At 44.1% G+C, this 144,179-nt stretch overlaps 1 protein-coding gene across 1 annotated transcript; it reads right to left on the bottom strand.

The window, feature by feature from the left end:
* Positions 1-35,154: 35,154 nt before the first annotated feature.
* On the bottom strand, positions 35,155-93,911 carry ITGB8 (integrin subunit beta 8). The gene is made up of 14 exons (XM_066629068.1): positions 93,779-93,911; positions 67,578-67,663; positions 62,773-62,947; positions 54,520-54,766; positions 53,089-53,254; positions 52,012-52,170; positions 50,474-50,569; positions 50,298-50,387; positions 48,047-48,181; positions 45,668-46,070; positions 40,899-41,124; positions 39,287-39,387; positions 35,368-35,531; positions 35,155-35,271 (listed from the first exon to the last, which is right to left on the bottom strand). The coding sequence occupies exons 1-14, from the start codon at positions 93,909-93,911 to the stop codon at positions 35,155-35,157; spliced, it is 2,298 nt and encodes a 765-aa protein (XP_066485165.1).
* Between the last annotated feature and the right edge of the window lie 50,268 nt (positions 93,912-144,179).

The raw sequence follows: 144,179 nt of genomic DNA, 5'->3' as shown, positions 1-144,179 counted from the left end.
TGCTTGGAAGCTCTCTAATGATGCCAACTCCTGACGCCAGCCACGGGTACAAATAATCCCTCACATGTTGGCACTTGTTTTTTATGTTGTTCCTGGTAAGGAGGTTACAGCAGACATTTGTCCCATATCACCAAGCATGCACCCTTTCCTCCTCTGCTTCAGCCATATGCATCTTCAGTTCCTTCATCAACCAAAATGCAAGCTTTACAATATGCCTCACGTCATTTAGCAAGAACACACAATGAGCTGTTGTTATAAAAGCACTACACACAAGTTAGGTCCAAACATGCCATGCATTCACACCAAGGCAGGCACACATCTGATATCCTGTTGCACAAACGTGAAATATGATTGGCAACTTTGTTTTCTTAAATAATGTGTCCATGTATATACTTTCTATCTCAACTAATTAAACACCTAATCTTCTTTAGATTTGTCAGCTCATACTGTTCATTTAAAAAACTGGTTTCCTTGGTATGTTTCAAACTACTTGGACATCCTTCAACCGCTGCATCTTCCAGGAACAACGAAATCAATTGAGCCGTTACTTGTGAAAGATAAATTCAGTGGCAGTAGAGACTCCCAATAGTCATTTGAAATTACCAGGAGAAGAAACTCCTCTTGACTTTACAAGTGTGAATGCAGCACCAACCTTAAAATGTTGCAGGCGCATGATGCTGATTAATGTTGAGGCCCTGATTCTGTTCATAGAAGGGGCCTGTAATAATGTAGGTAAATGTTTGACATTTTTCTTACGCCATTTCATCTGAAACTCCCCTTTGCTTCAGAAGCTGTTTGCAATGTGGTGGACCAAGAAAAATTTATAAGACTCATGGCCAATCCTATGGAGGCCTTACGCTGATGAATCTTGCAATCCATCAGTGTAAGGCCTCGGCTACCATTGGAAGCAGCTCTGACAGTGGGTGGCTTACCATGAATGGTGCAGGAATCATAGGTCCTGCACCACCAGTCAGCCGACTGCTGGGGAAGGTAGGTTAGCAGTAGGAGTGGTACTGGGGAGGGTCAGTGTGGGCCAGGGCAGAGAGTGGGGCAGGAGGGAGAGGATCTTGGCAGAAGCCACAGATGCTGAGATCCTATACAATCTTCCCAGCCTGATCCTGTCCCCAACAGTGTCCTTGGAGTTACATAAGCTAAAGAAGAGGCATAGGCCCAAAGAACCCATTGGAGGCCAGGTAGCTTACAAAGAGTTAAGTGAAAAATTTTAGTTAACTTTCCTGGGCTTTCTGTTTCCCCTCCCATCCACAACATGCAGGCTGCAGTGGAGGTGCTGCGTCCTTTGGGGTGACAGGAGGGTAGGACTGGTTCTAAATCGCTCTTGTGCTCATTGAGCTAGTTTCTTGTTTCATTGGATCACAGCCCGCGAACAGAATCTGTGCTACTCTGCTACTTGATTTATTCAAAGAAATTTGTAATTTTTTGCTCTATACACTGCTGGACTGGCAAACTGACTCTAATTATTTCAGACAAGCTGACTGGGAATTCAAGTGTATAGGTAAGTGGGTAGGGTGCATTTAAATGGACATTAAATAGATAAGCTTTAATATACTGCAAATGTAGTAATAAAGACCCTTTAAAATATTCTGTCAGGTGTATTCCAATCAAAAGCAATAGTTTAAAACTCCACAACAAAACATATCCTGGATTTATTACTCTGACATCTTGGGCTACAGGCCTCTTCACCTTCTGCTGTCTGAGGCTGCCTCTATAAATCTTATTTTGCTCAACAAGTTCTTATTCTGAAAGGGAAGAGGTCAGCAATTACCCTCTGCAGAAGAGTCACCATGCTAGTGTAAAAGTTTTGGGTGGCCCTATATATCAGTCTGACTTGTAGCTACTGATCAACTAAGGATCAATTATGGGTTACAAAGGGGGGGAAAAAATCAGCTGACGCATTGATGTGACAGGCCTCTTCACTGCATTGTCTGATTTGAAGAGCAACATTTGAACTGGTACTACTCTCAGAAGTTGATTTGTGTCTCTGTGTACGCATGCAAAAATGTAAAGCGCAAAAGGCAGAAGGGTGACAGAACAATTGTAACATTGTAGCATATGCTAAACTGAAAAGAACGTTAAAGAAGCAAAAGGAAGGAAAAACATGATTTGTTTTGTTTTTGATTTGATCTTCATGCTTTACGAAAATAGCTGGAAAATGAAGTGACAAGTCAAAGATGAAAGACCACATGGTGAGAAGTAGTGAAATACTCTTGAAAGGAAGAAGGATCATACAGATTGCCGGATGCTCTGTGAAGCGATGGAGGGGCTGCTTCTAAGGGCTTTGACAGTCAGCCCTCCAGACCATCTGCAACTTCCTCCTACTTTCCCCCTTCTTTCTTCCCCCTTCCAGGCAGAGGCTAGATGGAGGTAGTGTATCTCTGAATGACAGGTGATAGTGGCAGAAAGATACACTCTCTACCACTCTCTACCTGGTTTTTGTACTGGCCTCTCGTCTAGATGTTTAATATTATACACAGAAAGATAATGATCGTGATCAGTGGTTCCCAAACTTATTAGAGGCCCCAGAGGCTGCTGTCCGATTTATAAATGCCAAGGGGTGTGGCTGTGGCTATAATGGTGATTGGGCAGCTCCCCCCCCCCCCAAGTAGCAGCTTGTTTAACCCTTGATGAACATAGTATAATCTGCCCTGTCAGTTTCACAAATCATTAAAAATTGGGTCATGGCCTTCTGGTGGGTCCTGGAGCCACAGTCAGAACTGCTGATCTAGATTATGTATGTTGATTGGGGGGCACCTGGCTCATAAAGGTCCAGTCCTAACTAAATGCTGCCCACAAGGCACCAGCACAGGCTCTGCTGCATCTGCAGAGCAGGCAGTTGGAGACCATGCTGGGGCAGAGAATTAAAGGTTTTTTACTTGCCCTACTCTGCACCTGCATGGCTTCCAGTGGGTCTATTTGGATTTGCATGAGCAGATCCTAAGGAGCATGTCAAAGGTGAAATGGTAGCCAGGATATAAGTGGAGAAGGTTCCACCATACCCACCCACCCCTACCCATGATACGCTTCCTGACCCTCCTGAGCCCACCTGAGACCTATCCGCCAACCCACCCCCTGTCCACGCTGGTGATTTACCAGCTCCAGTGACTGTGGTGGGCTCTGGTGGTGAGACTATGACGCCACTGCTGTTCGTGGTAGCAGGAGCAAAATGACTGCCCATGGAATGCTGCACATGCCATCGATGTCCATTTTACACCAGCAGAACAACGTCTCACTGTTGTAAATGCCTCTGCACACCGTCTGGCTCCTAGTTAGAATTGGGTTGTGGTGATAATAATAATAATAATAATAATACAGGTATTTATATACTGCCTTTCTTGGTCGTCAGATTTCTCCTCAGACTTTATTCAAGGCGGTTTACAAAGGCAGGCTATTCTAAATCCCCGTAGGGATTTTTACAATTGAAAGGTTCTATCTTTCAAGAACCACAACATTTCAGATGGATCTTTCTGATCTGGTATCACATTCTGGCCTCCAGTTTCCTCCCACGCAAGCTGACAAGCAGCTCCTTCATCTCTCACATGGACAGCAGCCAAGACGCTTCTTCGCTCATACCGAAGAGCAGGTGGAATAACTCAGTTCGGCTTGTCAGCTGCTTCAAGGTCTCACCATTCATGGTGCTGGTGGCCTCGAACTGGCGACCTGCGGATGTTATCTTCAGGCAAATGGAGGCTCTACCCTCTAGACCAGACCACCTGCCCAGGAGGATGCTTCGTATAAGAGGTGGGAATCATGATTACAGGTTATAGGAACTCAGTTCCACCTTGGGGCTCCTATGCACCTGTTAATTAAGTAGAGTGTTCCTTTTTCCATCCTGTGACTTGGTTCTGCAGACAATAATTGTACATGTAAAGCATGGCTAAATTCCACAAACATGTGCCTATCTGGTAGCCATGACATGATTACATCCATTACCCACATTCACATGTAAAGTAATTGTACATGTTTCCAGCCCATATTAAACAAAAGAAGATAGATTCCACAAAGCATGGCTTCTGAAATATTGTGGGTGAAATAATAATGGCTTCTGCTACTACAGAGTCTAATTTCGTTCACTTAAACCACATGGTCTTCTCTTTCAATACATGTACATACGTGTGCGTTGACAAAGGAAAATCACTCCTAATAAAATAACTGAATAACTCCAAGAGAGATTAGGCCATCTCTGAGGAAGTGAACGTGGCTGGCTGCCATTTTCCAAACAGGTCAGTGGCAAAGAGCATCATTAAAGCACTGTGAACCACCTGTTTATATAAATATGAATGCGTTAAAGAGACTGGCAGAAAAGCAATAACATGTTTCTCCACTTACGGTGGGGGGAACAACTCATTTTGAAAGTCTTCCTCTGCTACCATGATTTGAGTTCTGTAGGCTGTAGTTTAGTTAGTTTGTGCATTAATCTGGCTTCTGCCAGTCCTAAATGCATCGCTGCACTGTCTAATCAGTTCCATATTTAAATTATGGTGCATTTTCTAGCCTTTGTCACAAGGTGGCTGCAGAAAACAACATTTTCCCTTGCATATTTTGACTCGCTGAGAAGTTGTGGTAGAGGTCCTATCATTTCCTATTGGCAACCAAGTCTTGTTTCTGGGAGGGGAATTAAAAATGACAGAAATGTATTTTGTTGGAACACACAAACAATTAAGTTAAAAGGAAAAGAGGAGATTTAAAAGGGGGAAACAGAAATCCAAATAAGAAAAATATGGACAAAGTACAATGCCAAACCAAAATGGATTTACCAATTTATATTTAGCTAATAGACATGTTCAAAAACTTCTGATTTATCTTTTTGTACTGGAATTATATTTTTCTATCTTTTTTTTTTTTTTTTTTTTTTTTTTTTTAAGAAGCAGTCAAAGACTGAAAAATGTTTTGGGAACTTTGGCAGGATTTTCTTTTCTTTCCCTTATAATGTCCAGGATGGGCTTTTATAAATGCCTCTTTAACTCTCTGAGAAAAATAGTAGAGAACCTTGAGCCAGTATCCCTGCTTTTATCTTCCTGTTAATAAGAACAAACTATACCCTTTCCATAATTCCATCACTTCAGTTCCTTCATCCAACTTGTTTTAAACTGAGCTACCCACTGCATGGAAACCCCATTTTTTGAATCTGAAAAAATGAAATTTTTGAATCATTTTTGAATTTTTAAAGACCTGGTTGAAGATATCAGGTCTTTGATCTTTTGCTGTATTCATGATTTCCTTGTGGTATTTCCTTCTCACTGTTACCTTAGGTTCTCCCCCCCCCATTAGAGTCATCCTGAAGCCTAATGGCACTCGAGGCCAGGTGATGGGGAAATGTTACTCTCTGTGTAATCGCATCACCCCACACCTGCACCTGACACCATCCTCCATGTCTGGAATGACTTCATTTCAGAGCCAAATGGAGGTGAGAGAGGGAGGGTGGACCCAAGTTTGAAGCACTTGCTGCTTTAAGTGACAAGTGCTACACGCACCCCTCCCCCCACGGAGAGCCCTGGAAACCCCACCCACACATGCTACTGGCCCCTCTGACACCCTCCAGCGGCCTGGGAATCCAGGGCTCCTGCCTCCCTAACCACCCAGTTTGTTCATCACTGCTCCCCCACCCCGGCCATCATTCCAAACTGCGTATTTTGGCTTGCTTCGCTAAAGACCTTTCATAATGTCACATTGAAGAACTTGTCATGGCTATTCTTTGAAAGCTAACTTTGCTGATGGTAATATTAGGGTTATTTTAGGGTTATATTAGGTTATATTAGGGTCAACCTAAAACTGTTCAACCTGATCTTTTGATTTCCAGAGAAGCAGTATCTTCGGATCACGATCTATCACTAGGATAATTAGTGCACATGTTAACTGACTATGCAAATAGTAGGCTGCAGTGGGGTTTCTGAAGTTCAAGGTCTGGGCCCTTAGAATAATGCTGAAAGATCGTGGGCAGCTTTCTCCAGCTCTGTCCCCTCCCCAACACCTATTTTGCAATGTGGTCGATCCACCCAGGAGCTTCCATGGAGCCCTGGTGGGGTTACCAGTTTGCCCAAAAATACCTTCTCTCTCTACCTTTTTGCTTTCTTCTCAGATGGGTGGCAAAGGTTAATCTCAGACCATTGATGCTCTGCCACTGGGACTTGCACTTTCAATACTGAACCTGGCTTGGTACCAGATTTCCCATTTTTAATTGGTTGGCAGACATGTGACATCACCAGAAATATGACATTTTCTTACTCCAGTAGCAATGACCTGGCTTTTGAGCTTATATTTCACTTACACAATGGAGCATCAGATTGGCCTACTAATAAGGGAAATTCTCATTTATTTCATTTAAATGAAGAGAACTCTCCACCATGCAACAGGGAACTTTCTCAGCACAGTGTAGGCCACAATAAACCAGTCTTTAAGATTCCCCTACCTACACAATTTTCTTGTTGTTACTGACTTATGGTGCAATCCTACAGTCAGGGAACACCAGCAACATCGGCATTATACTACGCATAATTTCAGCATAATTTAGCCAGGATCTTAGGCTCTTAGGCAGCATAATTGAACCATATGATCTCTGTTGCAAGTTCAGTGTCACTACTCAATTCTGCCCTGGTGTTGTTAACTGGCCAGAATTTTCTACAGCGTTCACTTCCTGTTTGCACCTTGTCTACAATCTCCCAGAAGCTTAGTTATTTTTTAATATTATTTTGCTCAGATTGATTTGCCAACAGAGGTCGTCGAGCATGCATAAACCACACATCACTGTAAAAGAGCAGTACTCATCACTCCCTCCTGGGGATCGTAAAACCCTGAAGCAGCTGGGCTGTTTCTCTTACCACATCCGCTGCTGCCAACTAACACCACAGTTTGCTCGCAATTAATGTTCAAGACCTTTCAAAACAGAGCAGTGATTTACAAAAACTGATGGCAGAGGAACACAACGCAGATTGTCATCAAGTTCTACTACTAAACAATCCAGTGTTTTCACTGCTGTTTCATGTATTCAGTACAAGGAAGGATCCTTGCCAAGCCTGGAGATTCTGGTTTTGTTTTGCATTTTGCTTTCTCCCATGAATCTGGTTTAGTCATCTGGTCATAAATTCACTGTTTTTTAAATTTAGAGGCACTTGTTTCCTCTTGGTCTAGATCTGGCGTGTCCAAACTTTTTGGAAGGAGGGCCACATCATCTCTCTAACAATGTGTTGGGGGCAGGGGAAAAAAGAATTAATTTACACTTCAAATTTGAATAAATTTACATAAATTTACAAAAATGAATATATTAGAGATAGAACATATATGAATGAGTGAAGGTCTTGCAATAGCTCAAGGTCTACAAAAGGCCTTGCACAAAGTATGACCGACCTTTCATTTGCTACTGCATCACAGACATGAAACAGCAAGCAGTGGAGGAGCCCTTGTCCCACAGCTCACGCAAGAGGTCCAACAGTCACCCGCATGCTGAGAGCAGTTGCGTCAGGCCAGCATAGGCTCCAGCAAGTCTCCGGAGGGCCAGAGACTCATTGGAGATGGGGGGGCTCCCAGCGGGCCAGATTGGGAGTCCCCAAGGGCTGCAAGTGGCCCCTGGGCAAGGGTTTGGGCACCCCCGGTCTTGAATTCTGTACTTCAAAAAAATCTCAGGTTTCATAACTAGAATTAGGCTGCAATCCTAAACATAAGAAGAGTCTTGCTGGATCAGGCTGAGGGCCCATTTAGTCTAGCTTCCTGTGGCTCATAGTGGTCCACCAGATATCTCTAAGAACTCACAAGACAACAAGACATTTGTATTCTATTGCCACTCCTTGCACCTGGCATTCAGAGATAAGCTATCTCTAAAACCTGGTGGTTGCATATAGTCATCTTGGCTTATAACTTGTGCTGGACTTTTCTTTCATAAATCTGTCCAATCTCCTTTAAAGGCATCTAGGCCAGGTGCCATCACAATAACCTGAGACAAGGAGTTCCATACATTAATTACACACTAGCTAAATAAATATTTCCTTTTGACCTGACAATCAGTAAATGTTCAGTAAATGTCACCTGGTTTTGGTGTTGTTTGAGAAGGAAAAGTACTTTGCTCTAGCCACACTACCCATCCCATGTATCATTTTATATGTCTCTAACATGTTTACCATAGGGATGTGGGGTCCAGTCCTGAAGCTGGTGAGGCCCAGGGCTTCAGCAGCGCCAAAGTGGTGATCACAGAATCTTAAGGGTGCTGTGGCTATCACTGGGGTCTTCTGGGGGGGAGGAAGCATTTGCTCCTTTCCTCCAGGAAGACAGTAGCCAGTGTTAATGGGTCTCCTCTGTGCTGTGCCCATGTTTTAACAGGCGCAGAGTCAAGGAGGCCCAAGCCAGGCCACCTGGTTCGCGGGGCGGGGGGTCAAGATGCAGTGGCAGATACTGCTGCAATTTCAATCCCCCTCAAGGGCCCAATCCTCTCCGACCTGACCCAGTTACGCCCTCCCCCCTGCCGTCCCCCCACTCTGAAAAGCTGCTTCTCCACCTGGCAGTGGTGTGGCATCCTGTTCATGGCGCTGAGGTTCAGTGCTGGCACTCACTCCTTGCTGGGTGCCATGAATATAAGAACATAAGAACAGCCCCAGTGGATCAGGCCATAGGCCCATCTAGTCCAGCTTCCTGTATCTCACAGCGGCCCACCAAATGCCCCAGGGAGCACACCAGATAACAAGAGACCTCATCCTGGTGCCCTCCCTTGCATCTGGCATTCTGACATAGCCCATTTCTAAAATCAGGAGGTTGCACATATTGCACATACACCTCATGGCTTGTAACCCGTAATGGATTTTTCCTCCAGAGACTTGTCCAATTCCCCTTTTAAAGGCGTCCATACCTTTAAGCATGAATGTGCTTCATGATCCCTGGAGCTGGTGCTGAGGCTCAGTGCTAGCTTCAGGGTTGGGCTGTTACTTTCTAGACTTTGTAGCCTTTCCTTGTAAGGGAGGCACTCCAGCTCACTAATTTTGTTGTTCTCTTTTGCACCTTTTCCAGCTCCACAATATTTTTTTGAGATATGGTGATCAGAACTGGACACAGCACTCCAGATGTGGTCTTACCATTGATTTGTACAATGACATTATAATGTTGACCATTTTATTCTCCATGCCTTTTTTAATGATCATTCATGAGCCTTCATAGCCACCATACACTGGGTCAACACTTTCATTGAGCTTCTTCTGCCATCATACTAAGATCTCATCTCCTCATCTGTCACAAATAGCTCAGAAACCATCACCTTATATGTGAAATTTTGATTTTAATTTTGTGGAATTGGCCTTCTGGGTTGACACTTTCATTGAATTTTTCCCCAGAACTCTCTATTGATCCATCACAACTAAACATAGACAGTATGTTTAGACAGTAATCTAAACAGTAAGTTTCAATGGAACATTGTGGAATTTACTTCTGAGTAAACATGCTGTGTGTATGCTAATTTGGATAACATATGCATGCTCTATTTGTTTTTAATTGGCAATTCTATTTGTCTAAGAAAAATTAAAGGAAACCATCCTTTTCCATAAGAACTGCACAATTTTGGGTTTTGTTTTTTGCAATGAGCAGAAGTGATTACTATTATTATTTTGTTCCAGCATGGACCAGCTGTGGAATGCTGGGATTCAGAGAAGTCAGGGAGGCAATTTGGATATAGATCCATGTTTCACATATGTTTTTTATTTGACTCTTCCTTGTAATCCAGTTCTACCTACTTGGAAATTTCCCAAGTCAGTAGCACTGACATTTTTGACCAGCAATTTGTGTGTACAGATTCTCACACCTAGTGGCATGCATCCCGTGAAATAATCTATAAACATGCATCCCGTGAAATAATCTATCTGTGTGAAATAATCTATAAATTTAAATGTATGATATTAGAAATGAACGAGGTTGTTCCTTTCCCCTGGCCCTGTTGGCTTTCACTTGCTTTGGAAGAAGGCCACCTGTTTGTCCTAGGAATTGTATGTGAAAAAGAAGCCAAAGCAAAGATGATAAGGCACAATTACAGTTTACTAAGTAATTCCCAAATTACTGTTTTGACTGTCTTCATCAGGGCAATCTACAAAATGTATACATAAATATACATTTTGACCATATCTGACAGGCATGGCTATCAGTCAGTGCCAGACCTGGCTGACCTCTGACATTACCCTGAGGATTACACTGTTAAGATTCTAATCATGTTTTCAACACAGACATAATTTCTGTGGTATCTTGTCTTCTTTGAGCATTGGATGAAATGGTACCCAAACCAGATGAAATATGGGATTTATGTCAGTCGTCTAATAGGAAGGCCAATAGAAACATGCAAGATTTATTTATTTATTGGCACAAATGCAAAATGTTGCCATACTCTAAAAGGAAGGCAAGAAGGGAAACATTTGTCTGAGCCAAACCAGGACACAGACTCTGAAGGATCTGCAAGAAGAGGAGTTTTAACAGTCATAATCACACACACTTTATGTAATGCAAGATTTGATCTGGGAATAAAAAAGCTAAGTATCCCATTCCCTCCCCCACATGCTATGTTAAAAGAAAACACCACCTTTTCCCCAACTTTCAGAAGAATTATTTTTTGCAATAAAATAGCACGTTGGGAGGTTGTGATCAGGGTAGGAACAAAGAGCTAAAATCCCCTTCCCCCACTGGTGTTTTGTGTCTCCCCTGCCCCCATTTGTTCCCTTAAGTTAGGACTGCACTGTGGCTGCACCAGTGCGGGCAATTTGAATAGGATTGGACCCATAGTCTGAGCCTCAGTTTTTTTCCCTCGTGGTTATGGGATTGCAACCCAAGTTAAGTGCTTCTGCACTGCTAAACCTTGGTAAGGAGTACCCATCACCTCTGCAGGTACTTGGGCTCTGAAGCTAGAAACTTAGATTGAAAAATTGCATCTTCTCCTAGCTACAGGTTGGGCATCCGTTGCCTGAAGTGCTTTGGACCAGAAGCATTTTGGATATCAGAATTTTCTGTATTTTCGAATGCTTGTGTATACCTAATGAGATATCTTGGGGAAGGGGGGACAAATCTCAACACGAAATTCATTTATTTTCATAAACACTTTATACACATAGCCTGAAAGTAATATTGTACAATATCTTTAACATTGTACAATATTTTTAATAATATTGTGCAACTCGTCACATGGCATAAGGTGTGGAATTTTCCACTTGTGGTGTCTTGTCAGTGCTCTTGTTGGTTACGTATTTCTGAATGGATTTCAGAATTCTGGATAAGGGATGACCAACCTGTACTAGTTTTCTCGTGGAGGGAGTTTTTTGTATGAAGGAGCTTTCAGTTATATAGACCCCTAGATGTAGTCCAAAGTGGTACAGTATTCATGACCTCAGTGAGGATAGGCCTATGTGAAGCCAGCAGAAAATTGGCTTTCATTGGGCCTTCAAAGTATAAGGAATGGGGTAGTAGTGAGATTGCAAAGCCACTGCCATAGTTTTAGTGGCATCACTAGGGTTTGCATCTCCCGCTATGGGAGGACAGCGCATCACCCCCATGATGGACTTCCTCCCATGCAGTAGGCAGGGCAATGACCTGGGTGGTGGGCGGGGTGATGTATCATCGCCCCACCCCCACTGGGTTTTTGGCCATACCTTTTGATAGAACTCAGACATTTCAACATGGTTTTTTTCATTGTATTCTGCTGTAAACTACACATCAAATGGTATATAACATGATGGTATTATTCCTACAAATCACAATTTTAGTGATTTTGGTCACTAGTGGTGTCACCCCCTTAGGGTGTCACCTTGCTAACTCCTTATTGGTTCCATAATGTGTCATAATAACATCTCATTGGCTCTTCGATCAATCAGTCTCATTGGTCCATTTTGAATTAAAGGAATTGTACTTTTGTTACATAAGACAGTTGCTTTTTTATTTTCTGGTTTTTTGGACATAACTTTGGATGGACTGGAGGTATTTCACTCCAGTTTGTTTCATTGCATTCTGTTTGTAAATTACACATTGAATGGTATATTATATGATGGTATTAGTCCTATAAACTACAATTTTAGCAATTTAGGTCACTGGTGCGCATCACTCCAGCTGTGCATGTCACCTGGTGAGGTTTGCACCCCCTAGCAATGCCACTGCATAGTCTCTTCCTCTGGGAGAACTCGACAGTGGTGTCATGACATTATGCAACATTGCAACATCAACACCTCAAGCTCCTCTGCCTCTATGGATGCCTCTGCATACAGGCAACTTAAAAAAAACAATTAGTAGAAAAGATAACAATGTGATGCGCCTTTGAAGTTTTGGCAGAGTGTTCATGGAGGAAGTCAGCTCATTAGCTGCAGTAGTGAAAAATGCACATTCAGTCTTAGGAATCCTTTGGGAAGGAACTGAATTTAAAACAGCAGGTATTTTATTGCCACTATATCAATCCATATTTTTGACCACATTTGGAAAAGTGGTTTATGTTTCTGGCTGCTTCATCAAGGACTTGAAAAGGCAGAGAGAAGGGCAACTAAAATAATTGTTTTGTTGTTAGAGTTGGAGTACTTTCCCTGTAAAAGAAAAGCTAAAGACACCTAAGGGAGAATTCATAAGAGAAAATACAGAAGAGAGGACAGGAGATGGTTTTTTCTCCCTCGCATAATTCTGGAACTTGAGTTGCTAGGGCTGGCCCATCCATGAGACCAACTGATGTGATTGCGTCAGGCAGCAGATTGGCAGACGGCTCCATTGCTGTCTGCCCACTTGCCCTCAATGATCCTCTCCTTTTCTCACTCCCTAGCTTGGAAGAGGAAAAGGGAGATGGAGAGGAAGAGGATACGTGAAGGGCAGGAGAATGGTGAGCTAAGGTGTGATGCCCTAGAGCTGGGGCATAGCACACTCTCTGCTCCTGCACTTCTAAAAACTGAGGGGGGGGGGGGTCAGCTGAGGACACAGAGAAACACTAAGTCCCCAATTCAATGTCGGGCAGTACTGGTGGCCACTGCGTAGCTCTGGCAACTGCCATCACTAAAGTGCCGTAAGGGGCACTGGCAGTAAGGATGCTGTGCCAGCATTGAGGCTAGCACCAGTCGTCTTTCTGTACGGCAGGAGTTTATCAAGTCCCATGCAGTTGTGAACTGGTTTATGGTGAACTGGTTTACACCACCATGAGGAATATAAACACAAGGCTAGCAGAACATGAGAGATACTGCTTGTTAAATAGTGGGTCCATGCAAATAAAGGAAGGCATAGAGATAACAGTTCAACACATTTATTTCATCTTCAGAACAGGACCTGGCAATAGAAACACAAGGCAAACACCCCTGGCTTTATACCCTGTAGCGCTACCCAGATTCCCCATGATTGGTGCTGTTGAAACACTAGAGGGCCAATCGGACAGTAGGTTTCGATCCACCACCCAATTGGCCAGCCATAAGACCCGGCCAATCAGTTATGCAGGATTTTGATCCTGTATAACTTGCTTACATAACACTGCTAGTTACAACAAGCTGAAAATGGGCTATGTCAGAATGCCAGATGCAGGGGAGGGCACCAGAATGAGGCCTCTTGTTATCTGGTTTGCTCCCTGGGGCATTTGGTGGGCCGCTGTGGGATACAGGAAGCTGGACTAGATGGGCCTATGGCTTGATCCAGTGGGGCTGTTCTTATGTTCTTATTAAAAAACGGCCGTTATGGAGCATGTAGCTGATACTGGGTACAGAATGGATTTTAGGCAAACAAGGTATTTTCCACTACCAGTCATCTGGTTTCTTGTTTCTTGGCTACCAGCACTCAAAAATACGAATGTTTGGAACTCTAAGAACTGAGGTAGAACAGTAGGTTCTTGGGGCTTAAAGATCAGAATATCAGTAATACTGGATAGTTTGAAGAACTACTTGTTGTAGCTTCATCCTTTAAAAATACCTATCAAAGCAATAGGTGAGATGTTAGGTAAGAACTGTTTTATTTGCCTGCGGCCCATCTGCATGAACGGTGTTAATTTTAATGTCATGAATTCCGACTGTGAAAGCCTTAGTATTGTTTGTGTTGAATATCACACACTAGAGGAAACAAAACCCCACACCAGGTACATTTGGATTTACTGGCTATAATTTGTATACAGCAAAAGAACACAAGGATAAAGTATCCAATTAACAAAAGTCTCCCTCTGCACCCCAAAATTGTTTTAATTTTTTTTTGCAATGGAAATTATTTTTTGCCATGTACTTGTGACTTTGTTTCAGAAGGTTTACACTTATAGCAGAGATTTCAAAGAGCTTTCTGAAAGTTTAGCCAGCAGTGTTGAACCTTCTCTGTAAATCGAACAGCTGAAGACTGACTAGTAGACACATTTCAGCAAAAATGCCAGCTCAGCTTGAATCAATTTCCTGTCCTTTGCCAAAGACTGCTTTAGTGTACTGTGTATACTATTTTTTTCTGATTATTATTTCCTGCCTATGGCATAAATCTTTCAAGATTATTGAGCCCAGTTAGCCATTTAACAGTACAGATTGTTCAGCAGGCCCATCACGGTTACAGCGGGGCTAAGAGTAGGTTTTAAAAGTAAGAAAATGAAAGCAGCTACAATTCATCTGAAAACATCTTTATTCTATTATCATTCTGCTTAACAAAATATATTCAAGGAGGCCCACAGAAATAAAACAAATCATATTCCTATGATGTATTTAAAATCCATAAACAAATTTCAGCAAAATGATAATCTAGGAATGTGGCTTTTTGGAGGGGTTACAAACTGGATAAAGTGAGAAACTGGATACGCAATGAGCAGGCATTATCTTTTGATATGGTTGTAAGGAAAATGGAGGAAAACAGCCTCTCATATTCCAGTTCTTACAGATAAGACAAAAAATCCAGATATTCGTAATGAATTACTGTCATATACAGAACAGTGCTTGAAGTCCTGGTTCCCACATATAACAGTCTAAAGGTATTCTTTGCAAGATTTTTAGTACTTTGCTAACAATGGGTGCAATCCTAACCAACTGTCCAGCACTGGCATAGCTGTGACAGTGGGGCTTGTGCTGCATCCTGCAGTTGGGGGTCAGTCATGGAGGCCTCCTCAAGGTAAGGCAATGTGTGTTCTCTTACCTCGGAAGTGCGTTGCCTTTATGTCAGTGCTGGAAAGTTGGTTAGGATTGCGGCCAATGTCAGAGAACTTAGAGCTGAAAAGAAATGGGACTTGAAATCTATTTGTGTGCTTACACAAGAAGAATAGACATTATTAATAATGATAAATAATAATAATTACATTTGTATACCACCTTTCTCACTGACCCAAGATGTTGCCTTGACAGACTCAAGGTGGTACGCATAGGCAGGTTATACTAAACTCATCTTTATTTTGACTGAGTTTAAACCATAATTGTTATATGAATGCTCATAGAACCCTTCACTTCCAAATGGAATCCTTCATGGTGTGGTCATCATACCTGGCATCTGGGTCTGCCTTCCGAACTTCCAGCAGGAGCAGCTTCAGGTCAGCCAAGCTGTGCGTCATTCATTCTTTCTTGGAAGTTGACTCTCCATATTCCTCCTCATCCTTGCATAATCGCTTGTAAGTCCTTCACCCACTCACAGTGAGGTCACAACAGCGACACCTCCTGGTTCTATCCTCTCAGGACAGGTTTGTCAGCTTTTTTGGGGTCTCCCATCCAGAATTCAACCAGGACCGCTCCTGCTTAGCATTCTTCGGGCAGCCTTCAGCTCAACCACCAGGCCATGTTTCCTGCCCATTATGTTAAAATGAGTCCCCTCACAAATGGATTTTGACAAACCTGAAGGAAAGCTTCTTTAATGTCATTTATACATGGCATTCCACTCTTTGCATATTCTCAAAAATATTTTATAATATGCAGGGCAGCTGTTGGTGCTTTCAATTGGGTAAAGCAGATTGGCATCAAGTTGTGGGGACTGTCCCAAGTTCTAAACGTTTTTGCCCAGAGTCTTGCAATTAATAAAAATATATTGTAGGATACAAGGTAGGGGCTGAACCACGGAAAACATTGCTACTGGGTTTGAGGGATACTGTGGATCCAGTCTATTAAAAATTTGTGTTTATAGGCCCCATCCTATGCCTGTCTACTCAGAAGTAAGTCCCATTATAGTAAATGTGGCTTACTTCCAGGTAAGTGTGGATAGGATTGCAGCCTAAGTTAATTGTTGCTAAAATAATCATCACAGGGTATTGGAGGAAAGCAGCAGAACCACCCTAAGGAGAATGGATTTTAAAAGTACAGGCAACAGTTGTGCTAATTAAATTGGCATATTTTAGGTGGGCCTACAGAGCTGGCAGTGGAATTATTTGTGCAATTGTGTACTCTATGTTTGCAATCCTATGCACAATTACCTGGGATAAGTGTCATTGAATTTAATGGGACTCAGTTCAGAGTAGACATGCATAGGATTGTGCTCTATGTTATGTACAGTGCTGGAGGAGTGAACCATGTATGTACCTATCTCTGTTGTGAATTTCTGTGATTTATTCTGTCATGAGATCTATGTTAAATTTAGAATGGATATGAATACATAAAACATTATTGCCTGTAATAATCTACTAGGTAACAAGAACACAAATAAAAACCTGTAAGAAATAAGCAGGAAACAAAATGCCCTACAAAAAGCCTAGTGGTTTTAAGTCCACACTAACAATAAAACCTTATCCTAAATGCCTTCTGAAACAGAAAGGATTCTCAAACTGAATGTACAATGCTGCTTTATGCTGAGTCAGGACATGTGCTCATCTTGCGTAACCCATTTCTGCCCAACCCACAGGTGTGCACATTTGATCCCTATTGCGTATATGCAACGCTGGGCAGAAATGGCTTTTAAATTGGCTGGTAGCAACCTTTGAAGGTGTCAGAGGGGTATTTCCTAGCCTTACCTGGGGTCTTCTGCATGCAAGGTATGTGCTCTGCCAGTGTTACTGCTTGAGAAGACAAGCAGCAAGGGGCCAGATGAGTTTTCTGGGGAAGATTGTTGACAAAAGAACAGAGTGCAAAGCTTAATCCAAAGATCTGAGTTAGATTCCTATAGGGGGTCCCAGACCATTGAAAGCTTTAAACAGGTCCAGTCCAACCCTCCAGCACACCTGGAGTATCGTATCTCCTTGTTGCCTGGGGATGTATGTATCACTCCCACTCCCCTCTGTGTCAAGGAGACATGCCACGTCTCTCCACCAGGTCTCTAGGCTCAGCCACTCTGGGGAGCCAGCAGGGAATTTGACAGAAAGGCATGGGTTACTTCCTTTTCCTAGTCCACTCTCCAATGCAACTGCTTCACCCTGCCTCATGAATGACCCAGCATGGGCTTTGGTCAAAACCAAAAACTATGCAGGTCTGTCCCTTTTCTTAGCAAATAATTTGTATTTATTGTTACAGTTTTATCCAGCTCATCCTCCTCCAGAAAGCTCAGGGCAATGTACACTGCTCTACCATTTCAAGGATACAAAAACCATATCAAATAGATTAGGCCAGGAGGTAGTGACTGGCACAAGGTCACCTGGTAAGATGATAGGAATAAGAACTTGCGTTTCTCTGGTCCTAGACCAACAGTAAGTACTATGCCAAACTGTCTGTCTTATAATCACTCAATAAAACTAAGCCTAATTACTCAGCAGGATTTTAAAGAATTCCGCAATTGTCCATCCAGTTTTCTGACATGATGCCACAGTCAGATCAATCCTTTGCACCAGCAAAACACTTCATGGAGAGAATAATCAATGGGGCAAATGGGAAACAAACTGGGGCAAACGGGAAGTGGCCAGAAGCTGCTAAGCAATGACCCGAAGCAAATAAAACATTTGAACAGCAGACCTGAAGATTCACTTCCATTGTCTGTGTTCATTAAATGAATAGTACCCAGGTGGAATCACTTTTCTAGCATCAAACCAGCTATGATTTGAGAGACTTCAGCTATGATTTCAGGGAGACAGTAGCTACAACCATTTGTTGTAAGCATCAGTTAAAGATGAATTCCAAAATAACAATGATACAGTTTGATTCTATAGTGGACACGTTCTCTCCTTCCTTTTGCCAATTTAAAGTTACAGCATCAGTGACAATCAAGCCTATGCTTGGCTGATATACTCTCAAAACAAGCATATTGATCTTAGGTGAAAACAGCCATAACTACAAAAAAAAATTGGCAACATGATCACAAATAATGTGTCCCCAGTCTGTGTCAGAGCTGCAATGCATACGTTCATTCAGAAAACAACAAGAAGGCAGGCAGTGATTGTGCACTGATTACAACTTTGTGCACTTATAAGTGATTGTGCATTTATTAATAAATTTATTTCAATCCTAAGTGCATTGATGCCTACATGTGCTTGCCCAATGCCATACGGACTCTCTTGGCATACTTTCACCTTTTCAGCTATAAACCCATATCAGTGTTAACAGCCTCCCAAGGAAATTTAGTGGTAGTTTTTGTTGTGCGCTCTGAGAACAAAGTACACACAAGTTTAGCAAAGCTAAGTGGGGAATTAGCCATTAATATTTCAAGGGCTCCTACAATTAACCATGAAAGTTGCTAATTCAGTTATGCACTGAGCAGTGATACAGCAGGTAGCACGCCAGTGCACATGATCTGGTGTGAGAGCATGCCTTATTTATTTTATTTTTCACATTTTTATATCGCCCTTCCTCCAAGGACAAAAACCCTTGACTCTAACAAAAACCCTTGACTTCCGACGGGCGGACTTCCCTCAAATGAGGAGGCTGGTTAGGAGGAGGTTGAAAGGGAGGGTAAAAAGAGTCCAGTCTCTCCAGAGTGCATGGAGGCTGCTTAAAACAACAGTAATAGAGGCCCAGCAGAGGTGTATACCGCAAAGAAAGAAGGGTTCCACTAAATCCAGGAGAGTGCCCGCATGGCTAACCAGCCAAGTTAGAGAGGCTGTGAAGGGCAAGGAAGCTTCCTTCCGTAAATGGAAGTCTTGCCCTAATGAAGAGAATAAAAAGGAACATAAACTGTGGCAAAAGAAATGTAAGAAGGTGATAGGGGAGGCCAAGCGAGACTATGAGGAACGCATGGCCAGCAACATTAAGGGGAATAATAAAAGCTTTTTCAAATATGTTAGAAGCAGGAAACCCGCCAGAGAAGCGGTTGGCCCTCTGGATGGTGAGGGAGGGAAAGGGGAGATAAAAGGAGACTTAGAGATGGCAGAGAAATTAAATGAGTTCTTTGCATCTGTCTTCACGGCAGAAGACCTCGGGCAGATACCGCTGCCCAAACGGCCCCTCCTGACCGAGGAGTTAAGTCAGATAGAGGTTAAAAGAGAAGATGTTTCAGACCTCATTGATAAATTAAAGATCAATAAGTCACCGGGCCCTGATGGCATACACCCAAGGGTTATTAAGGAATTGAAGAATGAAGTTGCAGATCTCTTGACTAAGGTATGCAACTTGTCCCTCAAAACAGCCACGGTACCAGAAGATTGGAGGATAGCAAATGTCACGCCTATTTTTAAAAAGGGAAAGAGGGGGGACCCGGGAAACTATAGGCCGGTCAGCCTAACATCCATACCGGGTAAGATGGTGGAATGCCTCATCAAAGATAGGATCTCAAAACACATAGACGAACAGGCCTTGCTGAGGGAGAGTCAGCATGGCTTCTGTAAGGGTAAGTCTTGCCTCACGAACCTTATAGAATTCTTTGAAAAGGTCAACAGGCATGTGGATGCGGGAGAACCCGTGGACATTATATATCTGGACTTTCAGAAGGCATTTGACACGGTCCCTCACCAAAGGCTACTGAAAAAACTCCACAGTCAGGGAATTAGAGGACAGGTCCTCTCGTGGATTGAGAACTGGTTGGAGGCCAGGAAGCAGAGAGTGGGTGTCAATGGGCAATTTTCACAATGGAGAGAGGTGAAAAGCGGTGTGCCCCAAGGATCTGTCCTGGGACCGGTGCTTTTCAACCTCTTCATAAATGACCTGGAGACAGGGTTGAGCAGTGAAGTGGCTAAGTTTGCAGATGACACCAAACTTTTCCGAGTGGTAAAGACCAGAAGTGATTGTGAGGAGCTCCAGAAGGATCTCTCCAGACTGGCAGAATGGGCAGCAAAATGGCAGATGCGCTTCAATGTCAGTAAGTGTAAAGTCATGCACATTGGGGCAAAAAATCAAAACTTTAGATATATGCTGATGGGTTCTGAGCTGTCTGTGACAGATCAGGAGAGAGATCTTGGGGTGGTGGTGGACAGGTTGATGAAAGTGTCGACCCAATGTGCGGCGGCAGTGAAGAAGGCCAATTCTATGCTTGGGATCATTAGGAAGGGTATTGAGAACAAAACGGCTAATATTATAATGCCGTTGTACAAATCGATGGTAAGGCCACACCTGGAGTATTGTGTCCAGTTCTGGTCGCCGCATCTCAAAAAAGACATAGTGGAAATGGAGAAGGTGCAAAAGAGAGCGACTAAGCTGATTACGGGGCTGGGGCACCTTCCTTATGAGGAAAGGCTACGGCGTTTGGGCCTCTTCAGCCTAGAAAAGAGACGCTTGAGGGGGGACATGATTGAGACATACAAAATTATGCAGGGGATGGACAGAGTGGATAGGGAGATGCTCTTTACACTCTCACGTAATACCAGAACCAGGGGACATCCACTAAAATTGAGTGTTGGGCGGGTTAGGACAGACAAAAGAAAATATTTCTTTACTCAGCGCGTGGTCAGTCTGTGGAACTCCTTGCCACAGGATGTGGTGCTGGCGTCTAGCCTAGACGCCTTTAAAAGGGGATTGGACGAGTTTCTGGAGGAAAAATCCATTATGGGGTACAAGCCATGATGTGTATGCGCAACCTCCTGATTTTAGGAATGGGTTAAGTCAGAATGCCAGATGTAGGGGAGAGCACCAGGACGAGGTCTCTTGTTATCTGGTGTGCTCCCTGGGGCATTTGGTGGGCCGCTGTGAGATACAGGAAGCTGGACTAGATGGGCCTATGGCCTGATCCAGTGGGGCTGTTCTTATGTTCTTATGTTCTTATGTTCTAAGGAGCTCAAGGGTGGTGTACAAGGGTGGGCAGGAGGTCTGGTCTAGAGGGTAGAGCCTCCATTTACCTGAAGATAACATCCACAGGTTGCCAGTTTGAGGCCACTGGCACCGTGCGACCTTGAAGCAGCTGACAAGCTGAGCCGAGTTATTCCATCTGCTCTGAGCGTGGGAGGATGGAGGCCAGAATGTGCGACCAGATCAAGAAAGAAACATCTGAATGTTGTGGTTCTTGAAAGATAGAACCTTCTTTCAATTGTAAAAATCCCTACGGGGATTTAATCAGCCTGCCTATGTAAACTGCCTTGAATACAGTCTGAGGAGAAATCTGATGACCAAGAAAGGCGGTATATAAATACCTGTATTATTATTATTATTATTATTATTATTATTATTATTACATAGTTCCTGCCATCCTTTTGTCAACCCTGTGAGGCAGGTAAGTCTGAGAGATAGTGACTGTCCCACGGTCATCCAGGAAGCTTCATGGCTCAGAGGAGATTTGAACCTAGGTCTTCAAGGTCCAAGTCCAACTCCAGAACCACTACTACACCATCCTGCCTTTGACAGTAGAAGGGCTTGAGTCTGAAAATGGTTTGAAGGGAAACTTTTTCTTATGCATTTACAGGGATCTGCAGAGAATTATCCACAGTGCATTATGGAATTTATAAGTGTGTAACTTTAGTAGATTGGGCCTATGATATTTTGCTCTTGGGTTTCCATCTGAAACAGGTTTAATTTTAAATATTTGGATTGGTTTTTTTTCAAATTTGGGGGGTGGATGGGTTAAAAAAGCTGAAGTTCTGTAGGACAGAAAGGCTTTCAATCTTTTCTCAACATCAAATACATGGGTAGAGTATGCCTGTACGCCTCTTTTGAACATAAAATAGTGCCATAGGTATCTTTCTGAACCACTAGATGTCACTGTTGCATGTAAAATGCTTTAGCTGCAGAAATGCATGGAGAAAGTCTTGGAGCTTGGTCTGTGAAAGCCCTTCTCAGAACCTTAGTTTGAGAGATACGTAACATAAAACATATTTGTTTCAAAGGAAACCAAGCTGCATACATGACAGAGGGCTAGCTCACTGAAAGTCATAGGCATCTGATCCATATGTGTGGTGAAAGCGAGTGGCACAGAAAGGAGAAGGTGAATATGCCTGCTCCCATATGACTCTTCTCCATAAATTAAGGTTACCAAATAGGGCCTACTTTGGAGGTGTGGTTGCCCTGAGAGTGAGAGTAGCAGCTACCAGAACAGAGATGTTTCGGTAGCAAAGAGTTTCCCCCCCCCTTTCCTTTGGAGGCTCATCTATTACTGCATTCATGAATGCAATTCCTAGTCACCCTGGAAGCTTCATGGCTAAGGGTGGATTTGAACCTGGATCTTCCATATCGAAGTAAAACTCCTGAACCACTACACCATCTTGGTTCTCCTACTATAGGAAAAAGAGGTCTTGAAGGATCATCAAGCTTATGCAATTGCTTGGATAGATCATATTATGGTACTGAGCTTATGCCGGTGGCAGCACCTGTCGGCCATGCAGGCTGTCTCGGGAGCCCTGACTAATGGCCAGACTCACCAAATGCAGCATAGGGTTGTCCAAAACTCAATTTCGGAGGTTCATCATGAGCAGAGGGCCTATCCACCCAGTTATGGACAAATTGGTGGGGATGGGCATGTATGTTGACAAAACGGACCATGAAGCAATCTCTCAAACTGGCCAGCTTATACTGCTGTTTTGTCACCCATTTCCCTCTTCAGCCAGCCTATTAACAGCCTTAGTCCATATATCCTACCCATTTGTTCCTCCTCCCCCACTCCTTGGATTGACCCAAAATGTCAGGTCAGCAGGGGAGGATAGCCCTTGCTTTCCCCATAGCAGAATGGCTCGGGAGCATAGGGAGATAGCAAAAGAAGCAGGCGATACCAAACACAGCCAAAGAAGCAAACACAGGCTTGTTTGTTGCGGAAGCATGTATTGGTAAAAGTTGCAGGCAGAAGAGTAGTCAGTCAACTGGTCCAGAAGTCAGGGATACAGCAGGTCACAGTCAGGAGAAGGCAGTCCAAAATCAGTACACAAACCAGCAGCACGGCACGCAGAAACTCCACCACAACAACCCACACCTTGGTGTCTGTGCTTGCCCCATATATACCGGGGCCAGCCAATCAGAGTAGGGCAACCTCATAGTCACAAGACAGTCTTGTGACCCACTCTGATTGGCTGTCCAGTGCTGCATTGCACCATTCCGCCATAGCCTACGTGACTCAGTACTCATCTCTCCCCAAGTCACGTGACTCCCACCTGCAACGGGTGCAGCTGATTGCATCAGCAGTGCTGCCTTGCTGATTGCTTCACACCAGGCCCAGATATCAGGACCTCCTGCCACATCCTGGCTAATAACAATCTCAAGCCTGGGGTGCCAAGAACCTGACAGAAATGAAATAGGGGGATAGAGAGGAGGAGGAAATGCGGAGGGGAGGGAAGTACTGAGCTAGAATGCTGGCGAGTGGGAGGAGGCTCACCCCAGAGATGGGCAAATCCAGCATGGTTTGACTCATGTCGTGTCACGAGTCACCACCCCCGTGACTCACCTAAAAAATGAGTCCTAATGGGCAGACGTTTGGAGTTGCCCAGAGCATTTTGGCAACTCAAAAAGATTTAAGTCATGTGTCTTTTTTAAAAGTCAGACATGGCTCAGCAGAAAGATGATAGAGTTGCTGTGGTGGGTGTGGGTGTGTAAGTGGGAACAGAAGCAGCAAAAGGGAGGAGGGTCACATGCAGCAGCTAGGAGGCTTACCAGCATGATGCAATCCTTTGCAGCTCTATTCAGAAGTAGTTCCATTTGCACTGGTTGTTCAATGAGGCTTCCTCCTTCAAATAACAATGGAGCCCACAGGAGGCATGCAGCTGTAAAGCATGACCACTATGAACCACCTCCCCTCCCCCCAGCTTCTCTACTTCCTCCCCCTCCTTGGGCTTCTCCAGCCAATTCTAAGGCAAGAACCTGCTTGGGCTCCTGCTTCTGTCATCTAAAGAAAAAAATCAGACTACTCATCCTTCGTCCAATGAACATCGGTTCCTTCAGAGATGGAAAAGAGGCTCCTGCCTCCCTCTGTCTCCTGCTTGATGCAAAAGAAAGACATTCACCCTTCTCTGCCTCCTCACTGGAACTTCCCTGCTGCTCGCCCAGTCTGAATGATGGTCTTTCGCATCTCAAAAAAAGTAAGCAAGCACACCCAGACACAGACAGACTTGAGTATGCATGTGTGGGAACTGAGTGCTGAGTCAGACTCGAGTCAATGCAAGAGTCATTGACGCAGGTAATTTGAGTGTACATGAGTCAGCAAAAAACACTTGTATTCTAGTGTTTTTACAATTCGGACTTGAGTCACCTGACTTGAGTTTCCATCCTTGACTGATGCATCATCAAGTAAGGGGGGCTGTATTTGGCATGCCACTTCAGGAGATCTTATTTTGGCCTTGAAGCTCTGTTAATTTTTGGAGGGACGGTGTGAGTTTTGTTTCAAAGGTTAACACCAATGCCTAAGAAAGCCATTGGTAAAGAAGTCTAGAGACTCTGAACATCCACCTAGGGATGCAATTAAGGCTGGGCCATTGTGAAACAGTAAAACACACCAACATCAGTGAAGGTCACGTTGCAGGTAATATGTTTGCAGCAACAAGGTGAAGAGTGCTGGGAAAGTGACAGCATGTGTGCTGAGTGAGGAAATCAATATTGGCATCTACCAGCAGAAGAAGTCAGACTACAATCCTACCAAACACTATGGGACTTACTTCTGCATGGACTTGGGCTGTCAGTCCGTTTAAAAGCTTGTGGGTTTCTCTCTCCTACTGTTACAAACTCTCTTGATTGTTTTCATGTGTGTAACAGTGATGCAGTTCTCTATTTTTCCTATTCAAACTCTTAAGAAAAGTTAGTTTTGTTATGTGTGGGGCTTCCATAATTCCTCAGCTCTGTTAATAAAGTGAACAGAGGCAGAAGGCTGAATGTGTGCTGTTCTGCTTCTGGGTGTTTTGTGCTTGAGGTGACACTAGCCTGGTCTGATCTTTCTCTGTAGCACCTGTTTTTCTCTTGGTCTACCCAGCTGACTAGAGGCCTTGTCAGCTCTATATAACGTTTGCATGGGGCCCAAGCTCTTCGGTCTGTCCAACTTCACTTGTTCTGGAGCAGTCACACAGATTGCCTTGCCTTCTTCCGGGCTTTGACACCAGCTTGGCTTTTACCATGTTTTCTGCCTCTGGCCCTTTGATTCTCCTCTACCTACTCAGAAGTAGCATTTCCCTCACTGCACTCAGTTTGAAGTCAGGTCAAGATCAGAAAGCAGCAATCTCAGTGTGGGTGCTGGTCTAGAGCCGCTCAAACATTTAAGGAAGAGATATAAAAGGGGTCCCTGGGGAGCTACGAAGAAGACAATGCAGCTCTGGAAATCTAGCAGCCATTCTCAACCTGCAGCCCCTTAGGAGCTTTTCTCAGATTCCAGGACCCCCTGTCAAACAAGAATACAACACAGATAATCATAAAATAATTTCTTATTCAACTCCAAGAAAACTTGAACATTTGACATACAGCACTCCCCAGGGGGCCGTATGGCTCCCGTTGAGAATGGCTGATCTAGAGTATCACTGACAAGAGGTTCTATGTGGAAACAAAGGCATGGAGCCAATTCAGAGTCCCAGTAACAAAGAGATTTTCAACAGACATAATCCAGCTACAGATGAATAAACAGCACGTGAATGAAAAATGGACAAACCGAAGAGTGGGATTCCATGATGAGATTCTCCAGAGAAACGGCAGTACTAAAACTATGTGAAATATAACCAAATACTCCCACGCAGGCCTACAGTAAAACAGGATTGTTAACAGTTTGCACTGTAGTAAAGGACTGATTTTTTTAAAAAATCAGTTTAAAAAGGGCCCATAGTAGTGTTTCCCACAGTGAGAGTTGTGGAAGGAAGGTTTGTGCTAGTTTATTATAGATCTTCCTGAGAATCAGAGTTTATGATCTTCTGGAATGAATGAATGTACACTGCATGAGCCATGGTAACAACTAAAAAATCAAGAAATATTGAAAGCTATAAAAATAGAGACACTTGAAACACGTTTATTCAGGTTCAGTAAACAAAAGTCAATACACAGTGACATTTTGGTGCAGCTCACTGGCACTTGTTTCCTGAGCACACCAATGACATCCCTGCTTCGTTCTAGGCTGCAGCCCAAAGTGCTGGACATCATCCAACACTGGGTGGCAGCCAGGCAGAAGAAGACAAACATCCAGTTCTGAGGAAATTCCCCTGAGCCATGAGACTCCTGACTGTATGGCCATTCTAACTGCTGAAGCTGCTGACAAGATTTGAAGCACAGAAATGGGGGGAAAATAATCTCATTTCATTTGCTGTATTGTCTTGAGAGAAGCTTGAACAGACCATTACAGACTGAAGTTGCACCCAGTGTCACAGCTAGAGGCCTTGAGACAAAGCCCTGCACCCCCCTGATAGCACACTGGGTGCTACCACTGCCACTGGTTCTTAGGGTTCTGAGGATGGACCAACTAGGTGGGTCCTTGGCTGTGAAGAAGACTTTAGAATAGGCAGAAAGACTAGATATATTAGACTGATTAAAAAATAGAATCTATTTCTATTTTCAAACTGTGAAACTGTGTTTCTCCAGAATCCACTAGGTGGGTCATGAGCCAATTTCAGGTGCGTTCCCATTCCTTTCAATGTGTAGTCAATGGGGGTTACTCCTGGGTAAGCGTGGATAGGATTGCAGCCTTTGGGATGTTTGGGGTGTGTTTTTAAAACAGATCAGCAACTGCTTGGGAGGGTTGGGAGGGTTTGTTGTTATGTTAAATAAATTTTTGGACTTGTAAACTTTTAATTTACTTAGGATGCAATCCTAACCCCTTATGTCAGTGCTTTCCAGCACTGGCATAGCAGTGCCAATGGGACATGTGCTGCATCCTGCAGTTGGGTGTCACTCACGGAGGCCTCCTCAAAGTAAGGGAACATTTCTTCCCTTACCTCAGAGCTGCTTTGCCCTTATGTCAGTGCTGGAAAGCACTGACATAAGGGGTTAGGATTGCACCCTTACTTAATTTGATTTGATTTTGTTGCATGGGAGGGTGTTAAAAATGTTCCTGCTTGATGATGTTACTTCTGGCCATGACATCACTTCCAAGTTAATGGAACTTATGATCACAAATTGACTTCAGAATGACATCACAGATTGTCATTCTAAAAAGTGGGTTCCTGTGCTAAAATGTTTGAGAACCACTGAGATGGATTATTAGACCAGGGGTGTCAGACTCATTTCATATAGAGACACCAGCTAGAACACTGTATTGCTATAGTGCAGGGGTTCTCAAACCACAAGCAAGTGGTTTGAATGGTTCTCCCGTCCCTTTAAGTTTGTGTAATGCTTCCCCCATCCCTTTAAGGGGCAGGGGAAAAGGAGCAAAGCGATCCCCAGGAGGGTGAGGTACAAGGTAAATAGGTACTTGTACCTGTTTACAAGCAAGTGCAAAGCACCCGCCCTTGTCCCCCCTTAGTGACACAATCCTGGGGACAGTGGCATTGCTAAGGGCTAAGGTGGTGCGGGCTGCACTGGGTGACGTGCACAAGGGGGGTGACACACACTGGGGGGGTGACATGCTAAAATTGCGGTGGTTAGGAGTAATACCATAATGTTATATACCGTTGGATGCAGAATTTCCAGTAGAATGCAATGCAGAAAACCAGAGTGAAATATCTCCTTTCTATCAAAAGTTATGGCCAAAAAACCAGAGAACAAAAAATGCATGGAGCCCTATGGAAAGTGAAACTGAGCTGTACCATGTGTTTACACATGAGTAAGCGAACTTGCCTTAGTCCTTTGGAAAGGGCAGGCTGAGAGGAATCCAGTGGCACCAGAACGGTCCTGATCTAATGAACGCAGCCCCAATAAACAGCTGAGAAAGAAATCCCTCATTCCAAGCAGACGAATGTATTGAGCCTATGGAAAACAAAACTAAACCTCACAGTCGCATTTACTCATGAGTAAGCAAACATGCCTTGGCTGGTGATCAGGCCAGGCAAAGGGGAATGGGAAGCCACCAGAATGGTCCTGATCTGATGGAACTGGAGCTCAACAAATGCTCTAGAAGGCAGCCTCCTCTCCCCCCTCCCACTCAAAAAGATCAAAACAGACCGTTCAGCTGATAAGGTGAACTTTTTTGAGACTTGCAAAGCCAGGTGGATCCTGACAGTGATCTGGTTTAAACAGAAGTTCTTAAATTGAACTAGGTACTGGGTAGGGCTGAAAACCTTACATTTTGGAGGGGGAGGGTGTTATTGCAGGAAGGCTACAGAGGAAATTCCCTTGGTGGAACAGGGCTGGCTTCTGCTTATTAAATTATTTGTTTTACTTTAATTATTTACTTATTTATTTTAATTTACCTGATGATATAACTTCCACCATGACATCACTTCTGGTGGGTCTTGGACAGACTGCTATTCTAAAAAGTGGGTCTCAGTGCTAAAAGTTTGAGAACTGCTGCAATAAGATGTTAGTAAGTTGACACCCTGGGGTGGGTGACACCACTAGTGACCACAATCACTAAAATCACAGTTTGGAGGAATAATACCATCATGTCACATATCAATCAATGTGTAATTTCATGCAGAATGTGTTCTATCAAAAGGTACAGCCCAAAAACCAGTGGGGGCGGAGTCACCACACCCACCACCTAGGGTATTGCCCCACCCACTGCATGGGGGGGTGACGCACTGGCATCCCGCACCGGGTGATGCAAACCCTAGTGACGCCACTGCCTGGAGATCCAAGGAGTCACTTCATTTAACTGTAATTTTGCTGAAAAACAAAAGCTGCACCACAATATTAGATGCAGAGTTGGAGGGTTAGGAAGAATATTTTTCCATGACCTGTTGCAAAACTTGTGGTGAGCTACTGTTATTGTTGCATGTGAGAAGTGATTCATTGCAAAAAAGAAAGTACAAACAGCTGTTTGCTTCACACAGTTCATATTCATCAGGGCTTGTAGCCATGCCTGGCTCCACCTTGGGCTGAAATCTTTTTTAGGCACTGAACTCAGACTGTCCTACTTAAGTGCCTCATTGGAGAAGGAAATCAAGAACTTCCTAGGTGGTATGGCAACGGAACTCTCCCCACAGAAAGGGTTTTCATGTTAAGTATAGCTCTTTACCAGAAACCAGTAGGCCATCAACAGCGCAGACAAACTAATATGGCTATCAACTGCCCTCCCAATCTACAATCTGGTAATATCAGGATCAATGTAATTGTTTCATTTTGGCTGCTCCCAATAAACGTATGAGAGATCGTTCTATAAATATGCAGCCCCATTTATCCACCTGTCAGAAATGGCATACCGAGTCTTTGTGTCGCTACTAAACCTAGACATTTTTCTGCTCTTCCATTGCCAGCAGTAGATTACGCCTAGCAAACAATAGACAGCCAGTAAATGAACAAAAATAAAAATAGTAACAGTGAAATGGTCAGCTTTATACAGATTTAGCCACCATTCCCACTGAAATCTATTCAACTGCAATAAAACCCCAAACCAGCACAGTAAAATCCTATGGATTTGCTTTCATTCTTGTGGATAATGGAAGCTCAAATGAGTTTTTGTGTACTGGAATTTAGTTGGAATAGACTGCAGAAGTGAAATTCTCTCAAGATGTTTGTGGAAGTGCTGTGCAAGTGACAAGGAGAGCAGTGGCAACGAAGACATCAAATGGGTGGCAGGTTGAAACTTTGCTCCATCAGTGCCGTTCTGCTGCTGTGCTGGACTGCTGAGAGTGAGAGCCCCCCCCCCAAGAGAAACCACAATATCCAGCTCCTCGGGAGGCCATGTCTGGAACAGAGGATATTTGCCCCAAAATTTCATGCTTAAGGGACAACCTACATGCGATGAATGAAGTTTTTCCCTTGGATTTGTACTTTTGGGCACTTTCAATCGCCCAGAGGCTCCTGTGGTGGTTCAGCAGTCTAAAAAGTTGCTGGATCATTCTTTACAAATGGACTTTGTTTTGAAACTCCATTATTTCCCAAATGTGTGGTTTGCAACCCAATCCTAAAGGTAGCGCCACTGCTGGGTGCAGCAGTGCCAAAGCCCCATGGCAGTCACTGGAAGTCTCCTTGAGGGAAGGGGACTTTCATCCCCTTTCCCTGGGGGAGCTGGCTCAGACTTGAGAGACTCCGTGTCGGGGCTTCCAGTCCAACACAAAGTTCAGATCTGGCTGGTTTTGCCCCCTCCCTTCCCAGTTCCTCCCCCACCCCTGAACTCTTCCCCATAATCCCGAGGCCCTCACTGCCGCCTGGAGCTCTTACATAGCTCCGGGTGGCACCTGGCCGGTGCTGGGCTCAGTGCCGGCACTGACCCAGCACAGAGTGTTGCAGGTGTGCCTTACGGCAGGTTTTCAACACCCAGCACAGCACTACACTTGTACCGCTGGTGCTGAAGAGCTCAAGATTGGGCTGTTGGTTCTCTTCCTGTCTGGAATGGCTGCATCCTGTCCAGTATTGGTATGTGCTTATTGATCAGGAAACCAAACCTGTCCATCTAGCTCAAGGGAGGTGGGTGGGATGGTGTTATCAGGTGTGTTCTACACCTCCAATCAGGTAAGTATATCAAAACAAAGATATACTTTCCAGCCCATAGGAAGTGTGTGGTGTTCCAGCCACTTGATTGATCAATTAATCGGGGGCTCAGAGAGGAACACGCACTTGCTGAACCATAAGTGAGCATAAGTGAAATGCAAGTAGCTTAACCTACTTCTGCCCACCCAGAGGTGTACACATTTGATCTCTGTTGTGTATATGCAAATGGAGGGCTTTCTTAAGTCATGAAAAGTACATGCTGGTGCTCTGTCCACCAAGCCAAGCCTCCTACTGCTGCTTGCTGTATTGCATTGCTGGTTTTGCTGCCAGGTGGCAAGGGTCTGGGGTTCTCACAAATACCACCAGACACCACTACTGGTACCAGTACCACTAGTTGAGAAACACTGAGGTAGATCACAATCAGGGATTTTGGTTGCTTTGTCTGCTAAGTGACTCAGCTAACTTCCCCGGGTTTAACACAGCTGTGTGGGTGGGTGGGTTGTGAGCTGACAACTTTGAGTCACGTACCTGTTTCACCTGCTGGATTTTGATGCATTATACAGCCATTTGGTGCAGAACATGCCAAGCTCAGGCATTTTTCCATCTTCCTCCTTGTACTTAGACTGTACTCTTTTCTTTCCCCATATTATTTACTTCCCTTTTCCTTTAAACTTGTAATAAACTAGTTACATTTTGACCCTTTGTCTGCCTGGTACACTTTCACAGGTAATTCAGTGGCTTGTCACATCTCCTTGACCTCAGATGCAACTATGGCTTCAGTTTCTAATCAGAACCCTGGGGTTCAGTTCTCTCCTTGAAGGTCTCTTTCCTAGATAGCCCCTCTTCTGCCAGATCTCTCAAGTCTGGAATGGTGGCAATGGGTACAAACTCCCAAGGTTTTTCCCCTGTTTAGCTGTTGGTCTAAGTAAAGGGAAAGTAGGAAAGGGTGAGTGCATACTAACCACTAGGCACTAATCCCCTTGGGAGCCCCTTTCAACAGAGGCAACAACCCCTTTTGCTTGCTGCTTGGGAGGGCATTGAATGCCACAATCATTTAAAGATTAGGCTTTAAAAAACCTATTACTAGAGAAGAATCACATATTGACTGACTTCAATAGGATTTATGAATTCTAACATGGCAGGAATCCAGTTATGGGAATATAATTGTTTAAAAATACAATATGGGTTTTTAACTAAAAGCCTTTAAGAATATGAATTATTCTAGAAGACATCCACAATTTTCTCTGAATACTGCTACAAATATATCATTCCAACAATGGATTAGCAACAGAAATTATTTTTAATGTTTGACACCAAAAAAACCATAATTTTGCACCAACTTAATGCTAAGTCATAGTTACTGCAGCTTTCATAGAAAAATAAACTATCTCACAATATACTAAAGTGACAAATCAATAAATAAACTGGAATAAAAGTTAGTTATATATACACACTACAAAAATACATTTTAAATAAAATATGTAGTAAGTTTAAACGGACATTATGGCAGTGATTCATTTCAGAAGTGTTAAAGATTATAAACAAACCATGAAAAGTTACATTTGTCTTCCCCAAATCCTCTTTCTTAGAAAGATTCTACATATTTAAACAATACATTGATAACTCATCCACATTTGTTGCTACAGACAATACACTTACAATATGATAAACACAAAAATATCAGAAACCACTGCAAAATATACATTTCAAAATTAGTTCTTCTGTTTAAATTATATAGCCAGACACATTGGTATGGAAAAGTATTCCACAGAAAACAGAAGGAAAATCTGATAGATCTGTATGCGAGAATAACAGGCATAATGATTTTCATAGCAATCGCTTAATGTTTTGAGTTAAACACCAAAAGCCAAACTACACATTACCTTAAATCCAACATTAATAGATGGGCTTAAAGCAGGAAGTGCCCCAAGAGTGGTCCTTTTAACCTTGGAAACAGCTAACAGGTGAAGGGGGCTTAACACTTACCCTCTGCCGTTTTCATCTCAAAATTTGGACTTCAAAGTAGAAATTTACAGAAATAATTGCTTTGGGATTAGTTTTTGATGAAAAAAATATGGGAGAGAGGGGAAACGCATGTCATGTTCCCACATGGAATCAGGACCTCAGCAGCTGTTTGGTGGCTAGAAGGTCCACTTCTGGTCTAGCTCCTGCTTTAAGTGCATCAATTAAAGACTGGATTAAAGCAGGGGTGTCCAAACTTTTTGGCAGGAGGGCCACACCATCTCTCTGACACTGTGTTGGGGGCCAGGAAAAAAAGAATTTACATTTCAAATTTGAATAAATTTACATTAATTTACATAAATGAATATATTAGAGATGGAATTTATATGAATGAATGAAGGTTTTGCAATAGTTCAAGTCTTATAAAATTTAGATTGTGAGCCCTTTTGGGACAGGGAGCCATTTAGTTATTTGATTTTTCTCTGTAAACCGCTTTGTGAACGTTCAGTTGAAAAGCGGTATATAAATACTGTTAATTATAAAAGACCTTGCACAAAGCAAGGCTGGCCTTTTCTTTGCTGCTGCATCACAGATATGAAACAGCAAGCAATGGAGGAAGCCCTTGTCCCACAGGTCATGTGAGAGGTCGAACAGAAGCCCACACGCTGACAGCAGTTGTATTTGGCCAGTGCAGGCTCTGGCAAGTCTCTGGAGAGCTAGAGGCTCATTGGAGACTGGGGGGGGGGCTCCCTGAAGGCTGGGGGGCTCCCTGAACTCCCAAGGGCCACAAATAACCGCCAGGCCGGGGTTTGGGCATCCCTGGATTAAATAATGCGTAGTTTGAGTACTACTTGGATAACTTTTTTTATGAGTAGGCAAAGTAAAGATGGAAAATTGAGCAACAAAAAGAGAAACTGGTTATTTCAAAAAGATACATTGTAAATTTCCAAAGAACAATATACATTCTCATTCCAAAGTGCTACTAATGTGCAGTTGATGCATCAAAGTGGAGCATAATCCCAGTATCTTCCCAAAATAAATAACTATGAATTCCAATCAAAACACTCATGAGGTCACAAAAGGCAGTCTCAATATTTGTGCAAATTATCCCACTCAATGCAAAGCTGGGGATACCTGCATAGAATTCCAAATGCCATTACTGAATTCAGGTGTGAGCTTCATGAGTGCATGGACCAGCTGGGCCTGGCTTTTAAGAGTTAACTTTAATAGATTTAAAGTTTGGGCTCCAAGAGATATTACCTAACAATGTACAATTTTAATACAAAAGTTGTACCATTCCAACTCAATTACTATCTTCTCATGTACATGCCATCTCACAGATACTGTACTAATACAGTATTTTCAAATTCACAGAAAAACTGGTGTAACTGGAATGTTTTAAATGTATTTGCTTGACAATGTGTGAATACATCTTATAAATTTCTGTGAAATTAGTATTTAAAAATCCAGTAGTAATCAAGCCCTTGTTGATTCCAGTTTTTGATTAGAATTGATTCTATGAAATTTTAGAAAGACCTCAAAGCAAACAAGATTAGAATAATTAGCAACTAGTAACAGATCTAAAAAAATGTTTTCTGTAGAAATAGTCTAACTATTGCTCTCTGAAAAATACGTTAGTTAACAAGTTTTACGACATGATTTAGTCAAACACACAGAGCAGTGGTTCTCAAGATGCAAGATGGATCTCCCTACTGATGGGTACACAATTCCCAGGAGGAATTAACTTCCCCTGCTGGTCACTGAACATTTGGAGCTAAGTCCTAGCCATGTTTTCTTAGCAATATGTACCACACATATTAATGGAATTTGCTTCCAATAAAGTATGCTTAAGAATGCAGCCTTTTTTGTCTAGTCTGTAGGCTGAAAGCAAGCCTCTCTATCCACTCTCCTCCAGATTAGTGCAATATGTAGACTTGATCATCAGTGCTTGAGGTGGTGATAAGGAATTATGAGAACAACCCATTTCTGCAGGATTTGGGGGGTCCCTCTGGGCCTTTCTGATCCTGCTTTCTTGCTTTTCCTTTGATGTGTTCACTCCCAGTGCTGACAACAACACAGAAGTTGACCTGTCACCAATTCGTGACAGCGACATTTTTCCTTGACACCATTTGAGAACTCCATGTGTAGATCAAACCTGTGTTAGCTACCTCTAAAGTGAGATCAGTGCTTTTTATTATACCATTCTATTCCCAAACGAAATAAGTTAACATTATGTTAAAGTGCTACAGTGGTGTTGCAGACCGACAGAAAGATCACATATGCTGGAATACTCAAAATGGAAGCCTGCTTGCCCCCTATTATCTCAAATGGGACTGAAGTGGCTCCAGTCCAAATACCACAGCTTAACTAGGCTAGTTTGTTAATCAGTAGTTCATACACATTTGTCTTGCAAAGTAGAGCAGCTCTATTTGAAAGCTAGCCATGTTGCACAACTAGGCTTTCAGGTCAGTTTTTTTTTTGTTGTTGTTACAGTATTTCAACCCATAAACCCCAAAGTATCAGACAAGCCCTTTCAAATAAGCTTCTTGACTGTGAAAACAAAGCTTTGAGCCTGCCTTCAGGAGTTGCGTTTGAAAGTTTCATTTACTTGTAACTTGCTGATGTTTATTTCTTCAGGCTTATCACGCCTGTAGGTTACGGTTTTCGTACAAACAGTAGGCAAGAACATTTTATCCTTGAAGGGAAAGATATAACTGGTCAGAAAACCCGACACAAATTGCACTTTATGTTCAAGAAAAACAATCGATTATGGCTCTCTGATACCAATTACCTTTTTTGCTGGAGACCCTCTATAACCGGTTGAAGACTTAATTTTGTTGTTCCATTGTAGAATGATCTGCCAAATTATAAGTACATGGAGCAATCCAATCATAAATGTAACAATAAAGATTATGAAAAAGATTCTAAAGTGGCTTGGATCATCAGAGGCACATTCTGCAATGAGAGAGAAAATAATATGCAAAGTGCAGACAGTCCCCAATCATATATGCTGCCAAGTTAAGTAAAAGGTCCTTTATATGATAAAGAAATTCAGTTATCATTACAAGGATTTTTCATTATTACAAATTAAGAACAGAGGTATGAGCAAGGGCTTCTGCATTATGTGTAGTTCAGTTTATAGTGTGTTTATTCCCTCCCTGCCACAGATGCATGCTACCTTATAGTACCATAGAGTTGGAAGGTTCCCACAAGGTCATCTAGTCCAGACCCCTGCCTCTATCAGGAAATCCTCCTAGAGCAGTCACTGTGCCATTTTTAACACTGGTGTGCAGCGAATGGTCTGCAGGTGCGCCATGGGAGTTTCAGGGAGGGTCATTTATTAGTAGGGCCATTAAGGGATTCCCTTGATGAAGAGTTTCACAAGATTGGGTCACCACTGAGGAAGCACTGTTTTTAGTGGATGCCGATCTTGCCTTCAGTTCTGATTTCTAATGAGGCCTCAGATCTTCTATAAATCTATAGTGCAGCTATATTTGGAATACTCTACAATTCTGTTCATCACACCTCAAAAAGGAGAGTTAGAAAAAATTCAGAAGAAGGCAATCAAGATGATCAAAGGGATGGAGCACCTTCCTTATGGGAAACCTTGCAGTGCTTGGAGCTTTTAAGCTTACAATAAAGGCAACCAAGAGGGGACATAATCCATGTTTGTAAAATGTTGTATGGTATAGAGAAAGTGAATAGTGACATGTTATTCTAACCTCTTTCACAACATTCAATGAAAATGAATTAGTGGGAGATATAGAATGGATAAAAAGAAGTATTTATTAAGTACTTCACATGGCACAGAATCCAGGGCAGTGGTTCCTAAACTGTAGGTCTGTGGACCACCAGTTGGTGGCTTGTGAAACTGACAAGGCAGATTAGGCTATGTGCAACAAGGGTTAAACAATTGGTACTGGGGGGTGGGAAGCACTGCTGTCCAAACACCATTAAAGCCACAGAGGCCTGAGTGGCTGGTAAAGTTTACTTTTGATAGGTCCCAATGCTAAAAAGTTTGGGAACTACTGATGTAGGGAATTAGTAACCACAAGAGCTGGTGAAAGGCACAAACTTATATGTTGTGATGCCCCAGCCTGTGGACACTGGCCACTTTCACCTTATGGGGCGGGGGCAGCCTGGAGGCAGGGAGGAGGCAGCTGCAGGGGCTTGGCCGCATGTACCCGAGCCTCCTGTAGCCTTCCAGGGGTGCAGGGAGCCCTGCACGACCTTCTGCAGGGCTCCCTGCAGTTTTGAAAGCGAAAGCGGAGTGATCAAGCCCCACCTCCGCTAAAGCAGAAGTGGAGCACGATCACTCCACTTTCACTTCTGAAGCTGCGGGGAGCACTGCAGAAGGTCGCATAGGGCTCCCCGTACCCCCAGGAGGCTGCAGGAGGCTCAGGTACATGCAGCCAAGCCCCTCTAGCCCCCCTAAGCGGCACGATCCTGGGGATCGCACCACTGCCTTCCCCCCACCCACACTGCCTCCCCCTGCCCCTGCAAGAACTTAGAGCGGCTCAAACTTTCCAAGAGAGTTTGAAAACTGCTCCTATATGCAATTCCAAGGGCAGATTAAACACTTCTCTAAATATCAGTTGCAGGATAGCAACAATGGGATGCCTTTATCTCTTGCTTGTGGGTTTTCCCAGATGCATCTGGTTGGCCAATGGGGGAGACACAATGTACGGCTTAATGGGTCTTATGACCTGATCCAGCAGGGCTCTTTCTTATGTTAACTTGATTTTAATTCTCACAGGAATTCTAATGTGATAAAGTTCTCCTTCAAGTTTGAAGAATGAACATTTTTTTCAACTGCAGATGCTGTTTCATTTTCATATGACCAGTAACATGAAATAATGTGATTTTATAAGGAGAAACGATACATACAGTACTATGGAAGAAACGTCCAGGGCCAGAAGGAGCTTACAATGCCAGCTCCTAAAGAGACCAGAGCTGACCTGAGAATTTTATTACTGTATTGTACTTCTGGGGGTACTTGTCAAAGAGAGAAAAGCAGGACATTAATACCTGGACGAATAAATAACTTATTCCTGCATTAGGCTAGTTTTGTTATTAGCAGAATTAATTTCTCAAGGGTATAAGATCTGCAGGTTAAGTACGTATTTCCCCAGAAGAAGAGATCTGTCTTTTAAGAGATCTGTCTGCCTGAAAAGATAAATACCAGCTAGAGCAAGGAGTTTCTTTTCTTTTCTTTTCTTTTAAAACCACTTAAGAAGCCCCACTTAATCTCAAGAATTCCATTTCATACGAGTGTTATTTTGAGCCACATCAATGCGAACCATCAGTCCAAAAGCCATGTACCCATGACAATTCTAACCTCAAATTCTAAATTATTCTGGCAACATGTTAGTGTAAGGTTGGACAAAAGATGAAAGAGGTTAAATAAAAATGCACATAGATTTGATTGCATTGGGCCATTCACCCCCTGCAAACTAAGGGAGAACACATATTTATGTTGTATAAAGTTGCACTGCTTGCTGAGTTTTACCCTATGGTCTTGAAGTACGAAATGCTAGCAATGTGGTAGTTGGCAAGAAAAGAAGGTCACTGAGGCTGCAGAGAGTGAAGAGTGTATGGAGGGCCCTTAAATACACAGGTAATCACGTTTCACCGTTTGGTGAAACAGAAAGGATAATCTCTGTGGAAGATGTTTATATAGGTTTTGGATTGCAACAAGCCAAAGGAATATTATGTTTGACACAGCCTGAGAAATTTACAGTTGGAATGGTGATTTCTCAGTGAATATAAACTCTTCAGTTGAAGTTAAGGAAAGAAACTTGTGTAAATATTATAAATCAAATGCACAGCATGTTTCCCAAAATATGGGTTGGGACCCAATAGTGGGTTGCAAGACAATTTTTGATGGGTTTTTGGTGGGTTGTGAAAAGTTTTTGAAACATTAAAAAAAGCAAAACTTGACAAGCACCCTTGCCTAGTTTGCAAAAGAAAATCATTAGCTGGTATGAGGCAATCTTTATACCCCCAAATTAAAATGTCACATTTTCCAATTTTCTCCAGTAAACTCAGTTTCAGCCTTCTGTCTGGCCTGAAAGTTCCCAGTTGCCCATCTTGCTCCCCAGTTCAGCCTTCTGGGTACCCTGAAATTACTTTAAAGGTTTGGGGGAACAGTCCTTGAACTCCATTTCTAGGGAGAGTCTAGCCAATGTCTACACACCCACACTATATGTAAGGTATCTAGCAGCCTTGGGAGCATAGTACCATTCATTAATAGTTTATTAATTATATTAATAAATGCAATTTCTAGATCTGTTTTTCTGTCTAGAGGGTCGCTATAGATTGTCATTTTTAAAAGAGAGTCCCAGAGCTAAAAAGTTTGAGAAACAGTGTGTTATGATGTAAGTATATAGTTATTGCTGTTAAATGGAATTATTTTATTTTAAAGCAAATGTCTATATTAGTTTATATGACAATCAATATTTTGTCCAAAGCTTAGATTGGTGGCTTGTGCCAGATGTACCCACAAATTAAGCCTGACCTATTTGCTGTCCCTATGTCACAAGCAAAGTGACACAATTTGCTTAGGTAGGACACACATCCACACTGTGAGGCCCTGTATCAAGAACCATGTATTATGCAAGGGAAAGGACAAAAGGGATAAAAGGGAAATAACGACCACTTCACACCAAGGCACTATTTAAAACAAGAGCACAATTTTTTTTTAAACCTACCTGACAGTTGTTCACTATAATGCACCCTGTAAGTGCATGAAGTTTTGCACTGGTCAAGTGTAATTTGAGACAAGTTAGTACGACGACAGGGTGCACAATTCCTATAAAGCAAAGTGAAAGTGAATGCATTAGCGTATGTGTCCATCTGGCCCATAAACCCCTACCAAAGTACTTCAAAGCAGTATTTAATGTATTGTAAAGGGGAGGTTTGGATGGACTGTCCTGCATTACTATGCTGCGAGACAATGCACTGGCTGGGGAAGGATGAGGAAATGTGCATGCACATGCTCTCTCCCCCACCCTCCAGTCCCAATTGGCCCACTCTTACTAGCAATAAGGATTACAATGAGCACAAACAACCCTTGAACGAGGGTAGGTTAACCACTGGGACAGGAAATGCCCTGGCTTCAAAAATGAACCTTACTACTCCCCTCACTGCAGAACAGTATTTGCAAAAGAAAAAATGAATAGGATTTCACATGTCTTTATTGACATACTTTGCTACAAACTCAGCTATAATATGCTCTTCAGAACATGAACAAGACACATGAAGGACTTTTAAAGACATCTATTACTTGCCTTTCAGAAACTTACTCGTATAGTAGGACACAAACTGGCAAATGAAGCTTAACAGTAATACCCAGTCTATCAAAGCTAAACCTGCCTTCCTAATTACCATCTTTCCTACTTGAATTTTTGCTACCCGGGGAATTGCAGAATTTGCTTCTGAAAGCACTTGCAACTACTCAACAGAAACATAGGCAGAGATAACAAGATGATGCTTGTGGCTGAGTTAGGACTAGCAGATGAACCTTATTTTTGAAACATGAACACGTCAAGTAAGCTGCATAGCAGCTTAGTGCAGAGAATGTGGTCCTAACTCAGTTAGATTGAGAGTTGGGCTCTCAGGTCAGTAGGGAGTAATACACAAGTAGCAAAGAGATGCCCAGATGGAGGTCATGACACCAGCTTAAACCCAATGAAACAAAGAGATGCCCAGATGGAGGTCATGACACCAGCTTAAACCCAATGAAACAAGGGAATAAAGGATAGAGGAGCAATTAATGTATCTCATTCCACTGGACTGGACTGCACTGCACTTGTACATTATATTAAGAAGCTCAAGGCTCAATCCTATCCAACTTTCCAGCACTGATGCAGCCATGCCAATGGGGTATGTGCTGCATCCTGCAGTGGGAAGGGTCAGTCACTGAGGCCTTCTCAAGGTAAGGTAACTTTGGTTTCCTTTCCTGAGGGCTGCATTGGCACTGGAAAATTGGATCGGATTGGGCCCTCAAACCCTTTCTACAAGCAGTTTAGTCTCAAAATGAGGAAACCTTAAGCCCTAGACAAGGACTGCTCACTGATGCATAACTGGCGGGTCAATGGTCCCCAAAGGCCAGTGCAGAGCAATCCATACATTCCTGTCTTCTCCTGAAAAGGACAAAACTATGTCTTTATGGAAGAACCTATCCCAATTAACTATTTTCTCCTGAAACAACTCACCCATAGAAGGCCACATGGATCAGTGCAAAAGTTTTGTGAAACGGGTTTGCATATAGTCTGTGTTTATTTTAGAATGCTTAAACTTAAACCACTATAAGAGACATACCTCTTTTCATTGCAAGCTGTTCTACAAGTAGGACAGAATTCACACAAATGGCCAAAACTGCTGGGATCCGTGCACTTGCATTTTCCACACACACAAGTTCCTCTTCCACTGCAGATCTGGCCATAGGAATTAATGCAGTGCTTTTGCAGTGACAATGAACACTGACAATGATCACCTTCCCAGCCACTGAAACATTTGCATTTGCCAGCTTCACATTCACCGTTCCCTGGAAAAGGAATGAATGAATGAATAAGAACATAAGAACAGCCCCACTGGATCAGGCCATAGGCCCATCTAGTCCAGCTTCCTGAATTACACAGCGGCCCCACCAAGTGCCCCAGGGAGCACACCTGATAACAAGAGACCTGCATCCTGGTGCCCTCCCTTGCATCTGGCATCCTGATATAGCCCATTTCTAAAATCAGGAGGTTGCACATACGCATCATGGTTTGTAACCTGTAATGGATTTTTCCTCCAGAAACTTGTCCAATCCCCTTTTAAAGGCATCCAGGCCAGATGCCGTCACCACATCCTGTGGCAAGGTGTTCCACAGACCAACCACACGCTGAGTAAAGAAATATTTTCTTTTGTTTGTCCTAACCCTCCCAACACTCAATTTTAGCGTCTGTCCCCTGGTTCTGGTGTTATGAGAGAGTGTAAAGAGCATCTCTCTATCCACACTATCCATTCCCTGCATAATTTTGTATGTCTCAATCATGTCCCCCCTCAGGCGCCTCTTTTCTAGGCTGAAGAGGCCCAAACGCCATAGCCTTTCCTCATCAGGAAGGTGCCCCAGCCCAGTAATCATCTTAGTCGCTCTCTCTTGCACTTCTCCATTTCCACTATGTCTTTTTTGAGATGCGGCAACTAGAACTGGACACAATACTCCAGGTGTGGCCTTACCATAGATTTGTACAATGGCATTATAATATTAGCTGTTTTGTTCTCAATACCTTTTCTAATGAATGAATGAAATGACAAATCTGGCCATTTTCATTCATATGACCCAGTCACATCCAGAGTAGACATTCTATTTGCCCAATAAAGATGAACTCAATGTATAATTCATCCAAAATGCTGTTCCCAAATTGTCAACGATTACCTGTAAATTGGAGTGTGTAACTCCAGCACTATTTCATTTCCACTGACTGTCAATTAATATTGTACAATTTATTGCTATAAAAGTACATGAAAGATTACATTAAAATTACGTAAGTAAGTTACAAGAGTGTAAATTTAATTATTAAACATGCTGTAAAAAATTGAAGAATCAATGTTGCCTTGATGGTTTCTCAGAAGCTGGTGACAAGAGCTTTGTGTCCTGGGTTTCTACTTTCTTACCTTCCCCTCAAGAGGGGGGAAGTCTTTCAGTAGCCCCTGGGAAGGCAGGAGACAGGCTGCCTCATATACTCTTGATATTCTCAGGAACTGATTGCAAGAGCTTCATGGATTTGTAAACCCCTCTCCTTTCCCAGCACATCCTAGGCAGAGGATAGTCCCCAAAGCTTGTGGGGGGGTTGTTGTTGAGGGACACTCGGCTCATAAAGCGTTCTCTATTTTCTCCCCATAGTTAAGCTTGAGAATACCAAAGTGAAAAAGGCCTGTGATATCTTAAAATCAGCATTGGGGCCCTGCTCATCATTGTAGGTACAGTGGTTGGGCACAAAAGTGAGGGTCACCTTTATGTAGTACTGAGATTGTAGACCTCCCTCCTGAATATGGGCAACTTGGTTTTGGCAAGCAGTGAAAATGTGACTGTTCCAACATGCTTTGAGGACTCATGTCTGCCAAGATGTTTACAGCTGTGCTTGTAATTTTAGTGCAAGACATTTTTGCTGCTGTTTGCATCATGCTTTTAATACTGATTTTTTATTTTGCTGTGAACTGCAAGCTATCACCCACTGGAAACAAGATAAACTTCTGTGATCAGAGGCAGTATGCCATTGGATACCAGTTGCTGGGGGTGCAACAGCATGGGATGACTACCGCTGTCATTATCCACTTGTGGGCTTTCTGGAAGCACCTGGTTAACTGCTGTGGGGGAAAAAAGGATGCTTAACCAGATTAATTTTTTGGTCTGATCCAGAAGTTTTTATGGTGCTCTTAGAACTATACCAAAATTGTAAAGAAGGAACAGTCACCAACACACAGGTATATAACAGCCATCCTGGTCCAAAAGCCATAAAAAGCTCAGCCGTGGACCCACCAGGTAGCCTGAAGGAAATTACACAGGCCTACAAAATTGAGGGTCAGAAAAGTTTTTCGCAAACTTTATGGTGTTTAGATATGAATTTGGGGTGCTAATTCAAAAAATGGTTGATAGGTTTTGCCCTATCACGTCTAGTTTCGGAGATATAGTATAGCCTTATTAGTGAATGGTTCAAGCAGCTTCCTCATGAGGAAGCCATGGTGTAGGCTTCCTCATGAGGAAGCTGCTTGAACCGTTCACTAATGAGGCTATGTCGTGTCTTCAAAACTAGACGTGATAGGGCAAAACGGATGCCATTTTTGGAATCAGCACCCCAAATATACCCAGGAATTGGTGTAACGTTTAAGGAATCAAAATGTGTGTTGGCCTGTGTTATTAGCTCTCAACATTTCATTTTAAAACTGGAACAACACCGACCTACTTCAAACTGTTGTAGGAATTAAGGGAAACATGGTTACTTACTTGTAACTATTGCTCTTGGGTCACTGCACAGATACACACATAATCATTGGATAGGAAGGCCATTTGGCAGGAAATTCTGCAGAAGCCATGCTCAACATTGCAGAAAATTTTCCTGATATCTGGTTGTAGCTGAAGGCACCCAAAGCCTTCACTCTTCCAACTTATGCACCTGATGTTTACTTCGGTGGGAATTTCAAACACAGAACTATGGGACCTACCAGCTCATGTAACAAAGCCCTGTTCCCTTTAAGGGGTGGGGGCAGGGGGAAAGTAATGAAGCAAACCCCAGGATCATGCCCCTGCCGGGGAAGGGGGGGCTCTTTTTAAACTAACCATACATGCTCTCAGGGTCTGGGGGTGTGGGGAGCCCCGCAGGGTGCTTGTAGGGCTCCCCATGGCTTCTAAATAGTGAAAGTTGCAGATGCAATGAAACCAAAAATTCCCCTTCCGGTTTAATCGTGCTTGCAACTTTCACTATTCAGAAGCTGTGGGGAGCCCTGCAAGCCCTCTGTGGGGCTCCCCACGCCCCCTCCTGACCCTGAGAGAACATATGCTTAGTTTAGAAATAGCCCGCCTTCCCCTGCAGGGGCACAATCCTGGGGATCGCTTCGCTGCCACCACTCCCACCCCTGCAAAGACTTACCCCAGGAGTAAAGCTCCAGGGAACTTTGAGAACCACTGCTATGGGAGATAATTCTTGAAGCATACTAGCTACAGGTGAGCAACCTTTACTTTCTTCCCCACGTAGAACCACTTAGAGCCACACATATGGATGACTAACAAACCTTCCTCAAAACCAAAGCGAGAAAAAGCCAAGTCACCTTTAATGTCCCTCCAGGCATCAAATGTGTGGCTGTATCAGCATCTGGTGTGTACACACCTTCCTCCGGATCCCTCAGCAGGAGTTAAAGAATGAGATGACAACATTTTGTCAAGGGTACTATGAAAATGCCTTCTGCCTATGTAGCCTTCCTGAAAAAATAGTCCATAGGGTGGCTGCTTGGTAACCTCAAAAAATGTCAGACAGCTTACTCCCACTATTTTTAAGGCTACAATCCTATGCACACTTACCTAGGAACCAGCTCCAATGAATTTAGTGGGACTTACTTCTGAGTCACTGTGCACAGCACGGGGCTGCAAGACGTGTTTTTAGGTTAATGATTTTATTAGGACAACATTTCTACAGGACTTTTGAGTCCCACAGAACTTAGAAAGATGGAGTTTAGGTGTGTGTTGTTGTTTTTAATGCAGACTTAGATTAGGAGGGTTTCAGTACACACACAGTTACATGGACAAAAGGAAGAAAAAAAAAGTCTGTATCCCCACAGCTCTGAAATATTTTTACTCAGCCCATCCTCCAGGGTTTACTTAGAAAACAAACAAATAACCCACCCACCCACAGGTTCCTTCAGAAAAAAAAAAAGAGAAACAAGGTAGATTTCATATTGACACAGCAGGACATAAATTTTAGGTATTATACAAGGCTAAAACTAAAGCCAAATGGGACATTTTGTCCATTGCGGGAGGGCATTTCATCCCTAAAACGTAGAAGCCTACCTGGTGGGGGAAAAAAACTTTTCCCAGTTAGCTTTTTTGGACACTACACTATATGTTTTTGAGTGGAGTTATGTGTTACATAGTATCATGTTGTCAAAGAAAGATTTTTAAGTTGTTCATTGAACTAGGGATTTTAGCCATTTGTATAATTGTTAATAGCTATTATAGCTGCATCTGGAACCTTGGAGACTGAGATGCAAATGAAAAATGCAGAAAAAAAACCTCACAACAAGAACACTAGTAATGTGAGCTGTGACTCAGGACTTCCCTTTCAATCTCACATCTGCCATCAGTTCTCACTAGGTGGTCCTAGGCAAGCTACTCCTTCTCAGTTTCAGGCCCATCCCACCCCTGATGCAACATGGAGCGACCAATACTCATTTACCTTCCAGGGTTATTGTTAGGACACTCAAGAAACTGCAAAAACAGATGCTAAGGGCTATATTGGCCGTGTTGGGCCATAAGGATGAGGCAAACTATCAATTGTAACTGAAACAACAACAAGCTGAATGGGTAAATAGAGCAAGATTTTGGAGCTTACCAGCGCACAAGTTTCCAAGATGATACGGGCAGGAAAAGTCATCCTTTTCACAGTACTTGCCATATATACTGCCAAATTTGGATTTGTGACAAATGCATTTTCCACCCACGCAGCCTCCATGACCACTGCACACGGGATGGTTCTTTTCCATTTTGCATTGCTCAGAAGAGAGTTCGCCACTAGAACTCCAGCCACTGCCATTGGAGGAAGGAGATGTGGCATCCTGAAATAGCTCACTGATGCATGTTCTTTGGTGCTTCATGCTGTCCTCACAATGGCAACCACATTTTCTCTGTATGTTAACCCTGGCAGATTCATTGAAACCAAGAACTCTTAGTGTCACATACTGGCTTCCTTCTGTTGCGCTGCATCCTTTCATGGCAATGGATATGTTGAAAAGCACCTGTTCAAAACAGTTTTGATACAGATAAAGAGCATCAAAAGTAGGCTTTGAAACTTGTCGGACATATGAGCCACTTTGAAGTGTATCATATTTTTTAAACACTGGTTACAGGTGGGGCCTTGTATCCGCAAGGGATTCATTCTCAGATCCCCCACAGATACTGAAAACCGCAGATAAGAAAATCTGGGATTTCTCAACCACTTAAACCAGGGGTGTCAAACTCGTTTCATACAGAGGGTCAAAGTTAGCATTCAGGACTCCAGCTGAGGGCCGGAAGTGATGTCACTAAGCAGAAAGTGACATCATTAAGCAGCTAATGGCCAGAAATCAGACCCTTCTCTCATATAGAAACTCAAGAGAAAGTATGCAAATCTTGATCATATTTCAAGATTTGGGAAAGCCCAAATTTAATGTGGGTTGCCATTTCAGCTGTAACACCTCAGCAGCTGAAAGCCTGAGGGCTGGATAAAAGCTTCTGGGGGCCGCATCTGGCCCCAGGGCCTTATGTTTGACACCCCTGACTTAAACCCTCCAAAGGAAACCAGAGCTCTGCTCCAGTCACCTCCAGAGGGCTTCCCTGGGCCTCCCAATGCCTTATAAGGCATTAAAAATATCACTTCTGGTTTCCCTCTGGAAACTGGAAATAGCTTTTTTTTTTTTTTGCCTTTTCGGCCATTCTGAAGCCCGCAGAGGACACGGGCAGATGTACACAGCCTTTGCAGGCTTCAGAAAGCCCTATGGTCTAGAGCTCAGCTCTGCTCTGGTCCCCTTCAAAGTGTTCAGGTGGAGCCAAGTCTGGCTCAACACAGTTTGGGGGACCTGCGATGAGCCAGATTTGTGAATATAAAATTTGTGGATAAACCAGCTCCACCTGTATTAAGAGAAAAGCAATTCGCTGACTTTCTCTGTAACAAAATTCTCATTTTTTTTTTGTCACTATCATGAATGGGATAAGACAGACCATCAGAATTAAATATAATTGGTGATCAACCTGCAATAAATGAATCTTACATTTCTCTTAAAACTGCTATCCCAATGATTCCCCCCTCTCCAACAGAAATATATAATAATGAGCTTTTCTTTTTAAAACAAAATTAAGTATGAACATGTACACCCTTGGTTGCCCACGAACTAGTAATTTTGATGAGCAGAGCAATGGTTAGGAAACACAGAGCCCAATCCTTTGCATGTCTACTCAGAAGTAAGTCCCATTAGAGTCAATTGGGCTCACTACCAGGAAAGTGTGGATAGGATTGGGCTGACATTATACTGCATCTGCCCACTGCAGACCTGTGCTGGTGTTTTGCATGCAAACTTCCCCAATTTACAGGGATTTCAAATTTAAGGACACAGCTCAGTGGTAGACCCCCCCCCCCCCGAGAGTTGCTGCCGTGAGTATAGACAATACTAAGCTAGATGAGCCAGTGGTCTGATTCGGTATCAGGCAGCTTCTTATTTCTTTTAGCAGAGAAGCACCATGTGCACAAAATGATAAATTGGGACCATCCTGAAGCATTAAGACATGCCCAATAATAAAACAGGGATTGACTGAAATAATGTATGCCAGATTAAAGGAAGAGGATGCTCTTAGAAACAGTTAACACTTTTTAAAATGATGTGTGCCTATGATAACTATATGGCCTTGCCCCCATTATTAAACATACTTCAGTTGACAGAATCTTAGAAATGCTACTTGAGCAGATGTAACCTCTTGACTTTGGGAGCAGAGGGAAATTCTCAAAAGCCCTAGGCATCTCCTACCTTGGCTTGAGCTCACTGCATATTCATAAGGAGAAATGCTTATTCTTGGATTTAAACTTGAAATGAAATCAGTGGACAACGTAGAGGGTCCTAGACTGTGAACCATAAAATAAATCTACTTTGCAATCCACGTAAAGACCCCCTTCAACTGAAAAGCTATTATACAAACATTTCAAAATATTTCATCTCCTTTGTGAATAGAGGAATTTTCCTACTTCAGCTGTGGATATCACATTTTTGCATCCCTCTAAGCCTGTTGTTCTACTTCCATCAGGACACATTGCAGTAACTTTGACATTTATATCTTGGATGCTGTTCTCCACCTGAATTTTCACTTCAGAAAGCAGCTTCTGAAACAACAAACAAAAGAATTCCACTGCACTACATGGCAATGCAGACTGCCCATTAGTATCCAATCAGCGCTAGCATGCCTGACTCCGTGGATTTAACCAAAATGAGAAAGCTCATCTGTCTCTCTGGATAAAGGAATGAATTGTTTTCTACATAAAGACTCCATTATGTGCCACACCAGGAGAACTAATAATCCTGAATAGGAGGAGGAGGTGAGCAATGCCCATTTCCAGTTAGTTTTTACAGTTGTGCAATTCAGTGCTTATGATAATCCAACATTCTACTCTAATTCTACTGGGCCAGTTTACACATCCTTTTAACCCCTTCATAAGTCAAGATGTGTACAGATGCCTGGTGCACTTACAATGGCAACTGGTTCCCAAAGCTACTACAATTAAGTATCCAGAATGCCTCCTTCTGCATTGCCTAATGCACCTAGCAGGAAGAGTATTGCTCATTATAACTCCAGTAGTATTACTTATCTTTTCTAGAGAGAGTAAAGGCCCATCCTATCCAATTTTCCAGCCCCGGTGCAGCTGCAATGCAGCCCCTAGGCGAGGGAACAAATGATCCCTTACCTTGTGGAGGCCTCCATAACTACTTTCCCACCACAGGATGCAGAACAAACCCCATTGGCATGGCTGTACCAGGGCTGGAAAGTTGGATAGGATTTGGCCCCAAAAGAGTAATTGCTCCACCTGTGGAGCAAAAAATTACTTTCTTGTTCTCATGAGTGGCCACAGTTTTCCCTGCTGTTCTCCCTCTGAGCATCAACCATTGACAGAGAAACAAGGACATAAAGCAGTGGATAAGTCGCTTCCTGGTTTTTTCTTGTGAGAAGGAACAAGATTTCTATGCCAGGAAATATGGCAGTAGCTGCTTGTCTTGCTAGGAGTATGGAGACTTTAAATACGATCATTCTAGTCTGCCCCCTTCTTAATACAAGGTGCTCATTTTCTAGATCCAAGGACTTCCAAATAAGGGAGGATTAATCAAACATGCACTACACCGATACATTAAATTGCACTGGGCTGAAAAACAGGATTATTCTGAATGCATAACTAGCTCACTGAACATTTTAAAGTTATAGCCTTAATTCAGACTAATTTATGGTACAGGCATGCCCTGTATCTGCAGGGATCTCATTCCAGAATACCCCATGGTTAAGTGAAACCATTGATATGAGGGAACAGCCCCCAGAGGTGAGGGGAGCCTCTGGGCTTCCCCAGCCCTCCTAATGCCTTTGAAAGACATAAAAATGTCACTTTCGTCCAAAAACCGGAATTAGTGTTTTGCGGCCTGTAATCATCATTCTGTGCCAAGCAGAGGCCGCTGGCGAACATGCACAGCCTTTGTTGAGCTCAGAAGACCCTCTGGAAGTGAGGGGAGCTCAGCTGGGAGGGGGTGGCAGGCGTGAGTATGGTGGCATGAGGGGCTGTGGACCTATATCCACAAATAAGGAAACCGTATATATGGGGGCCCCCCTGTACCTCCTTAGCTTAAGCATCATATGTCATTGTGAATAGAATTTGTGTGTCTTGAAAGTTCTTAGATCCAGGTGATGGATCTGACATCATTTTGGAGGGAGGAAAATAAAATAAATGAGAAACAAGAAGAGGAAGGAAGATTGCAAAGGTAAAAACTGTCTCACAGCATCCTGCTAATCTGGTTTTAGACATGTCTTTCTTGTTGTCATCCCCCAAAACAGCCAGTTGAAGAGCTGGTGGAATGAATGTGACCTCATTCATGTACAGGAGTGTGGGGAAAAGTCCATTACAAGTTATAAGCCATGATGGGTATATGCAGCCTCCGGTTTTAGTAGTAGGCTGCCACAGGATTCCAGATGCAAGGGAGTAGCAAAAGGACGCAGGTGTTTTGTTGTCTTGTGTTCTCCCTGAGTATCCAATGGGCCACTGTAAGATACAGGAGGCTGAACTAGATGGCCCTATGGCCTGATCCAGAGGGGCTCTTCTTATGTTCTTATGAATCTGTGGCCATCCAGCTATTTTGCAATGGTATTTGGAACCCACGAAATGTTAACTTGCCTAATTGTTTTCTCAAAGCCAGAGGGGAATATAATTTCACAGTTGTACAAGAACTTCAAAAGCAAAATACCTCATAGGCTTCTACCACCAAGTCGCTGAGATTTGCAGTTTGTGATTCTATCTGTTTTGCAATAGTACCAGGTAGCAGAGGCAAAAGGCCCTACGGGAGAACAATGCAATCATCAGTTATAATGCCAAGATAAATATTGCTTTTAGAAAACACAACGTTCTAAGGTTTAAACATACCTTATACCAGTGAAACTGGCTTCCTTGGACTGCAAAAATTGCATTAATATTGTTGTCTATGAGCTTTTCAGAAAGTTGGCCAAGTGATGGATGTTCCTGTAAGTCACAAAAGGGGATAAAGTTAATAGTTATAAATATTTTCATATTCATAGCATTGTTTACACTGTAGCAGACAATGTACCTAACATACACAGAACTGATATATCTTGGCTATAAATCTCCAAATGCTTAAAGGGAGACCAGACAAGCTCATAAGTTACGTAAATTGTATGCCCACTGCAGCAATTGCTAAAATGAAGAGTGCAAAACGTCAGCACACATAACAGTAAGCTAAGGTAATAGTCTTTCCAGGCTTGGATCTAATTTTTTGCCCCAATATGAAACATGGGATCCACCATGTTTCTAGATTTAGAATCTACTAGATTCTAGATCTACCATGTTTCTAGATTTGTTGCCATTTCCCCTCCCCCACACCTTTCTCTGAAAAAAAGCATACAAACTGCTGCAGGCCAAGGAGTTAACTCACTGCAGTTCTTTACCTCTACCACCCAGGTAGAGACCCCAGAAGGGAACCAAGCAAAGAAATGATAAAGTAACTAAAAGCACAGTTCTACTCTTCTGTCGGTACAGTAGTTGCTGCGCCAGCCTAGAGTGCCGCAAATTTGCTATAAAGCATGTTTGCGACTACTCTAGAGCAAGCAGCATTTGCAGAAAGGCCTGCACCAGCCTACTGACACTGCATCCAGATTTTTGGCTGATTTTATTACTCCTGGCTGTCTGCGATTGCATATAAATTAAGCCAGGGAAAATGAGACTGAACAGGATATGAGGATAAGGAAAGAGAAGAACCTGACATCTGGCCAGCATTCGTAAGGGCAGAGAAATCATACCCTGAGCTAATTGCATTTTACCCCAAATCTGTGATAGGATCCCCAGAATATTTATTTATATTCTGCCTTTTTGGACATGAACAGAGAGGTGGACATTAGGCTGCAAAATCCAGGCATATGATTTGTACCAATTAGAATTAGCTATTCAAGTATAACAGAGTTCATGTGGGAACACGACATGTTGCTGTTAATGTTTTGCGGTTGCTTCAGTTTCAATGCCAAGTGCACTATCTACAGATGGTTACTGGCTTCTCTCTTTCTTTTTGGTTCTAAAGTCTTGCACATGGAGGAGGAACAGAAAACAATAAAAGTGGAGAGGAGGAATTAGAGGGCCAGCCTACTTTTCTTGGTGGTCTGTCTTCCACGCATGGCTCTCAATGAATAAACAGAACAAGAGCAGGTTATCTCACCAGCATCCCCTTCTCCACTAATCAGCACAAGGCCCATGATCTACACAGTTACTCACACTGCACCAAGTGGAAGGGAAATGGGTTGGGAAGGAATCTTCCTAACCAATCAAAGCCCAGAAACAAGAAAGAAGAGATCTGGCCAACATTGATGCCTCCCTAGCAGCTGCATCTCAATACAGAGGCCCATGCTTTGGGAACCATGATCCAAAGGTAACACTGTATAGGACATATACCATACCATAGTGGTTGCTTTGATGTACACATTATCTTTCAAATGGCAGTTCCCATCATTAGGAATTACTATCCCTGCTAATTTACTGTCAAGGGCCAGGTGAGAGGTTTGATCTGTCATCATGAGGAGTAGACGCTTTGCTTCTTTACGCCAACCAATATGGCTCTAGGGAAAAACCAAGAACAGAAATTAACCTCAAACTTTAAAATGAGGTATCCGGAATCTCCTTGTATATATTGCTTTTCATAAGATAATGTTCGTTTGATCTATATGTCCCGTCGTCTCCACCCCTTGCCTCCAGCCACCATCTTGCTGCCAAAATCAATCACCTCTCTTGCAACAGCGGCGATATCATCCCCTTCCTTAAATCTCTGGTTTCCTGCTTGCCCTTGGAGCCTGCACAAGCTCTTCCACCTCACTGTCAAATGCTACATGGCCTTGCTCTTCCCTACTTCAATTAACTTTGTTTAAGTATTAGGGCAAGAAGAATTTAGATATGAAAGCTCTCAACTAATTTTGTGTTAGAAGGGGTCTCAAATCACAGCATACTGGTGTTTATCATGCTTATTCAGCTAGACAGGTGGGGCCTCAATCTGCGGATCTGGCATCTACGGATTTTCCTTACTGCGGATGTTGGACAACCAGATCTTTTCCCCTGCAGAGCTCCCAGACGCAACCTGAATCTTGTTCTGGCTGCATAAGGGAGATTTTTTTCTGAGCCTCAGAGAGGCTACATGCCACCACATGTGGCTTCTCAAGCTCAGAATGCTGCCCAGAGCCTTTAGAACACAACTTCTGGTTTTCGCCAAAAAGGAAGTCACGTTCTAAAGTCTCCAGGCAGCATTCTGAGCCTTGGAGAGGCACGTGGTGCCGTGCTGCCTCTACAAGACTCAGAAGGGCTCTGGATGCGACTGGAGCCCAGGTAGAAAACATTCGCTTTCATGCTCCGGTCGCGTTTGGAGGCCAGGTTGGAAGAAAGTCATGGATTTGACTATCCGTGATTTTTGGTATCTGTGGGGGGTCCCCCATGGATACAAAGACCCTACATGTAACACAACAAAAATCTACAACTAAAACTCTTACCTGGCACACAGCTGCCTGAAGCATAGCATCAAAGCCTCCTTCAGGTGTGTCAATGTTGCCTGAAATTTTTTGCTTCTGAATGGCATTTCTGAACTCTGTGATCTTATCAGTCAATGACAATACATGGATATAACTGTGAGGTGGCATACAGTCCAGATCAAAATCACTGTGTGGTAAAATAACACATGCAACATGATGCTAAATGTTTGATTTAAAGCAAAGTTAGGAGTAGCTAGCTCTAACACAAATCTATTGCATTTGCATAGGCCCACAATGCATTGGAAACAAAAGTAGATACACTGAAAGTGTATCTTAAATTAGCAAAAAGACTGAAGAACATGTTTAAATGTGTGCCAGTGTAATAATATTATTTGTCGGAAATCTTGCCATCCCACTGAAGGTGGCTTGCAATATTATGGCAAAGGGCCACCCCTTCCATGAGGCCCACTGAGGTTGTCATCTCAGGCAGTCTGTCACTTGCCTCCATTGCCCTCCAACTCCCTAGACTGGAAAACAGAGTGGGATGGAGCACAAGTCTCTCCCTCACAAACTCTTCTGCTCCATTCTCCTCTTGGTTCTCCAATCAGAATGTGAGAGGAGCAGAGGCTGGCACATCACAGGTTAAAGGGGGCAACATTGACACATAACACCTCTGCTGCCAAAACGTTCCGGGTCAGCTGTGGTATAATGGTACAATATTATGGTAACAGGATGGAATCTTCACCCCAAGGGGAAGCCTCCCAGTCCAGCTTGTAATTACTCACCATAGAAGTGAATGGAGCGAAGTGCCAAGAACACCCATTTGGGTGAGGAGAAAATCTGTACAATATGTCCTCCTGAGTACCTGCAACATCACCTCCTTCCTCCTAGTTACCCACTAGGTAATCCTGGACAAATGCACAAAGGGCGCATGACTCTATTTTTATATATCCTGTGGCTGTCAACCTTATTTTCCTGTGGAATTAGATCCAGGTAAAGGGAATCTGTGGAGCCACTTGAATTTCCTACTTCTGGCAATGGAGTGGACTTCACAGTCCAGTGAGCTGGCTTAAAGCCTGGTTCTATGTTTACCGGTCAGTTGGGGAAGATGGTGGTCAATCAACAATAATGGAACAATAGCTACTGCTTCTGAATGACCTAACAGGCTCTTCAAGATGTTGAGACATCACAGACACTTTTGAGGCAATAGAAAAAGGCCAAAAATAAGGAGAGGGGAATCAGAATTATTCACCACAACTGTGCCAAAAAAAAAAAAAAGATGTTAGTCTGGCACTGTAGCAATTTATGGCAAGTACTTACGTACAAGCATTTGCTTATTTGTTCTGTTCCATACCTTTCTCCAAACACTGAGATGAAGCTCATTTGGGGCAGCCTGGGGCATGTGCTACACTCCCTGGATTTTTACAAGGATATCTATTTAATGCTACCTACCTGCACTGATTGTGGATTCTTCCTGGATGAATACTGATGTATGGTGACACTGTCTTATCCACATAGGAGCCAAATCCAAGTCGTAAATCCAGAGAAATATTTTCCATCTTTTTAGATAAATCAGATCCAACAGAGTTCAATTTTTCTATATTTTTGTGCATAGATGCCGACACATCCACTAAATAGTAGAGGTCAACAGGGTATTTTTCGAGAGGCTGGACTTTCAATAGAAAACTGACTTCAGATTCTGGTATGGAAAAAGAAGAAACTAAAATCAACATTTCTGAGTATTCATGTTTGTTTTTAAGCCTGTAAGCACATCTTATTTCTAAAAAAAATTTCATTTGGTTTATCCTCTTAATCCTAATTTCCAACCATTACTAAATGTTAAGTATACAAAACTGCATTTGGCCATTGTTATTCCCCCCCCCCACCTCTCCTGTTCCCTTCCTGTCATTTTCCCCATTTTGGATTGTAAAGTCAGCGAGGGCAGCAGAAGCATAAGCAGGGTTTCCGTCATCCAGTGCAAGAGCTCATTGCATCACTCCCATGATTGTCCTCCTCTCATACCAGACCATTCTCAGAACAATCAGTCTCATCAATCGGTTTTGAGTTAAGAAAATCCACTTTTTGTTACATAAGGCAGTTGTGTTTTCCTTTGCTGGTTATTTGTCCATCACTTTTGATAGAATACAGGTATTTAAATGCAATTTGTTTCATTGCATTCTTCATGAAATTTCATGTTGAATAATATATAACATGCAGGAGTGTCATTAATTGTTACTGTATTCATTATACAAACAAAGCCTATGCTTATTCACAATTATCTCTTAAGGCGTTCAGGTATCCCACAACAGATCCTACTCTGCAGCTTCAGTCTTCCAAAGAAAACATCTTTAATACTTTAAAGTGAATTTTAAGTTTTAGTGATAGAACACACACACACCTCTGCATATACCCTCTTTTGCACTTCAGAGCATGACATCCATCTGGCATGATGCCAATTCATACAAACCAGACCCCAAACATGGCTTGATTTGTGTACAAATAACTATTTGTTCATGACAGTCAGTGTCTGAATGAACCCATTTATTTTCATTACAAATGGAATATCCTTGAACAGGAAGCTGCACTTCAAGCTTAGGTTCTGCTCCAGCTTAGGTTCATCAGAAATCTGGGGCCCATCTTCCCAAACCTATGCAGCTGGACAAGAATCAAAGTGAAAGTTCAGCAGTACTAGAGTAGCTGCAGAACAGACAAGAGAACATAAATTTCAAGAGGATCACCCCCTTCTCTTCTCAAATGGTTTCCTGCCATAGACTCTTTGTTTCTATCGCCAAGAGTGAAACAAGGCAGTATAACTTGTCAAACTAAGTTCAGAAAAATCTCTTGAGCAGTTGATTGTTGACCCCTGTATTTTGAACCAGCTACTGGCCTCTTTTTTTAATTATTTTTTTTTTAATGAGGGAAGGGAGCAAGAAAGAAGGAAAAAGGAAGGCTGCTTCTCATTTGAGGCTACAGTGGCATTATGTTGGTTGAGGAAAACAAGAAATCTCCCGGAATCCGGTGCGGTTCAATTTCTTTTTGATAAATGTTGAATTCCAGAGACATTATGCTACTTATATAACAAGTTACAGTGTGAAATAATCTGTAGACAACTATAGAAAAACTTTAATCAGATTAGTCCCCCATCTGAATATTCATCCTAAAACTTTGCACTTGACAATACTGGCACTAAAATCAAACAAACAATGCAGAACTAATCTCTGTCCAGAAAATTCTGCCAAGTGAAAAGCAGAACAGCACCTTGAAAAACGCGTCTGCCTGTGACTGATCTGGTTGGTAATCTTTTCAACGCCAACCTGAGCAGACCTCCCATCATTCAGCTGGGCAGCCTCTACACACTGATGGGCTCCACTCAGTTGTCAACTGGGTTCTCACACCTTGCAGCACAGCACAGTGTCCTCCTTATAGCAGACTTCTTATATAGTGGCAGGGACTACATTTCTACTGGGTTACTTCCACCAGCAATCTCTAATCCCTTACCTCCAGTCCTGTCCAGGTAGATATATAGTGAGCACTGCTTGGTTGTTCTTTCCTTTGACTCCAAGGACACTCAGCTTTGGTATATCTACTGTGTCCTGCTATACTGGGAAAATCATCTTGAAATACTGGCAGCAAGCTGTGTACTGAGGTTTAAAATAAGCTGTGAAACAATACCCATTACAGCATTTTCTGGCTGATGAGTCATCAAAGCCAAAGCACCTGTCCACTCTTTCTATGTTTAGGCAGACATGCCCTGCCTTTCAATGTCTACAGCCAAATTGCCTAAAGTAAATCCAGTAGCACAGTCAACAGATTCCTTGTACGTTTCACTGCCACAGTAAACCACAGAGATGATTTATGTGTGCAAATCAAAAGCACATGTGTTCTCAAGTATTGTGAATTTCTTTTTCACTAGAACTGGTTTCTTTGTATCCCTATTGCCATTTGCCAGGAAATCGATAGACAAATGGGGGGGGGGAGTTGGATTGGCTTGAGTACATGTGATGCCATTCTGTGTCCAAGGAGAAAATACATCTGTCCTAACTCCACTTTCTTCAACACCTCTCCCCCTGCTTCTCACATTCAGTCATTTCTGAAGGTGAGGTGCATCAGAGGACCTTGAGTTGACTGGGTCATGCCCTTTTTCCTTTGCATACATGGTGCCAGAATACAGACACAAGGAATATACATTCCTACAAATATTCACAAGCGTAACCTCCAGTTTAGGTTCACTTTTTCACACAGTAATGAGGTTACTACCTTGGCTGGCCCCCTCTCAATATCTAGGCCTGAGGTAAAGTGTATCCTCCCCGCACATGCTTGAACCCCAATAACAGTACCTGCTGCATCATCCAAACCTAAAATACTTGCTTTCTTGATGTTCCAAGAGCAAACTCAGTAGGAACATACTCTGTAGTAAAGATGGTCTTACAAAAATCCAAATCCTTAAAATTTGTGTGGAGCGTGTTGACAATTCAGAGATGCCAGGCAAAAAGGCTGCCAGCAACCTCAAAGAAGAGATGAGGAAAAAGAATTCTTCTTATAAAATTTTCTCCAACTCTTATTTTTAACAACCCAAAAGATGTGGGTGGTGTCTATTCAGGAAGACAGCTGTAATGTGTTTTGGCTTACTGGGCCTTAGTGGTTTGGGTTCATAAAAGAGGCATAAAACACTGATTACAGGAAACGTGCTCTTGAATGGACTGATTTTGAAGACAAAGGCAGAAGGTAATGGTCAAGAAAGCAACTCGCCAGACTAATGGGTGAAGAATCCCCCACTGCGATGTACTTGGGTATCAGGAGCAGCTGAGAAAATATGGCAATATTCATCTGTTGTTCTTTAGGTGTTAATAAGGAACCCTGACTGCAACTCAGGTTTTGCAGCAAAATCTGTATTTTGGTTGTCATGCAAGAAACCACATTATTTTTTTCCATTGTCAGAACGTGGATGGGTACGTTGAAGATCATAAGAAGATAGGCTTCAACTGCAGTAAGAGGATCTCTGTAGTATACGTTGTTTTGAGGGCTGTTTGCTGGGAATTCCTACTGGAATGTAGACTTTGTGGCACAAAACACAGGCTGAAATTTTGAGATGACACCAGGCTTCAGGGTTCTAAATTAACACAGCTCCCCATAAAAGGAAGTTACAAGAAACTAACCATATTTTCAAGTAATCTGCTTTTTTCCAAGCACATCTTTTGTTCTTATTTAATCTGAAGGCTTTTCTGTTAGCAGAACTACTATCAATGTTTTATATTTGCTTTGCTGATCACTCAGCTTGATGGAAAGGTTCAAGAGAACTTGGAAAGCTTGCTCAAGAACTTGTGCAATTTTGGTGGGTTTGAAAAGGTATTTACCAAGTATGGCTTTCTGCAAGAGGGATCTGAAGGCCTTAGGGATGGACCTCAACAAGTGGGAAACCCTGGCCTCTGAGCGGCCCGCTTGGAGGCAGGCTGTGCAGCATGGCCTTTCCCAGTTTGAAGAGACACTTTGCCAACAGTCTGAGGCTAAGAGGCAAAGAAGGAAGGCCCATAGCCAGGGAGACAGACCAGGGACAGACTGCACTTGCTCCCGATGTGGAAGGGATTGTCACTCCCGGATTGGCCTTTTCAGCCACACTAGATGCTGTGCCAGAACCACCTTTCAGAGCGCGATACCATAGTCTTTCGAGACTGAAGGTTGCCAATACAAATAGACTGACATGGCTATGTTCAATTTGTGTGCACTTTGGCAAATTCCACAAATAGCCATATAGAAGAGGAATTCCAAGACTTGTAGAAAAATAATCTGTTTCTAGAAGATCAAACTTTCCTCTTTGGAGGATTAAGAGCTCTTCAACAACTAGGCAATACTACCTAGTCCAGAGTTGTCATGGTCTCTGTACCTGGTGCAATACTTAAAACCAACCCCAGCTTTGTTCGCTGGGGTAAAACCAACCCCAGCTTTGTTCGCTGTTTTTTTTAGTTAAAAATTGTTGGATTCCCTGCTGCCTCCCACCTCTTTTTTTGCTTTGCTGAACCATCAAGCCTAATGAAGTGTTCTGGAGAACTCAAAATCTTTAATAAGAATGTGCCATTTTGGTTGGACCTACTTAGTCTTGCGAGATGTGGCTTTTGGGTTCATCTTTTGCTGCAACACTTTTCCATGAAGAGTAAAGTTTTTCCAACTTAATTACGAACTATAACAAGAAAATTACATTGATTTTATAAACTTCCTTGAAGAATTGGGTGGCTTTGGACATGTCACTGAACCTAACCTATCTCTTAGAATTATTGTGGGAAAAAATGGGGTAGATTCATGCATGCCACCCCAAGTTCCTTGGAGGACAGGTGGGACATAAACGTGACAAATCATTTTGGAAGAAAAAAACCCATCAAGAGTCGAGCCTCAACAGGAACGGTTTATTCATTTGAAACGGTAAACTGCTAAAAACTATGAGCACACCCTTCTGGTTTCTAGACTTGCAGCTGTCCATCGTAAGGACAGTGAAGAAAGGGAGAGCAAAAATCCAGCTTGACTTCACAGAGAAACTAAGCAAATCCGGCTGTACTTTGTGGCTCAAGGCACCAAACAGTGGGAGATTTATTAAATCGCCTTGTATGGCAAAGATCTGGGACAACAAGAAATGGCGTAACAGTTCCCTGAAGCCTTTGCTGGGAAGAAAACGTAAGGTCAAAAGAGACTTTTCCTGGAGATGAAAGCTAGTAAGGCAAAATACTAACATAACCACTGATTATAGTTTGCTTATCGCTCTCTACTAGTTTGCTCTCAAAGACTTTAGGCCACTGCACACAACCACTCTGCTATTTCCTTCCTTGCTTGTGGAAACTCCATCCTTGCAACAAACACCACTTGATTATCCCCCACGAACTGAAGCTGTGGTTTTGCTCAACAACACTAACCACAGAAATTTTTTCTTTTAAACACAGCTTCGTAATTTTGCTACAATTTGGATGACCTGCTTGCTATCAGCATGAAACTGTCTCAAAAAGGGGCAGGAGAAGATAGTTGCAACGAACAGCAGGACTATAGAGGCTGCAAGGAGATGTACAATGCAACAAACCTAATGCTGCATAAATTCATTCATGTGGTAAGAAACTGACATGTTTGTTTGGACGACTTCATCTAGGGAAGCCCCCAGGTTCCCCCAGTTGCAACTAACACTTTAACACTGCTGCTGTTTATTATGGAAATGATACCACTGCCTTGATCTGTTGGTGGCTTTCAAAAGCACCAAAGAGGGACTTGTCAGAGATGAGCTGGTTTATAAAGTCATGCCACAATGTCTTACCCTGGCAACACTCATCCTCTGCACTAGAAAATACATTCCTGATTAAATTTCCCTCGCCCATGCCTCAGTACTCATTTTACCAGGAAGCCCTGTTCTGACAGGTGCAGTGCAGGAGCAGGAATCTTACTCCAGACTGGAGAGAGTAAATACGGGAAGTGAAAGTAGCAGTGGAATAAGAACAGCCTGACCAATCACTAAGACGCAAGCAAGGAAGTAGGCCATTGAGGTCCGCAAGCTACTAACCCCTGCAAGTCAGGCAATGGACAAGATTGGGACTTGACTCTTTGGACACACAGCTCACAAACTCCTGCACATGCCCAGATGCTCTAAGAACTAAGCAGATCTTGAAGAATTCAGTGTGCTAAAACCACACTGAATGTTATTTATTCTCTCCCCCCCCCCACTGAAGTTCATCCAGAGGTTCCAGATTTCCAGGCAACCCCCACATACTTTTACTGTTGTCATGAATAGAGCTGTTTTGTTCAATTTAAAGGATCACTTTTAATCCCCAAGAGTCTGGAACACCAGTATTATGAATAAACAATTAACGCCTCTATTCTGTTCTGCATTAGTATACCACAGTAACTGTTTATAGTAGACCAAGCTTATACCTGAACATGTCTAACAATTATGGTCAGCATCAGCTGGGTAAATATGTCCTTCTGTAATTAAAAGAATCAGCAGCCATCCCAGTCTTATCTTTACTGGGGACTGGCAGACGTTTTATTATACCTCAGTATGGAGCTTTGGGAGAAGGCAGGTATTCATACAAGATCTCCAAACTGATTTCTGCTTATAGTAAAATGATTTGGTAAATAAAAGTGTCTGCTATGCAAGAGGCAGAAGTGCAGAACACAAGATTTGCAAGAAAGTGATTCAAAGGGCTAATGGTGGGGAAGATTTTGTCTCATCTGATTGGTAGAGAATGCAGACCATTCCACAAGAAGCAACTGGCTATGGATGGGAACTGGCTATGGATGGGCTGAAGATTCCCTCAGTGTAAATAATGGGAAAGGGAGTTTGAGAACTTGACAATTATTAATGTAGTCCCATGATCTTCCATTGATCATCTACTAAATGAAAAAGGCATCACTCATTTTGCATATGTTATTTTCTCACATGAGTCAGCAGACTACACGCAAACAGAACATGCACAAGAGTCTGCCTGGACGCAGCCACTAGATAGAAGGCTGATGTAGTTAGATTTGATAGAGCCAATCAACTGACTTTTGGAGGGGGCACCACCTGTGCAAATTTGTTTTGCGTTCACAGGCTGCAATTCAGATGGGGCTCTGTGCACGAATGCCTTGCCCAATACTGGATGCTTATCAACATACCAGCTGACTTCTTAACCCATTTTTGCCCAGTCCACAAGTGTACACATTTGATCCCTGTTGTGTATATGCAAAGTTGGGCAGAAATGGCTTAAAGAAGGACAATGAATAGGTCCTTGGGCAAGATCAATAGTTGGCAGCACAGTAGTTAAATTACCATGTTTTGAGATGCTAAAGTCAAGGTGAAGACATGCGCACCTAGCTTGAGCTGTGAGCCTGGTATAAGTCTTCACTCAGCTCTTTTTGGATAATTAAACGCCCAAACTAAATTTTGCTCAAGAAAATGGCTTTTCTTGTTTCAGGAGATACCAACTGTGTAGAATGCGGGCTCTAGTCAGTCATACAAAGCCACTTGCTTCCCACCTCTCCATCTAACTGTGCACAGTGCTGATTGGCTAGCATTTGTGGCAATCACAAAGTCATCCCTTGCTCTCAGAGCAATGTTGCAAGTTTCAACAAAACAAAAAACCCTAACTGTTTGCAAAAGCAAGCACCAATAAGTATTTAAATAGATAAACATGCTGGACACCTGAAAGGAAGCTTCTGAGGATTTACTTCTGAGTAGACATGAATAGGATTGGGCTGTTAGCCTCATAGCCAAAAAACCTGCAGCTGGACAGATATGCACTGGTTTCCACCCTGAAAGAAAGAGGCCTGCCTGAGACATACAGGCAATGGATGCAGATACCCATTTGCAGGATTTGGCTGAGAGTGATGGGTAAATGACTACTGAGTTATTCACTTCCAATTACCCAATTTAAATGAACATTTAGTGGCAATTAGACAAAGGATAATGACCAGCAAGCTTATTAGCTATTTAAACAGATGGCAGGGACATAAAAATTGGGAAAGCCAACACTGCTGCCCAGTTGAAAATGTGTAGCATGATCAGTGACAATTGCATATCCCACAGAGTCTCAAATACTTGTTTTAACGTTCTGTGCCTTCAACCCTTCTTCAGTACCGAAACAGCAACAGCTGCCCAGGACTAGAGATCACTCCTCTTGTCCTCTCTTGTCAAAAGCAGTACCAATGCAATATATAGGATTTATATTAAACAACATTTTTCCTTGATAAGCAAACCTGGGCGTAGCTGGACTGTAACCTCTTCAGGCGTCACCTGTATATTTTTAACTTGCTTGTCGGGCAGCGTCACGCCAACTTGGGGGCTTTCAATGGAATCTGACCAGCAGCCTCTTTTAATTAAAGATAAAACTGTGTCGCATCGTTCCTTCTGCATTTTCCCAGGCATGAAATCCTGTTTTTAAAAGACACAAGGGATTAAAAAAAGAAAAAAATTAGAGCACTTTCAGTCAACATTTTTCTTCAAACACAGCCGTGTAAACAAAAAGCAATTATTTCAAACAAGCAAGAATATATGCCAGGACAACCAACCCAGCTGTGGTGGAAAAATGTGTGTTTTTTTAAAACAATAAATGACATATTTACAACAGAAGTTTTTAAGAAATCTTTCCAAATGAAGAAGAAATTATTAAAATAAATTCTTTAAAATTGCCTTTTTTCTTGCCATTTGTTTGAGTGGCACATAGGAAGATGCACTGATTTAAAAACATCAAGAAAAAGGGGGAAATTTAAAGATTTATTTTACTCAAACTAAAGGTGTATTTCAAAGAGAAATGTCCAGCAATTCCTATTAGGCCGGGCACCTTTCATGAATTTGTTTTGTAAGATTATAGATTCTTATGGTTGTGTCCATATAGATTCTTGTGTTTGTGTCTAGATTCTATAGTTGCATCTAACTGTGTCGAACAGGTGCAGCCTCTTTATCCGTGGATTCGGCATCCATTAATTTGGCTCAATGCAGATGCTGAACCCCTGGATTACCCACCTGCAGACCTCCCAGACATGACTGGACCCTTGTTCTGGTTGCATTTGGGAGTTTTCCTAAGCCTTGTAGAGGATGTGCAACCTCTCCAAAGCTCAGTATGGTTTCGGGCTTGTTCGAATCAAAACTCCATTCACGTTCAGAACAAAGGTGGGCTCTGAAAACTACAGATTTCACTATTCGCAGTTTTCAGTATCCGTGGGGGGGGGGGGGAGAATCTCCCATAGATCAAAAGTCTCCACATGTAGATGTCCACAAGCTTTAGAAATGCTTTCCAGTTTTGCAGAACTTTAGCAAAACTGTACACATTTGTATCAAATGTATTTATTCATCAACCAGCTAGAAAAGCACTTGGATTGTAAAAGCAATCTAATCCAGAAGACAAGAGACCAAAGATAAGAGATGTCACTTCCTGGATACCAGTTAAAACAAAATCCATTTTCCAGAAATCGGTTTTCATCAGGATTCTCGAACCTTGTCACAGCAAGCTGTCAGACTCTTATTTGAGTCATGCAATTAGAAATTTTGGCATGACATAACACAACTTGTTGTTGTACAAATCTATGGTAAGGCCACACCTGGAGTATTGTGTCCAGTTCTGGTCGCCGCATCTCAAAAAAGACATAGTGGAAATGGAAAAGGTGCAAAAGAGAGCGACTAAGATGATTACGGGGCTGGGGCACCTTCCTTATGAGGAAAGGCTATGGCGTTTGGGCCTCTTCAGCCTAGAAAAGAGACACTTGAGGGGGGACATGATTGAGACATACAAAATTATGCAGGGAATGGACAGAGTGGATAGGGAGATGCTCTTTACACTCTCACATAATACCAGAACCAGGGGACATCCACTAAAATTGAGTGTTGGGCGGGTTAGGACAGACAAAAGAAAATATTTCTTTACTCAGCGTGTGGTCGGTCTGTGGAACTCCTTGCCACAGGATGTGGTGCTGGCGTCTAGCCTAGACGCCTTTAAAAGGGGATTGGACAAGTTTCTGGAGGAAAAATCCATTATGGGGTACAAGCCATGATGTGTATGCGCAACCTCCTGATTTTAGAAATGGGTTAAGTCAGAATGCCAGATGTAGGGGAGGGCACCAGGATGAGGTCTCTTGTTATCTGGTGTGCTCCCTGGGGCATTTGGTGGGCTGCTGTGAGATACAGGAAGCTGGACTAGATGGGCCTATGGCCTGATCCAGTGGGGCTGTTCTTATGTTCTTATGTTCTAACTTCACAACACGGATGCGCATACAGGAAGGAGGAGAGAATTAGAGGGAGAGGGTGCAATCCTAACCCCTTATGTCAGTGCTTTCCAACACTGACATAAGGGCAATGCAGCTCTGAGGTAAGGGAACAAACATTCCCTTACTTTGAGGAGGCCTTCGTGAGTGACACCCAACTGAAGAATGCAGCACATGTCCCATTGGCACCGCTATGCCAGTGCCGGAAAGCACTGACATAAGGGGTTAGGATTGTGCCCTGAGTGAAACTGGTGATGTTAGTACAAGGCATGCTCTTAGAATAGTCACTACATCATCATACATTGATTTTCAACCACAGTGCTGAGACACGCCATAAGTGTATCTCAGGAGTTTTGGGGGGGGGGATCATGGGGGGGGGTGAGACCCTGGTTGGCAGTTCAGAGTGCCTTATCAATTGCCAAAAATTGTCAAAAAAAACCTGATGGAGTGTCTTGAGAATTTTAGAATTTCTAAGTGTGCCATGAGATGAAAAAAGTGGGCTTACACATGTGTGCAAAATCTGCCAACATTTCTGTTATCGTAACAGCTCTGTGTGTGCAGACTGCTCATTATTTCCTACGCATAGTGTTGGACTACAAATGATGTGAAGCATTTGCTTAATAGCTGGGGTATAACAAAATACCATCTCATACCAGTTATAAATAAACTGATTCAGGAGTTCTTTAAGTATCAGACAGGATTAGCTCTAATTAAGTTCCCTCAATTAGCACTTTATCTCCAAGTCTGTAAAACAGTGAAGTTCAAGGGTTTCAGATTTCAGACAGGAAGGTTTTTTAAAAAAAAAATGTGATTCAGCAGAACTTGTTTAGATTTGGCTAACTGTTCGTCAGGTATCTCTGTCTTCCTAACTCCAAAAATTGAAGCCAGACGTGGTAAAAGTATGTTAGGTATTTTACAAAGATACCTATGATTCGCCAATACAGTCTCTAAAATTAAGAGATCATGAGCTGGAGCCAGAAACATTCATTGACTGCAGCTGGAGACAAACTGGGGCCAGAGGCATTATCCACTGAAGCTGTAACCCAGGCTGAATGATTTGGGCAAAGCCCATGAAGACAAGAGTTGCAGTGGCAGATTTCTCCCTACTATGGCAACAAAAATCATTATTCCTAATAGGTATGCTTTTGCGGTTCCCTCTGCCAGTACATAACACAACTATATGTTTAAGAATCTCAACAGCTCACACTCAAGATGAACTAAAATTTGCAGCATCTTCAGTTTAGACCAGGGGTGCCAAAACCCTGGCCGTGGGGCCACTTGCGGCCCTCGAAGATTCCCAATCTGGCCCTCAGGGAGCCCCCGGTCTCCAATGAGCCTCTGGCCCTCCGGAGACTTGCTGGAGCCCACGCTGGCCTGATGCAACTGCTCTCATGGGGGGGGGCAACTCTTCAACCTCTCGCATGAGCTGCGGGATGAGGGCTCCCTCCACTGCTTGCTGTTTCACATCTCTGATGCAGCAGTGGCAGCAAAGGAAAGGTTGGCCTTGTTTTGGGCAAGGCCTTTTATAGGCCTTGAGCTATTGCAAGACCTTCATTCATTCATATAAGTTCCATCTCTAATCAATTAATTTATATAAATTTATTCAGATTTGAAATGGAGATTAATTCTTTTTCTTTCCCGGCCCCCGACACAGTGTCAGAGAGATGATGTGGCCCTCCTTCCAAAAAGTTTGGACAACCCTGGTTTAGACAGAAGCTGTCACCTGTAACTGGTCTTAGAAGCATTTTAGGGTGCAATTCAGAGGCTGTAAGGCACATTTGCGCCTCCTTGAGAGTCTTCAAGGGCGGCGAGCAGAGGCTGACACAAGCCTGTGTGCCAATGGAGGCACCGAGCCTTGCATCAGCCCACCTGGGCCGATGCAAAGTTCTGGGGTAGGCGGGGAGGAGGCAGGGGGAGGACGGGCTGTGGGCAGCCCTGGGGGTTGGTGGGTGGGGCTGGGACCCAGCAGTTATGCCAGATTCCAAGCCCTATTCCCGGGGAGTTCAGAGTGGCTTCAAGCTGCTCCGCTCTCCTTGGACACACTCAGGAGGTGGAGCAAGTCTGAGGAGACCCATAGGGGCCAGGGTGCCTTACCCGGAGGTAAGGGAAAAAAGTTTCCCCTTACCTCTGGCTGAGCCACTATGGACCCCTGTCCTGTGCTGGATACAGTGCAAGCCTCTTGGCTTGCTTGTTCCAGTGCAGGATAGGATTGTGCCCTTAGAAGCATACTGAGCTGTTTTTAAGAGGAACATTTCATGAAGGGTGCTGAGGCTCTTGCAACACATACTGTACACGGCAGACATTTAAGAGGACAAGGGAGAAACTCCACTCTGCATCCCGTCTCTTCAAAACCTGGACTTAGGAGAGCTTGCCCACTACAGACTCTAGAATGCATACTGGCAAAACTACTGCATATATTACTGACTGAAAAGCAAGAGGAGATTTTAACGATGCGATGAAGTGAATGGCCACATGATATATGTCAGACTCCAAGAATGCGAAAAGTCACAACATCACCATTTGGTAAAATTCAACTTGGTACACAGATATAGATACAGAAGTAACTCTCCTTCTCTAACTATACCTTCTTAAAGTTCCAATAATAATTATTTTGTTTGCCAATGCAGTCCTTAACAGCAGATGGAAAACAAAGCACTAAAATTATTTCTAAAGATCACCGTACTTTCCTCCAACAATAGGTTTGTTTTCCCCTGACGAGGCTGCAGACTTCTTTCATTTGCATAGATGATGTGCTAGAAACAGCAGCTAAACACCAGGATGACTAATACAGAGAAACAGCATACCTCTTGTGCACACCATCCACACTCAGGACCCACAGCAAGGCACTCCCTGCATGTTGCTGCATTTGAGAGGACGCATCTGTTTTCTGCTGTAATAAAACAGAGTTGTTTAGCAATTTGCAAATGGATGGGTGATGGGGTACAAAAGCACAATATCTAAATTTTTAAAATGAGGCTTGACAAGATTTGATGCTAATAATAGAGGTGCCAAATAAGAGCCTGGGGGAGGGGAGGTAGGGTGGGAAGAAAGACTAAGAACACTGTTGCAGAGCAAACATGGAGATTACTGGCACTTTACGATCACAATAAAACTACTCGGTTTATAGCCAGTTCTGGGCTGCTACATCAGGCCATAGGCATTGGGGTGGGGGGTTAACAACCAACACGTATTGTGAGGACATACAGAGCTCTGTGTAAAACCCGTAGCTCATAGTGTGCTTCCACCAGCCTAACAACTTCCATGTCTTCTCTCCCCTCCTCTTTTTTTTAAAAACCATATTTGCAGCAAGAGCACTGCCCATTGCTTACTCGCTCACGGTCTTCCCTGCTCATGCACAAGCATGTGTCATGTTCACAACCATTCATGTGTGCTCATTCCTCTCTCCTCAAATCCAGGTTCTTACTTTTTTCATTCTGTTTTCCTTCGAAAGCTCACACAGGTCCGCAGAGAACAAATTTTGGATGAGCAGATACTTCGGTTGGACCTACTGTAAGTACAACTGCTGTACCTGCCCTCTACATGTTCATCATGTGAAAAGTTACCTTCCTTTCCATTTTTGCAGGTGCCTAATATAAAATACCTACAAGAGGTAGAAATTCTTCACCATGTCTAATCCGCCATTCTTTGGCACAAACAGTTTCTAGCAAGGGCAAGGCACAGAAAATTCTCTCCCCCATGTTTACAGCCCAGCTACCAACCACTGCCAACTGCGACTACTAGTCTTACAAATCAGCATATTTCTCATGAGTGCGATGCCTCGTTGCTGGTTTGTAATTTTTAAAATGGCAGCATGCCATCCTCTATTTTCAGCACTTCAGCAGAGAAATTTGGACGATTGCCCTTGAAACACAATATGTTGTTCTTTGTTCTGTCAGTTTGCAAGAGTGTCCAATGTAGCAACAATGAAGTACCGCTGTCTTTACATCTGTAAAGCCACAAAACTGTCAAGGCAGAATAAAAAGGGTTGTCTGTTCCAGGACCTGCGCTGAGGCCGGATCCTTCACAACCACTAGTATTTAGCTCTGCTCTGTTAAACAATGGGGCAACGCTCTGCAGTGTGGGTCAGTGCTAAGGAGCGAGAAAATAGGCCAAAGTACTCAAAGCCTCATTTGCTTCAGTTGTTACCGGGTGCACTTTTTAAACACAAGAAACCCACACACATTGGGAATGACTGATACCTGTGCTGGGATCCTGTGTAGTGGCCAATGGGACAACTACACAACAGAGAAAAACTAGGAAGGTGAGGGGGAAAGGTGCAAAAATCATACATTTATTGTGGGGATAGTTAACAATCACGGGGAAGGGAATGTTATGTACTGTGCCTTTCAGAGGCAAGCCAAAAAGTTGAGTTGCAAGGCCTAACAGGTCAGTCCTGTGGCAGAAGACTGGATGTTTGGTTGGGCCTGCTTTCCTCTGGACTGGGCAGGAGAAACTAAGGCCAAAAAGGGTACTGGAATTTAGTTACTTCGGTTATGTAACAATTTGAGTGAATTATTTTGGTTATTTGTACAATAAATAGTTACTAGTGGAAGACTGACGCATGGCATCTCTTTCATGAGCAAACTTATTAGGGGGAATCAAAAGAAAACAGTGTGTAGCTACTCTACCTGTACCTGGCAATGTATCCAACTTTCTAAACCAGGGGTGTCCAAAGTTTTTGGCTGGAGGGCCACATTAACTCTTTGACACTGTGTCAGGGGCCAGGAAAAAAAGAAATAATTTACATTTAAAATTTGAATAAATTTACATAAGTTTACATAAATGAATATATTAAATATGAACTTATATGAATGAATGAAGGTCTTGTGATAGCTCAAGGCCTATAAAAGGCCTTGCACAAAGCAAGGTTGGCCTTTCCTTTGCTGCTGCATCACAGACGTGAAACAGCAAGCAGTGGAGGGAGCCCTCATCCCACAGCTCACACGAGGGGTCAAACAGTCGCCCTCACGCTGAGATCAGTTGCGTTGGGCCAGAGTGGGCTCCAACAAATCTCCAGAGGGCCAGAGGCTCATTGGAGACTGGGGGCTCCCTGAGGGCAGCATTGAGAGGCCTTGAGGGCCGCAAGTGGTCCCAGGGCCGTGGTTTGGGCACCCCTGTTATAAACAGTCAGTTGTGACTAGACATTAAGTGTAAGCAGTTAAGGGGGAAAAAGAAAAGGAGAAAATCAGAAAAGTAGAAAATCAGGGGCATTGGTGGCACAAGCACAGAGGGGAAAAAGGGATATAGGGAAATTATGTGAGTTTCCCAGAAAGACTCGCAATTTAAGAAACCTGTGTTCAGGATGTGAATGAAAGGAAGGTGGGGGATTAGCTGGAAAAGAAGAACAAGATGCCTGTGATTTGCACCATGGATAAAGTGGCTGAAGAGTGGCTCTCTGCAGCCTGGACCACTGCTCTCCCTAAGACGCACCACTGCACACCTTGCAACTGAGCTCTGCGCAGCTCAGCTAAGTTTGGCAATGACTGTGGAGGCCCCAACTTGCAGCCGTAGAGTCACGGGAGGGTTCCATGCAGAGGTGAGGAATCTTATGGTGCCACTGGCCTGAACCAAGAGCTATAAGCAAGGGTGAGTTAAGAGGCAGACTGGGAAACTTCATGCTCTTGCAGTGGGAGAGTTTGTCTCTCCCACCGAAAGCCTCTTCTTCACCAATGTTCCGAGCCTTTAAATGGCAACAGGAAGGGGAGATTTACCTTGCTCTTGGTGGATTGGTTTAGGGGATTTGATCAATGGAGGCATGATATGGATTTGGTTCACCAAAACGGCGCTGCAATCACTGGGGTGCTGTTGGGACATCCATTTCTGGGTCATTCCCCTTAAAGGGAAAGTGATTTTAGATTCCAATGGTGGGTTGCAACCCACCACTTTGAGAACCATTGGTGTAGAAGATTGCTGGGGAACACCTTGCTACACAGCCCCAGACACTGCAGAGAACTGAGCCAGGGCTGCAGGTACAGTATCTAGAGGCATTAATCAAAATAGGATTTTTTCTCCCCTGCTTTACACATTTATCTGGCTTGGTTGTAGGTGCTAGGGTGGACTAGACAACAGCAGCAGCCCAAGAATCTTCACATGAAGACAGCCTTCAGCAGCTTTCACCCAAAAACCTTTCAATAAATCAGACCCTTACAGCTTGACCAATCTGGCAACAAACACCATACACAAGTAACTACAGCAACATCAGTGGGATGACACCAATATGCAGAGTCTGTAGATCATTACCTGTGGGAATGTATTTGATTTAAACTATATGTATTACCACAACAGTAACAAAGAGAAGGGGGAAAAAAATTGAGGTGGGCTTACATAATTTCTTTCAAAACAGGATTCCAAATCTGTTAAGTTAATAATTTGTTCCAATAATTTACAGACATGCATTCATTCATAAAGTATTTCTCCTTTAGCTGCCAGTATATTTTTAAAATAAATAAATAAATTAGGACCAAGGCATTACTAAATTAGTTCTTCTCCCCCCCTTCAAACTTAACACTAAATCCAGAAATATTTTTATGAGTTGGCCAAGAACAGAACAGAAACTTTTTCTTGCCATTTTACCAACGGAGCCCAGACAAACGGAGCGGCAACATTGCCAACAATCAAGAGACAAGCTTCTGCTGGCTTTAGCTGAATAACCAATATATGCCAAAAGGAATTTTAGAACAAGACAGGGTACATTTTGGCTCCAAAGAAAATTGCACATTCATATACACATTAAAAAAAAACACAAAACTTAAATGTCTTTGGTTAGATCATACCCAGCTGTATATCAAATTATGCATTCAAGGAGAATAGTATCTCAGCTCTCCAAATAAAGCTCGATGGCCCCAGGTATGGCAAGTATGAATACTTGAGAACCAAAGAGGGAATAAGCCTAGGACAAGATCAAATATAACACACTGAGAAAGCAAAGTTAGATTGCATGCTTCACATACTACACCGACTAGACTAAAGAATGCTGAATTTAAGGTTTCCATGTTAAGGACCTAATACATTGCCCAAATCAGGGGCAGTTAATAGTGAACTGCTGCACTACCTGCACCCAGTTCTGCTGCCCCCCCATTCCACCACCCACCCCTACCCCTGACATTGGACAAGCTATAGAGCACACGCACATCCCTATGAAGTGTGTACCATTGACAATACATGCCAAGGGAGTGCCAGGGAACATATGCATCGCCTGCCTGGCGAGCCCATTCTTAGTTGATGAATGGAAGTACAAGAAGAGCTTATCTTCTGACACCCAGTCTCATTGATTTGACCACCATTACTTCTGTTGACCAGCAAAGGGAATGCTGGGAGGACTCCCAGCACTCCCTCTGCCAGCCATTGGAAAAAGTGGCATCCCATTCCTTCTGAAATGTCCGATATAAAGCAAAAATTCTGCAGTTCACCCAACACAATCCCTTGTCAATGAGCATTTCTTTTGCAGTGATTTTGTTCTAAATTCGTCTCCTGCAGACAACAAAACACAGTACAGTAAGCAATATAACTTGGGGCACAATCTTAAACAGATCTACTCAGAAATAAGTTCTGTTGTGTTCAATGGGACTTATTCCCAGGAAAGTGAGGATAAGATTGCAGCCTTGGACATGTTCACCTATCAGTCCACTAGCTTCTCTATGCAATATTTGTGAACCCAAGTCCTAAATGTTTTTGTACTGCCTAGTGCAACATAAGACTCTTCAACACATGGAGGATCTCTCGATGCACAAGCAATCAGTTCCAAAGACTACTTGGAAAGGATTTGGATATGGTCTTTAGAACTGCAGGACAGCCTCTGAAATGGTTCTTTGCATCATTTGATATTCTCTCAAATACAATAGTTTTCCATGGAGTCAGTTCACATATGTAGCTGTCAATAGATTACTAAATAAAGCAATGAGAAATGTACACCCACGATATATGAATCAGCACTTTGAAGCCATGGCACTCTTTCATTAAAATGTCATTCACAGCATTGTCTCTATAGTCCCATACAGTTAAACCTCCACAACTCTAGGAGTAAGACTTACATGCATAAAAATTATGCACAGGGTCAAAACAAAGGGCTGAAGTGTATAATGTGCTTCTGGCATGCAACAGGATCCCATGCAGATTTGGATTTCCCCATATATTTCATCTTAAACAGGTTATTGAATTCAGCTTCCAAGTTTCCCCCCATCCCCAAAGTGTTCAGTTTAATGTGTGGAGAGCTATGCAAGAATGCCTGGAAAAAGACCAAAGCATTCATGTGCTGGTTGTTGCATGACTGAAGGATTAGTCGTCTGTGGTTCAGATGTACATACAAAACTTCATACAGTGTGCAGACGGCTTTTGACAGTTCCTCAGGGGGGAAAAAATCATTTTTGAACCCAGCACTTGGGAAAGATGACATTAATATTTAGTGGTTGATATGCAAACTGTGACCATATCTGAGGTAATCAGACCTGACCTCGATGGGTCAAGACACTGGTGACATTGCTTCAATTAACTTTACATGCTCCACACAGGGCTGCCCTTGAGAACTGTCCGGAAACTGCAATTAGCGCAGGATGCAGTGGTCTGTGTGGTCATGGGGTCATGGCAATTTGACTCTCCTGTGTGCTGCTGCTCCTGTGGTTGCACTGCTTGCCAATTTATTTCCAGGCACAACTCCAAGAACTGGTTTTGACCTTTAAAGTCCTTGGGGCCAGGGTTTCTGAAAGGCCACCTCCTCCCCTATATGACTCTTCGTCTCCTGACGGGGGGGGCACATTCCTGCTTGTGCTGCCACTAATTGGGTTAATCAATGACAATGACAGGGAGGGCTTTCTCTGGGTTGATGCCACTGTTTTGGAACTCCCTCCCAACAGAGTTCAGAACTGTCTCCACCCTGGTGACCTCCTGATGGGGACTGAAAACAGCAACACTTCTCATTTCAGGAAGGTGTGACAGTGGGGTGCGCATGTGTTCATAGAATTTATTTATTTTATTTAGCATATGTTCATAGAAACGGCAGCAGGATTGAGGCACATTCATTTCAGACTGGGCCTGGATGTATGTGGTGATCAGACTCCAAACATCCAACATCCTCCCATTTTCAGTGTTCACCATCTAGGAATTTGGTAGTAGTTTTTGTTTCAGTATGGTTTTCTTTTAAACAAAACTTTAAAAAGCACTTCAGCTGAACTGGTACCCTGTTGCCCTGGCTACTTCAAACATCTGCAAATCAACCTCTGAATAATTTGTTTGTTTAGAAATTTAGTTAAGCGAAGAAGAAAAAAGGAATTCTGGAATTCAGACATGGAATTTCAGTTTCTGGGTAGCTCAATAAACACACAATGAACTCCAGAGAATTCAGGATTTTTTTGTAGGGCTAGCTGAAGGACAATTCTCCTAATGGAACTGCATTAATGTAGTGGTTAATCAAAGATTTTCATTCTCACAACAAGCACAAGTGAGACACTGCAACACTCTGTTTAGAAGAACAAAGTCTCTCATTGTTTGCCCCCCCTACACACACACACACACACACACACGTGTGTGTAAGCACCTTGCCCTCCTGTTCCATCATCTCCTGGATTTCCACCTATCAGCTTTTATAGCCACTAGGGTTATGGGTTAAAGGTACATTAGAGGCAAATCTAACATTGGTAGAAGGCATTGTGTCAACTTGCACAATGCAGTCTCTGGAAATTTCTCAAACACAGCATTACTAATTAAATACAAACAAGGAGGACAATAGCCTATATCCAAGCATAGCAACTTAACTGTGCACAGTCCCCTTAAGTATGGTCCTGAATTCCCCTGCGCCCCCCCCCCCCCGGTGGTGGTGGTTACTGTGTTAAGAGACATGTCAAGGAGCTTTATAGAATTCCATTCATGTAGCAAATCAGTTTCCAGTACTTGTCGGCCAGGGGAGGAAATGCACAGAGAAAACAGTCACCATGTCATTTTTTAAAAACATCTTTTTAAGTTCCTTTATATTCACTGCACATTATTCATCATTTAGAATGGTGAGCAGACAGTGTTTCAGACATACAAAGTTGCTTGATATCTAGAACTCTCCCAGGCACGATCTTTCCTGTTGCAAGAACAGCTGGATGCAAAGAGACCACCATATTGCTCAATGTAGTTTGCCTCCTACTCCTCAAAACTTAAAGCAAATTCCATGCTGAAGTTCTAAATTGCAGAGGGACAGCTGGAGGGGGAACGAAGAAGTACCTACTGCAGGTAAAGATAAGGGTAAGAAGGTTCACATGTGTGTGTGGGGGGGGGGGGAGAAGTGCGTCATTCAGCCATATAACAATTTATCTGCACTCTAAGCAAAGTCATGCCCTATTCTGTAAAAAATAAAAAAGCCTTGCAAAGTTACTAAGCCACACCAATGTACACTAGCCTGCTTATTCTATGTACCTACATTGGCTGTTGGTGATATATTGTAGCCTGAGAACACATATCTTGTTCTCTTCCCATTTTTCTTCCCAAGGTTTGCCTGCCTAGTTGCCTACAGAAGGCCTTGTCAGAGGTGACTGTGTAAGCTTGCTCCTCACAAGCTTCATTTATAGAGCACAATTAAAAACCAGGATAGCATTTTAATAACAGTAAATATGGATCATTTCAAACCACTTTTCAGTACAAGTTCCAAATATTTAAAAAAAAAAATAGTAAAAGTCTTTTATGCAATCAGTATACTTCTTTTACTGACACTGAAATACTCCATTGAAAGTTTATAGCAGAACTGCCTGTATTTTCATGGGTCAGTATATCCCATACAGTGACTCTGGGTTGGACATTTGTTTTGCTGCATAAATGCACCATCCACCCACCTCCTTCACAAGTGGCCACGATGCCCCCCAAAATTGGTGTCAACTAGAAGAAAGGGCTTCAACGCTCATGGAACACATGTGGTCAGGCCCAGACATATGTTATATACTGTATGTTGGAGGTTTCGTACATAATCTAAATGAGATGCAACATTAAAGTGCAGAATCTCTCTGATGAGAAAACATTTCGCTTTTTCTGAGGAGCGAAACCACGCCAAATCTTTTAAGTTATCTTGATTAAAAAGTTGATGGAATGATCAGGCACCAGAATAAGATTGCAGTGGGACCAAATCCAGCTTGCATATCATCAGGTGGGCCATCCCTGATTTTATGTGGAGCAGGTACACACATAATAGACCAGATTCTTCAACTGTGATTAACAGCCCAATGCTGAGCTGTCTGGTGTGCTGGGTGCCAAAATGGCTGCTGTGGCATCCTGAGTGAGCCAGGCAGCCGCGGCTGACTTCTCAGTGAAGGGCGTAAGGAAAGTAGTTTCATAATAGAGCTACTCAACTGTCCACCAGCTATTTAGCCAGCGCAGAGTAACAGTTCTGTGTCAAGCCAAGAGGTTTGACTCATGGAGCTCCAAATCACTTTGCCAGTCCTGCCCCTTCCTGCCATGACTCCCCCCTGCTCCCTTACCTCTCCGCTGCCCATCCTCTACCGTGTGCTGGCTCAATGTGGTCTTGTGCTAAGCCAGCACCCACGTTGACTAGGCGGAATGTGTTGGAGGCGTGCCTTATGGCACGTTAGCGACACTCCATGACGGGGCTGAGCCAGTGTGCAAATGTCAGGATCAGGCCTTAAGATTCCAGTAGTGGATCATGAGATTATATGCTCCATCCCCACAGCAAAATTAAACATTTGGATTCGAGTTCCATAGATTTCAACTCTCAAATTTGGTTCTAGTACAGACACTGCCTTTTGAAAAAGTTTTCAGCGATTGGTTAGAGCAGGGTGTCAAACTCATTCATTTGTGTCAAACTGCATTTATTAACAACAACAACAACAACAACAACAACAACTGCATTCATGGTGCTTGCTGAGGGCCATATGTGATGTCATTAAGCAGATGATGACCACAAATAAGCACTTTGTTCTCTCCTAGGAACTCATTTGGTACAAATGACAGAAGAGGAAATATGTAACTCTTAATCCTTAATTTCTAGATATGAGAGGGCTTATCATGTGAGCTTCCCTTTCTGCAGTACTGTGAGGTGTCACCTTGCAGCTCAACTGCAGAGAGTTGCTCTACAAAGCGATGCCTCAGCAGAAGTGGAACTGCTGAAAGAGTGACCTGAGTGATAACTGGGCTCTCCCAGCGCATCAGCAGCTTCTCTTTCTCACCCCTCTTGGTCTGCCCTACCGTTCCTCACCTTCTGAAGCCTCCTTCTATCTCTCCCTCCCAGCGCCTTGGCAGAAGCGCTGCTGCTTAAAGAGCAGCCTGCATGATAACTGGGCTCTTTCAGTACCACCCTTTCAAGCAATACTGCTTCTGCTGATGCATCTCTTTGCATCTGAGATGTGGATGGCGGTGCTGGGAGAGCCACATTATCACGTGGGCCAGAAAAAGAGCTTCCATGGGTCTTATGTTAAACACTCCTTAAACCGGTTTATATATATGTCTTGCAGGGGACCAACTCTTTTGCATGCCAACTCTATAAAATGGATACTGAAAAGGAAATGAATTACACATGAATTAATATGAATGTCTAGAGGTTGTTTGCTAGTTTTCTTCTGCATCTTTTGAGACTGTGCGCCCTTTTGGAACAGCGAACTGTTTAGTTCTCTGTTTAGTTGATTTTCTCTGTAACTTCCTAATTTTCTTGGTACGGGTCAATTGCTGCTTACGATTTGCAACGAGATACATAACAAAGGATAGAGATCAAAGGGAAAACACAATCAAAACTTATGCAAAGTCCAATCAATATTCTGAAGTTCAATCTCAGCCATATTCTTCACTCTATTTCTTGTCCAATAAATTTATGTCTCAAATTCAAATCAGTCAATAGGTGCAGAAAGAGCTAGCAATTGAAGCCTTAAAATTGTCACACACACACACACACCCAATTCAGGCTAGTTTCAAAATTTCAATGGGACTTATTAGCCCAATCTTTTACTAGTTTAACTTAAAAGTGAGCCCTAGGGATGTCAGCAAGATATACTTGTTTATGATTGCAGTCCTCTTCCAGTAGATCACCCAAGGCTGTTCAAGGTGAGAGGGGGACACACACAGAGCAGTTTTTGTCTTCCTGCTGGACTGTTTTCCTGCAAGACTTTAGGGAAACTAATAGCAAACCTGCCTGAATACTGAGTAATCTGTACAGTACAGCTTTTATTGGATGAATCCTAAATGGGGACAAAGCCAGCAAGAAAGAAAGTGAAAAGTTAATGAGTGAATTTTTCGATGTGTTAAAAATTTTCAAAGTGAAGCATGTGTGATTATCTTTTTCTGATGGAAACACTTTTCTGCCCTCTGAATGAAGTTTCTTCATTGTAAGTTCCCATGTACAGGTGTAACCTATTTAACCACGAATTATTTTTCCACGTTTTTGTCTCTGGTGGGGAAAAAAATTAAGTGTCACTCGCATCACACACTGTACCTTAAAACATTGTTGGAAGCCTCAATCGTCTCCATTTGTAGGCAGCTCTGAGAGTGAAAACATGGATGCGCCTCGCATAGGCGCAGATGTAGCCCCTGGAGCTTGGAAGAGGTTTCCTCAAGTCGCGCCTGCTGCGGGCGGGCACAGTAAACACAACAGAACCTTCCCCCTATCATCGCACTTCCCCTCATCATCGTAAAGTGCCTTTTCTATGGCTCTTTGACTGTGAGCACCTGGCGCAGGTGCCATAAACACCACAGAAGCCCCCACCATCTGAGGCTCCACAAACTTTGTGCGCAAGCGCAGAAGTTCCCGCAGTCTCTGTGAAAGAGCCGTAGTAAAGGCTCTTTGATTGCGAGCGCCTGACACAGGTGCTGTAAACACCACAGAAGCCCCGTAAAGAGCCGTAGAAAAGGTTCATTAATATTGCACCCGCCTCGTGCGCTGCACACAGCATAAGGTATGGTGCAGTACCCCCAATCCACAAAGTTCCCATCAAGCAGTCCCAAAGCAAGTTCCCCCAAAAGTTTTTAAAGTTACACAAGCACCAAAAATGAAGCATCAACACACAGCACGTCCATGTTGTGTTGGCCCTCTGGATGGTGAGGGAGGGAAAGGGGAGATAAAAGGAGACTTAGAGATGGCAGAGAAATTAAATGAGTTCTTTGCATCTGTCTTCACGGCAGAAGACCTCGGGCAGATACCGCTGCCCGAACGGCCCCTCCTGACCGAGGAGTTAAGTCAGATAGAGGTTAAAAGAGAAGATGTTTCAGACCTCATTGATAAATTAAAGATCAATAAGTCACCGGGCCCTGATGGCATACACCCAAGGGTTATTAAGGAATTGAAGAATGAAGTTGCAGATCTCTTGACTAAGGTATGCAACTTGTCCCTCAAAACGGCCACAGTGCCAGAAGATTGGAGGATAGCAAATGTCACGCCTATTTTTAAAAAGGGAAAGAGGGGGGACCCGGGAAACTATAGGCCGGTCAGCCTAACATCCATACCGGGTAAGATGGTGGAATGCCTCATCAAAGATAGGATCTCAAAACACATAGACAAACAGGCCTTGCTGAGGGAGAGTCAGCATGGCTTCTGTAAGGGTAAGTCTTGCCTCACAAACCTTATAGAATTCTTTGAAAAGGTCAACAGGCATGTGGATGCGGGAGAACCCGTGGACATTATATATCTGGACTTTCAGAAGGCGTTTGACACAGTCCCTCACCAAAGGCTACTGAAAAAACTCCACAGTCAGGGAATTAGAGGACAGGTCCTCTCGTGGATTGAGAACTGGTTGGAGGCCAGGAAGCAGAGAGTGGGTGTCAATGGGCAATTTTCACAATGGAGAGAGGTGAAAAGCGGTGTGCCCCAAGGATCTGTCCTGGGACCGGTGCTTTTCAACCTCTTCATAAATGACCTGGAGACAGGGTTGAGCAGTGAAGTGGCAAAGTTTGCAGACGACACCAAACTTTTCCGAGTGGTAAAGACCAGAAGTGATTGTGAGGAGCTCCAGAAGGATCTCTCCAGACTGGCAGAATGGGCAGCAAAATGGCAGATGCGCTTCAATGTCAGTAAGTGTAAAGTCATGCACATTGGGGCAAAAAATCAAAACTTTAGATATAGGCTGATGGGTTCTGAGCTGTCTGTGACAGATCAGGAGAGAGATCTTGGGGTGGTGGTGGACAGGTCGATGAAAGTGTCGACCCAATGTGCGGCGGCAGTGAAGAAGGCCAATTCTATGCTTGGGATCATTAGGAAGGGTATTGAGAACAAAACGGTTAGTATTATAATGCCGTTGTACAAATCGATGGTAAGGCCACACCTGGAGTATTGTGTCCAGTTCTGGTCGCCGCATCTCAAAAAAGACATAGTGGAAATGGAAAAGGTGCAAAAGAGAGCGACTAAGATGATTACGGGGCTGGGGCACCTTCCTTATGAGGAAAGGCTACGGCGTTTGGGCCTCTTCAGCCTAGAAAAGAGACGCTTGAGGGGGGACATGATTGAGACATACAAAATTATGCAGGGGATGGACAGAGTGGATAGGGAGATGCTCTTTACACTCTCACATAATACCAGAACCAGGGGACATCCACTAAAATTGAGTGTTGGGCGGGTTAGGACGGACAAAAGAAAATATTTCTTTACTCAGCGCGTGGTCGGTCTGTGGAACTCCTTGCCACAGGATGTGGTGCTGGCGTCTAGCCTAGACGCCTTTAAAAGGGGATTGGACGAGTTTCTGGAGGAAAAATCCATTATGGGGTACAAGCCATGATGTGTATGCGCAACCTCCTGATTTTAGGAATGGGTTAAGTCAGAATGCCAGATGTAGGGGAGAGCACCAGGATGAGGTCTCTTGTTATCTGGTGTGCTCCCTGGGGCATTTGGTGGGCCGCTGTGAGATACAGGAAGCTGGACTAGATGGGCCTATGGCCTGATCCAGTGGGGCTGTTCTTATGTTCTTATGTTGTAGCCCCCATCCCCCTCAAATGTTTTTAAAAAGTTACAGTACACAAGCACCTTAAGGAGCATTTTTTAATAGAACAAAATTCTGCATACAGTAGGGTACAGGTTCAGATGCAGCCTGCAATCCTATACACTTTCCTGGGAGTAAACACAATTGAAGAAAATGGCATTTACTTCAGAGTAGACATGCACAGGGTTGTGCTGGCAGTCCCCAAACACTAAGGTGGAGGCAGTTTGGCAGTTTCAGCCTGCAATTTATTTATATTTATACAGGTATTTATATACTGCCTTTCTTTGGTCATCAGATTTCTCCTCAGACTTTAATCCAAGGCGGTTTATGTAGGCAGGCTGTTCTAAACCCCTGTAGGGATTTTTACAATTGAATAGTTCTAGTCTTTCATAGAACTCCTTGTCCAGCTGGATTCCTTCCCAGTCTGGTCTCTCTCTGGTCCTTCTCCTCCCACGCTCCACTTGAGGGCAACTCCTCTCTGCCACCGAGGGTCAGCTTATCAGTATATCAGCGTGTCGTCAGTTCTCGGGTACTTCCGGTTGTTTCAAACTGGCAGCTTCAGATCTTCAGGCATATAAGGCGGCAGCTCTACCAACTGAGCCAGACCTCCTGCCCTGCAATTAGGATTGCCCTCCTGCAATCCTATACACTTTCCTGGGAGTAAGCACCATTGAAAAAAATGGCATTTACTTCAGAGTAGACATGCACAGGGTTGTGCTGGCAGTCCCCGAACACTAAGGTGGAGGCCGTTTGGTAAACAGACAAAGCTCCGCCCACCAATTCACAACTCTTCTATCTGGTGCTGGTGATTTTGCACAGAGATAGGCAGAACCCACCCTGTGAAAGAACAAAAATGGCTTCAAAAAGCAACCAGGTGCTGAAAGCAGTACCAGTACCACAAAGGGTACAGGGAAGAGGGCACGTCAGATGCTTAGTGAGAAGATCAAAATCCTGGACATGGTGAAAAGTGGGATGTCTTCAACTGAGGTTGGGCGCAAAATTGGGGAAAAAATTAGCAACTGTTTGCATATTTTAATGAGGCATGTTACAGTACAGTATTTACAGTACAGCACCTGTAAAGTTAAACTGTTCATATTTTTAACACCTGCCTGTGGTCCTCTTCCTTTGTCCTGGGTGGTTTCTATTTAAATGTAAATTTCTATAGGCTGCCCAAATGTTGGTTTAGGCTGCAGCGCTATTTGCCTATGTCTTAGTTAATTTGCATATCCAAATGGTAGAATCTAACGTTATTTGCGTAACTTACAAATGTACTTACGCAAATTGCGTAAATTTATGCAATCTGCATAAAATTTACAAAAAATGTCATTTCCGGTTCCGGTTTAGATCTACGCAAATTTTTTTTAATCGCGGAGGTCTCAGGAATGGAACCCTCGCGAATAATGAGTCTCAACCTGTATTTTAGTAACGATGACATATAAAGCAATTTTCTTTTAAGTGACTAGATGCTAGGACTAAATGCTACAAGACTGGCAAAAGCACCCCAGAAACAAAAACTAACACTTCTCCAGCATGTCTGGAGATTACTTTGCAAGGACGGATCAAGTAATTCTCATTTAGTCAAAGTCTTCCTTTCCTAACTGCCACATAAATGTCCTCAAAAACTTTTTACTTCCTTCAGACTTGAAAAGCCCATTCAAAAAAATCTCAGCAAAACAGAACAAGCTTTCTTGAAAAAGGTGAACAGTTTGCCATTGTGGCTGTGGCCAATCAGGTTGTTTGGGATAAAGTTACGGATGACACACTGCCCACAGTGGGAATAATAAATAGAAAGAAGACTCTCTCAATGGGCTTCAGCAGCCACAGCAAAAATCTTGCCAAGTTCCATCAGCTGGAACTACCAAGTGCACCAAGCACTGGACCTCCCTCTCCCACACCACTACAAGCAAGACCAGGAGTGTCAAACCCCTTTCATATAGTGGGCCGAACAGCATTCATGGTGTCTGTCGACGGGCAGAAGTGACATTAAACAGAGAGTGATTTCATTAAGCAGACAGTCGTCAGAAATAGGCACTCTGTTCTCACATAGAAACTCAATAGCTACAAATGACAGAAGAAAAAAAGTGCCTTGCACAGACTACCACATTGTTAACATCAGTACATGCACTCTGTCTGCCATAATGCTGGCCACCCTTTCAGCAGCACTGTTTCTGCCGCAGTGTCATGGCAGCTCAGCAGCTAAGATGTGGTCTGTGAAGTGATGCCCATGTGATAACTGGGCTCTCCCAGCATCTCAGCAGCATCTCTCTCATTGCTCTTGGTCTACACCTTCTTCTGTAGAACTCCTTGCCTTCTAGGCCTCCTTTCTTCTCTCTCTCCCAGAGCCTCTGCAGAAGCGGCACTGCTGAATGGGTGACACTTGGAGAGTTCAATTTTCACAGGGGTTGGATAAAGAGCTCCCGGGGGTGCATCTGACCAGACAGCCTTATGTTTAACACCCCCAACCTAGCCTACCCCCTTCCTACCACTAGGCAACTTCAAGAATGAATGCTCATCAGGACAATTTTTTCTGGACTTAACTATGCAACCTCAGAAAGGGATTAATTCTGATGCATAGCAAGATCTGCCCCATTTCCCTTTTGGGAGGCAGAAGTTCAGCAGTAAAGCAAAAGCAGAGCTGGGAAAGCTTCCTATGCAAAACCCCAAAGAGCCATAGTCAGTCAGTGCAGACAATGCTAGATGGTCTGATTTAGTCAAAGACAGCTTCCTATGTACCCTATGCCTTGCACAGACTACCACATTGTTAACATCAGTACATGCACTCTGTCTGCCATGTCCATTTCATGTCTCTCTAGAACTGGCATATGATAACCAGGTCCTCCTTTCCCCCCAAATTAAAATTTTTATTAATTATTTATTGTTTTATTATTTTTCGATACCCTGCCTTCTCTTAGGATGGCTTCATGGCACCATCAAATATAAAAGCAATCAAAAAAATCTAAAAACAAATACATATCACAGCTGTGAGACAACATCCAAAAAACAGCTAGAAGGTAAAATGCCTCACAAAATAGATGATTAATAACCTCTGTAATGTTGGAAGAGGGGAAGCTCCTAGGATCCCCTGCAAAAGGAAGTTCCACATTTGGGAACCCATTAGAGAAAGGCTTCTTCCATGTGCACACTAAGGGCCCAATCCTATCCAGTTTTCCAGTGCCAGTGCAGCTGTGCCAATGGAGCATGCGCTGCATCCTGTGGTTGAATCAGTCACAGAGACCTCTTCAAGGTACGGGAACATTTGTTCCCTTATCTCGGGGCTGCACTACAGCTGCACTGGTGCTGGAAAGTTGGATAGGATTGGGTCCTAAGTTAACTTCCTTTAAATGAAAATACACAGAATAGAGTCACAATAGAAGATCTCAGTAGGTGGGAAGAATATGTCAGCATAGAACAATTTCATTATATACATTTAAGGCACGTTTGCCCTTCCTTGTGAGTCACAGAGGTCAGTACAAGGATGCACCCTAGCCTACCCATGCTGGAGCAAATCTAGAACTGGTGAGTTCACAGCAGTGGTGAGTAGCTGGCACTGGGGAGGATGGGGGGAAGGCAGAAAAAGGGCATTCTGGGGTGGGGGGAGGGCAGGCTGGGTCCTTCCCTGGAGGCCCAGTCTAGCACTGGGCTGCTCAGATCTGGGCCAACTCTTTAGGTGGTACAGATCTGATTGGTCCCATTCAGGTCACTGCCAAATTACCCAGGATAAAGAGAATAGATTCCTCTTGCTCCAGGTTGCACCACAGTCAGCCCCAACCCCACACTGGAGACACAGCAGACCAGCTGGCTTGCCTATTTCAGCACAGATTAGGACTGGGCTGTTATTTGCACTAAGCATGGCACCTCTGAAACCTCCTATAATCAATCCATCAGCGCTGGGGGATTTACATTGCTTCACCTAGCCTGGATAGGATAACCCTTCTACCAAAAATTAAGAACATAAGAAGAGCTCTGCTGGATCAGACCAAAGGCCCATCTACCCCAGCATCCTGTTTCCACAGCAGCCAATATAATGTCTCTAGGGTGTCCACTGCTCAGCTGCAATTCAGCCACGTACATCCTGCTGGTAGTATGCCATCATCATGACTAGCAGCCACTGAAAGACTTTTCCTCCATCAATTCATCTAATTCCCCCCCCCCCAAGCCATCATCACATCCCATGATGGCGAATTTCAAAGATTAGGTCCAATGTGAAGTTCTTCCTTTTGTCTATCCATTCTGCCAATCTGTTTCCTTGGATGACTCCGAATTCCAGCACTCATCCCAAATAACCAGGACTTGAATTATTAAGCCTATCGAACAAACGAGCTCTTTACCAAGTCCAATGAACTTTAACATTAGATAATGATTAATTCACACACGACACATAGCTTATTGTTGAACTTTAGTCTGCTACTAAACATAGATTCCACCCTAACAAAGGCACTAACACACCACTGATGAAAGGAGTGCAGGCACCCCAGATTTTATATTTGCTATTAAATGCATTTAATTTGATAACTTCCACCACAACCGTTTAGAATAAGCCATGCTTTTTGGTAAAGTGCATTCTTTTGGCCAGTTTCACTAGCTGAGGTTCTCAGTCCTCCTATCAGGTATTTGTTTCAGTTAGCTTAGCCAAACTGCAATTATCCTTTGGTAAAAGTCACCGAACAAGAGAGCTTTTGTTGCTGGACAGTAAAGCAGATCTCTTTATCAGTACTTGAAGAGCATTTATTCTGGAACTGACAGCCTCAGAGTCCTGCTTTAACGTTATGTTGTACTTGCTGATTGACCCTAAATCTGCCTTCCTTTAAAGTATGCTGACAAGAAGAACAGTGAATAATTAGCTGAACTTGTACACATACATGTGCTTATTTTCTCTCACTACTTTTCATGCAACCAGCCTGTTGTTAGCTTATTTACTTGTGCAAAAAAAAGCAATTCATAAGATTTACAGATAATCAGTCCATTTCCATTTATTCTGAGAAGTGGCTTGCTTCCAGATCACACACTATTAAAGAGAAACAGGGCTAGAACAGCAGAGCTCTGTTCTTCCATTCAGTACTATTAGTGAACAATACAAGTCAATTTACCTCTAAGATGGAAAAGCAAAGCAACAGATGAGGGGTTAGGGAGAGAAGCCAGATGCTGTTGCCCAACTTCCTGGAACATGGAACGTTTCCTAATTGTACACTGTAGCTTGTTCACATGAGCAACTCAAGGTTTTATTTTCTGTTCTATGTTTTCTGCAGCACTTCATTTCTGGGGAAATTTGCTGGATTCTTTTTTTCTGCAGACCTTTAAAGTGACAATTCTTCAACAGCAAAAATTTCAAAAGGAGATCAGAGCAAGAATCAACTAAATTATAATGAGGCTCAACACCATTTCTGCAAATCTTGGCTGAGTCAATGGTTATTTAATAACATTACAGAGTTAATGAACTTATGAAGCTAGAGCTGGAAGGAACCTTGGAGGTAGTCTAGACCAACCCCTTGCCTAGCATAGATAACTGCTATAGTATCCCTGACAGGTGGCTGTCCAGCCTCTGCTTGAAAACCTCCACCAAGGAAGAGCCCACTACTGCGAAAAGAAGACCCAGTGCTGGACAGCTTTAACAGTTAGGAAATTCTTATCTGGTCCTCCTTTGAACTTGCTCCACCTCATCAATGTCCTTCTTAACACATAGTGCCCAAAACTGGACCCAGCATTCCAAATGAAGTCTGGCTAGTACAGAATAGAGTGGAACTACAGTCTAACTTTTCATGATCTGGACTTTATGTCCATTCATGAAATTCACAATTCTACTCGCTTGTTTTGCAACTCCAGCGCACTACCGGTATGTATTCAGTTTGTGTTCCATGGACAGCTCAATCCTATGTGGGCCTTATACTGCCGGAACTAGCATTCAGTCTTTTACTGCTGTTGCAAAATGCAGCACACAGTTTGGAGCAGCCGGGCTGCTGCTGCAGGCAGTGAGTAGAGGCCCACCAGCAGTTTCTCCATATCTCCCAGAGCTGGTAAGCCCCTCTCCCAGAGCTGGTAAGTCCTCCTCCTGGAGGGAGGCAAGGAAGGGCTGGAAGGGGACGTTATCAGCAGCAGTGCCAATGTCCTATCTCACTTCCGGGCCTTAACCCACTTTCCTGGGTCCACGTGGCACAGATCCAAGTAGACTTGATCTGGCACTAAAAGTTTAACCTCAGGTTCCCTTATCCAGGGGACACATCTGGGACTGCCCCCTGCTGCAGGAGGCAGTGTGTGCACAAGGGGCACTGTTGCATTGGTAGAGTAGGAAAAGGATAGGCTTGGGATCTAAGTCATCTAGATTCTTCTGCAGACATGTTGCTGCCAAGCCAGGTTTCTCTCATCCAATACTACGCTTCTGATTCTTGTACTTACATACAGGGCCAGCCCCAAACCCCAGTTCCTGAAATGGTATGCCAAATGCCCCCTCCTTAACAGATGATGCACAAGCCACTATTCCTCACACTCTCTAACTCAGCGGTTTTCAACCACTGTGCCGCAGCACACTAGTGTGCCGTGAGGCAGCCTCGGTCGGGTGTGCCGCAGGGCCAGAAGATATAGACAGCAGCCTCAGGCGGGAGAAGCAGCTGGTTTGACCATCATGCGGCAGCAGCAGAAAAAGGAGCAGGTGAAGGGCAAGTAGGTAGGAAGCCAGGGAGTCTGCTGAGGCCAGCAGCCACAAAAGCCCTTTTCCTTGCCACAGTTGCCTGCAGCTCCCCAAAGGGACCCTCCTGCCTTGCCTTTTAGAGGAGGGGTGTTAGGCCACAATCCTATCCACACTTTCCTGGGAGTAAGCCCCATTGACTAGAATGGGACTTACTTCTGAGTAGACATGTCTGGGCTGAGCTCTCAGGATCCTCTCCTAGCCCCACTTTCCTGGGAGTAAGCCCCACTGACTATAATGGGACTTACTTCTGAGTAGACATGCCTAGGATTGGGCTTTTGGTCATACTTTTTCGGAAAAACAGGATTAGGCAATTGGGGGGAATGTGAGGCAAATGATTCTGGACCTTTGGAAGGTGTGGACCAGTGAGGGGAGGGATAGTAGGAGAGGTGCTAACTGCAATTACGAGAAGAGGGGGGAATGTGCCTGTGGGAGGGGGTGGGGTGGGATGGGGGAGAGGAGGAGAGAGAAGTGCCAATTGCCTGCTCCTGTATTTGAGAAAAAAGAGTGCAACCAAAAGCCCAATCCTAGGCATGTCTACTCAGAAGCAAGTCCTACAGGCACATTCCCCCCCTAGCCTTTGGCTGCAATCCTAACCACACTTTCCTGAGAGTAAGCCCCATTGAACAAAATAGGACTTACTTCCGAGTAGACCTGGTTAGGATTGTGCCCTTTGTCATGTAATGATTTAATTGTATTAATTATATTAGTTAAAAATTAATTGTAATGTAGTAATTTAATGTAAGTAAAAAAACTGGGAGTGTGCCTTGACAATTTTAGTGCCTTGACAGTATGCCGTGAGCTGAAAAAGATTGAAAATGGCAGCTCTAACTCCACCTTCAGCACTATCTTTCCCTCCATTCTTCTTCCTGTTCAATCATTGAATGGAAGCAGAAAAAGGAGCAGTGAAGGGAGGTAGGCAGATAGAGATGAGTGCCCCCCACATCTGCTGTCTGATGTGCACCAAATTGTCACTGTGCTCATCTTGTATACATTTAAGCTGGCTACAAGACCAGGCCCTTTGCAGTTGACTCTGCAGTTTTCATTTTCTTCCTCGGTGCACTTGCATGACTACCAAGGTTACTTTGTGCAGTTGATGAAATGGACTATAACCTATAAACAGTCATGCCAGTGTTCTTCAACCTTGGGATTGTGACCCTAATGGGGTCACGAAGCCACATTTGTGGGGTCAGCAAGTTAGGGCAAACAAATGGCCATCAATCATGAGGTGGCACGGAGCAATATGGGGGCAGAGAGTTGTATACAGGTCAACATTCCACACGTGAAAGTATTTACATACTTCTCACATACATAGAATTGTCTCTGAGCCTTGCTCCACGGTTAGACTTTGCCATTCCATGTTACTCTGCAGTAGCCTGTCTAATCTCCTAATCTGATTCGTTCAGGAGGGGTGTCCCAAGACCATTTACAGGGCTAATTCCAATCCAAGAATTTAAATCAGGTGCCAGCCACTTCTTAGCTTACAAAATATATCATGTAAAAACACAATTAATGCAGGGTTTTCCCCTCCATCTAGCCTCTTGCAACTCTTTCATCACTAAAGCCATGCTTATTTCTACAGAGGTACACTTATGTCCCACTTTTTAAGTATTACACACTTAATCATGACTTAATCATGACTGAATCACACTTAAAATGACTTCCACTGTGGCTTCAATGTAACAATAAGATATGCATGAGACCCAATCAAAAAATGAACTGTCTGGGTCAAGGCGAACTCAGCCATGTGGCACTGGAAGCACCTGGCATCTCATTCAAACTAAGCAGTCAACCACTAGGTGTGCAACATTAGGGTATAAGCACAGCACCTGTTCCAATTGCACTTCCATGGCATACATAGCAGTTGGAGGTTCAGCTGAAAGAGATGCTGGATACACACAATGCCTCATGGTTGAGATCTTCTGCTTGTACTCATTGGACCTGAGCAACTTCTTTTTCCAGGGTTCCAAGAAGATATGCAAGTTCTCCTGCTGATGCTATGTGAATAACATGGAAATGCAAACGAAGTGGAAACACTCATGATCTCAATTCTGCACGACATCCAAAGCTGTTCTGGCAGAGAAAGAATTCACATGTATCTCTTTGCATGCACAAGACTTTGCTTGCAAGTTTCTGGGTGTGGCCCCTAGCTAAATTAAAATTGTTTATATCATCCATATAAAAGAGGGATGGGCACCTTACTGGGCCTAATGGTGCACTGGACACTGCCACCAGTTCAGAAGGTTCAGGGGTCAGTATAGCCAGGTAGTACCTCTGAGAAGAAATGAGCCCTTGATCAGTGCCCAAATGTCACCTACCAGCATTCCCCCATCTCTGCCATGGTTGGCAACCTTCAGTCTCAAAAGACTATGGTATAAGCCTACAGCACCCAGTATTCCCAGGCGGTCTCCCATCCAAGTACTAACCAGACCTAACCTTGCTTAGCTTCTGAGATCAGCCAAGATCGGGCATGTGCAGGGTAACAGTTGCTCTTTCTCTGAAGCCCCTTTGTACAATTCAACTGTAAAGGAGAAAAGAATATCAGACTGTGTCTAATCAAGAGGGGTTTTACAGCAGAGCACCCATAACAGCAAGCTGAAAGACACAATGAAATCATGTTTTCAAACTGTTTCTCCTCAGCCACGTGAGCAAGACGCTTAAGTAGAGGATTAGCCAGTATCAACAGAAGAGCATAGAGAGAGGAAAGATGACACACACTGATCACAGCGCACTGATGTGGTTCATCAATCTGGAATACCATTTTTTGATTGGACTAATACTGAAATTACTTGGAACTGGGTTTGCTTAAAGTTCAAAAAGCCAGACCAAACATAAAACAAAAACACATGGGTCAGCTAAGACAAAAAAAAAAAAAGTGATCCCCATTAACAGTACTGAGCAAATGTCATTGAAGTACACATTACACTGTAAATTGTGAGACATTTGACTATTTAATTAACTCCAGGCTGAAACCTGGCACAGACTCAATGCGTAGGAATATATCTGAGCTCACAAACAGCTAAAATTAATTGAGTCCTTGTCTAGGTCAAGAAATAAAAATGAAGATAAGCAACTGAATGCCACTCTTAATCGTCTCTAGTAACAAGAACTACAATTTAATTCAGCAAACTGAATTAGCCTCTGTGCTCAATACTAATATTGTGTGCACACGGGCATCTTTATACAAACCAGGCTCATCTGGAAGCTGATGATAGCCCATGCATTATTCTATATTACTACAATCACATAAATGGGATAGTTCAATTGAAAGAATGGCTCCTGCACAGTATCATACGTAAGATTTCCAAACAGCTTGCACTAAGGATCAAGAGATAAAAGTAGCCAGAAATTCAGCTTGTCTGGCTCCGGAAGTGATTTTGTACTGCTTCCAGGGTCACCAGGATCGGAACTTGCTCTATAGAAGACCAAAGCTTTGATTACCCTTTGCCCAAACCAAAGATTTCTTATTTTACAAGTATGTGATTCAGATACAGTCAGAAACTCAAGCCGCTCCCAATTACGCAAGCTTGTCCTCGCCCTTTCGATTTTGGGGTGCTGAGTTGCAGTCCACAAGTCAAGGCTTAGGGGGAGCATTCAATGAGTTGAACCCCTGAATTAGGATATATCTTCTTCATTATCTACACACTAGAGGCTATAGGCACAAAAAGGTCAGAAGATCTGACAGCAGCTTTGGATAGGATCTTATAACCTAAGAAGTGGGTCCTTATAGAACCTGGATCTTATAGAACCTGTAAGAAGGGATGGTAGGTCCCACCTCAGTGCAGGAAGATCTGGTCATCTTTCATGGTTTCTGTCCTTCTCTCCACTTCCTCCTGCTTGATGTACTGCCCTTTGAAGTGCATGCTTTCTTTTAGAGGGGAAGGAAGCTTTGGATAGGATCTTATAGAAGGAAGTTTTGGGAAGGGGAGCCATATTTACATAAATGAATATATTAGAGACAGAACTTATATGAATGAATGAATGAATTCAAACCAGTTCATAAAACACTTTCAAACACGGGGGGGGGGGGGATCCGTGCATCCTTCCTGGCCCTCAGAACATCCTCCAAAGGAGCAGAGCTCCCCTCACCTCCAGAGGATTACAGGACTTGCCTGTGGGCCGGATGGAGGAAGCTCACCACTGGCCGCATCTGGCCCACAGGCTGGAGTTTGGATACCCCTGGTCTAAAGGCATACATTTGGACCTTCCCTGCCAGCAATGTATTTTCCATTGATTTCAAATTGATCACCTCTTAAATTCACACATTAATGCTGTCCGTCACCTGTGCAGATCACAATATTTCACTGAAACAGTTAGGACAACTCTATGTAGGCATTTGTGCAGTTAAGTTCTTAAGCTTATTTCTCTATTTTTTGTCACTGTATAGAAACCATTTCAATTCTTCTCTAATTCCCCCCTCCCCCCCCCCCACTAGAACTCTGTGAAATGAATTAGGCTGAGAGGCAATGGCTTGCTGATGGCAACTCAGTAAATGACATTCCCAGGCAAACAAGATTTCAAAACGTGGATCCCCATTAAGTCCAAACCCAATACTTTATCCATTACATCACATTGGTACAGGAGATCAAACCTAAGGTACAACATTTCCAAGAGCACCATTTTCATGGTTCTGGTAAACAGAGGTAATTACAAGCATTATGAAGTCATAGAGGCATCCAGTACAATTTATGCAGTTTCATAGTCCATGTCCCAGGAGCTTGTTGGTGCTTGTGTGTGGGCTGGTGGTCAGTGAAGTTATGTTTGAAGATGTACACCGGAAGTGAAAAAGCATGTAGGAACTCATCTGCAGTTAAGGCTACCCTCATCACAGTGACAAAATATTTTATTTTGTTACCAGCCCTGGGTTCTCCATAGCTGAGAACTGAACTTACCTTTCTGTCCTGAGTGACAAAGACTGTACAACATTAAAGTCTGTCTATTCTTACATTAATCAGAATGGATCCGAGGGAAATATCATCTACCTATTTTCCATCTTTGGAACGGACACTGCACAATTGTTTCAGCCAAATCCCACCCAGACTTTTATTGCACCACTTCCCTTATTGTTATTTCAGAAAAAGGGTAGAAAAAAAAATAAAGTCAGAAACTACTGCTCATTAGCTCTCAGAGATCCTGGCTGTGCAACTGGCTAAATACAACGAATGGAAAAATCTTACACTCTCGTCCTGTTTATGAGCTGCTGCTCCTCTGGGCTTCACTCTGTCCAATGTGAGAATAATAGACTCCCCCTTGAAATGCTCTTTGCCAGCATGCAACACTTGCTAGAGCAAAGAGACACAGACAAAGGCCATACTCTTCTCTGGACTTACACAGGAATCAATTCGTTACCCACACAAAGCTTTGCATCATGTGGACTTGAAAGCTGGACCAGCTGCACCTGAAGGCACCTGCAGGCATGCAACTCACCAGTAAAAGAAGTGAAGGCACTATTTACTGTGGTTTAACAGCTGTCACAGGGCAATCAGAGTTGAAGGGTCATGACCCCATCCTAATTTCTGAAATCCCTCTCTGGGACACGCACTCAGCAGCTCAAGCATATGTACACCCAATAATCATAACCATCTGAATAGCACTTTGAGTGTGCAAAGCATTTCATGTGTGCTACCCTGATGTAATTCTTACAAGAACCCTGTACATTGAAAGAGCATGATTATGCCCATATTGCAGGTGGGAAACTGAGGCGGAGAGTTGCTTACCCAAGATCACTCACTGAGTCCACCACAGAGGTAAGACTCAAGCCAGGGAAGACCCAGGAAGTCCCAATAAGCTGAATGGAACTTTACTCATTATTAAGGGTGCACAGGATTGCAACCTACAAAGTAACTCACTCCCTCTCCTCTCATTTCTACTTATGTAAAATAACTCTTGTCCTCTTTGTCTCAAATACACATCAAATGAAGAGCTCCAGGCAGGTAGAAACTTTCTTTGAAGAGAAAAACACCTTGGCAGCTGGAGCTAACCCAGCAGTTCCCAAAATTTTTTGACTGGTGACTGCCTTAACCTACTGGGCCATTGGCCATGGCTCCCCATTAGGGCTACAATCCTATACACTGTAGAGGGTGGCAGGTTTTTCATGATGTTTCCGTGACCCCCCTGGCTGGTTTTCATGGCTCCCTGGAGGGAGCCACGGCTCACAGTTTGGGAACCACTGACTGAAACCCATATTTTGAAGACAACAACTAAGGATGCCCACAAAACTGCTTAGGGTGGGGATATTGAGCATGATTACTAGGTGGAAGTCCCATACAACGCAACGGGGCTTATTCCCAAGCATCAAGATGTAGGCAGAAGTCCCCCTTTGGTTTTAAAGGGGCTTCCTCCCAGGTAAGTGCACAGCCACCAGAGTCAGGTGCAACTTATTCCATATGCACGTGTACTAGCCGGATTCCCCCCCCCCCTCAAAAAGGGAAAACCCCAACCAACTTACGGCGTTGGCACCAGCCTGGCACGGCTGCTGCGAGCAGGCGAGCTGCTGCCCCCAGGAAGGGGCCGGGACCTCGCGGGCATCTGGGCAGGGAGACGAGCCCCGCCGTCAGGAGAGCCAAGAGCGGGACCCACATCCTCGCACCGCAGGCGGCGGCCCCTCGCCCCGCGCTGGGAGGGCAGGCTCAGCGGAGAGGCTCGCTGGGTCGCCTCCGGGGGGGATCCGGTGGAGGCGACAGCTGGAGGAGCTGGAGGAGGAGGAGGCGCGGCGGCCGTGACCCAGGCGCAGGTAGGAGGAGGAGCAGGAGCGCCGCCGCATGTCAAGGCGAGCGCGGCGACCCCTCCGCCCAGCCCAGCCCAGCCCACAGCCAGGGCAGGAGGAGCGAGGTTCTTCTCAGCCCATCCGCCTCCGCCGGCCCCCCGCTCGGCTTTCCCAGGGAGACGGAGCCGCCACCGCAGCTGCTCACAAAGAGCTTTTGTCTCCTGCCGGCTCCCTGGCAACGGCGAGCGAGGATCCCCTGCGCGGAAAGGCGCACAGCCGCCCAGGCAGCTTGGCGCAGCGCAGGGGAGCCTTCCCCGCGGGGCTCTCCAGCGCTGGAGCTGCTGCCGCCGCTGCCCTCCTGGAGAGCCCCTCTCGCGGCTGGGGACGCCGACAGAGCCGCGGAGGAGCAGCGTGTGGGGCTGCCTGGCGCGGGGCGGGGCGGAGCGGAGCGCGCAGTCCCCGCCCAGCCAGCCCCGCTCCTTTGTTTTGTCGGCTCGCCCTCGCTCTCTCCCTCTTGGCTCCATTGTTCCCAGCGGGAATGTGCCCTGCGGGCGGAGGGAGAGCTGCGCGATCGCGCTCCCGTCCCCCCTCCCTGCCAGCGGCGCTTGACAGTCCAGCCACGCGCTTCTGAGCTGCACCCCCGCAGACGCTGAGCCCTGCAGGGCCGCTGGGGGTGGCAGTCGCCAGGGCCCGGTTCCCATGCCGGGGCTTTGAGCGCGTAGCAAGTTCTAGTTCGCATTTGGCAGGGCGAAAAGCGCTTTCGGCTTCTCGACCCAAGCGGGTGCTGTGCGTTTAACGCGGCAGCAGCGCGACAGGCAGGCGTTCAACTGGAGCGGAGTTGTTCAACAGGGCGCAGTGGGGGTGTGTGTGTGGGTGGTGGTGAGGCTGCACCCGTTGAGTGCCTGTCTGCCTGCCGTCCTGTGGGGCGAGGCTGCAACCGTTGAGTGCCTGCCTGCCTGCCGTCCTGTGGGGGCGAGGCTGCCCCCGTTGAATGCCTGCCTGCCATCCTGTGGGGGCGAGGCTGCCCCCGTTGAATGCCTGCCTGCCTGCCATCCTGTGGGAGCGAAGCTGCCCCTGTTGAATGTCCGCCTGCCACAGTGCTGCAAGAGCACCAGAAGCCCTGTTCTGGAAAACATGGCAAGTCTAGCAGCCAAAATAGTTCAGGAGATCAGTGGTTAATTGGTACAAAGTGCAATGTAGGAATTGAACTCTACCCACTAGGCCTCTTGGAAATTCCAGAGATGTGGAAGCCAGGGGAGCTCAGAAGGTGGAGACTGTATCATGAGCAGAATAAAAGACAATCCCTGTTATTTGCAGCTTGAAGCCTGAACCCTATACTGGCACTGGTAACAGGTTCTGTTTCTGGGTTTGTATCTGGCTCTAGGGTTAAGCCTTAGTTGAGTATGGACTCCACTTATAGTGCAAACCTATGTAGGTTTACTCAGAAGTGTGTCCCACTGTGTTCAATGGACCTTACTTCCAAGAAAGCTTATATAGGATTGCAGCCCACAAGTCCAATCCTACTCAAAAGTAAGTACTATTATGGTCAGTGGGGCTTACTCCCAGGTAAGTGTGGATAGGATTGCAGCCTTTATCTTGGCTTACCTCCAGCAGGCCAGTTTTGATCCCTGCACAGTGGTTTGGATTTTCTCTCTACAGTTAAGTCTTTCTTGGAAGCGAAATATTGTCAGTGCCAGATTAACCTGGTGTAACGTCAAAATGACCCAACGCCCATCCTGTATGCTTTATGATTTTATGGCAGACAGAGATGGCGAGAGAAGGCATGAAAATTGCAGGAATCTGTTTGAAGTGATTGCTTCATGTTGCTTCAGGGTAAGGCTGGTCCTGAATGTTACATCTGCCAAAATGTCTCCTTGGCTTCTTATATAAGCACTGAATTCACCTAAAATGGTGTAGGCTGTTCAGCTGGGAGCAGTGGCGTAGCTAATGATCGTGTAGCCGGGTGTCAAGCTCAAAATGATGCCCTGGAAGTGATGTCACAACCGGAAGTGATGTCACTCCTGGGCTTTTAAAAAAAGTGAAAACCTGCCTCATCCCCCCAGAAGCTCACCACCTACTTGCTGCCTCCCCCCAGCCAGTGGCATAGCTGAGGCATCTGTCTGCTACCTGGGGTCAAAGATGATTTTTTAGCCCCCCCATGACGAAATCAAATTTAATAAATAAATAAAAAGTGTGCCCCTTGTTAGAGATACAGTGCTGGGGTGAAGAGGGACAGTTGTCCTCCCCTTGCTAAATACAAGAGGAGTACCACTTGAAAAAGTGCCTCTTTATTCAGTTAGCAGGGTAACTATATTAAGATACATGGAAATGAGAGCTGACTCATATTAACACCATATTGATTCCATGTTGTATCATAATAACATCTCATTGACTCTCAGAGCAATCAGTCTCATAGGTCAGTTTTGAATTAAGAAAATCCATTTTTTGTTCTATAAGGCAGTTGTAATTTCATTTTCTGGTTAATTGGCCATAACTTTTGACAGAATACAGATACTCCAACACAGATTGTTTCATTTCATTCTGCATTAAATTATCTTTACAATGATATACAACATGATGGTATTATTCGTACATACCAATTTTTTTCACAATTTTGGCCGCTAGTGTCAAGCTCAGCTTGTTGCCCCCCTAAAGCTTGTTGCCCAGTGCAACTGCTACCCCCTGCATCCCCTTAGCTACACCACTGGCTGGGAGCACAGTTGTTCATGCTAATTCATGGCAGTACTTTGGGACTTTGCTCCATGATGATGGGAGAGTAGAAGAGAAAGCAAAGTATGCTGGAAGAGGGCAGGACTAGGTCAAGGTCTCCAGGTACCTGAAGCAGTGGGCCAAATGCTGCTGCTCTTTATCTGGTGATGCACCAGCCTTTCTTCCTTGGATCGAAAAGGAAGAGAGGGTAAAAAATGAAGTGTGGAGGAGAGAAAAGTGGTGGGACAGAGCAGTGGCACTCTAGACCAATGGCTTAGCTGCCCCTTCTGGCAACAGATTCTTCCAAAAATTCATGGCTGATTGGGATTGAGATTCTTGTTCCTCCCCCACAACTCAGCGCAGCTTTGATGCACACAGGTCATCATCACATTTCTATCCTATCATTACCCATTCAGATGTAAAATGCCTTTTGGGGGCCCAATCTTATCCAATTTTCCTGTGTTAATGTAGCCATGCCAATGAGGCACGCACTGCCTCCTGTGGTGGTGGGACAGTCACAGAGGCCTACTCAAAGTATGGAAAGTATTGATTCAATTACAAAGCAAATAAATTATCTCAAGGTCTCTACGTATCCTTTGCAATAGCCTTGGATCCAAAGCTCTGGTTCTGGGATGTCCATTCCTTTCTATAGGTACTCCAGGGATAAATCCACACAACCATGAAAGTGAGAACTTCTAAGGACTCTCTGATTCTAAGTAGGGTTTTTATGTTACAGTCCTACATACTATTCACTGTCAATCATCCAAAAATTCTTTCAGTATTAGGATTTGTGGGAAGATGAGGGGATTTTAGGGCAAGCAGGATGAGTTTGGTGGGGTTTAGTGGGAAATGACTGGCATGAGTCTTGGAATAGGTCACCGGTAATAACTCACTGTCCCTGAGCTGAAGAACAGATAAACACCACAGAACACATGAAGGCCACTGGCTAGATAAATAAGACTGGTCTCTTTGTTTGAAAAGGAAACCAGAAAGAAACTTTCCCCTGCTATCTTATTTAATCCTTCTTCTGGTCACACAAATACAAATGTTGTAATTAATAGCTGACAGAGCTATTCTACTCTAATGCCCCTCCTGTTACTTAATATACAGCCAAACAGGGGCCATTCAGCTTCATGAAGAGTAGCTCCAGCCTAAGTCCCATTGCTCCAGGACCAGGGTCAGATCCAGTGTTTGTATTTGGGGAGGCCATGAGCACTACAAACTCCCAAGCCTAGGTCAGCCAGGTGGGTAGACCTGGGCTCCAGGTTCAACTTGATGACCATGGCCAAAGTTTGCTGGGTGGGTAGACCTGGGCTCCTGCCTGGCCTTGGAGCCCAGCTCTACAGGCTGAGTAGACCTGGGCTCCCATTCCAGCCAATCTTGCCAGCGGGTGCTCCCCTGGCGCCTGATTTTGCTCTCCAGCCCAGCAGGTATCCTTGCCTGCTGGCAAGCAGTTTGGGGGGGGGGTCATGTACCCATAGCCCCCCATGGATCTGCCCCTGCCCTGGCTGGTATGTCACTTTTGCAATAAACAGTACATGTACCAATGGTCTTCCATGCATGGGCCCCCCTCCTTCACTTTTGGCCCTGCAGCAGTAACCACAATAATTTTCCTGCTCAATTTCCTTTCAAAAAGGCTGGGTGGGCAGTCACTCAGGAAGTGAATGGAAGAGAAAACCTGTGGAGTAGTAGAGCAAGGTGGCAGGGGCCTCCAAACTGGCCCGTGGTTGTTGTTGGCAACCTTCAGTCTCGAAAGACTATGGTATCACGCTCTGAATGGTGGTTCTGGAACAGCGTCTAGTGTGGCTGAAAAGGCCGATTCGGGAGTGACAATCCCTTCCACACCGGGAACAAGTGCAGTCTGTCCCTGGTCTGTCTCCCCAGCTACGGGCCTTTCTTCTTTGCCTCTTTGCCTCAGACTGTTGGCAAAGTGTCTCTTCAAACTGGGAAAGGCCATGCTGCACAGCCTGCCTCCAAGCGGGCCACTCAGAGGCCAGGGTTTCCCACCTGTTGAGGTCCACTCCTAAGGCCTTCAGATCCCTCTTGCAGATGTCCTTGTATCGCAGCTGTGGTCTACCTGTGGGGCGCTTTCCTTGCACGAGTTCTCCATAGAGGAGATCCTTTGGGATCCGGCCATCATCCATTCTCACGACACGACCGAGCCAACGCAGGTGTCTCAACAGTGCATACATGCTAGGGATTCCAGCACGTTCCAGGACTGTGTTGTTTGGAACTCTGTCCTGCCAGGTGATGCCGAGGATGCATCAGAGGCAGCACATGTGGAAAGTGTTCAGTTTCCTCTCCTGTTGTGAGGCCTGTTCCTCTCCTGTTGAGAGTCCATGACTCGCTGCAGTACAGAAGTGTACTCAGGACGCAAGCTCTGTAGACCTGGATCTTGGTATGTTCCGTCAGCTTCTTGTTGGACCAGACTCTCTTTGTGAGTCTGGAAAACGTGGTAGCTGCTTTACCGATGCGCTTGTTTAGCTCGGTCTCGAGAGAAAGAGTGTCGGAGATTGTTGAGCCAAGGTACACAAAGTCATGGACAACCTCCAGTTCATGCGCAGAGATTGTAATGCAGGGAGATGAGTCCACATCCTGAACCATGACCTGTGTTTTCTTCAGGCTGATTGTCAGTCCAAAATCTTGGCAGGCCTTGCTAAAACGATCCATGAGCTGCTGGGGCCCATGGTGCATACTGGGAAAATCCTTCAGGGTGCAGCGTGGCAGTGGCAAAGCATTACTCTTCTATGCCACAGCCTCCTTTCTTTGTGCCCAATCTTCATGCAGTTCGGGCAGCTGCTTCACTGCCTGTCACCCCAGAAGACTCTCTGCCCCCAATTTCCTGGGGAAAGCAGCTGTCTCGCATGAGGCTGTATGAGGATTGGGCACAAAGAAAGGAGACCGTGGTGCAGAATAGTAAGGTTTCACCACCAGCACACTGTGCCCAGAAGGATTTTTCTTGCATGCCAGATCCGGCCCACAGGCCAAGATTTGGAAGCCACTGGACTAGAATATCCCCCACCCATTGTCTTCCTCTCCTGCTTGTTCCCTGGACCCTTTGCCTGTCCAGTCTTTTTGGAAGGGGAGCCAGCCAGAAGACTGTGTGCTCTATGCTCAGGCTGCCATTGCCCAGCCCCAGATGAAAAACAAAGTGGTTGGCTGGGGTGTGTGTCAAAGTGGCAGCCAGGTGTGGGCCACCACACCAGCTTGCCAGCCCCTCCCCTGCCTGCTGCCTAAGGCAACCGAACGGGCCATTCAGCTTCATGAGGAGCAGCTCCAGCCTAAGTGGCACTTTACCTTGTGTGCGCTGGCCCTGGAGAGCATTCTTGCTACAGTGTTTGCCCAGTGTGCCAACTGAATCATAGAGCCTGAAGTGGGTTGCAAAATTACACAAACCTTGCCCGGAAGGCAAGCGTTTGTAGTGCTTTTCCGATGATAAAGCAGAGGACAATAGAAAAGCAACAGAAGAGAGATATAGACCATATATGCACTGCTGCCAGGCCCTCCTTGCCCTACCCCCATGCCTGAAAACAGTGGCTATGCGCTCTTTCCCAACCATTCCTAGGGAGTAATAAATCTAACTCTTCACTCTTTCATTTTTCAGAGTATTCAGTTCTTTCAATGCTTTTTATCCAAGGATGTTGACACAAGCGGCGATGCATTCCCCTCCATGAATAATCCTCTTGCCTCCATCTCTTTCAGGAAATTTTATTCCAGCTTTCCCAGACGAAGGGCAAAACAAACAACAAAGCAACTCCCACACAGATGTCACACCAGAGCACTGCTTTTCTGGATTTCCAACTTTCTGTTCTCTAGTGACCCATGAGCAAACTGAGGTGCTCAAAGGTTACTTCTTGGGTGAGTGGAAAGTACCTTCCTTTCTAGGAAAGGCAAGGAAATCCCCTCCCTGTCTTTTCAGGTGTATTCTCTGACTCATAACCCTCTGACTGACTTTAGAAGTGGCAGGCTGCACTACCATTTGTGAGAGGCCAATCTTGTTCAGCATACTTTAATGGCAGAGCATCCTGTCTATTGCCACATAAAAATGATAACATATTCACCCATGTTTGGCTCCACAGGTGGGATCTGGTGGGGCACACGCACACACAATGGCCCACACCTGTGTCTAACTCTCTAGAAAGTGGGGATTGGCTACTGCCAATGCTCCCCATCTTTGCCAAGACCTTTGACGATGCTTACTGAGCAAGCATGGCAAGCAGTAGCAGTAGTGAACCATATTCTATTTCCAGTGCCAGTTTACGAACCCTGCTGCCTATTTCCCACCATTGCCTACATGGTAAGCCAGTCAGACTCTACAGAAGAATGTTAATTCCTCACAATAGATTCAGTAATTTTACAAAACCTATTAAATCTTAACACAGTGTTAAACATATTTTCACAGTGTATTTTCCAAAACATTTTCTCATTCTTAAAACATTTCTTTTTAGTGTAATCGTGTGATTTTATTTTGGTCGATTTCAGGGGCAACAATAGGGTTTGCATCACCTAGTGCGGGAGGCCAGCGTGTCACCCCCATGATGGAGCTCCACCCACACGGTGGGCAGGGCAGCGCCCTGGTCGGTGGGCGTGGTGAGGAATCATTTCCCCGCCCCACTCGTGTTTTGGCTATAACTTTTGATAGAATAGAGATGCTTGAATTTGGTTTGTTTCATTTTGTTCTGCATGAAATTTTGCATCAAATGATATATAACATGATGGTGTTATTCGAAAGTACCAAGATTAAAAAAAATGTGGCCAGTAGCGATGTCTCTCCCCTGTGCACATCACTCAGTGCGACCCACACCCTCTGCACCCCCTAGCAACGCCACTGGCCATTTTAGTACTGAATGTTCTGTAGCTATTATGGATGTGTTTTACTGCTTTTCAACATGTTGTACACTTGCCTTCTTATCTTTTCATTATGGGGTGAATGTGGGGCTACTGCTTGTTTTCTACATTGTTGAAATTTTTGTGTTACACGTATTTCATTTATGTCATGTTTTTAATTATAATTTTAAAAGAAATATTTCTGTAAGCTGCTTTGGTTGCCAATTTGGGAGACAAGGGGGTATAAATTAAATAAAGAAATATTCTGATTATTCCAATCCAATGATTATATCAATCCAATATGATACAAAGTAATTCCAACAAAGTAATTCCAAAGTAATTCCAATTCCAACAAAGTAATTTCAATATGATACAAGTATATAGGGCACTTCCAGATGGAGCATTTTGTCTGGAATTGTCACACATTGTTCACGCTCTGTGGTGGTTTACATGATGTTGTGAGCCATCCATCCATCCATCATCCATTCATTCTTTCTTTGTGCTTAAACTGTCACATTCATTAATGGGGAAATCCATTAACAATGAGAACAGCAGTACAGTAATGCAATGACTGCAGCACAGACTGTTAGCGTATTGTTTTTTTGTTTAAGAGGCTTGGCCCAGACACAGGAGATGACAGCAGAAACGGAAAGGGTGATTTTGGGGGGATGGACGGACTAGCCTTTGTAGTCTTCTTTTTGAAAGGAATATTGCAATTTTGCATGTGACTCCAAGTCAAAAAGCTGGCATTGGCTGAGCCCATCTGGAAGTGTCTGTAATAATCACCCTTTCTGTTATACAGAAACTATTAGATATTGTCCTGCCCTCCCAGAATCTCATTAGTAGTATGAACATTTGCAAGCCTACTCAGAAGTAAATCACAGAGTTCAGTGGCACTTAAGAACATAAGAACAGCCCCACTGGATCAGGCCATAGGCCCATCTAGTCCAGCTTCCTGTATCTCACAGCGGCCCACCAAATGTCCCAGGGAGCACACAAGATAACAAGAGACCTAATCCTGGTGCCCTCCCTTGCATATGGCATTCTGACATAGCCCATTTCTAAAATCAGGAGGTTGCACATACACATCATGGCTTGTAACCCGTAACGGATTTTTCCTCCAGGAACTTGTCCAATCCCCTTTTAAAGACGTCCAGGCCAGACGCCATCACCATATCCTGTGGCAAGGAGTTCCACAGACCAACCACACGCTGAGTAAAGAAATATTTTCTTTTGTCTGTTCTAACTCTCCCAACACTCAATTTTAGTGGATGTCCCCTGGTTCTGGTGTTGTGTGAGAGGGTAAAGAGCATCTCTCTATCCACTCTGTCCATCCCCTGCCAACTTTGATTCTTTGAAAAGATCTGGCGAAACCTAGAGCCTTTCCGATGTGATTGATTAAAATATGAATATGTTGCTGATTTTCTTTCTCATGTAGATCATGTAATGCGTTATAACCAGTGTTAAAGTGGAAGCAAGAGCATCTTAATGGTTGTCATTTGAAGGATCTGTTTTTGCTTGTTTAACATGTTATTCTGAGAAGTCATGTTTAGTGCTTCTTTTATGGCCTTCTGCAATCTATGTTATTGTTTGTTTTTATTGTGTAATTGCCTGGAAGGTCTTTTGGAAAGGAGGGACAGAAATCTGAGAAGTAAATAGAATAGTAATATATAACGTGTTTCGAAACAAAATTATATGATTTGTGTTGGCACATGTATATACAGCATGCCCAAAGGTGTTTTTGTTGTTGTTGTTGTTTGTTTGTTTTTGGTATTTTAAACACTCAAATGCAATAGCTGCCATCTGGCCTATCTTTAAAAATACACTCTGTTCTCAGTTCAAAGAAAGTTAGTCATTTTTTAACTCCCATTAAAATCACTGGGATAAGTTCTTTGGAACTAACTTCAGTCCTGGCCTGCTTCCCACCCCCTTCCTCCCCCAGTCTGTTGCTACCTTAACTACTTGTCGCTGCTCCAGTGGGATGCCTGGGAGCCACTGGTGCGCATGCAGGGCCTTTGGCCATTTGTGCCAGTGGTTCTGAATGACACAATGGCAGCCTGGCTTTCACACCACTGAGACACAACTTAAGCTGATGGGTTGTGATATCTGTCAGCGTAAGCCCAACATTGGATTGGGCTGTTAGGCTGCACTCTTAAACACACTTACTACACTGGGTGTAAGACTCTTTCAAGTGAATGGGATTTCCTTTTGAGTGGATATGCATAGGATTGCACTGGTACGTAGCAGTCCTATACACATTTATCTGAGATCCAGTCCTGTTGAAGACAATGGAACTTATTTCTGAGTAGACTGACCTAGGATTGCATAGTAAAGCTACAATTCTGTGCACACCTATTTGGGAGGTTAAAAGCCAGAAGTGCCTTTCTGACACTTCCAGAGGCCTTTTTGAGGCCTGCGTAGGCCAATCAGAAAGAGAACATCTCTGGTCATGCCCAGGAGCTCAGATCTATCCCTCCCACAGTGAGTTGAATCCACTGGTCCCCAAATCTGCAGATGAAGGACCTGTACAGCATAGCAGCTAAGACATTGAACCCATTATTCAAATCATGCCTCTGCCATGTACTCATCAACTGGCAAGCAACTCTCTCTCAGTTTTTCCAGCTGCAATACAGGGATAACACTTACTTCGTAGGGTTGTTGTAAGGATTCCATCACAATAATGCATGTGAATACACGCTTGGCGCACTCGGAATGCATGCACTATACGAAAGTTAAGTATTATGACTGATCTAGATTTTGTGCGTCAGCCTGTGATGACTGCTGGCCTCTGCATGCACAGATCTTAAAGCAAAAGGTTGGACTCAGTGATTAAAAAAAAAAAATCCTTCCACCTCTATTATTCTATGCATATTTCTGAATGTCCCATAAATATTCATTATGACTTTTGCCCTGAGCTCAATGAATGACACTATTTTAAGACGAAAACTCTTCCAAATAAAACACACTAAAATATATTTACAAACCTGCACCTTAGTAGGTCATTACAGTAGTTTAGTCCTGATCTTACAGAGGCATGAATGACAGTAAATTTGTTCAGAATTTGAAAGAATGGGTCCTAGCCTTTCCATCATACAGAGCTGGTTCCGCCCGTCGTAATAATCATGGATTCCAAGCACATCTACGAGTATGTGGTTAGTCTGCAGGTATGAACAAGGGCTGAATTATTTTTATGAGGCATCAAGTTGCTACAGAACATATGAAGAGCCCCACTGGATCAGTCCAGCTTCCTGTATCTCACAGTGGCCCACCAAATGCATCAGGGAGCACACAAGACAACAAGACACGCAAACTGCATCCTGGTACCCTCCCCTGCATTAGGCATTCTGAGGGAGCCTACTTCTAAAATCAGGAGCTTGCACGTACCTATCATGACTTGTAACCTGTGATGGATTTTTCTTCCATAAATCTGTCCAGTCCCCTCTTAAATGCATCTAGGCAAGATGCCATCACTACTTCATGTGGCAAGGAGTTCCACGGACTAATTACACGCTGGGTAAAGAAATATTTTCTTTTGTCCGTCTTAACTGTCCCAATACTCAATTCTAGTGGATGTCCCCTGGTTCTGGTGTTATGTGAGAGGGAAAAGAATGGCTCCCTATCTATTCTATCTATCCCCTGCATAATTTAAGGCTATGGGGCAAAGCCATTCACTGAGCCTTCCAAGCTTAGACAGTTGCGCATCAGTGGGAAGCATCTCCTCTCATCCCCTGCTTCAGTGACTGAGAGGTGGATCTGTCATGGTTAACCAGTTTGGCAGTGTGGGGCTGGGTTAGCCCTCTAGCAGTGCCCAGCCTTAATGCCATCCTTAATGAGGAGTGTCTCTGTCCTGTTGCATGTCCAGAGCTATTTCATCTTTATGGTTTTATTTGTGTCTGAATTCATCCTTATGGCTAGTCAACTTTAGATGGGTGCCACAGACTTGAACCTAAGAGATTTCACATTGCACTTTTCAAAGAGTTGCAAAAGGCAAGTGCATATCTATTTTCTGCATCTTGTAGTGTGAAAACTTGGAATTTGCGCATTGGTCCCACATGCAGTAGGAGCCTCTCTCTCTCTCTCTCTCTCTCTCTCTCTCTCTCTCTCAGAAGAGTAAATAATGAGTCCTCTTTAGAGTTTATAAAAAGTGGCACAAAGCAGAAGCATTAGTGCACTTGTGCATCTTTACTGCTTCTTCTGTCATGGAAAGTAACCCAGGATGCCTTTAATTTCACAAACCACACAGAGGCTGCAAACCTATGCGCCCTTTCCTGGGAGTAAGCCAAACTTCACACTATTATTATTATTACTACTACTACTACTACTACTACTACTACTACTACTACTACTACTACAGCAACAGCAACAACAACAACAACAACAACAGTATTTATATACCGCTTTTCAACAGAAAGTTCACAAAGCGATTTACGGAGAAAATAAAACAACTAATGGCTCCCTGTCCTAAACAGCAGAGAGCCACTAGAAGAGACACTGCTGGGCTGAGGAGGGCCAGTTCCTCTCCCCGTGCTCAATAGAAGAAGATCACCCACTTAAAAAGTGCCTTTTACCCAGTTAGCAGGGGTTAACAATGGGGCTTTCTTCTGAATAGACACGCATTGGATTGTGCTGTGAGGTTCTTTTCTAAAGGTCATTCAAGATGTTACTGCAGCAGTGAGAGAATTGGCAGTCAGGTCTCTCACTGCTGTGGTAAAACGCATTATGGAGAAAGCATGGGATAGGTATGGGTCCTTTCCACTTTAGCATCATCCTCTCTGTGAGTAGGATGATGGTCACATGATTAAAGAAAACAAGTGGGTAGTTCCAACATTGGCACAATAACAAACGAACAAGGCCATAAACTCTTGTCTCTTTCAAGTCACTGGGTTATTGTCCTGTCCCTCCCAACCAGGAACCAGTATAATTTCCTAAAATCATGTTGTGAAAGCTTTGACTAGCTTGCATTCCTGATATTCTGCTAAAATCTATTGTGGTTATGCAAGTGCCATGAAACTCAGGCCAACATATCTGGAAGTGTCTTGCCATGTTAGAGCCAAACCTGAGGTCTCTTAGAAGAGCCTTCTTTCCAAAAGATGGACATGCATCACTAAGTAAAGCTTTACCCACTAAGAAATGTTTCAGACCAAATCGCTGTTAGCCAAATCATCAAAGCCTTCTGACTTAACCCATTTTAGTAAGAAACCAGTCACCACAAATTCTTTGTAAAGTGAATTTCTTGCAATGCAGGCAAATATCCCCATGTCTCGCATCTATTACTACCCACACATGTATGGGTGTGTGTATGTGTGACATGTGTATATACACACACATTACATAGGAATTCTGTGAAGGGGTAAGAACAGAGTCTGGATACTGGCATCAATTTTAAACAATGTTGTAGTTAGTATTCTACTGCTATCCCAAAACAGTTCCTCTTTGAAAATGGTTCAAATCTATGCACTGCATGACATTCTGCCCCACACATGTTTATCATTATTCAACCAGGACTATGAGTAAATCTTTGAACTACACAGGATATCCTTATTGAGACAGTAAAAATTCTCCATTTTTATTTTTTATGATCTCAGCACCTTTTCAACTCAAAATCAATAACAGACCTCTGTAAGTTCGCAGATTCAGAGTTTTGTGCGTGAAGCTTGACACATGTCATATTATTGATCATAGCCTTGGGGAGGACAAAGAACAATCCCCAGCATACCTTAAACCTGTTTAGGTAGTAACAGCCCCCAAGTTCTGGTAAATATTCAACAAATTTCCTTGTACATGACGCAAGTTATATTCACAGACTGTGTATTCTATGAACAGTCTTTCTGCTTTTGAATTTCTGCTTTTGAATCCATGGGTTTGTATGGCAACATCTCTGTAGGCTTGACGTGACTTTTTAATTGTATCCAGATTTCTTTTTCCCATATCTTTCAGGCATGGCCTTTATTTCTTTCAACCTGCTCCTCTTACCTGCCCATTCCATATGTTCTCTTCCTAGATTGAGATACAACAGTTGCCTGTGCTGCTTGCAGCTACCTTGCAATTTTGCACCTGGCAAATGGGAATAAGCATCTGGTTCTGTCCCTTGGGAAGGAAACCCTCTACTCTTTATATAGCTTACAGCTGGTTCAGTGTTGCACCAAGCAGTCTAGCTACAATAGGCATTGCCCATCCACCACAAGGGTAGCTTAAGGCTATTTAGCAATGCATCATTAAATGGTTGCTGAGCTTTAAGATGTGATAGTGAGCCAGGGATAACAGCTTACAGACTTTTGAAAACTGGGTGAGGATGGGAGTGGTGCAATGAGTACATTTCTACACAATAAAAAGTAAGAGGCATAACAGAGCTCAGAACAAACTGTGATGAAGGAGAGTAAGCGAGGAATGACACCTTTAAAGACTTGAGTGTTACTTCATGTTTATGGAAAATTATCCTGTATTTCCACAATATTGCTGCATTCTTCCTTTTTGCATGTTTAGTGCCTCTGACATGCTCTCATGATGTACATGTCTCATGGATGGTATGACAGCATCTTTTGGTAGGTTGTCTCCAACTCCCCAGATTTTCCACACCATGGGTTTCTGGCCAATGTTAATATAGGGAAAAGGAAAGTCCTCATGGGCATAGGGATCAAATGAGCTGGTCATCCAGCCTGTTCCCAGTTCTTATGGAATTAAGTCAAGTTTCCTAAAAATCTTAATACCACTCATCGTTTTAGTGGAACCACTGTCGCTTGTTTGGAACACTCCGGGAGCTCCGTCTCTGATTCAGATGACATTCTTCCAAAGAAGAAGAAGAAGAGTGTGGTATTTATGGGGGTGGAAGAAACTAAAACATCCTTCATCCCTTGGTAATTGATGTCTGCCTATGCCAATTCATGTCAACTTCTCCTTCGTGCAGATGACTGGGAATGATTTTTGAAGAAAGAAAAGTACAAAATGTTCTGTGGGGAGAGATAAGGAGTCATTTGCCCACTCCCCTGCATTTGTAGGGTTTTGAAATGTGCAACCTCTCAGTGTACATAAGGGGAAAATTTGAAAACAAAAAAAGAGAAGACCTTTTAGAGTCATTTTGCATATTATTGTTTCTTGCAGGGAAATCATTGCAGTGATTTCACACATATGATGATGATGATGATGATGATGATGATGATGATGATGATGATGATGATGATCAGTCATTAAGTTGTGTCCGACTTTGTGACCCCATGGACCACGGCACGCCAGGCCCTCCTGTCTACCACTAATTTCTGGAGGGTGCCCAAATTCATGTTCATTGCCTCCATGAACTATCTAACTATCTCATTTTCTGCTGTCCCCTTCTCCTTTTGCCTTCAATTTTTCCCAGCATCAGGGTCTTTTTTAAAGAGTCCTCCCTTCTCATCTTCTCATCATTTAAGCTTCAGCTTCAGCATCTGTCCTTCCAATGAACAGTCAGGGTTGATTTCCTGTAGGACTGACTGATTTGATCTCCTTGCAGTCCAGGAGTCTCTCAGAAGTCTTCTCCAACACTATAATTCAAAAGCATCTATTCTTTGGCATTCAGCCCTCCTTATGGTCCAGCTCTCATAGCCATACATTACTACTGGGTAAACCATAGCTTTGACTATTTGGACCTTTGTCAACAAGGCGATGTCTCAGCTTTTAATTAAATTGTCTAGGCATGCCATAGCTTTCCTCCCAAGAAGCAAGCATCTTTTAATTTCACACATAATGAATGCACATATATCTGTTTTGTTGCATTATACAGCAGAACTAGTGGTGCCTAATGAAATATGTGTTAGTGTCAGGCCGATCAAGAATCAGCCAGGTTGGGCACTGGCCAAGGTTCCATACCCATAAAGGGTCCACTCAGCTGGGCCAACCCCTGTACCAATGGTAGTGGTGGCATGAGCTAGTCAAGAGATCTTCCACCATTGCTGCAGCCAGCACCCCCATCAACAAATGGGAATATATTCAAGAGGCCCCTGTGTCACTGCCTCTAGGGCAATGATTTTCAGCCTTTTTTCATCTCATGGCACATGGACAAAACAATAAAATTATCAAGGTACACCATCAGTTTTTTTTGGCAATGGGAAAGACACACTGCATTTCCTATAGGGGACTCACATCCTCCAATGGCCCTACTAATAAATGATCCCCCCCCCCCAAACTCCCATGATATACCTCTGGACCATTTGTGGCACACCTGTGTGCTGTGGCACACTGAATGAAAATCACTGCTCTAGGGCATGCTTGCATTGGCTGATGGAAAGGACAGGTCGGAACTGTTTGTGAGTGTCTTGGCTTGGAGGGGGATATGGACCAAAGGGTAATTGGAGCACTCTGGTGCAGTACTTTGTCCAAGGGCCCCCAACAACCTGGTACCATTGCTAGTCAACGTACATATATAGGGTTTATGCAATTTTCCACAGAAGTGTACAGTATCTAAGTAAGGGTGCAGTCCTAACCCTTTATGTCAGTGCTTTCCAGCACTGGCATAGTGGTGCAAATGGGACATGTGCTGTATCCTGCAGTTGGGTGTCACTCACGGAGGCCTCCTCAAAGTAAGGGACTGCTTGTTCCCTTACCTCAGAGCTGGATTGCCCTTAAGTCAGTGCTGGAAAGCACTGACATAAGGGGTTAGGATTGTGCCCTAAGACACTTATCACATATGAAAGTAGTCTTTAGGACATGAGAATAAATACAAGGACATTCTGGGGACCATTACAATATGCATATTATTCCATGAGCATGTTGTCACTTAACTTGACATCTAATCCAATTTTAAATCTGTCATTTCTAGGGTTGAAAGTTTGCTGCTGGGAATAATCAAAGGTACTAAACCCTCTCCCTTGTGATAAATACTTAGATGGCTTTGTCATGACTAGAAGTGAAACGTTTTAACTTGTGGGTGTCTCTTTATGGTGACACATGCAACCTTTAGGTGGCAGCCAAGGGCTATAGTTGTAACTAAGACACACTAGTCCAATGCCTGGAGTGGTTACAGCATTCAGAATATTCAGCGGTCTATGATATACTTGTAAAAAATGATAATTGGGTCACCAACCAAATATAATCATTCCTGTAGTATATGTTTTGCAGTGTGTAGTCAGTCATAATGTAATGCCTATAGGAACATGTACTTTTTCAGACCAAGTTAATGAAGATAGCACTGTGGTTCAGAATTAAGAAGACATCCAGAAACGTTATCCCTGCGCTTTCTGGACCAGAACACTGAGCCCTCAAAAGCCCAGAGAAGAATATGGGACATGGCCCACCTACTATGTTGCTGATGCTACTGTGATTGGCTGAAATAGTTGCCATAATAGGCTTGATAAAAGATTGCAACTGCTTCCACCATTCACATCAGCACAGCCAGTTGTTGTTCGGCAGCTGGTCTATGTGGTTCTTTGATCTCATGTGAATGGAGGGATTGATGCCATTTAGGGGAGTGATATCAGTGTGGAACCTCACACTGCAGAATAGCACAACAGGATTATGAACTGGACCACAATGTAAGCTATGATAAATTTTTGCCATCTTGAAGCTGTAGCATTTCATTGACAAGAATGGTATTTTAAGGAAAGCAGGGAATCTGGTGGAAAGCCATGCAGTATACAGCAGACCAGATACATGTAACATGCATATGTACACTATATTGCAGGGGTGCTCAGTACATCAATCGTGATCGACTGGTCAATCGCGAGGCAAAATGAGTCGATCACAGGCTTCTCTCCTGTCCACGCATCCCTGGGAGTGAGCCCCTGGCAGGCTTGTGAGCCCAGGGAGTGAGCCCAGGGAGTGAACCCTTGGCAGGCTCCTCCCTGGGAGAGGAGCCGCTGACAGGCTTCTCTCCTGTCCACTCATCCCTGGGAGTGAGCCCCGTTGACTCTACTGGGGCTGACTTACCTTTCCCCTGTTTTTGCACTGGTATGTATGGAAATCTGCCCCCCCCAACTTCCATCTGTTGGTTCTGTGTGCAAGGGGTTTTGCACTGGTCTTGCTGTGATGTCTATATAGAGATCTTCCCTCCCCCACACCTTTCCCCTGTTTTTGCACTGGTCTGTATAGAGATCTGCTCCCCCCCCCACTTGTATTGGAATCGAGGAAGATCTGGTGAGGAGGTAGATGTGGTGTCAGCAGTGGCCCCTTTAAGGGTAAGGCCTGGGCATCCAGCAGAGTGTGCTGCACAGCTGCAGCCACTTGAAGGCAATAGGGCCCTCAGGGATATAAGAGCACCTGAGGCAGGAAGGGCTCCACTTATTTATGTGAGTCAGCCTTTTCCTACATGAAGATCATTAAGTCTAAGTACCTTTCCACCATGACTGATGAACATTTGGAAGTGTGCTTGAGGCTGGCTGTCAGCAGCTACTGTCCGGACTATGCATCCTTAGCTGATTAACTTCAGTGCAAGTCATCAAAGTAAATTCAAGTAATTACAAAAAATGTTGATAGTTAATGATGTTGTGTTGTGCAATATTGGCTCATGCGGTTATGCAAGGTACACCAACATACATTGTACACATAAATGTTATATGTTATGATGGTGCGAACATTGTAAAAAAACTCTGGTAGATCTCCAGGCCTTGCTAGGTTTCAAAGTAGCTCTTGAGCCTAAAAAGTGTGAGCACCCCTGCTATATTGCATTTCTACCACTTAGAGAACATTAGTCCCATTTTATAGCTGAAGATTATCAAGGCACAGCAACAAGTGACTTGGTTTACAGATCAATCAGTAAATCCATGTTACAGAACTAGCAGCTAAGTAAAACTATTGTAGCCTTCTCCTCGCAACACACTTATATTAGGGCAGAAGTTTTCAGACTGGGGCATCATGATGCCCCAGCCTGAGGGCCCTGGCCTCTTTTCCCTGAAGGGGCGGGGGCAGCGAGGAGGCAGTGGCGTGATCCCCAGGATCGTGCCGCTCAGGGGGCTGCAGGGGCTTGGCTGCACTTACCAGAGCCTCTTGCAGCCTCCCTGGGGGTTTAGAAGCTTCCCTGAACCTCCCTGGTTTAGAACCTCCCTGAAGCTTTAGAAGTGAAAGTGGGGCGATTGCGCCCCTCCTCCGCAAAATGAGAAGAGGAGCGCAATCATTCCACTTTCACTTCTGCTGACCTGGGGAGCCCTGCAGAGGCTTGCGCAGGGCTCCCCACATCCAAGGAAGGCTGCTGCAGGGACTGGTGAGTGCAGCCCCCCTGAGCGGCGCAATCCTGGGGATCACATTGCTGCCTTCCCCCTGCCCCCGCAAGGACTTACTGCAGGTTTCAAACTCCGGGAGAGTTTGAAAACTGCAGCACTAGGGTATATGTTCCAGTTTGGCAGACAGCTTTTTGTGATGTCTACCCAGGGCTATACATTTAGCATATAGTGCAAAAAAAGGAAGGACATAGTTGTACCCTAAGCAGTGGAACAATTGAAGGGTAGTTCCCCCCCCCCCCAAGACAGGACTCTAACACAATGCAATCTGCTGCATGCATACTCAGAAGTAGGTCCACTGAGTTCAGTCAGACTCCTAGGTATGTGTGTACTTGTTTGAAGCCTGAGAAATGTAGCTGCCTGGGCTGTATCAGACCTACTGGGGGGTATGGACTTGAAGAATGTGACCGACAGGCTAAAGAAGACATTCCTTCATCCTGGAGCAAAGTGTAGTAGGAATCATCAACTAGGGGCACAAGCCTAACAAGGTCTACTCAGAAGTAAATCCCATTTTGTTCAATGGGGCTTACTCTCAGGAAAGTGTGGTTAGGATTGCAGCCTAAGAATCGTTAACGTTGCCCTTGAAGTACCTGTAAAAATAAGTTGCATCAACCTAGCTCAAATTGATTTGGGCTGGGATCCAACAGTCTACAAACTTGGAGAAGTTATTTATATAACACTCCCCAAATGCATTTTTCTCTTATCTTATATAGCCTTGGTGAACCTGGTCTAGTGGCATGGACTTAGGCAGCTTATTACAAAAAAAAAAAAAGCACAAATAAAATACTTTTGTCCAAAATATATCACAGTTGTTTCCCTGGTGTAGGAGGATCCTGTTCATAGCCTGCTTCTCCCAGGCACGTACATGAAAACATCTTACTGAGTCACACATCCTTCGAAGCTGAAGTCAATGAAAACCTTTTTCTTCTTTTTCTTTGCAATACAGAGGCTGGGGCTTCAGGCAGCTGAATTGAGAAGGCAGATGAAGTATGGTTGTTAAGCTTCCAAAACAGTGGCGGTCCTGGGCTTTTTTCAACCCGGGGCCACCACGCTGTATGAACCCCCCAGCACTCTGTACCCCCTGCATCTGACCCAGAAGTAATTGCGGTGATGTCATCATGTCATCATGATGATGATGCGGTGATGTCATCATGTCACCACAATCACATCTGGAATAGTGCCAGGAGTTCAAGCCTCTCCAGGTGTGATTCTGCGCCACTCTGGGTTGCATCTCTCATCTCCTCCAATAAGACAAAAGACACAGCCCAGAATCGCACCCAGAGTGGCTGTTAGTTGTGGCCAGCCACAATTCAGAGGTGTTCTGGGTCGCACCCCTCTTTTATAGGAGGAGAGGAAAGAGGTGGCCTAGAGCAGGAGTTGTGACTCCTGGTGCGCTACTGTTCTAGACCTCCTCTTTCCTCCCGTACAGGAGGAGGGGGTGTGGCCTAGAGTGACAGCGTGCTGCCGCTCTAGGCTGCCAGGAGAGGAATTAAACCTGGAGTGGCTGCGAGTTGCAGCCATTCTGGCCGCAATTCAGTGGCATTTTGGGCTACCCCCATTTTCCTCTTTATAGGCCTACAGCAGCAGTGCACTGGGAGTTCTAACTCCCGACACACTGCCAGTCTAGGCTGCCCCTTTCCTCTCCTCCTATAATGGAGGAGAGGAGGGGGAGGCCCAGAATGCCACTGAATTGCGGCCAGAGTGACCACAATTCACAACCACTCTGAGTGCAATTCCGTGCTGCCCTCCTCCTTCATCAAGAGAAAGGGGATAAATGGGCGGCAGGGGGAGGCTGTCAGCACCACCGCCACAAGCACAGTACCCAGAACATTTGCCCCCGTTGCCCCACCCAGTACGCCACTACTTGAGAATTGGCAGAATGATTGCATTCCAAAAGTTCCAGGTTCCATCCCTGACAGCTCTAGGGCTGACAGCCCTGGAGATCCCCAGTCACCTGTATTAACAATACTGACCTAGAATTGGAGCATAAGGCAATTTCCTATGATCGACCTGGAGTCTCCAGGAATCAGCACCAAACTGCTTGTGACTGTGGAAAGCATTGTGACTGTGATTGCATTCCGAAAGTTCCAGGTTCCATCCCTGACAGCTCTAGGGCAGGGATCCCTATCTGAAACCCTGGAGATCCCCAGTTACCTGTATTAACAATACTGACCTAGAATTGCAGCATAAGGCAATTTCCTATGATCGACCTGGAGTCTCCAGGTATCAGCACCAAACTGCTGGTGACTGTGGAAAACAATCCTGGAGATGTAAACAGGGCCTCCAGAAATTCCCAACATCACATCAGGAATAGAATGTTACCAAGCAAGGAGAGAACTGAAGAACAGCACAAGAACCACCCTCATGGATTGCCTGTGAGGGTTTACTTGGGTATTGGCAGGGCAAGATGCTGTATCCTTTTTCCAAAGCCTTCTCCTTTTCCTCTCTGTCATTTGAGACCTTTCTCTCCTAGGAAGGGCCATGTAAGGCCTAATCCCATAACTCCAACCATCTGGTATAAATTTTCCTTGTTGCTGGCAATGTGCAATTATTTACATGCCAAATCATTAGGGAATGAATGTTCAGAAATCCAGCCAACAAATTTTTAAGCTCAAAAACCAAGCACATTTATCATCATGCAAAATGTTTTCAATAGATGGTTTAATCTGTCCCGTTAAGTACACAGTTCCTTCATGGGCAATGTAACTTTGGAACACAAAGTGCGTTCAACAGCGGTGCGCTGAAGAGTACCCATGGTGATCAATGGTGTACTTCTGTTCTTTTTTCTCACTAACATATTTCATCACAGGGAAGACATTGGCTTCAGAAATGTTCCAACTCAGATAAAATAATGCACCAGCACTGCCTTCTTCCTCTGAAATGAATGGGGAAGTATTCTGTGCATGTCTGAGCTCCTGCAACCATCGAAAACTATTGAAACAAATGCATTTTTCAATTTTAAGCAGTGACAAACCACATTAGACTGATGGTTCCTATGCCAGCAAAAATAGGAACCATGCACAAACCATCTTTAAAGACACACTACCTTTCATAACTCCTAACTAAAGTACTGTCATAGTTGTATATTTCTATGCTCGGTTGTAGCCAAACAAAGTGAATCCTGACCAAACAGGATTTTTAACCTTTGACATCTCAAGGCACACTGACAAAGCACTAAAATTGTCAAGGCACTCCATCAGGTTTTTGACAACTGACAAGGCACACCATGCTGCCAGTGGGAGGCTCACATCCCCCATTGGCTGTACTAATAAATGACCTTCCCCCAAATTCCTGTGGCACACCTGTGGACCACTTGCGGCACACCAGTGTGCCACGGCACAGTGGTTGAAAATGGCTGGTGTAGACATTTGCTAGACATTCCCTAGAAATGGAGTTCAAGAAGTGTTCCCTCAAACTTCAGTATTCATTCTATGGTATCCAGAAGGCAGAACTGGACAATAAGGTGTGCATTTAGGGATTTCCAGGCCTAACAAAAACCCGAAACTGGGTTCACATGTGATTACCATTCCATGCCATGCCAATTACTAGAGATAACTGGAAAATGTGACATTTTTATTTGGGGGTATGAAGATTACCTCGTGCCACAAGTTAGCATTCCAGCTAAAGATTTTCTTCTGCAAATCAGGCAAGGGTGCTTGCGTAGTTGTTTTTAATGTTTTAAAAACTTTTTGCGACCCACCAAAAATCAGGTCCTGATCTGTGGTTTGGGAAACACTATATTACAGTATTATTCCAAGCTATCATCTGGAAATGATTTCCAGTCCCTTACAGTGTAAGGCTCACACCATATCTTAGAATCAGCTAGATTCCTCATTGACCTGCGATCTAGTCCCTAACCTACTAAACGGGTGTGTTTTGTACAGATTTCAGAGAGAGAGAGAGAGCAGCATCTCTTCAAAGTCTTTGTCTATACAGCTGGCAGTTAAATCCCAGTTACTCATCCCTTTTTGTTCTGTAATCTGCCCTCAGACACGGGATGGTGGATGGTGCAACTTACAGTTATGTAACAGAGGCCCTTGCTTTCTGTACTTTTCTCAAGGAATTGGCATGCCAGCACAAACGTGGATGGTATCACTGGAAAAGAATTTTGGAAGCATTCATCTGGTCCACAAGAATATATTCTACCTATTTAAAGATCTTAGATTGTGCAACTGGAGAGAGAGAGAGAGAGAGAGAGAGAGAGAGAGAGACCTCAGCAGAGAAAAAGAACAGATTGTGATAGCCCATCTGTGAAAACTTTTTTACATGTCAGATGTTGGGCTCAAATAGTTGGCATCGAAAATGAAAGCTTCATTACCTCCAGATGAAGCAGATGCTGAGTCTGTCTCGGACGATGGTATTACAAAAATGCTTCCACTCTGCAGCAATAATAAATTAAATATTGGGAAAGAAGTGCTGAAGTGTCATTGCCTGCACTGCGTTTGATAAAGGCTCCAAAAGGAAAGGCCTTCCTTGGCCCTTAGTTGACAAACAATCTTTCAAAGGTAGATTCAGGAAGGAGGGGTGTGACCAGTCAACTTTGGCAATTCTAGGAGGATTCCTGGAATTGTTAGTGAGTACTGAAGTGGCCCATTTTAGTACTGAACTTTTAAAAGATGGCTGTAGTGTGCATGAAAATGCTATTATTAAATTAGCTATTTTTTCTGCATGGGATAAAATTGATTTTATTCTTATCCAATTGTAGTTCATTTAGGGGTATTTGTATTTATTTTTCAGATTTTTATGCCACCCTTCAGCCAAGGAGCTCAGGGTGATATAGGTCTTTCCTAGTTCCTCCCCTTCTTTTGTCCTCACAACAACCCTACGAGGTAGGTGAGGATAAGAGACAGTGACTGGGTCAAGGTAACCCAGGAAGCTTCATGACTGAGCAGGGATTTGAACCTGGATCTTCCAGGTCTAAGTTCAACTCCCAAACACAACACCATCCTGGCTCTCAATTTTAAGTAAATCTCAGCTCTCCCTTTAAGCAACTGAAGGTGGTGTACATGGTTTCAGGGTTGGGGCCAGGTTGCTGGAGACCCTGGGACAAAGCCCTGCACTGTGCTCCCGTGGCACCCCCTGCCCACCCTCTGGTGGTGCTTTGGGCACTGCTACTAGTACTAAAGAGTCCAGGTTCAGCCTGGGAAGGCTGCCAAATGGGCTACCGGTATATTCAAAGCCAAATTAAAATATTACTTTATGTTTTTCAGCAGTAACTCTGGAGCAGATTGTGGAATATAAACTGGATTCTACAGTCCATACCAGGCATGTACAAACAGGGCTAATGTGGCTAGGCCCAAGGTTGGCCTAGTCCATTGGCCATCTAACATGATTGCTTCAACAGGTGGGGAAGCAATTGCCTTTTGCTTACCTCCTCCCACTCCCTGAATTAAAAAATGAAGGAAATGGAGTAGAACAGGCAGTATGGAGGAGGGAAGAGTGGTGGGCTGCAGCATTGCATCTCCTCCACACTTCTGCTCTGTTGGCTTTTTAAAATATATATCTGGGGTGGAAGGAGCAATGGCTGATACACCACCACATAAGGGGGGTGGTATCTGGCAAAGCAAGACACACTGTACAATGGGGGAGTGACATTTGGCACACCACTTAAGATACCAGCAGATCTTGGGCTGTCCTTGCTGAGGTATGTCATGCAGGTCTTGAGGCATCCATTATGATACCCCACCAATTCTTCAGCTCACGTATTTGCACTTAAAATAGCATCCATTCATTCAAATCCAGTGGGAATTGCTTGGTTTTAAAGAGGTTTGCCATTAAGAAACTTTATATCACAGCTTGAGTGTACTGAAGAATCTACAAGAATTACGTTTGCAATCAAGGGAAATAATTTCTAACATGAAAAGTACTGGGGCTCAAGCAGCCCTGACGTCCTGTCCCTTCATGCCTGGCAGTGTTATGAGTGGGTATTGCTATTGCCACTGGAAGCCCTGGAGCATGCAAAAAAGGGCTTACCATAGTTTAGGGATATCCCTGAACTGTCCTATTGAAGCAGCAATGGGTGATATTTCTAACAATATTCAAAACCAGAACCAAGGAGCTGCCTGGAGATACTGATTCCCCAGAGGGTTCATCACTCAATTTTAAACACAAGGGAGGCTATTCCCCAAATGGTACCTCTGAAGTGGACAATACATCAGATGGAATAAATACTATCTATCCATCCATCCATCCACCATCCATACATCCACTAGTCTACCTAATATATAAGAAAAGTGATGAATAAGTGGACCTTTCAGTTAGAGAGAGAAATAATGTCTAGTGACTTGGATAAACCTGCTTCAAACATGAACATCAAGAAAATAAAAGCACTGTGTAATTAAAGATGAATGTCAGACTTGCCCCCCTCCCCCACAACAAAGGACTATGTTCTCAAAATTTAAGGCTTTTTTTTTTATTTGTGAAAAATCATCTTGTTTCTGCATGGGAGCAAACAGGTTGCTATGGAGACTGACTGGAACAGAGGCAAAATATAGACAGACAGAATCTCCACAGAGCAATGAAATGAGCACTTGGCATATGGTAACTGCTTACACTGTACAGAAACTGACCACAAATGCCTTCCTGTAGATAATTCTCATCTCAGGGGTATAAGGAGCTCTGTTTATGGAAATGATTAGATCTACCTCCTTTACTAGCAAATCCCATCAATGGCAGTAGTAGCTGCTGGCTGTTTGGGTTTTTCCCCCTGTTGGCCATGTGAACATCTGCAGAATAGTTCTTGTTCTTATTGAACAAGAAGTAATATCTATAGTTATGATCCTCCCTGTGATATAACACCAGAACGGACCCGCAAGATGAAGTAAAAGCTTATCACTATTGCTATTCCAATGTCATGGGTGACAGCAAGTATATGTAAGCATATCACGGTCACAGAAAGCAAGTCTCAGAACTTTCCTAATTGTGACTTGGAACGATTTCTCCAAAGGCATTTTCGATGGCAGGATGTATGAAAAGTGGGGTTGTGTGACATATCTCTGACAGCCATCTATGAAAAGCCTGGCATAAAACGGTTCCAGTAATCAATGGGATGATGTCCAACTCTGGAGATTCAAAGATGGCCTGATTTTGATTTTTAAACTGTCTAGTCACCTTCTTGTGCCAAGCATTTCTAAGCCAATTCTTCCTTAAACAGATCAGCACAAAAAGTACTTTAGTTAGGAAAAAAAAGAGCCTATAAGAACAATAATATGAGATATGAAAATATGTTTGTGCCAGCAAGGACTGGAAAAGCACCTCTAATTGTAAAGATGAATATACATTGCAAGGTACCATGTCAAAGCAGCAGACGCAAAATTAAAAATAATCTAACATCTAGCATGTATTGTGAACATATCAGATATGAAAAATTACTGTAGGAGATGCTGAGTCATTTCTAGAAAGGCAACAGTAATATATTAACATATATAATCAACAAGAGGAAGTACTAAGTGGGAGTAATTCTGAAAGGTTAAGAAATAGCTTGATAATGTTAAAGGCTATTGTACTGCAATGACTAACAATTACTGTGAAACTGAAGATGAATTGTTTCTAATATACACCAGTTAAGACAGAGCTGGCTAAGCTTTTGAACATGTTGGATTATTACAGTGAGCACCAATTCAGGGCAGATGTGTCTGTCTTTGCTTAAGGCCCTAGCAGTTTCAAGGGGGGCCAAGAGTTTTTACTGGATGAAATCCACCAGCTTTGCAAGGCCTTTGACCTTACCCACTTGCCCAGCCAAACCACCTTCCTGAGTTAGAAGAGGGAAAGGGGATTAAGCAGTGCTTTTGTATCAGTCTAAAGATATTAGGAAACACATTATAGCAAACATAATTTATACTCAGTTGAGATGTGCACATTCCATCTCTTCTTTTCAGCTGAATAATCAGATGGGGGGGAAAGGGGAGGGTAGAACAATCATTCAAAGGTAGAAGTAGACTTACCGGGATTGGGAGAAGTGGGAATATGTATGAGATATAGATACGGTGCTATACAGGATTCCCTGTAATAAACGTTCTTAGTTTTCTTTGAATAGTATTATTATTATTAACAGTATTTATATACCGCTTTTCAACAAAAAGTTCACAAAGCGGTTTACAGAGATAAATCAAATAACTAAATGGCTCCCTGTCCCAAAAGGGCTCACAGTCTAAAAATTACTACTAAAAATTACAGTCCAGTAGCAGCATCATGGCTGTAGAAGCGATAATCTATAATCAGACAACATTGGTGTTGCTTCATCTGGATGTGTTCAGTATTGATCATGTTGAATTGCAGAAGGTTTTTATCAAGCTAGCCAGGTATGGTTTGGATGATGGGCTTGGAAGGCTGAGCTGGGGGCAGAGTTAGGATAGAGGAACAGGCTGGGAACCAGGAAGCTCCTCCTTCTGTCTGTTCCCTTTTAGCTTTCCTGACTGGCTAGGCCCCATTGCAGGGAATGGGGCATCTTTAACAGGGACTGGGAAAGCTAATAGGTCAGCAGACACATGGTCATCCTTCAATGCCAGAATGTCAGCAACACTTGACACATAAATCTGCTGCCAGCTTGCCCAGCTGTCCACCAAGAAAGCTAAAAGAGAAAGGAGTAGTGCTGTCATTCTGGTGTAGGTGGAAGAACACCTGTCTGCTCCTCTTTTGGTTTTCTCAGGCATCATTATGACACCATGGGAGGGCAGGTGCCCAATGTGTTATCAAGGGAAACAGCACAGAGCTTTGCTCCAGGGCCTACTGGAGTCTGGTGCCAGCAGCTCTTTGTATAGGGATTGGTAACAAGTCAGGCTGATACCTAGGACAGGGTGTGTGTGTGTGGGAAATCCTTCCACATATCTATGCATATTCATTCAGTTCTGACACAATGACTATGGGGTGGGGATGTGCAGTGCTGGTGCCAGGTTGCTGGCATACCTGGGGCAAGGTTCTGCACTGGTCTCCCGTAATGTCCTTTGATGACACATTGGGTGCTATCAGGGTAACTGGTACATGCACAGGTCATCCTGGCCAGGCAGTGCTCTTCTGAGCTTAGGCCCTTGGCCAGTGTACCATCTGACCAACCACCCACAACGCTCCTGAGGAGGAGGTCTCCTTGTGCAAGATGTGTCATTTACCATTCTGCTCAACACTAAGACCTCCCAGCTACAACTAATTGAAATACTTCTCAGCTTTATATATATATATATATATATATAATTGATCTGCCAAATGGAAAACATGAAATATGGTTTTCTGTTGAGTAAACAACAAAACCTCCATCTTCATCAAGCTATTGTAGCTGGTGATAGAGAGCTCTGGGTGAAATTTTCATTGTACAGCTGGAATTCACATTCTTCAAAATGCGGTAACAAATCACTAAAACTTAAATCTAAATTATCACAGACGGAGCAGTCTTTTTTCACACTGAAAAATGTGAGCCTACACTTTTTCATTCTTGATTTCATTGTATGCTCCCAATAAAGCAATCGGGAATGGAAATCAATCTATATACAAATGCAACATCTCACATTATCTGCACTTAAATGTTCATCTGATAATTTCTTTCCCATTCCTTCCCTAGAGGTTGTGTGGTCAAGATAACAAGCTGCAAGACAAAACTCCCATGGCTCAAATAGTACCTCAGTTCCTACCTCTAATATGAGTTAATAAAACTGACTGACTTTGTGGAATTATTTTAGGGTTACTTAGATAATGCATAGCAATAATTTGATTAAGATGAAATTTCTACTCTCAAAAGGTGCATGGAACACATAGAGAAAACTACTAAAGCAGCGGTATTCAAACTGGGGCATTGCGACGCCCCAGCCTGTGGGTCCTGGCCTCTGCTTATGGGGCTTTTGCGGAGGCAGAGCAGATCGCTCCACTCTCCCTTTCCCTGACCTGGGGCGCCCTGCAGGCGCTCGCGCAGGGCTTCCCACACACAGGGACGGCTGCTGCAGGGACTGGTGAGTGCATCCCAGTTCCTGCAGCCCCCTGAGTGACGCGATCCTGGGGATCCTGTCGCTGCCTTCCCCCTGCCCCTGCTGCCTCCCCCCATCCCTGCAAAGACTTACTGCGGGTTTCAAACTCCCGGAGAGTTTGAAAACCGCAGTACTAAGGTATGAAAATAACTGCTACTTCAAATTAAAGTAGCTGAACCAATACCGAAATCTGCCAATAATAGAGACATAGAGAAAAAAGTACTTCATTAGTAAGAGTACAGAAATAAATAAATATCAAAAACATCATTCAGCTCTGAGATTGTGAAAAAACTGTGAATCCTGAAATGATTCAAGTGTGAGAAAAATGAGGCATGTGAGATTTTATTTATACTGTACTTCAGTAAATATATTGGAAAAAAAATGTTTATATCCCCCATGCCCTCTCGCAACAGTAAAGCTCAAAGTGATTAATGGAATTAAGACCCGTTTGGAACACCAGCATGGAAAAAGCAGTTCTAACCTCCATAAGAAGGGAGTTCCACAGGCTGGGTGCCACAGTTGAGAAGGCCCTGTTGTGACTTTTGTCCACCTCTATTTTCAAAGGAAATAGCATCCACAATGGATCACTACATAAAGTGGGCAGATTTGTATGGAGAGAAATGGACCTGCATGTATTTAGATCCCAAATTGTTAAAGACTTTATAGGTCATCTTTAGACTTTGAACAGTGCCCAGAAATGTACACACAACTAATGTACAAGGTACATCAGGGGCATGACATGGTCCTGGTCATGCTCCAGTTTAATAACCTGGAAGCTGCATCCTGTACTAATTGCAGTTTCTGAACAGTCTTCATATGTGGAGCATGGTATAATAGTCTGATTTTGATGTCACTAATCTGTCACATAGCTACATCAATCCAAGAAAGGACACGTTTGGTGCACTGGACTGAGTTGGCTATAGGCACTCTGGACCACAGATGGTATCTGAACATCCAAGCAGGTTCAAGAACACCCTCAAATTGCAAATCTGATCCTTCAAGGGGAATTCAACTCTATCCAGAACAAGTTGACAATACAATTCCTGGTTAAAAGAGCTCCTCACTAATAGCACCTCTGTCTTGTTTGGATTTAATTTTAGTTTGTTGGCTCTCATCCAGCCCATTATCAGCTCTACACATTGATTCAGAATTTCCACAGCTTTTCACAGGTGAAGATAGCAAGGAAAGATAGAGATGGGTATCTTCCACATAGTGGAGGCACCCATGCCTCAAAGCCTAAATGACCTTCTCCAGTGACTTCATGTTAAAAGCATATGGGACAGAAGAGACACCACAGGCCAAGGTGAACAGGAGTCATCCAGCACCACCTTTTGGAATCTACCCTCCATGAAGGATCAAAACCATTGCAACATGGTGCCCCCAAGTTCCATCCCAGAAAAGTGCTCCAGAAAGATAGATGGTGAATAGTATTGAAAGCTTCAGAGAGGTCCAGGAGAACAAACAGGGACTTGCTTCCCTTATCCAGTTCCCAGTGTAGGTAATCCACCTAAGGCAATATATAATATCTTTCCTGGGAATACAGTAAACCCCACTGAACATAATGGAACTTACACCCGAGTAGACATGTATAAGATTGTGCCCAAGATGACCAAAGCTATCTCTGTACCAAATCCCAGCCTGAAGCCAGACTGAAAAACGTCTAGATAATAAGATTCCTCCAAAAATCCTTGCCCATGAATGTTAAATTCATCAGTCTGGTCCAGGGGTGTCAAACTCGTTTCATACCAAGGGCCAAACAGCATTCATTGTGCCTGCTGAGGGCAGGAAGTGATATTAGGCAGGAAATGATGTCATTAATCAGGCCATAACCAAAAATAAAGACTTTTTCACTTAGGAACTCATTAGCTGCAAATGACAGAAGAGAAAATACACAAATCTTGATCTTATTTCAAGTTATGGGAGAGCCCAATTTTCATGTGGGCTGTCGTTATAGCAGTAACTCCTCAGCACTACTCAGCAGCTGAGAGCCAGGAAAAAAGCTTCTGCGGGCTGCATCCGGCCCCCGGGCCTTATGTTTGACATCCCTGGTCTAGTCAGTAGTTGTCCAAAATACAGAAGTCTAGGCAGGGTTTCTTCAGAAGAACCCAAAGCAGGTTGGAATGGTTCTTGTAGCCAAAGGAGATTGTATTATTTTCCCTACCCATTGGCTCAGTCTTCCCAAGCTGCTTTTATAAACAATGATAGACAAGGCTTTAAAGTGCATGTGGATGACAGCACATTTCCAAGGATCCTGTTCTTGCTTTCAGTTAGTTCCCACTCAAAAACAAAGGGCTGATCTGTCTCTGTGGAAGAGCAGGGATGATTTAGGGATGATTTTGTCAAGGGCCCTAGTCACCAGCTATTCCAGAGATCAATCAGGAATTTGGAAGAATTGTTGCTAGAAGTAGCAGGAAAAACTCCCAGAGCCATCAGGAATCCATTATAGTTCATATGGAGGTGGACCTTCTTAATAGTTCTCCCATATAAAAGGCTACACATTTTAGCAGTGGAACACATTGGCAGGAGAGATAAGGTGACACAGGAGTTACAAACCTGTCCACTTAATCAAGCACTTTAATATCCCCCCTGCCATCTACAAATTCAAAATCAGCTTCAGTTTCTTTGCTCCATGTTGAAACAGATAAATCCAACTTGATCTATAATTTAAATATACGACAACCCATTCCACATGAAAAGCACGTATTTATGACAATGATGATAGACCCCCGACTCAGAGATGTACTTAGTTAGCAGTCTCAAGAGTGCCACTACCTAAATAGTTGAATCCAGATGGTTATCTGAAGATATTCTGTGCATTAGATGTGTCAGAATTATTTATATATATATTTATAAATCCACTAGGCGAAATATGCAGAATTCTGCATACTGTAATGCACTGCATAGGTAATGTACTTTTTTTTCTTATAAATCACAGCCTCTTCCATCTGTTAAACATCTCTCTTAGGCCCATATAGTCAAGGCAATGGGAGCAGGTGTATTGCTCAAGGTAGAAATCATTCTGGCACGTTTACCTTACAGAGAAAGTTGAACAGTTTGGGCCTGTCATGGATACAATGTAAATCACCAGATTTAATCCTCTGCCACCAGCTCTGTGTTTCTTTGGCAAGCTCAGCAGACTGAGTTCAATGGGGTCAGGGGTGCTGCATAGGCTACAGTTCCAGCTGGAATGCTGTCAGTTGACCCCCTAGCTAGACCAAGCCCTGTAAAGACCAGATCTCTAGACCTAGCTCTTCAGTCTTAGGCACAACTCATCGCTGGGAGAAGCTGATGAACAGACTCTTCATTCCTTGGCCCAGTTTAACTTGTCGTCTACCTGCCTGGATGCCAACCATCAGCAGCCAACCTTAGATTCTGCCATTTTCCTTTGGACTTTGGATCTAGAATCAGACCCCCAGCTGGACTGGAGCATGCAGCCACTGTCTCTGAAGTTAGTTGAAGCCTGACAGTGTTTAAAGGCATGCTGTGGTACAGGGCCTCTGAGAGGAATTTTATCAGGGGGTACAAAGTTTCTTTTGGGCCCCTTTGCAAAGGGGAGGGATGAAATAGATCGAGGGAGGGTGGTGACAGGCGAGCAGAATAGGGGCAGGGAGAGGCGAAAAAGAATGGGGGGAGGATAGAGACAGCTGGAAAAGTCTTTGGAGCCCAGGTCTACCCACCCATATGGCATAAGTAGTGTCCCAAGCATCCCCAGTCATGGTAATGTCTCCAGCATCCCATGCGGGCAACAAGCCTGAATAGATAGGAAAATGTCAGATCCCAGGAAATTTCTGGGCCCCCTCCTTTAGCTACTGGCCCCCCTTTTGACCCTGGGCCAGGGTACAAATTACCCCCCTCTCCTAGGCCCTGCCACCATTATACAAAACTTGCTGACAGCCCATGAACATATGAACAAGCTTGCAATAAACACTCCAGATACTTTTTAGAATGCCCCTTTCCTTTCAACACAGTCTGCATACATTTCTTCTTACACATGTTACAGATGAAGTAGAGTGGGAACATATTGTGAGGAAGCTGCCATTCCAGTGACATATGAATAAGGCGCCTTACAGCCCAAGCCTATTCACATCTATTCAGAAGTAAGTCCCATTATAGTCAATGGGGCTTACTCTCAGGTAAGTGTGGATAGGATTGGTCCATCATTTGATGATGCCACTCTATGAAAGTAGCACAAAGGCATTTTGGGGAGTTTATAACTCTATATGACACAAACTCTTCCTTTTTCTCCCCCATGGTATAGCTTTGGATGTGAAATACTGGATTCCATGACGATAGTGATGGTTTTGTCAGAGATACTGGTTAAGGAATGAAGCTCCTGGGCCAGTTCAGTCGTATTCTGGACACAATCTTTTATTTTCACATCTGCAACACAATATAAAATTGTGCATTTAAGAAAAGGCAGAAGCAGTCTTTGGCAGGGTCATGCATCTTTAAACTTGGGAAGGAAGATATAGTGGCTTTCAAATACTCATTCAGTTGGTGTTCTGATTTGCATGGTGTAGGAATACTGCAGTCACCTCACATCACACCACACAAGACATTACTTGTGAGGCAGCTACTCTATATCCTACCAACATCCACCTCTTTTTAGAGAAAATGAATGTACACATCAGGCCATCCCATCTGCATACCTCAGAAAGTCCCCCCACATCTGGGTCCCACACACTGTAGAAAGAGGACATGCCTCACTGCTATCTCACTGCATATTTGAGCAACGGAGTTCAAGGAGTATATGAAACATGCCCAAATGTGCAACTCCGACAGAAGAAAGTGAGTAAGTGGCCTTTATGGCACTGGGACTAAAGTGAACACTACCAGTAGCATGCCTAGTATAGTAACTCATAGTAAGAGTGAGAGAGCAGCCTGGTTCTTTTGTGATACAGGATGAAAGGTTGGGAACTAGGGGTACATGCACCCTATAATAAAATTGGCCTTAAACCAATCTAATTTTCATGCTTTCTTAAGAATTTCAATTCTGTAAGGAAACAGAAGAGTATTTTCTAACAAGATTCCAAATACCTACCCAACTCAGTAAAGAAACCAACAGCACAATCCTAACTTGCGCTGGAACAGACACACCTGTGTGCCCGCGCTGTATGCAGCACAAGTTTCAGGCAGCCAGAGGCTCACCCTGAGGCAAGGGGAAACTTTTCTCCTTACCCCAGCGAGAGCCACTGCAGTCCCTCTAGGGCTACTCAATCGGCAGCTCAATCGGCAGCTCAAATTCAAACTGCTTGGGATTGCCAGGGCCACCCAGGAATGGGGCTACGATCTGGCATAACTGAAGAGTCCTGGCCCCGACTCCTGCTCCTAGCCCACCACCAGGAAAGCCCTCCGCCTGCCCATCCCCGCCCCAGAACACCTCCCTACTGCCTTCTTCTCACTCTCCCCACGCCCCCTCCAGATCCCTGTGCCAGCCCAGTTCAGCAGGCACAAACTCACCTTCCCCAGGGCCCACGTTGGCATGGGGAGGCTGCCGCAAGTTCCTTGCGCTGGCTGAAATGCAACTGCATCAGTGTGAAAGTGCTTACAGCACTTTTGCAACAATGCCCAACTGCACCTTAGGATTGTGCCCCAAAAGTTCCTTAGGGGCAAGCCATGGCTATTAAACCAGTTTAATGTTATGTGGAAAATCTAGCCAATTCAAACACAAAGCAACAAGGAAGAAAAAGTAAACAGCTGAACTGATAACAGTTAAAAGTTAGAACATCAGTCCACATAGTCCAGGAAGCAAGAAGGAAATAGGACAGGGATTGGTTGGTTGGCAACCTTCAGTCTCGAAAGACTATGATATAAGCCTACAGCACCCAGTATTCCCAGGTGGTCTCCCATCCAAGTACTAACCAGGCCTGACCCTGCTTAGCTTCCAAGATCAGACAAGATCAGGCATGAGCAGGATAACAGTTGCTAGGACAAGGATTAAAGTCTAAGGATGAAGCAGCATGACAGAATCAGGAGAGCAGAACAGGCAGTTGAGCAAGAAATAAAACAATGAATAAAGATAGGAATATAAAGTATACAAGTCAGTTGTCAAGTTTCCATCATGCTGTAGAGTAAACAAGACACAGAACCCAGGGTAGGGGATATGGAGAACAATCGGCAGGGCTATGCACATAATTCCTAATGCCTGCCATGGAGTTCTGTGGGACACAGTAAGTAAACATAGGATCAAGTGAACAGGCTATAATGTAGGACGTAATAGACTTGCCCCCTCCACCAGATTCTGTGGTCTGTAGAAGCAAGAGCATGCTTAACCCTCCCTCCCCAGTTCTCAAATGCAACACTTTTATTGTTACCTCTATAAGAAAATGGCTACCGTTCATCATGGCTGTTGGGAAGAGGAAAGCTCTGCACTTCAGGACAATGTTGCAGTGGATATAAATGTTCCTCATCAGCACCCATCATTGGGCGGCCCTACCCTCACCAACAGGAAACCCATGGCCAGAGATACAGTGTTTTCCTATGCGCAGTGTGCATGACATTGCATTACATTTCCCCGACTTTTTGGAGTCCTTGTTACCAGGGCCTCTGAGAAGAATTTTATCAGAGGGTACAAAGTTTCTTTTGGTCTCCTTCCCAAAGAGGGAGGGGTGAAACAAAGTAGGGGTGGCAATGGGGGTGGGTAGAATGGGGGCAAAACAGGCAGAGGAAAATTGGCAACAGCTGGAATAGTTTTTGGAGTCTGGGTCTACCAGTCTTCCCAATGCAGAGCTCAGGTCTACCTGCCTGCCTGGCGTTGGCAGCTAGGTACAGTAATAAGGGAAACCAAACACACTCCTTAGTCTCTCTAAAATCTTTCCAATATAGAAAATCATCGCAGGAGATTAGCATCATTGCATTTAGGTTCACACTAGAATGGAAAGTGTCCTGTGTACACCAAAACCGACTTCTGCACTAGCTGCAGTCCCTCAGCTGTGTTGCTGAGCTCCTATACACACCTTCATGGTTAGCAGATCCACAAGCCAAAGAGCTACTGTAGCAGGTGAGTTTTCTTCCAGATGTGACAATGTTAAGGAACGTATGCATATTTGGGCCTGGTGTGTATGGCTTGCGGCAGTAGTCATCGCCATGTGCCCATAGTCATGCCCCCAGCATCCTGCATGGGCAATGAGTCTGGGTGAGATTGGAAAATGTCAGATCCCAGGAAATTTCTGGGCCCCCTCCTTTGGCTCCTGGGTCCCCTTTCCGACCCTGGGCCTGGGTACAAATTATCCCCTTTACCCACCTCTCCTAGGTCCTGCTGTGGTATATGCGAGTGTGCCATCCCAAAACCCCTGCAATTAAGTTAAACCATGGATACCAGGGAACACCCCCCCACCCTCTAGAGGCAAGGGAAGCTCTGCTCCCCATGTCTCCAGAGTGTCTCTTGAGCCCAGCAGAGGCCATGCACTTCTGGTCCAAATTCAAGGTGCTAGTTCTAACCTTTAAGGCCCTCTATGATCTGGGTCCAGGCTATCTAAAAGACCGCCTCCTTCCATACATTCCAGCCTGCCTTCTTAGGTCATCTGAGAGGACTCTGTCCCAAGTGAGAGGGCTGGCAGCTCGGGGGCAAGCCTTCTCTGTAGTGGCATCACAACTATGGAATTCCCTTTCAGGGGAACTGAAAACTACTCCCTCTTGCATGGCTTTTCAGTGAGGGCTCTAAACACATCTGTTTCATCTTGCATTTGGTTGCTGAGTGGATATTTACTCTCTGTGCCTCTGAAATAAAGTGGAAAGCAAGTTTTTCTACTTTGTTTAAATTAACCCTATACTTAACCCAAGTTAAACTTAATCTAAGTTAGAACATTATCTAAAGGTTCAGTAAATTGGGGCACAGGATCTAGGTGAGAGCAATAAATAAATAAACAAACAAAACTCAAATAAAAACTAGCTTGACCTTAAAAAACAGCTGAGCCTAAGAGAACTGAATTAGGAGGATAAGAACCTAGGAAGGGCCAGTTCCCAACCAGGCAGGGCAATTTAGCATAGTTATTGACCTTTAGGTCATAGTCATTGATCTTTAGGAGTTGATAAGAGCCCCATTAGGTTAATCCAAGCAACCCATTCAGGAGCCTGCAGAGTAGATTAAGCCCATCAGCAGCCTATTGTCTTCCTGAGGTTTTGAAATCTCACCAGGGAAGACCAGCCCGTTTTCAATCAGCAGGGAGGGAGGGAGGAGGAGCTAGATAGGGGTATGAAGCTAGTGCCTGCCACCGTATCAGCCTCTCTGCAGAAGCACGCATGGCCTCTGGGAAACCTAGTGCCAGGTAAGGTACCATGAGTTTAGCATCTGGGCGAGTTCAGCAGCAGGGTGAGGAAGCCAGGGCCCCAGATACCGCCCTTCTCTTCTGCTGAGGGCAGCAAACTAGTGCAGGGTTTTTTAAGTACCCCTAAACAACAACAACAGCAACAAAAACTATGCAGTCAGACAGCCAGTAGCTGGGTGGGGGCTACCCAGTGTTTTGCATCAAGTGCAACATGTATGACTATATGCCTCTGGGGCATAAGTCATGGGTGTGTTCTTAGTGCAAGGAGCTCCAGGGACTCAGGGAATGCATCCACTCCCTTGAAGTCGTGGTGGCCGGCCTGGAGAAGCAGATATCACTTCTTGTCTAGACAGGCTGGTAGACAGTGCTGGGGAGGAGGTAGCGGTTGTGGTGCATGTTGGCACTAACGATGTGGGCAAGTGTAGCCGGTAGTTCCTGGAGGCCGGAAGTTGAAAGCCAGGACCTCAAAGGTAGCATTCTCAGAAGTGCTGCCTGTTCCACATGCAGGGCCAGCTAAGCAGGCGGAGATCAGGGGTCTCAATCAGGGTGGATGAGACGGTGGTGTAGGGACGAGGGGTTTAGATTCGTTAGGCACTGGGGAACATTTTGGAACAAGCGGGGCCTGTACAAGAGGGACAGGCTTCACTTGAACCAGAATGGAACCAGATTGCTGGTGCATAACATTAAAAAGGTGGCAGAGCAGCTTTTAAACTGATCCCTGGGGGAAGGCTGACAGGAGCGGAGGAGCATCTGGTTTGGGACTCCTCATTCCTATGGGACAAAGATGGGGAGATTAGAGAACAACAAGGCAAAGACAGAGTAGGAGAAGAAATTGAGAATGGTAGCGTGATGGGATGTTTTGGCACAATGAGAGGATTCAGGGATAAAGGAGCTAATAAGCAGCCCATCCTGGGGCATTCCATGTACAAATGCTTTTGTGCAAATACCCGAAGTCTCCAAGCAAAGATGGGAGAACTGGAATGTCTGGTGACAAGGGAAAACATTGACATAGTGGGCATAATGGAAACCTGGTAGAATGCGGAGAATCGTGGGATACCACAATCTCGGGCTATAAACTCTACAGGAGGGACAGGGAGGGGCGTGTTGGAGGCGGGGTGGTCGTTTATGTTAAGGAAGGGATAGAATCCAGCAAAGTAGAGATTGAGGGTGGGTCCGACTCTATCGTAGAATCTCTGTGGGTTAAATTACCAGGCCTGAGGAGTGATGTAATACTGGGGGCGTGCTATCATCAGACCAGAAAACGGACCTTGAAATGAGGAAGGTGAGGTCAGATCACGGAGGTGACAAGGAGGGACAGGGTTACAATCATGGGGGACTTCAATTATCCTCATATTGACTGGGTCAATGTGTGTTCTGGTCAGGAAAAGGAGACTGGATTCCTTGACATGCTAAATGACTGTGCCTTAGAGCAGCTAGTCATGGAGCCCACCAGAGGACAGGTGACTCTGGATTTAACATTGTGCGGTACTCAGGACCTGGTTAGAGATGTCAATGTTACTGAGCCATTGGGGAACAGTGATCATGCTGCGATCCATTTCGACATGCACGTTGGGGGAAGGATACCGGTCAAATCTCTCACAAAAACCCTTGACTTCAGATGAGTGGACTTCCCTCAAATGAGGAGGCTGGTTAGGAGGAGGTTGAAAGGGAAGGTAAAAAGAGTCCAATCTCTACAGAATGCATGGAGGTTGCTCAAATCAACAGTAATAGAGGCCCAGCGGAAGTGTATACCGCAAAGAAAGAAGTGTTCCACTAAATCCAGGAGGGTGCCTGCATGGCTAACCAGCCAAGTTAGAGAGGCCGTAAAGGGCAAGGAAGCTTCCTTCCGTAAATGGAAGTCTTGCCCTATGAGGAGAATAAAAAGGAACATAAAATGTGGCAAAAGAAATGTAAGAAGGTGATACAGGAGGCCAAGAGAGACTATGAGGAACACATGGCCAGCAGCATTAAGGGGAATAATAAAAGCTTCTTCAAATATGTTAGAAACAGGAAACCCGCCAGAGAAGCAGTTGGCCCTCTGGATGGTGTGGGAGGAAAGGGGAAATAAAAGGAGACTTAGAGATGGCAGAGAAATTGAATGAGTTCTTTGCATCTGTCTTCATGGCAGAAGACCTTGGGCAGATACCGCTGTCCGAACGGCCCCTCCTGACCAAGGAATTAAGTCAGATAGAGGTTGAAAGAGAAGATGTTTCAGACCTCATTGATAAAGATTAATAGGTCACCGGGTCCTGATGGCATCTGCCCAAGAGTTATTAAGGAATTGAAGAATGAAGTTGCTGATCTCTTGACTAAAATATGCAACTTGTCCCTCAAAACGGCCACGGTGCCAGAAGATTGGAGGATAGCAAATGTCACACCGATTTTTAAAAAGGGAAAGAGGGGGGACCTGGGAAACTATAGGCCGGTCAGCCTAACATCTATACCAGGTAAGATGGTGGAATGCCTCATCAAATATAGAATCTCGAAACACATAGACAAACAGGCCTTGCTGAGGGAGAATCAGCATGGCTTCTGTAAGGGTAAGTCTTGCCTCACGAACCTTTTAGAATTCTTTGAAAAGGTCAAAAGGCATGTGGATGCGGGAGAACCCATGGACATGATGTATCTGGACTTTCAGAAGGCATTGACATGGTCCCTCACCAAAGGCTACTGAAAAAAACTCCATAGTCAGGGAATTAGAGGGCAGGTCCTCTCATGGATTGAGAACTGGTTGAAGACCAGGAAACAGAGAATGGGTGTCAATGGGCAATTTTTACAATGGAGAGAGGTGAAAAGCGGTGTGCCCCAAGGATCTGTCCTGGGACCGGTGCTCTTCAACCTCTTCATAAATGACCTGGAGACAGGGTTGAGCAGTGAGGTAGCTAAGTTTGTGAACGACACCAAACTTTTCCGAGTGGTGAAGACCAGAAGTGATTGTGAGGAGCTCCAGAAGGATCTCTCCAAACTGGCAGAATGGGCAGCAAAATGGCAGATGCATTTCAATGTCAGTAAGTGTAAAGTCATGCACACTGGGGCAAAAAATCAAAACTTCACAAATAGGCTAATGGGTTCTGAGCTGTCTGTGACAGATCAGGAGAGAGATCTTGGGGTGGTGGTGGACAGGTCGATGAAAGTGTCAACCCAATGTGTGGCGGCAGTGAAGAAGGCCAATTCTATGCTTGGGATCATTAGAAAAGGTATTGAGAACAAAGCAGTTAATATTGTAATGCCGTTGTACAAATCGATGGTAAGGCCACACCTGGAGTATTGCATCTAGTTCTGGTCACCGAATCTCAAAAAGGACATAATGGAAATGGAAAAGGTGCAAAAGAGAGCGACTAAGATGATTACTGGCCTGCGGCACCTTCCTTATGAGGAAAGGCTACAGCGTTTGGGCCTCTTCAGCCTAGAAAAGAGACGCCTGATATGAGGGGGGACATGATTGAGACATACAAAATTATGCATGGGAAGGATAAAGTGGATAGAGAGATGCTCTTTACACTCTCATATAACACCAGAACCAGGGGTCATCCACTAAAATTGAGTGTTGGGAGAATTAGGACAGACAAAAGAAAATATTTATTTTCTCAGTGTGTGGTTGGTCTGTGAAACTCCCTGCCACAGGATGTGGTGATGGCATCTGGCCTGGACGCCTTTAAAAGGGGATTGGACAAGTTTCTGGAGGAAAAATCCATTACGGGTTACAAGCCATGATGTGTATGTGCAACCTCCTGATTTTAGAAATGGGCTATGTCAGAATGCCAGATGCAAGGGAGGGCACCAGGATGCAGGTCTCTTGTTATCTGGTGTGTTCCCTGGGGCATTTGGTGGGGCCGCTGTGAAATACTGGAAGCTGGACTAGATGGGCCTATGGCCTGATCCAGTGGGGTTGTTCTTATGTTCTTATTTAGCTTCAGAGAGTTGCTGGTTTTGGATGTGGAGCTTTATATAGTTGTGGCAAAGAGGCATCTTTCAGAGTGGTGGCTCTCTTACACATAGTGGGGAATGGGTGGGAAAGAGAGCTAGTGTTCCAATTCATTCCAGCATAGTTTTGCTCCCAGGAGCTGTTTGCAGCTATCTCTCTTGTCTCTCTCTTGTCTCTCTTTATAGACTGTGAGCCTCTTTGGATGGGGGGGGGTAGAGAGAGAGAGAGCGAGCGAGTGAGAGAGAGAGAGAGAGAGAGAGAGAGAGAGAGAGAGGGGGAACCATTTGATTCTCCATGTTAGGTAAATCATTTTGAGAACTTGTTGTTGAAAAGTGTTACATGATTATTCTAAATAATAAACTCATTTAATAACAAGTCTTCTTTAATTTTAACTTATATGGCATGTGTTCAGACAACATTTGCACTTCTCCTTCATTTGAAGTTTTTGTTTTTAATTCCTTTTCCTAAATTAAATCTGCCCCCCCCCCAAAAAAAAAAAAAAAAAAGCAAACAAAAAAACTGGAAGATGTATCAGGCTTGCAAATTAGTTCAACCCATAATCATACAGTGGCGAACCTCCCCAGCCCTGCGCCCCGGGGCAAAGGTTCATGATGGTATCCCCCGTGGGATGTCGCAACCCCCTCATGCACAAATCTGCCCCCACTTACCTGAAGCTTACGGAGCCTCACGCAACCCCAGGCTGCAATGGGGAAGATTCCTGAGAACACTTTAAACTGTGCTTCTGGAAAACCGGAAGCACAGTTTCCAACCCTGTCAGGAGCCTCAGAGAGGCTTCCGCAGGGTCTTAAAAGCATGAGAGTCTCTGCACCTGGGGTATTTCCCCCACAGAATGAATGGGAGGACCGCCACTGTAATCATATCATTGTTTAGAATATTTACTAAGATCTAATATTTGAGACCCATATTGTTTATTTTTTTCCTTGTGAATGACTGAGGATGGGGCTTAAGATATTGACATTCTCAAGTTTGAACTTCTTCATATCTGCAAAATTTCACTTTGTTCAATGTTTGAACAAGCAAGAAGCTAGATACCATATAAACAGGCAGATAAGGTTTATTTTTGGTACGATATATATCCAGATATCTTTTGGGAGGTACACTATTTGTTCAAAAGTATTCTGGTGGTTGTGCTAATCCTTGGTTTTTCCCATTTTCCATTGTTACAAGGTGAATCAGCTTTCCTGGGGAAAAATGTTCTCTATACAAGAATCTTTAAATAAAATAACCTTTGCAGCAGCTCCAGATATAATTTGAATCGTTGCCTTTTAAGGGTTTTATTTTTCAGTATTGAATTGCTAATTTATTTCATTCTAAAAAAATCCAGTAACCCTTGATCTGACCCTAAAGGAAATTAACTAATGCTGGCAGGCCTAGTGTAAAAATGGATTTGTACTCAGTGGTGTTGCAGCTATATCTGGCCTGTAGTTCTTCTGTCGAAACAAATACATCTTTCCTTTTTTTTTTTTTTTACTGCAGGGTTTACGCTTTCTTCATGAACAACCATTTTTAAAAATGCCAAAGATAATTTTGCTATCTCTGTCACAATATTAATTTCAAAAGCAAAGCATAATCTGTACACTGTTCCCTAAAACCATTTGTGTCTCTTCAAGGACACTCAATGAATCCAATTAGCTCTTCTCACCTTTGCTTACAAAGATATGTTTAATGTCAAATTCACAGAAAAACAAGAACACACACAGTAAACTACTTAATCTCTGATACTTACTCCAGTGAGATTTCTGAGAAGTACTGCTGCCAACCAGATTGCTGGGAGGCTTGTGGAACAGTCATTCACTGGGTCCTGATAGTACTACCCTTCCCCTGGTGATACATTGGGTACCATTGCTGCCATTAATACTGAGAGTGAAGTCAGCCTAGTTGAACGGTCCCTTTGATGGGCATGTGACCTTGGCTAGTAGCTCACCTGGCCAATGTTTGTGGCCTTGCCTGATAAGAGAGAGCCTCAGCAACATTTCAAGAAGACCATAGCTCAGCCAGCACAGAGAACTGGCGGGGGGGGGGGGCGGCGGCGGCATGGGGAAGGCAGGGAGGAGGTGGGGGGAGGCATTTCAGGGTGTGGGAAAGCAGGCAGTAGGCATTTCCAGAGTGGGTGGGGAGTGGGAGGTGGGGCCAGGATCTGGGACTTATGCCGGATCCTAGCCCCATTCCCAGGCAGTCCCGGACAGCTCAGATTTGTGCCACTGATTTTGGTGGTGCAGATCCAAGTAGACCTATTGGGGCTGCTGCGGCTCTTCCCAAGGTAAGGGAAAAAGTTTCCCCTTGCCTCAGGCCAAGCCTCAGACAGCCCGCTGGCCTGCATGTTCCAGCGCAAGATAGGATTGGATGCCCAAAGTTTAAACATATTGACTCTCGCAAACTTTGATGTCAAAACATTTAATTCAAGCTTAGTTTAACAAGTTACAATTCTTTCTGCGTTGAAACATTTTATTCCCTAATTTTTGGGTAGAACGTTAGCAAGGATTCACATTTCAAAAGTAAAGGTTCTCACCTTAGCCTCAGTGCTTGCAGATGCCTGCCATCTCCGTGATGCCTTAGCTCAAATACTTGCATAAATGTGTGTATCTATATACCTATTGAACAGTCAGGCTATCAGAAAGCCTGAGTTTATATCTAATATGAAAATGTCCAGAGGTACTAGATGGGCAGCCTAATCCTATGTTCTGCAGGTTGCAGCTGCAGTGCTGGGTGTCATAAAAGCACCATAAAGTGCTTTGAGACACATAGAGAGTAAGCAGCGCTGGTGGAAAGGCCTGTGCCATTCTGCAGGCACAGCATCCTGCCCGAAGGCTGTTGGGGCAGGTAAGTGTTGTGCCAGATGGTGGGGGAGGGGTTGTTTTGGGGCGGAGGGGGCAATTCAGGCCAGGGAGGAAGTGGGGACAGTAGAGCAGGCCTCTGCTGTATCCTAGTCCCCATTCTGGGCCTGAAAGCCCTACATGGTGCTAATTGGCTCTGCACCAGCTGGCCCAAGTCCTAGTAGCCCCATTGAGCAGAGAAGCTACACAGGGTAAGGACTGAGCCAGTGCACAGAAGGTTTTGTGTTGTAAAATGGTTGCCAATGGGGTGTGAAGTTGTGAATAATTTAAGTCCCGTTCATTTCCATGAGACTTAAGCCCAATCCTAAAGCGGTCTAGCACCAGCACAGTGACTACTGCATTGGTGCTAGCCATCGCAGCTTGTGAGCAGGCAGCACTGGCAGGAAGGCCTGCACCATCCCACCAGCATTGAATCCAGCCTGATGGCCACCAGAGCAGGTAAGTGCTGCACCAGGCAGTGGAGGGGTGGGCAAAATGGAGGTGGGGAGGGGATGTTTTGAGGTGGAAAAAGGGGACAGAGAGGAAATGTGGAGAGGAGGAGAGCTCTGCACTAGACTAGTCTGTGCCTTTACTATCATTTTAGCAATTTATTTTATTATTGTCTTATACTGGAATTTCAAAAAAAAATATGGTTTTTTTTTAAATTGCTGCAAGCTGCCCTGGGCTTCATTTTAATGATGGAAAGGTATGAAATCAGTGTCTTTACTATAAATAAATAAATCATAGGCTGTCAGTTCCACTTAGCATAAGGCACCTTCATAAGTTCAAATAAGCATCACCCATTTTCCAATCAGGTCTTGCTGTTGTGCATGCTGGATACTGGACAAGCCCCTATTTTGTTTTGCATCTGAAGTCTGCCTTTGTTGCTCAAGGTGACTGCTCCCTTCTTGTTAGTTAAATACTGACCTCAGATTGCCTAATAATAGTATCATGATTGCCATAACCACCAACCACCTCTGTTGTCTAATAAAAATGTGGAAAGAATGTTGCCCGATGAATCAGAGGCCATCTGTTATTGCTCTTGTTTGCCTATATGGCTTGCAGGATTCCTTAGCACACATGTACTCTGATTAATCAATTAAAACACACAAAATTACTGATTAGCTACCAACAGAAAGCATCCTTAAACAGCTACAATGTCAGCTTAAATATGGGTGCCCAAGGTGAAGGATACTACTAGGCAATGACTTAATCCTTGCAAAAGTGACTCATCAACAGAAAGTCAAAAGAAAAATGACCTTGGAGAACAATCTTGCAGCATTGACTGTACACTGGTGCTTAATTTTATACTAGCGAGTTCAGAACACATTTTGAAGCATTTTCAAATTTAGGTTGGGGGGGGGGAGAAGAAGCACACCAGCACAATAAAGCAATGCAAGAGATTAATGATATTAATTCAAACCAAATAATATTAATTATTGTAGTCCTATGCAAGAGGCAAGGCAAGAGGACCAGAGACCATTTGCCCTGGGTCTCAAATTATGTCTTACTTGCTTAGAATTCAGTGTTATGTATGCTTACTTGGGACTAAGCCGGACTGAATTCATTATTTATTTTATACAGGTATTTATATACCACCTTTCTTTGGTTGTCAGATTTCTCCTCAGACTTTAATCCAAGGTGGTTTACATTGGCAGGCTGTTCCAAACCCCCATAGGGATTTATACAATTGACTAGTTCTAGTCTTTCATAGAACTCCTTGTTCCAGCTGGATTCCTTCCTTGTCTGGCCTCTCTCTGGCCCTTCGCCTCCCACGCTCCACATGACAGCAACTCCTCTCTGCCACCTCTCTGCCACTCCTCTCTGCCACTGATGAGGGTCAGCTCATCAGTATATCAGCATGTTGTCAGTTCTCGGGTACTTCTGGTTGTTTTGAACTGGCAGCCTCAGATCTTCAGGCATACAAGGTGGCAGCTCTATAGGGCACAGAGCCCTATACTGCTCTGAGCCAGGGTATCTTAGAGATCGCCTACTCCCGTACAATCCAGCTCATCCTCTCAGGTCATCAGAGAAGGCCTTTTTACAAGTGCCGCCGCCTAAGGAGGTACGTGGGGCGGTGGCAAGAAACAGGGCCTTCTCAGTAGTGGCACCAACATTATGGAACTCCCTTCCCCTTGACTTGAGAATGGCTCCCTCTCTTGAGACTTTTCGGCGAGGCCTGAAGACCTTGCTGTTTAAACAAGCCTTCTGACTTCATGGCCTTTTAAACATCTTTTATACATCTTTTAGTTGCTTTTTTACAGGCCTGATTCCTCTAACAATTGCTGTTTTATGCTCTTTTATTCAGACTTTTATCTGACTACTGTTTTTATGGTTTCTGTTAATGTGTTTTTAAAATGTTTTTTCTGTTTGTTAAATTATGTTTTAATCTGTTTTTATATGCTGTAAGCCGCCCTGGGTCCCTTTAGGGAGAAGGGCGGGATAGAAATAAAGTTTATTATTATTATTATTACCAACTGAGCCAGACCTCCTTCATTGGGACTTACTTCTGAGTAAACCCACATAGAATTGAACTGTCTTGTTGTCTACTTTCATTATGGCTAGGAGCCTCGGAAGCTAGAAGTGGCCCAGGCCTCTCGATCTCTGCAGCTGCAATCCTATACACAGTTTCCTGGAAGTAGGCCTCACTGAATACAATGAGACTTACTACTGAGTAGATTTGCTTAGGATTGAGTTGTGACAGTATCGGATCCTATGTTTGATAACTGTGCCTGCAAACAGCTTGGCACTTTAGTAGAACCATTCAAACTGCACGCGTCAACCAGGCCATGCATGAGCAGTATTTGAGTCCTTGCAGGGTACAGGCAAGGGTGAAATCCCAGCCATAACAGAAGCAAGCTGTGGTTTGTCCAGGAACAGTATGGCAGAAGGCAGGCACATCAAGATAGCACAGGGTGCAGTTCTGTACTGTACAAGCAAACATAAAGCTCCAAAAGCAGGACTCTTACAGAACCTGAATTATAAGGGGCTCAAAAAGGACATGATTTTGCTAACATTGTGAACAGAGGTGTAAGGGGCGGTGATGTCTCAACACGTTGCATGATGTAACTTCCAGCTTCAACCTGGAGGAGGGGTACTTGCTGCAGTGCCTTCTAGCTTCCCATTCCTTCTCCTGTGAAAGCTCTCCTTGAAGGGAAGCCTTCACAGAAGCATGGTGCACAAAGTCACCAGCACCTACTTTGTAACTAGGGTGGAACTTGAGGGGCAGTCATGTACACCTGGGGGTAGTGCCCAGGGCAAATGCTCCTCAGGTTCCACCCTAGTTACAGCTCTGACTGGGAGAGTCAGAGGAAGGGGCTTAAGCCTCGCCTCCTATCTTCCCACAATTTGGGCATAGGTTCTCCTTCAGGCATAACCAAGACTAGGATGGCTCCCTTTTCTTGCTAATAAAGCTAGCTGGCTGATCATATCACACCTCCAGAAGGTGCAATCAGCAGGGGTGTGCAGTGGGTGGGGAGGTAGGTGAGGCAGAGCCTCCCCATCAGAGTCCTTCACATCAGAAGCACCCACAACCCATGTGCAGAACGCAGAGCCATCCTTGGCAATCAGAGCACTGCAACAAGCAGCAGTCTCAACAATACCCTCTGACTCCTGCTCTCTGCATCACCCCCAAGTAGCCACAAGGGCTGAATATCACACCTCTGGAAGGTGCAATCAGCAGGGATGTGCGATAAGTGGGGATGTTGGGGAGGCAGAGCCTCACCATCCGAGTCCTTTGAAAAGCACTGCTGCTGTATGAGGTGCCCAAGCACCCACAATCCACACGGAGAGTGCATGTGTTGTGAGTGCCTGGGTACCTCATATGGCAGCATCACTTTTCAAAGTGGGGAGGCTCTGCCTCTCCTGCCTGCCTTCCCACCCACCACACATCTCTGGCAATCAGAGCACTGACATAAGCAGCAGTCCCAACAATACCCTCTGGCTCCTGCCCTCTGCAGCACCTCCAAGTAGGCCCAAGGGCTATCCGCCTCCTTCTGCTTCCTAGCTAACAACTGAAACGTGGATGCCACCCCAACTTGTCCACCTGCCGACAGCACGGATTTCTCCCATCCAGAATCCGGTCCTTCAGGTTTGGTGTGTCTTTTGCAGGGTCTGGCACGTACAACTGGGTGAAACCCCATCCTTTCAAAGCACAGCATTCTCCCCAGCATTCCTGCCCACTGCTGATCCCTACCCAGTCTGATAGGCAGGTACAAAGCCAAACAGACTCTGCAGAAAAACAAAACACCAAAAAGAAGCACATACTTTCCTCTCATGCTTCCTGCTCTCCCCCACCCTAAGGTGAAACTTCAGTAGCCAGACCAGTGCTGCTGGTTTCAGGTGTGAGCACACCTGAGCCCATTGGGACTATAGGTAATGTAGTCCAGCCTTTCTGAAGCAACTGAATCAATGAGAGGCGTGAATCCACAGCAGGACTACAAATCCCAGAGAGCATTGCTCTCACCCTTAAGATGCCACAAGTTGAAGGTGTGTACCTCTCATCAGGTAATTACAGTACTCTTAGTTTCCAGCATGGACTCCTCCAGAAAACTCTCACACAGGGCTCTCTCTGAAGCAATGCCTTAATTTGGACCTTAAGAGAAACAGCTGTGCAGATTTTGGGGGAAAAAAGGTATGTTAAAAAAAAAAATCTAGATTTTTCAAACTTTTAAGGATCAAGCCATTTCTGCCCAGCCCACAGGTGTACACGTTTGATTCCTGTTGCGTATCTGTAACGTTGGGCAGAAATGGCTTTAAGCAGTGTATGACATGGGGGAGGTGGGAAGGAAATGGATGGATCTCACATAATGAAGATGGAGTGTATTTTGGAATGGAAGTTTACTTCTTGAAGAAGGGGGGATCTAACTTCCTGCTTGCACTTTGCAATAGGTTTTTTTTTTTGAGTGAGCAAGCTGAATGTAGAGTCATAGTGTTCCAGAACATCCTTTATTCTAAGGAACTAGGTGTAGTTTTTCCAAGAACTTGTAAAAATGTCTAATAGGAGCCTTTCTGGTGCTCACAGATACAATGGAAGACAGAGTGCCTATACCTTTAATCATTGTATAGAAGAGGGAATGTTGGCAGGTGCAGCTTTTTAAACCCTTCCATGTTGAGCTGCACCTGCCAACATTCCCTCTTCTATACAGCGGTTAAAAGTATAGGCACATTGTCCTCCATTGTATCTGGTCACCTTGGGTGCTCATAAGTTAGAAATTCCAGGTTTCAAGAATGATTCAAGAATGTTTGTATCAACTGTAAACTGTTTACAGCTACATTAAGTCTTTGCAGGGGTGGAGGGAAGGCAGTGGCATGATCCTCAGGATCCTGCCACTGTCCGAAACTGGGGGGCTTCTTTGTCAACTTACCCTCCTTGCACCGGCCTCTTGGAGGTGCAGGCAGCCCCGTGGAGCCCTCTGCAGGGCTTCCCACATTTTGGAATGTTAAAAAAATGCGATTGCAACCCACTTCTGGTTTCATGATGGCAACCTGGAAGTGGCTTGCAATTGCATTTTTTTGAATATTCTGAGATGCGGGGAGTTGTGCAGAAGGCTCTGCGGGGGTTCCCCACACCCCAGGAGGCTGGCACACAGAGGGAAAGCCCCTCAGTCCCAGGAGCAATGCAATCTTGAGGCTCATGCTGCTGCTTTCCCCCTGGCCAGCCCCTAAGGGGAAAGGGGCAGTGGTCCTTGGGCTGGATTTAATTGCATCATTAGGTTTAGCGGGATTGTGTTTTTTCATATGCAAATAGCACACACATAAGATGTACCTTACTGGAGCAGGCCAAAGGCCCAACAAGTTCAGCATCCTGTTGCCCACCAGCAACTTCTGGGAAGCTCATAATCAGGAGAGATTATTTAAGAGCCATGCAAGTCTGCATTTTATCTTTTTTACTGTGGGAGCGGTGGTGGTGGAACTGCCTTCTATGGTGTTTGTTGAGCTCCACATTCATTGGCTCAGGACCATCCTGGTGGCCTTGCATTCCCCTTTACAGTGGACCACAGCATGATCACCTACTCATGTAAACACACATGTGTGGCTCAGTTTAGCTTTCCAGTACATTTTCTGTGTCAGCCTAGGGGAATGGGACACAACTTCCTTCTCAAGAGTTTGTGGCAGCCTGTGTTCATCGGGTTGGGACCATTTTGATGGCATTGGACTCCCCTCGGCCTGCCCTTCTAGTTGAACCATGGCGCATTCATTTACTCACAAGTAGGTGTGTTTACACATGTGCTGCTCTGTGTGCTCAACGCATTTTTCTTGTCAGTTATCGGCTTGTTATTTTTGCAACCCACTAAAAATTGGGCCACATTCCATAATTTGGGAACTACTGCTCTAGGCTATATGGGGCCCTGTCCTCTGATATAAATGGTCTTGACACTCCAACTTTATTTTTATAGTTTCTCTGGTTACCAGTTTGGAAAGCTTTCCTGTAATTCTTCACATTTTGTCT

The sequence above is a fragment of the Tiliqua scincoides genome, chromosome 5 (genome assembly GCF_035046505.1).
Source record: "Tiliqua scincoides isolate rTilSci1 chromosome 5, rTilSci1.hap2, whole genome shotgun sequence".
NCBI lineage: Eukaryota > Metazoa > Chordata > Lepidosauria > Squamata > Scincidae > Tiliqua > Tiliqua scincoides.
This window is presented reverse-complemented; position numbering and strand designations above follow the sequence as displayed.

What these genes read in the sequence shown, in the direction of transcription:
- ITGB8 (XM_066629068.1), bottom strand. Translation starts at nt 93,911, where the DNA reads ATGTGGGTCCCGCTCTTGGCTCTCCTGACGGCGGGGCTCGTCTCCCTG. An exon ending in ATGTGATATCCACAGCTGAA is followed by an intron (nt 46,071 to 48,046) that starts GTAGGAAAATTC and finishes TGTTTTGAACAG; the next exon opens with GTGCTTTTCAACATATCCAT. An exon ending in TTATAGTGAACAACTGTCAG is followed by an intron (nt 35,532 to 39,286) that starts GTAGGTTTAAAA and finishes CTCTCATTGCAG; the next exon opens with AATGTGCCTCTGATGATCCA.